General features: G+C 37.6%; 3 protein-coding genes across 4 annotated transcripts; 2 read left to right on the forward strand and 1 right to left on the reverse strand.

The window, feature by feature from the left end:
- The first annotated feature begins 1,567 nt into the window (after positions 1-1,567).
- Positions 1,568-97,901, forward strand: mcu (mitochondrial calcium uniporter). Its single transcript, XM_051917703.1, has 9 exons — positions 1,568-1,776; positions 38,387-38,500; positions 76,690-76,753; positions 82,315-82,485; positions 83,197-83,301; positions 83,394-83,554; positions 88,921-89,124; positions 89,260-89,376; positions 92,056-97,901. Exons 1-9 carry the CDS (start codon positions 1,657-1,659, stop codon positions 92,134-92,136), a joined length of 1,137 nt encoding a protein of 378 aa, XP_051773663.1. The 5' UTR covers positions 1,568-1,656; the 3' UTR covers positions 92,137-97,901.
- A 13,294-nt stretch (positions 97,902-111,195) lies between these two features.
- Positions 111,196-120,125, forward strand: oit3 (oncoprotein induced transcript 3). Its single transcript, XM_051917692.1, is given in 10 exon segments — positions 111,196-111,452; positions 114,546-114,920; positions 115,004-115,117; positions 116,662-116,784; positions 116,868-116,990; positions 117,075-117,235; positions 118,517-118,574; positions 118,577-118,928; positions 119,295-119,394; positions 119,534-120,125. Coding segments are annotated over 10 exon segments (1,683 nt in total). The 5' UTR covers positions 111,196-111,340; the 3' UTR covers positions 119,699-120,125.
- pla2g12b (phospholipase A2, group XIIB) lies at positions 119,980-127,045 on the reverse strand. 2 transcript variants are annotated; one of them, XM_051917706.1, is made up of 4 exons: positions 126,571-127,045; positions 124,454-124,530; positions 122,826-122,991; positions 119,980-121,178 (listed from the first exon to the last, which is right to left on the reverse strand). In XM_051917706.1, exons 1-4 carry the CDS (start codon positions 126,944-126,946, stop codon positions 121,060-121,062), a joined length of 738 nt encoding a protein of 245 aa, XP_051773666.1. In that variant the 5' UTR covers positions 126,947-127,045; the 3' UTR covers positions 119,980-121,059. The 2 variants fall into 2 exon arrangements, with proteins under 2 accessions (XP_051773666.1, XP_051773665.1); XM_051917705.1 differs by having other exon boundaries at positions 124,442-124,530.
- Positions 127,046-133,402: the final 6,357 nt, after the last annotated feature.

Below are 133,402 nucleotides of genomic sequence, written 5' to 3' on the forward strand. Positions count from 1 at the left end.
CACATGAACTGATTTAAATATGTTTTTAGTACATTAATGGATCTTGAGAGAGGAAATGTCATTGCTGGCTATGCAGGCCTCACTGAGCCATCGGATTTCAACAAAAATATCTTAATTTGTGTTCCAAAGATTAACGAAGGTCTTACGGGTGTGGAACGGCATGAGGGTGAGTAATAAATGACATTATTTTCATTTTTGGGTGAACTAACCCTTTAAGTGAACTTAAACACTACTTTAACCACTTTTAAACACTAGCTACTTTATTCATTTTCTGTACCTGAAAACTGGATGAAAAACCTGAAAAGCTTTATTTATTTGTATCTTTGCTTTACTGTATTTATTTGTGCTGTTTGATTATTTGTTCTTATTTTCTTTATTTTTATTTGACAGTAGTATTTTTTTACCTGAACATAGCACACACCGAACCGTACCGAAACCGTGAGCCTAAAACCGTGATACAAACCGAACCGTGAGTAATCTGAACCATTGCACCCCTAGACGCTGCTATCACGTCTTATAAATGACACAAACTAAGGTGACACTACCATAGAGAAATGTCATACTCCAATCGTGATTCCCAATCAGTTTCTGGTTGATCGACTACTTCAGACCTTTCAATTTCGGACTCAGGCTCGAATTGATGGTAAAATCGATGCTATCTTTTCTGTCCATACATTGTATACAATGTCTTGCGAATTGATAGCTGTCATTCAGTTATGGCAATGGGCACGCGGTGCGCGCAGTAGACCAATCACAAAGGATTGGGCCATCTGACCAATCAGAGCAGTGTAAGTTCACGGAAAGGAGGGGTTTAAAGAGACTGATTCTTTGAACTGCTTCTAACGAACCGTTTACCAATCATTGAGAACTGAGGTGAAATTAAATGTATATTATGAGAAAACGAAAGTATATTTTGACCTTGCATGCATTTAAACCTGTTGTAGGAGACTCCCAAAACAATATTAGGAACATTTAAAAAGGGCACTTTAACATGGCTGACAAAACAGGTAATGCACCAAGTAGCCTGCGTTTGGCACAACTACTACTTTCTTTGCAGTGATGTCTCTCAAAATACATAATTTTGGAAAGAAAACATTAAGGATTTGAATTAGTGGTTTAATATTTATAATAATATTTAATAGATATAAACTTAATATTTTTTTTCTTTCACAGAGAGAGAACATAAGAGCGCGAGCGTCCCGAGTTCTCTGATTGGTTGGGCTGACGTTCTCTTCAAGTTGTCAAAACTACAGAGCTGCGCCTCTTCTCATTGGACGAAAAGAGTTCCGAGCGGTGCCAGCAGGTAACCGCTCAGCCAATCAAAACTCTCCTTTCATGTTGTCCTAGAGACCGTGGTGTTTCAGTGTACCACTTCCTTATATTGACATTTCAGAATGCCTTATGAGATATAATATTCTAACTGTTCCAGAGTTTCCCCCATTAGAAATACTTTGCTTCGACCGCGGAACTACAGCGACCTTCTTTTAAAACATTTTGTTGTGTAGGCTATACGTGTGTGTGTGTAGTGCTGCGTGTGTGTGTATGAAATATTAGCCCAGCCCAGCAGCCCTTCCTATTTCCCCTCCCTTTCCTCCAACAGTCTCAGTCGGTTCGCCCGCAGCACTTGCGTTCTCTCGGCCGGGTTTCACTCCAGAGATGGCTGCGAAAGTGTGTAGATCGGTCCTCCTCCTGTCCCGGAGCAGCGGCGCCGTAGCCTCTTCTGCTTTCCCCGCATTCGGTGTCTCCTCACAGCGACATCATCAGAGCACAAGAACGGTGAGTTCCTGGAATGGAAACCGAACATGGGGCTGCTACCGCTGCTGCTGGACAAGGGGAGGGTTGTGAGGGGAGAGATAAGGGGGCTGGGTTCCTCTGGAGAGGATTAGATGAAAACAACCGACCAAGGAAGTGGTTTGGGACGGTTCTGTCCGCATTGAGTGTTGTCGTGCATCGCACAGTGATGATCGGCAGTGCTGCATCATTAACCAGTACACTTTCAGTCTAGCTGTACAAGACGTCCCGTTTACACATGTGCAGTCAGTGTCATGGCTTGACTCATGTATGAACATTACATTTCAAGTTTGCATGCATGCTAGAGAATTTACACGCGAGCGATCGGATGCGCTTTTGGCGCATGGGTTCCGTGCGATCCGTTCCAGGATAACCTTGAAAGCAACAGTGGTCTCAACTTTAACGCGGACTGCACGCACAACTCCGTGACACATCATACGCTCTCCGTGATTGATTACGTGGCATTGGATCGCTTCAATGATTTCAAGCATGCAACGTGTTCTTTCAAGCTTTGCCGAACTGGACGGACCGTGTGAGAGTGTTTGATCCACTGCAGTGTCCGATTGTGTGTGTGTGTGTGTACTGTGTATATGCGATCAGAGAGAGAGAGAGTGACAGTGCGGCATGACTCCTGCGTTCACACAGGACGTTGCGTTTGAACGTTCTCGAGACGCGTTTTTAAAAGTTGAACAATTCTTAACTTGACGCGCCGTCTTAAAAACGCAACGCAACGCAACGTCCGTCTGACGCATGCGTACTCAGAATAAAATAAAATAAAAAACAGTGCAGACGAAACGCAAGAATGCGTACAGTCAGTGAGAACGCCCCCTGCTCGTCTGAAGTACTGTCATTGTTGGGGGAAAACGAGTAGACTCTCTTTCTCTCTCAGGCAAGCATGTTCAGTTCAGTTCCTCGTTTAACTATGTCACTCCTCCTTTTTACCCCCACACTCCTCCCTTTCTTCCTGCGGGTGTTTCCCGTTTCCAGCGGCAAGCCTGTGGGTTTTACTTTGAGCAAAGTCCAGTGCGCATTGCTCAATGGCGCTCTAGCATGTTTTGGAAGCTCATCAGCTGGAGAAAAAACATGCGGGTTCTTGATATTCAGTTCTTGAGACCCCATCATTGTAGCTTTTGCTTTGTTCCACCTCACTGGCTTTCTAGTAAACGAGAAGAATGTGAGGAGGAGGGCCAGGGGTTCCCTTTCATCTCAGAACTGTGGTATTACCATGACAATATAGCCTGATTTTGAACACTAGCATAATGGATATACAGCTTTATTCTTTAGGTTAGCGGACAGTACCATAGATAGAAAGATAACTTAACTATCCACATTTAGTAAAAGTACATATAAAGTGCTGGGGTTATTCCATATTTTCTGGGCAATATCTTTGTGGTACTACCATGGTATGTTTTGAAGAACTTTACAATACATAGCCTGGATAAAATACTTTATACTTACGTATACATACTTCATTTCCCACATTATCAAAGCATATTGTTATTCTATGGTTTTTTTGACAATGGATAGCATAGAAAAAAACATGTTTTGGTACACTGTCATGTTGCTAATATACAGCAATATTTTATAGCTTACAGTACCATATTTTACTTACAAACTTACTTTGTACTTGTACTTGTTTTTGGACAAGTTGGCAGTTTTGACCATGGTAAACAATGACTTTTCAACCCAGGCTTACTAGAAAAACGTGCCTGTGTCGACATTTGCAAAACGATATGATGTTGTTTCCTAAATGTGATTCTGGCAACGTTTTTGTTGCTTCATGTACATTGCGGTTCAGAAATGAAATGCCCTTTTAGTGGTGCTAAAAGGTTAGTGCTCTATCGTGTTAGCCTACCTCATACACTAAACGCTACCCTAAATCTAACTGACTGTGTTAACAAAAGGAAACATGATAAGATAAAAATGCGTTTGTTATAAATGTTTTATCGTGACTCATGTTTAAAGGGATAGTTCACCCAAAAATGAAAATTATCCCATGATTTACTCACCCTCAAGCCATCCATGGTGTATATGACTATCTTCTTTCAGACGAACACAGTCAGAGATATATTTAAAAATATTATGGCTCTACCAAGCTTTATAATGGTAGTGAAGGGAAAGTGTGTTTTGAAGCCCCAAAAAATGCATCCATCCATCATACATATAATCCATGAAGGCCTTCTGAAGCAAAGAGATGTGTTTTTGTAAGAAAAATATCCATATTTAAAACTTTATAAATAAAATAACTAGCTTCTGCCTGATGACCGTACGCATACTGTGCAAGTCGACTTGCGGCAAATGAGTAACCCCTGATGCGATGAATGACGCAGGATGTAGGAGTATCATAAGCTTAGACGCCTCTCGCAGTTCAAACAAATAGGGTTGTGCAACAAACTCCTCTTTTCTTATCGAAATCCTCTGACATTTCTCTTTAAAAATTATCGTTTAAGACTTCAAATTTGTGACCGGTGTTTTGTTTTGCTCTATCCTCCGAGCTTCCGCATTCGTCATTGGTCATGCATCGTGTCAGAGGTTACTTTTGCGCCGCAAATCGATGTATACGGTTTTAAATATGTTTTATGTTTAGTTTTAAATATGGTTATTTTTCTTACAAAAACCCATCGCTTCGCTTCAGAAGGCCTTCACTAACCCACTGGAGCTCTATGGATTATATTTATGATGGATGGCTTTAATACAGGCCCCCTGTTCACTCCCATTATAAAGCTTGGTAGAGTCAGGGTATTTTTAAATATATTTCTGATTGTGTTCGTCATTTTTGGGTGAACTATCCCTTTAAGAGGACTCGTACCTGAGTGCACCACATTGCACATGCAATGCTGAACCAGTTCAGCTAACGAGCAAATTTACTACATCAGAAAAGCCATACATATGGAGCTTATTATGTGATGCAAACGTAGTTTACAGATCATGCAAGTCGTGACAGCATTGTGCAAAAACAAGTCTTTGTTAATCAACAATCTGCCCATTTAATCATGATTTGTGTGAAAAGGAATAAAAGTTGTTGGTGTTTTACTGCCACTATAGTGTTCATTTGAATTGTGAAAGTTTCGAAAAATGTAGAGGCACGTTTTTCCAATAAATCTAGGTTGTGATTTTTAAAAAACAAACAAAAAAAAAAACTGCTACTGTGGCAATGCAGTGGTATTCTTTGAAGTTCCTTACTGTATACTTTAAATTCCATGATATATGCATTTGGTAATCAGACGGTACTATGGTAAATACTATCTGAAGCTATCACTGATGGTGCCACTTCAGGGATTTTCTTTATATGGGTTTTCTTGCCAAAAATATAAGTAACTTGAAATTTAATGTGTGAACTTAAACATGTATTCTTTGATGAGATTGTGGTGTGCAATTAAATAATCTTTTAGTTGTTTACAGAACTATACCTTCTCAGTTTGGCAAAGAACGACACCAGCAGACTCGTAAGCCCTTGGATTAAGCAATCCCAGTTTGATCATGAATCTTGTGTCATTTATTTATTTCCCTCTGGGCAGGAATATTTGTGGCTCTGTTGGCATTTATAGTGTTTTCGGTGCGAGGCACAAACTGTCAGGTTTAAACACAGCAGTGACAGGTCTCTGACAGCAAGACCATGCTGCCTGAGCACCAAGTCTCAAAGCACCGTTTTATCATAAAATCCAAAGCACAGCTGTGAGGTGTTTAACGAATTGCTATAGCACAACGTTTCCCTAAGGACTATGCAGTTCAGGAGAAATAACAAGGCTTTGAGTGTCTAAAAACACAGCTGGACACAAGCAGTGGAGAGTGCCATGAAAAACAACTTCCTCTTGGATCACAAGCTGAAATGCCAGTCGTGGTGTCAGATATTAATCCTGACTCTGATGTCAGACCCCTGAGATATGCACTTAACTCTCGTTGGCTCCTTATTGACTCAACTGTTCAATAAAAGCCTCCTTTTTTGAATGTGGACAAGCACAGAGACTGCTGAAAAACAAAGTATATTCATCTGAAGAAGTAGTAGATCACCCTGTGATCTCTCTGTCCACTCCAGTGGCTTTCTGTCATATCTTTTTAAGGGTCATCAATCTGGGCAGCGAATTGTTGAGTTTACTCTGTTGCTTCAAGCATATGCAGAGAGCTTATGCAGAGGGTGAGCCAGCTGCAGGGCAATGCTATGAATTCTGGGAGGTGCGTCCCGTTGCATACCTTAGAGATGTTAAAAGAAACATGCAGCATTAATTTCCAGTCATACATTCCGAGATCTTTTTTGGTCATACTAGCCATTGTACAAAGTTTATGCTCCGTTCAAAACACATTAGATGAATTGCTTGTGAAAGTGAAATATGGTAATTTGTCCTCTGCATTTAACTCATCTAAGTTAGTGCACACACGTTAGGAGTAGTGAGTAGTGAACAAACACTGCAAACCATGGACACACACCCGGAGCAGTGGGCAGCCATTTTTGCTGTGGCGCTAGGGGAGTGATTGGCGGTTAGGTGCCTTGCTCAAGGGCACCTCAGTCATTTCTTGTCGGTATTGAGACTCAAACCCACAACCTTCGGGTTACCGGTCTGACTCTATAACCATTAGGCTACGACTGCCCCCAATTATTGGTATTTACACAGACGATTAAATACCAGTGATCACATCATATTGAAGCAACTCAAGCAAGCATATATGAGTATTTTTTCATGGCATGGCAGCAAACGTGTTGAACCTGGCCTGTCAACATGAAAAAATTTTGGACGTTGTGACAATCCATTTTTAAAATTTTAAAATGGAACGTTATTACCTACTGGATAAAAAGTTTTCTTGTCACTCTCTCCTTGTGATATGAACATCATGAAATCATTCGGTTCCAGTATTTTTATTTATTTTTTATGTTTTTAAGTGAACCGGTTCTGAATTACAACCCTGCCTAGCGTGTTAATCCAATTTGGATTTAAGTGGCCCGATTAACTGCCGTCGTGATTGACTGAATGGCTTCAGTGATCTAGAGTAGCAGGAACAGAAGGAGATTGGTCTAGACAGAGATTGCAACTCTCAGGCACTGTTAACACCTGACATTAAGATGTGTTTTGGTCGATTGGATCACAAGTGGACGACGCTAAATACAGGTGTAAATGGGGTCTAAAACGTTCTGAGCTTGTACTGACTTAATGCGTAAACATTATGGGAAGCGCTCTAGCCAGATGGGATTTAAACTTTGTCGGCTGAAGACCTAAGTTTGGTTTGGAGAGGAAAAACGTACCAAGCACAATGTACTCTCACCATTCCTGATTTCTAACATGCACTCAACATGTTCTGCCGGTCTTGTGGCTCTCAGAGCAGAAACAAGCGCTGCTGCTCTTTGTTTTTTTTTCCTGTTGTCTCCAGTCGCGTTAATATGTAAATTGCATGAGCTCATTTCATCGATTAGAAAGATCTGAAAAAACCCATACATTGACCCTCCCTTCGAAGAAATCAGGACAGAAGTGATTGAAAGTGGACGAAAGAGACAGATTAAAACACCAGGTGTAAATGGGTACGTGTCTCCCTTGGCCAACTTGTGATCCGATTGACCAAAACGCATTTTAATACCAGGTGTAAACATTGTCCCAGCTGAAATTCGTCTGCCTCTGAACCGAATACCAGTTTGTGATCATCCTTAATTATGGATCTAAAAGGACAATGCTTGATGAGCAACGCAACATGACTGATGTGTTCCTGTGGCTTTGTATTTGTCTAATTTATGTGCTTTTATAATACTGGTCTGCCTATCTCTCTCAGTGGACAGCTCCATAAAGCATTCTTCTATCTGTTATAAGGAGCTCTATGTTATGTTTTCAGATTTCTGTAGGCACACAACCATCCTTTATGTTGATAAAAAAGAGCACTGCTGTGACTAGAACGCTGACAAGTTAAAATGTGCTTAGATGCATGATCATATTAATAGTGAGATTTTTACATTTTATCCCTGCTAAAGCACTGTCGCCAAAGCCATACACAATGAATGGGACAACAATTTAGAGCATCCTGCCACAAGCACTTTAAAAAAGTGGACAAACCAGTCTAATCATACTAGAATAGTTCACCTAGAAAGATAATTGTGTCATAATTTACTCATCATCATGTAGTTTTGAACCTTTATGAGACAAAATAAGATTTTTTTTTTTTTTTTTTCAATCAATAAAGATTAATAAGGTCCAGTGTTGTTTTGGACCCTATGGTATTAACAAAAACACTTTTCTTTTAGTGTTGATTTATGGAGCTTTGCACATCTCTCCCATTTATGGCTGCATGGATAGTCATAGTAATGCTTGCCTTTGCAAACACACCTAGTAATCAATATATGGATGCTGATTAGACAGATTAGGATTTTAAGAAGGAGTAGTCTTTTAAACGGAGGTCTCTGTGTTTTAACACTGGAGCATGTCATTTATTCAGCCTTGAGGAATGTCAGTAAGGGCAAACTCTGGGCTGAATAATAAGCTCAAAATTATGCAATACTGTTCCTTTATGTCTAATGAAAAGATGATCCATTGGTTCAGTGTTCATGGTTGTACACCTGGTTATGGCTTGGTACAGTTGTGCCTTTAACCATACTAAATCCTTAGATGCAGTTATACAGTAGACTATTACTATTGCATACATTTGTGCAGATGTAAACTCTGTGTAAGCTCAACATTGGGTCCCTGTGTATCCTTTCCCCACAGAAATATAAACACAAAATGCTTAAATAGAGGAATTCCAATTATTCATGTGGTTGACAACATCATAAACAGAAGGCTTTCTTCCAGCTGTATCTCATACCGTATGTCCAAATATGCTTACTTCCTAGTGTTTAGGAGGGGAAGAGCAGTGGATTGAGTTAAATGTCCGAACTCATAGAATTCATAAAACAGTTGAAAAGTAGCCAGATCACCTACTACTTCTGCAAGATTCTAAAGTATGCATCCAGTGGATCCCATGTGGCCACGGATGAGAACGACAACATATTTTTTAACAAATATAAAATTTGTTCCTCAAGTAGTAGCTATTAGACAGTATGCAATTTAGGATCCATCTATAGACAACATGTTTTTAGGTTGACGCCAGTGACTGTTCCAATAGTGAGCTGACTTGTGGTCTGCTGCCTTTCTTGGGCAACATTCTGTGTACAATGTAATTTGTAACTCCCTAAATGGCCAGCAACCCTGTATCTCTTACAAATACCAATCTTTGTGCATGGAAGACTTTATATAATTTCAAATGATACAATGGATCACAATTGATATTAATGCAGTTTGGCAATTACATATTGCTAAGCTAACAGCGCAGTACTTTAATAAGCATAATTGCTAACACTTTGGTATGGGGAACACAAATTACTATGACTTTTGTGTCAAAAAAACTCTTAATTTACTGCTGATGATGACAGAATTTTCATTTTTGGGTGAACTATCCCTTTAAGCCCTGGGTATTCTTCATTTTTTACGTGTACGCTAGTGTACGTGCACAGTCGAACACACAGCCTTGGAAAGTATACTTAACTTGACTCGGACGCATATACAGGCGTTTGACGCATGCGCAGTTTTGAGCAATCTCTCGCCACGAGTTACAAACCATGTAAACGTCTTTGTATTCTTTCATGCTAGAGTTGTACAAATGAGGTTTCTTTCTAACCTCTTTGCACAATCTGTCGTCTATATAGGCCTCCATTGTCGCTGTAGCTTGCATGCGTTCCGGTCTGTTCTGTTTATGCAGTTTTTCTTTGACTACCTTGTGAATCGATGCCCCCAGGGCACGGTTACCACCTTGTGGATAAACTAATTGCTGCAAAAAAAAATAAAAAATCAAATGTGCATGAGCGACCGGCGGTGTACAGTACGCGCATACTCTTCTGATGACGAAATGTACGCGGACCCTCATGTATGCGTAAAAAGTGAACTATACTTTGGGCTTAATTAATAGTTAGTAAGGTAGTTGTAGTGTTTAAGTTTAGGTATGGGGTAAGAGTATGGGATGTAGAATATGGTCATGCAGAATAAGGCATTAATATGTGCTTTATAAGGACCAATAAACAGCCAGTATGCAAGCTAATATGCAACTAGTTAAAAGTAAGAATTGTTCCCCATACTAAAGTGTTACCGCATAATTTAGCCAAACGTCCTTTTTAATTTAATTATATATATTTTATTTTTGGGTATTGAATAAATAAGTGTTATAACAAGCATTTCTCTTGCTTTCAGCTTTTTGGATGATTTTTTTCACAGTGCATGATATTTCAAGGATACATAAAATTTTGCCTTAGAGAATTTGGTTAAATTACGTTGACTTCTTGGAACAGCCTCTGTGCCTGTAGCATGCCTATGATGTCTTAACTAGGTTTTGGAACAGAGCCTTTTAAATTTCTGTCAAACCACATAATTTTTGCCAGACATAAAGTTCAGCTTTAAATGAAGACCTTTTCAATTATCTTTTTTGCATTATTGTGTCTTATAGCCATCTTCTATCTGTACTTAATCAGTTTAAGTAGGCTAAAATTAAGTGGTTCATGAGTATGGAGAGGACAGGGTAGTATTTAACATTTTAGGTGACAATATTGAAGGTTATTAGAGCTGCTTTTAGTATAATTGCCCTTACATGAAGGCTCAACCTCCTCAGTGGTACTGGGCAGCTCGCTGTGTTTTCTTATTGCCCGTAGGTGCAAGTCATGCTTAATGCGGGCAGTAATGGAGGCCGGTGAGAGTAATATGATGATGGATGAGGAGGCAGTTGGTTACCCCGTGCTCTGATGTTTCCCCTAGATTTTGACACTGTTACGAAGCCTGGCCCCTCTCATTGGTTAGTGAATATTGGACGCACCACAATGTCATTACTTTTGACAGGAAAACAAATCTCTCTCCATTGAGGATCTGCATCAGCTTGGTAAATTAGGCTTTTAGACGAAGGTCACCTGAGCTGAGATTCCAGTCGGACGGATGCAGCATGTTGACTAGGGTTGGTGTAGTGCTGATCGAATGCGTGATTGGGTTTGTAATTGTTTGAAATGCTTCATGATGTGCTCCAAAATGTCTGTTTAATGGTTTGCAGGTATGTGTATTTTCAGTCATTAAAGGTCATATTTCAACAGTACGCCCACTCTGCTTTTATCACCTTTTGCATTCTTCTTTTTCTCTCTGGACATCATTATTAACCTTCCTCCAGGCATTTTCATTATTCAGCTTTTATTTAATTGCACAACAATAAATTAAATCTTCCTTATTTGATTTGAAGTAGTTCATCATTTTGAGCACCTCGCTGGAAATTCATAAATGACTCCCAAACCGTAATATGAGCGTCTGAAGTGATTGCCTGCTTGGCAGACTCGTGACCCTGTCATTTGGAGTCAGGGTGGGAAATATTAAGCCCTAAGAAGTTGCTAGTGATGTAATTGTGGAATATATTAATGGAATATGAATTATATGAATTTAAGCAGGAAACGGGCAATGAAGAAATAGGTTAAACTTATTATGAAAGCAAAGTTCTGTCATGAAACTCTAGATGGCGCAGGCTGATAGGTCCTTAACTCAGTCTGTTTGCAATCACATCATTCTCCATAGGGCACAGCTGATTGGTTCCTGCTGTATCAGTAGCCATTGAGCTCGCTGCTCAACATTCAAATACTTGGTTGGCATTTGCTGTAGCAGTTGCAGCGCGCTTTCAGAAACCCTCCACCTTCCCCAGCTCCAACTGTATAGATCTGTATGCTATTTTGTATTGCAGCAGCATGTCTTATTTGCTCATTTACAGCGTGTCATGTATTGATTTGGCAGTAGTGAGTTGGGTACTTGCTCTGCAGCAGCAGCAGTGTAGCAGATCTATATTGCCAAAACCAAACACATCAACATTGTCATATGCATTACCACGCCAAACACTCCGAGAGTTGTCATAAGTTATAAGATGTTATAGCTAAGGTTGTCATGCTTCCCAGTATTTCCATAGTTGTTGCAAATGAAAAAAAAAAAAAATTGATACCATTGCAAAAACTAATATCCACTCTTTAGTTTTAAAAGTAAAATATTAATATGAGCATTATATAGCATGTAGCCTTCAATTATTTCTCAATTACACCATAAGTTTTCCAAGTAATTATTTTAATCAAGTATAAATGAGTAATAAAATAAAAGAACAAAGAAACTAATTATAGAGCAATAGAACACATACACATGATATATATATTTTTTTCTTTTAATTTTTTGACACATACTGTTTTTGTCCCACTTGTTTACATTAATTTAAAGTTTGCATTAATACTTTGTCAGGATGGGCATTTTAGACCAAGAAGCAAATTTGACACATGCAGCCACATTATCACATGGGACGAACACCCTTTTTTCTTTTCTTTTCTTTTTTTTTTTCTTCTTGTAATCAAACTACCAGTACTTTTGAAAACCCTACCTTTGTATTTAAATATATTTAAATCAACACTGAACTGACTTCAGCTGAATAATGACATCATTTTCTTTTTTCCTTTTATCACTCTTAAGCTGCTTTGTCTGTATTGTATAAAGCGCTGTATAAATAAAGTTGACTTGACTTGGCTTGAAGTCAGTGTTTGGCATTTAGACTGCATAGAGCATCATGAAATGAACAGATATTGCATTAATTGCATCAGGAATGTTTGCATATTACTGAGGTTTTGAGTAAGAGATTACTTTATTTGCATTTCCAGCCCTTGTCATTCTTATCAGCAGATTTTAATGGCTGCCTTTTTATCTCGCACTGCCTAGTTAGCATACTGCTTCACAACCGGAGTGTAGCCACTGTCTGTCTTTTCAAAGACCTATGCCAACCTCTACCTTTTACTTGTCCCTCCCTTTTTGGTTTATAGTGAGCCATGTGGAACTAAATAGTGTGGATTCATTTTTAAGCATTTTGGTTCTGCATGTTCAAAAAAAAGAGTTTTGGTTTGAGCTCTAAACTTGTGAGATATTCCCTGTGCATGGTTGATCGAAATGCTGGGTTATCAGTGCAGGGCATTGACATTTTCAGGCTTGTTATGTTTGTTTTGTACCTCAAAGTTTAAGGAAAACATACAGTATACAGCATTCTGCACAAAAAGACTTCACTTTGATGAGGAAAGTTAATAAAACCCCTTTCGCTTATTGCCAGGGTCAGTGGGGTTGGATTTGAAATTTGAAAAGTACATGAATGAATGAATGAGGCATTTATATAGCGCTTTTACTTTGTACTATGTACTGAGCACCCCCTGCTGGCCTCACTAAAAGCCCGTTCACACCAAGAACGATAATTATAAAGATAACTATAAAGATGTAGTTCTAAAAGTCTTTCTAAATACAAAAGAAGAATCCACACCACAGCTATAATGATATAAATATAGAGAAACAATCTCGTTGGGATCATTTTCAGAATGTTTTTTTTATTCCAGCTGCTGAATGATAAAACACTGACAGCCAATCAGAATCCATTCGAATTTAAGTGCTCATGCATTTAAAATGGCAGACGACATTGTGGGGAAGTTAATCGCAGAGGTCCAGAAAACCCCACCACTGTTTGACGAGTCAAACCCCCTTTTCAAGGACACTTTAAACAAAATGGATATATGGAAATTTATCGGTCATACCCTTGGAATAAAGAGAAGTATTAATGGAGATGAGATCATTATGCCAGGCTAGCAAACAATGTAACATAAAATTACTTCAGGTATCCAGCGCTAGTTTCGACATCATTGTCTTGCTTCCTTCAAAGTTGCAATGAAAAAGACTAGGTGGTGTGTTTATTCCACTATATTGACTACATCAGCTAAATTCACCCTTAGATTAGATCGATTACACTAGCTATTCACTCGAAACATAGCATGCTGAGGAAATCTGATGGTTAAAGCCCTGTAAGTGAAACAAGACCAGCAAAAAACATGTTTAATGACGTTGTACACACTTTGAAACCACAGCGCAAGAGCTTAGAATAAACAGACGGTTACAGTTTGTTGTCGTGGATGCAAATATAGTTATCAATTCTTCCATCTACATACCAACCAGGCTCAACCCTGCTTGGCTTCAGTGGGCAACTAGTCTTGGGCTACAGGGCGATATGGCTGTGGCTATGAAACTGTAAAAAGCTGTGAAACTGTTGTGAGAGGTAATTAAGGGGAAATGAGTGGAGAAGTGATAAGTAGTGACCTTTATGGAGGGTTTTGTGGTGGATCTGTTGCAATGTCAACAGTTCATGTTGTATGAAATACTTCTGCTTTGTATTTCAAATCCTTAGGCCACATGTAACTCAAACACAAAGGGCAGACAGAAAAACATAACAGAATTCATATTAATGTGTCAAATTTACTTAGAAACTATAAAAGTTTTATGCATGTACTTAATATAACTTGTGTACTAAATTTCTCTAACAAAACCTTTGTGTGAGAAAAAAATATACCATAATATAAATGATTAATTTGGAAGCTTTGCTTATTCTTTAGTTTGGATATAGCAAATTCACACTTTGATTGGTCACATCACATTGATGCAACAACATCTTTGATGTCAAACATAAAGAGGTGTGTCTAAAGGCACCATACTTGGATATGGACTGCAGAAGGCAAGATTTTCACTGAATAATGACTTAAATTTCAATCTATTCATCGTACAACACTCTCATAGTGGGGGGCCCAACAATGCATGTCACCATTTTTATTATATGGACAAGAGTAGCCATTACATTCTTCAAAATGTATCCATTTGTGTTCCAAAGAAGAAAAAGTCCTACAGGTTTGGAATGACATAAGGTGAATAAAATGATGACAGGGTTTTCATGTTTGGGTGAACTGTCCCTATAAAGTTTTACTCTTCAGCATGCAAACTTCCACAGTAAGTCACCTTCATGAACCTGTTTTAGTAAATTAAGAATTCAATGACAAAGGTTGCACGCTTAAAGATGAATAATCATTAATGGAGGGGTTAGGGGAAATCTTTACTTGCATATTATTATACTGGCTAATTAGCGCAATTAAATTGGCACAAACAAGCCCGGGTGTCCACATGATGACCTGAAATCTGTGTTTACACTGTAATGAGTTACCACAACAACAGCGCTCTGCCAGATTTACCGTAGAGCACTCAGAGAACTCCATAAACAAACAATCTAGCTCCGACTGGCTCAGCAGCTGCCATATTATGTTTCTAGTCGATTACCCCGACTGCACATTTCTTGAGCAAACAATAGACAAGCGCAAAACCCTTCACACCGGCTATCTGATCAGTTTTTGTTTTTGGTGTAAAAATGTGTGCGAGTGTATTTGACCCAGATATTCCAAGGACACAGTTGCTCTGCAAGCTCCCATCTGACTTCCTCGTCCTGCCAGGCCTGTCGCTGAGTTCTCGGTGGGCTGTCTGCACCACAACCTCCTCCCCCTTTGAATGAAAAGGGTATGGGAGGGGAGGCGGACTCTGTGGAGCTTGATTTCGTCCACTTAAGCTCTGTATCACAACAGGAAATCGATATAATTACACAAAAGCTAAGCATGTTGGGGAGTAGGAGGTTGACAGGAAAAAGGTGACAGAAGGAAAGAAAAGAAAAGGAAGAAATTAAAAGAATGAGGAAAATTTTCCTTAGTGGAAAAACAAGAAAAGCAACCCATCCTTCAAACTGATCTGTTAACCTTTGGGGCTTGATTTTATTAAATGTAACAAAGCAGCCTCTCACACTGGCATCCTCTGGGATGAGAGATTGGAAAAATAAACCTTAGACAACGACGTGCCGATTCGGTTTACTCAGAGATGTGCTTTCACATGTCTGCCTGCATTGACTTAGCAAATTAGATTGTAGGGTAAAATTGGTAGTGGACTAGAGTTTTGATCCACATCTTCCAAGTTATTGCTGAGAATCATAACTGACTATTTTGGCTTCCCATGATTTTTTTAGTCACAATGATCCAAAACTTTCCTTCTAATTCAGTCTATTACAGTTGTTTATGTTCATGTGGTGCTCCTGTTCTTATTTCGATGAGCTTAAAGTGACTAGGAATAGGAGGGCAATGTCAAGGCAGTCACAAACAGTCAGTAAGTGTACCAAAATCTCGTTGTTTTGAGTCACGTAGTGGGATCTTGGCTTAAGCAAATTGGTACAATTCTGAGCATCACAGACTAGTACCTCATCATGATATGATACACATTGTGAATCAATAGCCACAATTCATCACAGTGCATCTTGGTATAATAATTTAAGTGTAGTTGGAACTGTGCCAAACTTGTAAGATACAAAAATTAATCTACCATATCTATTTCAACATCTGTTGGATGGTTTTCTGTACAATATGCTGCCTCAAATGGGCTTTTTACACTGCTTAATGCCAGTTTATCATCTTTAGGGATGCACCATTGCACTCGTGTTCTCGTACTTAAAAAAATCGGTTAAAATTCTCCGATACTAACAACCGATACCATGCAGTGTGTACAGTACAGTGCTTGTGTCCAGACAAAGAAACACTGACAACAGAGCAAACATGGATATATCAGAGAAGGATGTCTATGAAGTAAATGTATCTAATTAAAAGAATATTAAACAAATTAAATATTCACATTATAGCTGCTGTGCGTGAGCTGATAAGCAAAACACACGTAATGGATTGAGCGCACAGTGGCAGAGACGCCCTAGCTTGTCAATTGCATCTCTTTTTCACAGACATCATTGGAAAGTTTGTAGTTCGGTCGGATATGGCAAGAGCAATGACAGTAAAACGAGTAGCATATTACTAACATTAACTGACGGTAAAGAGAGAGAGCGAGAACTTCTGTTGCATGCTCTTGATTGCTGATCGCTCACATGCTTCATTTGGATTAAAACTAAATCGTATGTAAAAACATGAACTGTTACATGATTTATGTATAACGAGTGGTTCCCTACAGTATTACAGGAAGGCGGTACAGTAATCACATGATGTTTTCAAGAAGTTTTCTGTGCGCAAACATCTGAAGCATGCGTCCAGAAAGCTGCCTCTCAGTCAGCGCGAATAGCCTATTAAATCAAGTTCTTTCTTCTTGCGCTTGAACAGACAAATTCACACAAAATTATGTCAAAATGCCTGTATAGGCATTAACATAGTTGGTTATGTCTTAAGTGAATGTAAACTGTTGGATACGTGCAGCTCTTAAAGTGACAGCAGCCTAATAAACCTACTGCTGTCTTTGTCCTCAGTGTTAATCTAACAACAAAATACAAAGAGAAAATTACTCACTGCTCTTGACTGAATGACTTTTGAAACTTTTTAATAATTATTAATCTATATTAATTTTGTACAGTGAAGACTAAGCAGTGTTATTTTATTTTTTCATAATAGCGTTATTTGATTACATTTTTCAATTTCTGTACCTGAAAATTGTGATATTTCACTGGTGTCTAAAAAATTATACTCTACTAGGCGTCTTCATTTCGACACCTGCTTTGAGTCGGATGATGTCTCGCCCCTTATGAGCACTATCACTCGGGAATAAGGTCTCTAGTGCTCCACTAAAGGTATTTTCACACTTGAAAAAGTTAACCCTGGGTCATTCTAAATGCCAGGTAAACAGAGTCCTGGGTTATCTTGCTTCACGTTTCACACTGCTCATAATTTACCCAGGATAACAATTAATCTGGGGTATTCATAAGCTGACGTTTCACATTGTATATTCCTAAATCCTGGGTTAACGTTCTTATTTGCGGTATCCCTGTCATTGATTGGATAAACACAGCACACAACCTGTTTCTGTCAGAATTTGACATTTTTCCTCTCAAACACTGAATTTACTGTTTATTTACAATGCGTAGTGTTTCCATGACTGTCCAAAGCAGGCAAATATGAGTACGCTATTGGTTGTCTGTTGCTAAGCGTCTAGCTCTAACATTCTAACACTGCATCATTTCACACTGTACAAGTTTGGCACTGCAGTGCGGGGTTAGCACTGCAAAAGTGGTTGCTAACCCTGTTCTGGAGCAGGGTTTCATAACCCTGGGTAAAAAACGGTGCTAACCCCGTTTTCTAAATTACAAGTGTGAAACATTCCTTTACCCAGGGTTAAAAGCGGCGTTTAGAACGACGATAACCCAGGATTAAGTGCAGTGTCATTACATAATTTCTCTCTAATATGATTGGTTCTTCATATGTTTAATTCTCTGTTACTAGGTAAAATCAAATTTGGATTCCTTAGGTTAAATATATATTTAGACAGCTATCTAGTTTTGTTTCCTCTTTTGTTATATTCAGACACAAACTTTGGCCCAAGTGTTGGGGACATTTAGTTTTCAAAAGCATATAAATGTTCATCCTTTAAGAAAAAGGAATGTTAGATATGATTAATTAAAAAAAAATTTCACACCGGAAACTAGCAAGCCACAATATTTAAAAATGAAAGTACATCATGAAGCAAGTAGTCCATTGAGGTGAATGAGAATGATAATGGAGACCTTGCACCCTAGTCTCCACTTTAATCCCTTACATCCAGCATGGAAGCAAAGAATCCAAAACATCCAATGCGGAGGCCACTTTGTCATGTACAGAAATGTTACAGAGCTTTTAATTCGCCTGCTGTCAGTAAGACGAACATGGTGGTTTTGTCAATCTACATAACAGGGCTTTAGGTAATTGTGTTTTTTTTTAAAGTGTTTAGAAACATGGAGATCTTCCACATTTCCTAATCGTCAGACATATGTGGGTTAGCTGTTCAACTGTCATTTGAGCCTTTCCAGAGGATTGATTGTCCATGTAGCCGAACATTAATTGTTCTGTAGGAAGGCAGTGTGAGTACTGTCCATCTGGCTCTGCCGGACTCCACATGGCTTTCACTACTATCCCTCTAAGCTCTCTATTATAGTGTATGTTAAATAAGCAGTCATGAGAGGGAATGCTGCAACCAGCTCTCATGGTTGAACCAAAGTGTATGAGATAATGAGGGCAGTTGTGCGGCACTCTCATCCTTAATTCAGCATGTGCCGCTGTGTCTGTGCTGAGTAATGGTGGTCCTGAAGATGACTCAGCTTCCCGCTGTTTCATTACTCTGTAGCCGCACGATGCCCCTAAGTGGATACAGTCAATGTTCCCATGTTCCGCAGGTGCCTGTGGGTCAGTGTTCCACTGCAGAATCCTTTTGGAAATGCTGCTACACATTGGGCCTCATTCAAGAAATGTTCAGAACAACTTCTGTAAAGCATTAATGAAACCATTCTTAAGTAAACAATGCGACTTTTTAAGAAAGAATGGTTTTACAAACAATTTACACCTTCCCTCTGCTTGTGTTTCATGAAGGAAGAATCAGTCACATTTACTCTTTCCAAACTTTTGCAGGTGAAGAAGACAGGACTAGATTTAAAGCAAGTGCCTTGTCCATTGTGAAAGTTCATTGTTGCTAAATGTACGAAGCACCACCCACAAAGAGCAATAGCAATTTGATATTGGTCACTGTAAACACAGTTTATTGAATTTGATTCAAGCTGACTGGCAAACGAATAACTCCAAAAAGAGCGAATCATTCTGTGACACACAAATTGTCTGTTTATTGTCTTTTATTTATTTTTCTGTCTCTGGCATTTGCTCAATAAAAGTTAAGTTTGTGTTTAGCATTTAACATCATTGCAGGAAACACAAATGGAAAATAAAGGAGGGCGGTAAGACGGCACAACCTGGGTGTGCCGCACACGTCCTGAAAAAAGAAGCCAAAGCATTTCAATCGCCCACAGGTGGCTGGATACTGTATAGGTCATAAACCCCACCCTCTCCATGTAATCAAATGGGACGTGAGCCAAACTAAACAATCAAATTACTCTTTAAATAAATTTTTTCCAAAGATGGTTTCTGTCATTTAAGGCAGTTTTTATCAAGCTGATATTAGTTCAAGTGTTCATTTTTTTTTTTTTTATTAGTTTGATTTTAGTTAGTTATTTGATACTATAAAACGGGGGTGTGACATCATGATTGACAGCTGTGATTGAGTGAAGTAGTCACAGAGGCAACAACTGGCTTTTTTCAGGATATGACTATGTGGTTAGTAGTTGTACGTATTTACCTTATTTTAAAAAGCCTTCAGTTGTACTTCAGTCAACAGACATCAGAATTGGAGCAGTCAGGTAAAAGGTTAAAGTTCAGGGGCGTGTGCTTGCAATATATTCTGCGGGAGTGGGCGGGACCTTGATAACTCGGACACGCTTCCACCATCTAAAACCTGGCACACACCAAGCGTCTGGGTCCAAAGTTGCCCTGACACACCAAACTGACGCTCGACACCCGACGGCCAAGTAGCATGTCCGTTCTGCGCCTGCGTAAGAAGAAATGCCTTTCTGTACCCGCAGGTGGCAGTAGCTAAAAAGTATACTCTGTCCTGCCTTAGTGGATAGGAGGTCATTCAGAGGAGATGATCATGTCATTCTGTTTCAGTTATTGGCATTACCATTTTCACCTGCACATAAAAGAATTGATTTGTCTGATGATGCGTTAAGTTGTTGAAACTCCACATGACCGTACAGTGAACCCTAACTGGAAATGAAAGCAGGCATTGTAATTCCATAAACGAATGTGAGGTTAACTTGTTTGTTGCCTTGGCTAGTAGGGGGTTAAGGCACAATTGTGTGTGTTGTTTGTCAACCGAGTCTTGTGGGAAAACAGCCTGTTTGATGGGAGAGTTTGCGCTGTGGATCAGTCTGTCAGCCTTGGCTCTTGAGCAGGAGATTTGCAGCCCTGCTTCAGCTATAGGTTGTCAAAGTGACGCGGGTTTTCCCGCTACCAATGATGGATGAACAAACACACACTTTTCCTTCTGCAAGCTTACGCCGTTTCATCTACCTGACCGTTTTACCGTGAGTAATTTTGGCATGGCATATAGTATTTATCATTTAAAGTATCTAATCGCCTGTAAACAATTTTTAAAGCACATCCCTAATTTGAATGTCTTCAACATGATGCAAGGTTAATTTCACTGTCAAAGTAAGTCCTTAAGCTCCTGTAAATAGAAATATTAACACTCACACATGCACACACACTAGGATTACTCTACTAGTTCTACCATTGGTCGATGTTTTGGGTATGAATTTTATGACTTGAGTTTTATGTGCTTTTTATAGCATTCATTGGCCGACCAGTTGACTAATGTTGTGGACAACTAATTGACTTTTTAAAAAAAAAAAGTAGTTATGCCAGATCTAGCACAGACAAACAGAATTTGCAGTGCATGATTTTTTATGTGCCACAAGGGAAATAAGACAATAGAAAAAACAAAGGAAAACCTTGACGCACTCATTAACTCTCGGAGGGGTTTAGTAGGCAGAGCGGAGTGTGTGAGGGTCACCCTGGTGTAAAGCATTACATCAGGTCTCCTTGGCAACTGATAAACCACCAGACTGTTGCAATATAATGCGAACTGCATTCTAAAACTGAGGAAATAACTGTAGAACATTTTATTAAAAAATGAGTTTAACAACAAATGTCTTTTTACATGTACAACAAATGCTAATAATTAAGAATGCACAATATATCTGCATCATATTGGTCACTGACGTATATTAGAGTTGTTTTTTTTTTTTTTTTTTCCCGATATTGAATTTAATTGTGCATGTTTATTTATTTATTTTTTTTACACTTATTTACCTTTGTCTGATTCTCTAACACTCACTTCAACCATACATAATGTTATGATGCCTAAAATAATTTGTAATACTATCAGATTTTTTTCATTTGAATATTTTATTTGTAATTTATTTAGGCAAAATAGTACTGATTTTAATATCAGACACTTATCGGTTATCATTATGCTATATTATATATTCATTTTGGACAAAACACATGCTGGGTTAAAGTAACAGTGCATATTGACTAAAAACTGTGCTAATTTTACCTCATAAAATTTCAATTTTTTTTCTTGCAGCAAAGGTTATTCATATATATATATTTATTTAATATATATGTAAATTATATAGTTATTTATATTAATGAACCATTGTCTATTTAGAAAATAAATGAATATTAAACAAACAAAATAAGAATAGTCTAAATCAAATAATTTTAATTGATGGCTGTGTCGCATCTTTCACAATGCAAGCAAACTTAGGAAATTTGACAATGTTAGCGAAGCAAACAATGGTAACTTTACTAAACAAGGGTGAAACTACAGATGTTTTTGTCTGTTCAGTAGTGTTGTCAAAAGTACCGACTTCGATGCTTTGAGTGCTGTTGAGCGGATTCGTAAACACCTCTGATTGGCCATTGTGTTCACGCGCTCAACATATATGTCTGTGATTGGCTACAATGATCAATTGAAAGCACATGGAAGTGTTTGAATTTGAAAGCGTTTTGAAAGCAGGAGCATTTGAAAGCAGGTGTCTATGAGTGGATATTCCGCTGATAGACGCCTGCTTTCAAACGCTCCTGTGTGTATCTGTGTAAGCGTTTGGTGAAGAGCCTCATTGATGTATATTTATAACATGTTTTTGAAGTGTTGATCATTGTAGCCAATCACAGACATATCTGATGTGCGTGTGAACACAATGGCCAATCAGAGTTGTTTATGAATCAACAGTGTTTAAAGCGTCACATTTTTTTAAATTTCAGTACTGACTTGGTACCGAAGTCTGTACTTTTGACAATACTACCGTACAGTAATTATTTGATATACAAGTGAACCTCAAAATGATTCACAACAATCACCTGAGAAAGCTCTCTCCCAGAACAGGAGACTAAATGACCGTTGACAAATGATCCATGATACAGTTTTAAACTGCAAACCAGCAGTGGGCTACTGTAACCCAGCAGGCTGGGTAGTTTGTGAGGCAGTAGTTTGTGTAACCCACTGCTGGTTAGACTGTAACCCAGCAGTGGGTTACACAAAACTACACAACTATGTGAAAATGACCCAACAGGCTGAACCAAGTGGCGGTCTGGGATTTATAAAAAAAAAAACAAGTTTTAGATTGTAGTCAAATGATATGGACCTATCTGTAGTCCTTGAGGGTTGCAATAGTCCACCGGTGCTTCATATCCTCAAAGTGTATCATGTTTCAAGTTCTGAGCTGAGAAATGGATTATTCTCGATAGCTCTGCCATCTTGATTGGTAATTTTTTTTCCTTCTAGAAGAGGAACAAAAGGAAAAATGGAGGTAGGAGTAAAAAGAGAAGAACAACAGAGTTAATCTATAGCCAGCAGTGTTTCTGATAGGATCCCTTAGTGCCCAAATCTCCAGTTCACCAGGGTATCCTTGAGGATTCCCTCTTATTAGCCAGAGCAATATTAGGGAGAGAAACTTAAAAGATAAGAGGCTGTGGTTTAAAAGGATTCCCATTTTTCTTGCACAGAAAACAGACATGCACACAAAAGATTTGTTTCACTGGCAAATTGCTGCAGCGGGTGAGCCTGCGGCGACTCCACAAAGGCATGTAAATCTAGACTGAAGTGTTCCACGCGCAGCTCAAGAGGAAGCATGAACATTCAGGGCAAGCTTCTTTCAGACAGGCAGGGAGTGAGGAGATGGCATCCACAGCACATATGACCTCACACTTTTCCCAGTCACCATGGAGTTGCTGTGGAAACGCTGCATTTTTTCAGGAAGTTCCAATTCAGCCTGCTGAAATGCGCCCACTCCGACACACTCCATTCATTTATGTGTGCTATGTGTAATATTACATCCAGCTGGTCGACACTAACACCTTACGTTAAGAGCACTGGCAGTTAGCCTCTCGGGTTTAAACTGAGTTGTTGTCAATGTGTTCTCTAACATGCAGCTGTAGTGTTAGTCCCAGACTAATGCGGTCTTGTATTGACTCACTAAGCCCATATCAAATTTCTTTTCAGAGTTATTTGATTGTGTGGCCTTGCATCAATACAGCACTGTGGTTCACTGAATCTTTTTCTGTAGAAATACCCATAGTGTCGATCAAGTGTTCTTCAAAAGACGTGGACTTCGACAAATTTGTCATTCTATGTAAAATATTCTTCCACACAGTTACCTTTTACATTTAGTAAGCTTGCTCGAAATTAATGAATCCTCTCATGGGGAAAGAAAATAGCATATGTAACCAAGAATTAATTAAGCCTATGAAAGAGTCTGGAGGTAGTTAAAACAGATGTTTTGCATTTACCTAGAATAAATGTTTGTTGAAGACTTTCCATGAGAGTTTTTAGTTTGTCCTGTCATTACAAGCCTTTCAATTTCTTGTTGAAAAAAAAGTACATAACAATATTCCTCAGCCAGTGGTGAAACGCTTATCTGAACTTCAGTGTGGGTAAGTCTCAAGGAAGAGTATGGGTTGGCTTCTCTATGAGGGCTCAGAGTGGTAAGTACTATCCAGTGACCAGTAATATAATCAAAGCTCTCTGCAGTGCATGACTAATGACAGACTCTAATGAAGGGGGTGGGTGTCATAAAAACACCCCTTCTCCACTGGAAACCTCAAGCAGTTGACCATCACTATCCTTATGGGGCTTGTCAGGGTCAGATATCAGTGAGGATAGGCCGTTTTCACAAGCTGAGATTATTTGATCACAGATACACAAACATGTACATTTCGACTGAGGAAAATTCAGAATCTTAAGATTTTGGTTCCCACATTTCATTATTTGGAATGCGAATTAAGTTGGCCATGCCCTACATTCCAAACATACATTTTCAAGAAAAAAAAGGGTTGACTTTGGCTTTTTAAGGCCATGTTCACACAGCAGCAACTCACACCCTTAAATTTTCTCACAACTGCATTCTCAGGAAACCCACGCTGTGTGAACGGAACAGGACTGGACAACTGCACTGCGAGAGAGCCTCTCTGTGCAGCACTAACGCGTGTCTGCCGTGTGTTATGGCTTTTCATGTGTGGTTTCGGTAACTTGCAGTGACGGATATATGAGCTGTATGTCATCTGAAGGTTTTAGGTCTAAGAATTTAGTAGTAGGAAATTGCTAGTTATCCAATTTTTTATATCAGCTATGCATTTCGTTAATTTTGTGAATTGGTAAGTTTCATTAGGGCTTGAATAAATATAGAGCGGAGTATCATCAGCGTAACAGTGAAAATTAATGGCATGCTTCATAATGATATCTCCCAAGGGTAGCATGTACAGAGTGAAAAGCAACGGTCCTAGTACTGAGCCTTGCAGTACTCCATATTGAATTTGTGATCGGTACGACATGTCTTCGTTTACTGCTACAAACTGATAATGGTCAGATAAGTATGATTTGAACCATGCTAATGCAATTCCACTAATGCCAACATAATTTTTGAGTCTATTCAAAAGAATGTTGTGGTTGATGGTTTTAGATCTAGACACTGTTCTCCACTGCTTCTGTCATTTTTTTTGTTCTATGAGTGACTCAAATGCTCCTCTTTCCACACAGATATAAAAAGCTGCTCTCAGTTAATGAAGATTTGACTGATGAACGCTCAGATTGATTAGACTCTTGTCATGCCATAGGTGATAAGACTTATCCTTTTTTTTTTTTTTTGGACGTTGCCATATTTGATATTATTTTGGTCACAGTCGCTATGGTTACTAATAAGAGAATATGGACTTGACTCACGTTGATATAGACAGTATTCGAGATGCTACTTTAAGTCGCTGTTTGAATGGGCCATTTCGAGACTCACACCTGTAAGTAAATGGGGTTGTCAATCCCCAAAATTGACGGTGTGAATGTTTTTTCTATCATGGTCTTTAAATCAGTTATATATATAATTTTATAATGTATAATAACTAGCTGCTTTCTCTAATCATCCTTGAAGCAGCTAACAGCAGGATATGTTCTTGTGAAGGAACAACTTGAGCCTTAAGAAAGATCTGCTAATAGATGTGCATGAGAGAGGGGGGATGAAAATGAGATGGTAAAGAGACTCTCAGGGGGCAACTGTCTAATTCCCCGTTTAGCATACAGCAGAGCCGCTCTTTGCTGTCAGATGGTTTACCAGCACTCTCATTTCTCCACCATCTGCATTCGTCCGCTCTTTCCTAATACGTCTGTATATCTATCTCAGCCCCACACACCTACGCCATCAGCAGTACTCGGTGATTTCCTTTCCATGTGTCCTGTTTTGTGAAGGTGCGAAAATTGGTGAGGGGCAAAACTTCCTGGCAATGATCTTTTACTTAGAAAATGTCAGGAGAAAACGTAGGAAAACGTAGATCAAGAGAAAGGCCAGGGGAGAGAGTATGAAAGTGAAAAGTAATTTGCTACAATAAGCAGAGGCGTAGTTTTCAAGCGCTATAAAGTCCCCTGTAATCGCTTGACATTGTAAGGACCTCTCAGGTTTAAAGGGCTCTTGCTGGATATGTTTATCTCTTAGTAAAAGTAGCACCACAGCAAGTGCCCATTTTCCCCCTTTGAGAGAATTTTAGTGTGAACACCAGCTGTAAATATGAATAACAATCTGTTTTTGATATCATTCCACAACATTTATTAGAGTGTGTTGACTAGAATCTCTGTGCCTCTTTTTGTAGGGCTGCCATGTTGCAGGTCTTTCATTATGAATGAGGAAAATCAAAGTAATTCATCTCTCTTTCTGCATAGGTAGCCAGATAGAGATACACCTACCACATTGTCATTAAGTCTGCTAGTGCACTTGGCTTTACTGAGTGGGTCTGTTGGGTTTCTCTGTTGGCTGGTGGTACTGAATTTTGGATCTCTATATCTCTATCACTCTTTCAGAATATATTTTTTTCCCCCACATACCCTAGTATATAGACCACCTTAGATTTCCTATTTGACTGGCTGGCATCTTTACAATTTATGGCAATTGGGTAGGGGTGGGAGGTTCAGATTTCTCACGGTTCGGTTTGTGCTATGTTCAGAAAAAAATAGGACAATTGTCAAATAAAGATAAAGAAAATAAAAACAAATGATCTAACTACAAGAAAAAGCACAAATAAATACATGAGAGCTAAGATACAAATAAAATAAACAATGCTTTACAGGTATCTAACAGTAGTTTTCAGGTACAGAAATTGAATAAAGTAATCAAATATAAAATAACACTTTGTCGTTCGATTAACATTAAAACACATAGAGCAGGAATATTAGACTGCTGTCCCTTTAAGACATAATTCAAAGATTCAGTACACTGATACTGATACACATGTGTTGTCTATATTGTTTTTCTCCTAAGACCTACTGTGTTTGTTAGGATACTCGCTAAGATGGGCATGTTGAAATAATTTTTGAGTGAATTTGTCCATTTAGGTGCAAGACTTGAAAGAGAATTTGCGCAAGAGTATTTGAGCGCGCGTGAGTTCTCTTTCGCGTCTTACGGATGAATGTTTAAATTGGCAAGGTTTAAATGAGTTTAGTTTAAACACAGATAGCAACGTGAGATGGTCATAGAGCTTTTGGCACGTCATTGAACATTTGTTTACAATGAGTGACTGTTTTGTCCATGTTCTTTTGATCATCGCTGTTGTAACGTATTAGGAATCCAGAATGCATATCCATCGACTGAAACATACATTAGCCGAATCCGTCTGTCTGTTTTGCACGTTGTTTTCAACAAACTATATTATAGATGCATCGTCAGATTTGGGATGAATCGCGGTGCAAGCAAGTGCCGAACCGTGGGTGGAGAACCGAACGGTTTGATTTTTTTTTTTTTTTTACAGCGAACCGTCCCACCCCTACTATTGGGGTGGATCAATCCACCTGAAATAAAGTTAATATAACTGCTGTGCAATTATTACATTTTTTCATTTGACTTCCAGGCTGGTCTTTTAGTGTGGAAAAACGTATTTCTGTCCAACCTCTTTTAAACTGTACATAAAAACAAAACTGGCTTAAAAGTAGATGGTTCTTGCACCTTATTACACCATATTACACCTATACTGCCTGTTTGGGATAAAGGCACAGCCTTTTTAAATTGTTGTACTGTCTTGAGCAGGGGTGCCCAAATCTGCTCTTGGAGGACCACCTTCCTGCAGAGTTTGGTTTCAGTGTGCTCCAAAACACCTGCATTAACTGGTTCAGGTGTGATTGGTTATAGTGGACTTCATGGTTGGTATTCCAAGAGCAAGATTGGACAACCTTGGTCTTGAGGTCCTATTTCGGGGGTGTCCAGCTACAACGTTTTCAAGTTGTTTGTCCATGGAAAATGTAATAAATATATATAATAATATAATAATATATAATTATAGACATATAATAAACCTACATTTTGCATAAACAATAACTATTCAGGTACACAACCATGTGACAATTACACAAAATTAAAGCCTACAAGGCTGTGGGGCTGAAATGTTTAAAAAAAAAAAAGGCATCTATTCTGACACTATTGGTTGCCTCAGTTTCCCGGTTTTGTCCTTGGCAGAGGTTACGCACCTGATGTTGGTCCAGAATAGACAAGATGGACACGTGTGTGTGTGTGTGTGTGTGTGTGTGTGTGTGTGTGTGTGTGTGTGTGAGTGACTGAGTGCGTCAGCTGCTGCATATTCTCACACAGTCAGCGTCTGACATATCAGTTTACTTCACTCGTGTGTTCCTCCAAGCACACTAATATGGCTCATTAGAAGGGATTCCTTTCATTTCCAAATCAGCACAAGAACTCACATCTTCCCCTCACGATTTGTAAAAGATCCTGATTCTAGCAAGAACGCACCTCATGACCGTCTATTCAGTCTAACCTGTTCTCTATACATCCCCTGCCTTCCTTAACCTCTGCTTTCATGTCCCTTTGGGTCATGTGAGTAATAAGACCATGTTGAATGCACAGGTGCGCTTTGTGTGTGTGGTTTTAAGAGATGATGTTTTGTGTGTCTTAAGATGGGATAAAGAATCTACAGCCCAGTTCCAAAAGGAACCCATGATATGCAGTTGCAGTCTTGTGAACTTGTGATAGGCACTGTGTGTGTTTCTGTAAAGTCCACAAATCTGTAGAGTGTTCCTTTTGTCAATTTAGATTTCAGAAGGACAGTCATAAGCTCCTGATAGGCACATTTTGCCTAACCTATACTAACAGACTTCTTCTTGACCAGCGTGGTCTCGAATCCAGTTTTTGTGCATATCTGATTGATATCTGATCAGATTTAGCAAGTGTGAATGGCAAAAAAATCACATAAAATGACATTTTTACAAATCTGTTTCGAGCTACATTCATATGTGGTTAGAAATCCTATTCAAATTGCATTTCTGGAAATCTGTTTCAGTTTGACTGCTCTGATCGGATTTCGTGTGGTTTATGTGACTTTCTCACTCCACAAAAAATGTAAACGTCAGACGTTGTTGTAGGAAACATGCTGAAAGTAGTTGCAGAAACAAGGTTGTGTTGTTGCAAAGTGCCCGGCGAGCAGAAAATGACAATATAAGACATGTTTTGAAATTGGCGGAGACGACAGCACGGAATAAAGCCACGCATACCAGCCTTCTACATTTCTGCTGCTGCCTCATAGGCGCAGTAGTCATCCTGGCGGCTACACATTGTCATGTTTAAATAAGACAATATGTATTGCAAACCCCTCCGTGTTGCGGTTGTTGTTGTTTTTAGCATATACCTACCAACGCAACGTCATTGCCATAGAAACCGATACAGATATTCCGGAAAACGAAAGAGCGGCATGGACACACAAATCGGATCTGAACAGTTGTGATTCACAATGTGGACAGTCAATAGGTTTAGATCAGATTTCAATCAGATAAACAAATAATGGTCCAAGTCTCAAGATATTTTGTTCCTAGATATGGTTTAGGTCCATCCTTCAGACCTGTCACCCATTTTATCGCCCACCACTTATGGCAGTTTTTCCCCAACCTTGTTCCTGGAGGCACACCAGCTGTACATATTTTCTTCCTAATAAAACAAACCTGATTCAACTCATCTGCTCATTAGTAGAGATTTCAAAAGCTGGGCAACTCTGGCCCTTGAGATCCACTTTCCTGCCGAGTTTAGCAGATCAAATTTTTGTCTGATCAAACTCACCTGCCTGTAGCTTTCTAGCAATCCTGAAGACCTTGATTAGTTTGTTTAGGTGTGTTTGATTAGGGTTGGACCTACACTCTGCAGGAGGTTGGATCTTGAGGGCCAGAATTCCTGCTCTAAAACCTGAAATGGATGAATCAGTTAAGAGAGACAAAAAGTGTACTGTTGGTATGTCTCTGGGAACAGGGTTGGGAAACACTCGACCGTGATTAGAGGTCATTCCAGCAACATGAGCAACAGCAATCTTTTCCAATGCATCAAACTTGACTTGCTAACCTCTAGTTATTTAATTGCTATTATTGTGAACTTCCCTTTAGAAAGAAGCCATGAACTACCAGATTTGGGGTGTCCTTAGCACAAACACTTCAGAACATGCTGCGCACTAAAGTTTAAAACTTAGAATTTAGAGGTTTGTTCCCTTATGCAGTATGTCCAATAGTAATAGTGATGCTTGTAATAGAAACAACGGCTAATAAAAGGAAAGGGTCAGAAAAGAGCGTAATGTCTAGGAGGGCCTTTCATCATTCCAACAAAGCGTACCTTCTTTCCACTGATCCCATATCATTATTACATTTATACTCAAGCTGTGAATGCTGCTTTTATCCTCATTCACGCAGAAGGCATTGATTTTTGCACTCTCTGTTCCAGCAACTGTCTACAGTGAGATTGCTTTGGATGTGAGAGAAGTCTTTCCTACACACACACACACACACACACACACACACGGCACAGTCTCAAGCCATATGATCAGCCTTTTTGGACGTGATATTTGCAGGTTTGATTGGGAAATTAAACTAAGGCCTGATTCACACTGCATGCAAATGTTTTCCAACACACATATTTCAGTGCCCATATTAAAGGTTACAGTTTTCACACTGCCCACTTAGTGCAGTGCTGCGTAGCAGAAGTGTATACAGATTCTTTTTTGGTGCTGAGCTTTTGTTAGTACATACTTAAGCATGATGAGCAATGAAAGTGTACTGTAAAATATTCATCAATAACTTTGCAATATAGGTGAAATAAACAAAATAATGGAATGAACTATTCACACAGTGTTGGAATGTATGTTTGTTGGACATGATGCAAGTTTCACATGCTGTGAAATATTTTCCATTCAGTGACTAAAACCAGGTGACGTGAACAGTTTATAACAGTTTGGGGTCTCTAGGTTTTGTAATCTTCTGTGTAGATTAAAGGGTTAGTTCACCCAAAAATGAAAATTCTGTCATTAATTACTCACCCTCATGTCGTTCCACAGCTGTAAGACCTTAAGATATTTTTGATAAAATCCGATGGCTCAGTAAGGCCTGCATCGCCAGCAATAACACTCCCTTTTTCAATGCCCAGAAAGCTACTAAAACATATTTAAAACAGTTCATGTGACTACAGTGGTTCAACCTTAATATTATAAAGCGACTAGAATACTTTTTGTGTGCCAAAAATAACAAAAAAACAACTTTATTTAACAATATCTAGTGATGGGCGATTTCAAAACACTGCTTCATGAAGCTTCGAAGCTTTACGAATCATTTGTTACAAATCAGTGGTTTGGATTGCATATCAAACTGCCAGAGTCACATGAACTATTGAAGTTTCAAAACACTTAAGATGTAACGAAGCCTCGTTTACTGAAATAATGGGATTTTGGCACTCTGAACCACTGATTCGAAACAAATGATTCGTAAAGCTTCGAAGCTTCATGAAGCAGTGTTTTGAAATCGCCCATCACTAGATATTGTGGAGTAAAGTCGCTATTTTGTTATTTTTGGGGCACAAAAAGTATTCTCGTCACTTTATAATATTAAGGCTGAACCACTGTAGTCACATGAACTGTTTTAAATATGTTTTTGGTAGTTTTATTGGCATTGAAAAAGGGAGTGTTATTGCTGGCGATGCAGGCCTTGTTGAGCCATCGGATTTTATCAAAAATATCTTAATTTGTGTTCCGAAGATGAACGAAGGTCTTACGGGTGTAGAACGACATGAGGGTTATTAATTAATGACAGAATTTTAATTTTTTTTACTTTTTAAAATATGTGGTGTTCTTCATGTCTTTCAAATTACTTTTCAGAAGTTTGTAATGTATAATTCTCATTGACTAACTCTTGATAGCCATTTATAATTCTTTTTACAAGAAGTACTCTATGTAGTGACCCAGAATTCACTTTTTTTTTTTTTTTTTTTTTTGTATAGAGCTGATTTCAAAGCTTTCAAAGAATCAGCTATGTTAGGATCATAATTTTAACTGACTTGCACATCTGACTAAATTGAACCAAATCTGTAGGACAGTAGAAATAAAACTGAAATAATTATTTCTTAATGACTTCTGAAATGATAATGACGTAAGCATAAGGCACTTTTGTGCAAAAAGTTTGTTGAATTGTTTGTGCAGTATGAATTTAACCTCCGAAATGTTAAATATGTGAAACATCACAAACTCAGTGCCTTCTGTGTCTGCTATAAATAATATATTTATATGCTGTAAGATATTTATACATATTGTTTGCCTGGAAAATGCTTCTTGATAGCATAAGATGGGAGTAAGGAGTCTTTTTTCCCTTATTTTGGAACCATTAAATATGAAAAGGTTGTTTTAGTATTGTTGCACACCTCATATGTGGTGGATAAACGATGCAGTTAGCTTCATAAATCTATCATAGCACTTCATAATAGTGGGATACAGGCCTAAATTAAGAATTTAATGTTTTGCTCCTTTTAGGGCTGGGTAAAAAATATCGATTTCTCGATTTTAATCGATTCTCATTTTTACTAACCGATATCAATTCTTAATTCACCAAGAATCGATTATTCTAGTCTGTTTTCAGTTGATGAATGAGCAAAATATGTAGCTCCTCACATCCAATAATCGCAATAATCTTTGTGCTTTGTTACTTTTGATATGAAGCAAAGTCTCAGATTTCAAATGACGTCCATCTTATTATGAGATTAAAAAAATAAATACCGTTTTGGCGCTGTTTAATGTGGCGTGACAGATCGCTTTAGCGCCTCAGTTAAAGAGAAGCGGCAGCACGAGCGCATGTGAACATCCACTTTAATACCAGTTACAGCGTGAAATAAACATGACTAAACATCTGAAGGTATGTTAAAATATACAGTACAACTTACCGAAATCCATATCATGTCTCGTGTAATAGCTCAACCAGTGTTTCAACCTCGGAAAGACGTCAATAAAACAGCTTGTAAACAATGTCACGTAACGCCAAATTTACCTCAGAAAAACATATTCAGTGACCATGAACTCATTAGTCAGCTAGAAAAGTGTACTCTAGAAAGCAACATTCTGATCAATATAGCTGTGCACTGTTACATATTCATTATAATTTTTAATGTTCTTCAATATTTAATGCATGTTTGAATAAATTTAAATGTTTATATTTCAAAAAAACGAATTGGAGTAGAAGTATGATTATGTAATTCTAGACTTTATTTATAATAAAAACATTGAGTGTAATTTAAGTGTTTGTATTATAAATATGTTAATTTAGGTCTAACCTTCAATATTATTATAGTAGTACCAACTGACTTACATGTGTAGTTTACAGCATTAGTTGAGAGATTTTTTTTCCTCTAGAAAATTTGCCATGTACTGTAACTGAAATACTACATCCAAAATAATTGATATCGAATCGTAATTGTAATCGAATCGAATCGAAAGCATGTGAATAGGAATCGAATCATCGTGAAAATTGTGTCAATACCCAGCCCTAGCTCCTTTGATAAAATCGTGGATTTTTTTTATGCTATGGTTGACATTTCTGTGGAATTGCCATATGGAGGACAAAGTTAATTAGATTTTTTGCTGAGAAAATCTCCCAAAAATCTCCCAGATACTGAGGCCTGTTCACACCTTGTTATACTAAGTACAAAAAATGCATAGTACAGCTCTTTCAGACCATAATGTCTCCTGTGTCATGTTCTGTAGGCCTGTAAGCCTCTCTGGGTGTTTAGTTTGCGTGCATGACTTTATTTACCTCTTACTCCTGTTTCTCTCAGTTATGTGTCTGTATTTAGAACTGCTGCACTCTGGTCTTGTGTATCACGGGGGCCTCATTACCACTTGCTCGCGTTTGTATGTCAAGTCATATATTAACTCTAGGTCTGTTACTCATCTCTAAACCAAAGCAGAAATTGACCTCATAGGGAATCTCATTATGAGAATGAGTTTTCTAAAACTGTGAGGGGGAGAGTTTTACGACTATGTCCTATATAAATTCATTTATTTGTTTGTTTGTTTTTATCGACAGGAAGCTCTTCCACTGCCCAAATCTCTGAAACATGACAAAATGAGTTTTATTTTCAGTTAAGATGTTGAATGGCAAACATTTATAATCTCAAAACCATTAGGGTGTTTTTTTCCCATCATTATTCAGTTTGGTGTATTGAGGACCTAAGGGGTTCTTGCAAATGTCTCACTACTGGGTCCATGTCAATTCATGATGTGCTCATCCCTAATAAATTAGCCTGGAAATCAATATTAAACCAGTTGCTGAGGCAATATTTGTGACTTCATATTTTGTAACATTAAACTGTGACTTTCCTGTGGTCTAAGCTTCCCACAGTGATGAAAAAGCTCTATTCTGAACTGAAAGACATTACATAACTGTCAGCATCAGACAATTTTCCCCCTGCCTTTGATAGCCAACGTTTTAGTTACTGGTTATAAAAATATATTTTAGTTGTTTCAAAACCCCCTAAGACACAATTACTTTTCTGTAGGCCTATGTTTAGTCTGCAGATTTTGAATCTGTCATCCTGTGCTCATGGTCACTGTGTCTACAGGCCTCAAGAGATAAAATGTCCAGAAAATGGCATTGTGCTTTTGTCATTGTGCTGACAAAAGAAAGCCAGACAGTTGGATGGTTGTTCTTTTGATCTTTGGGGAGAAACTTGTCGTGCTGCCGTTAACTGTGACTGGCTTATCAACAGAAATACACGTGGTTGCTTTATGACAGTTCTGCTGTTTGGCATGAGAGGCAAGATGACAGCACTCTACAGGGCAAAATTCGAAAGCCAGTGACCATGACACATGATATTGAGGTTGATAATGATATTTCAGCCCTTCACAGAGAGATAACTTCATAACTTTGCGTTTCTTGGATATCCCCACCTAGTATCTAAAGACATGAGCTGTTTCAGCAGTTTCATGCGGTGATAAGCAGAACTGCTGTGTGAAGATATCTGGTCGTAAACACACAAGAGAAAAAGCAGCTCTCTGTTTTTGCTAGATCAACGTGACTGGAGAGGTGGCAGATCAGATTATTTTTCTATTTTGTGTACAATTTAAATGTATTTATTATCCCAAGTCGAACCTCTTAACCGTACTGCTGTTCTTTTTAATGTTCTTGCATATTAATACACGGGGTACAATTAACAAATCACACCAAGCATGCACTTTTAACCTCAGGTCATCATAAACAATTACTGCCAGTGTACTGGGTTAATTGAAGTCTCACAGCTGAGCACAACACTGGCTTTCCAGCAGACCTCTTACTTCATCTGAATGGCTGGCACAATAGATTCACTACATAAACATGCTCCATTACCTTTCATGCAACATAAAACCTTTGAGTTGTCAAAAGGACTTCAACTTTCTTTGTCCCAGCATATTTATCTTCTAATGACTGTTTAATATCTGCATTCATACAAGCAGAAGTACTGCATATATTTTAATTTAGCCCTGCTCCTTTTCAGCACTGTGCTCATTGTGTTCTGTGTTTCGGTTTGTATTTCCGCAGCATAAAGGTTATGAACTGCTCTTTTTAAAACTTTCCCAGTGTACTGACATTTGTTATGACATGCGCTTCAAACATTACAATGCTCATGATAACTTTAGTTAACGTAGTTAATAAGTAAATCCACTCACCAGCTAATTACTCTGACACATCGTAAACCCGAATAAGTTGGCTAAACTCAAAAAATTTGAGGCAACACACGTTAAAAATAGTATGGTATAGCACTTGCTGAATGAGTACAGCAATATAAAGCATTTAACATTGCTCTCAAACCAAACCACATGCACCACTTATCACCATGCTAACTCTCCAAAAACCCACATTTACAGAAACTCTTCTAAATTAGCATAACAAAACATTAATCTCTACTAAATCTCCCTTACTATTAATCTTGCGCAAAAAACATTATATAACACTTTTAGAATTTACTCTCCCTTTTGAATGCTAATGGGCAAGGCATGCTGGGAAATAGAAATCTCAGCTCAGTTTCAGTTAAACTTAAGTTAGTCTAAATTAAAAGAATGGAGTTCATACAACTCAAAACAATGGAACAGTTCAGTTTACTTGAAATATGTCAGTGCTGTGAACTCAAAAGAAAAATAAAGTTATAAATACTCATAAAAGTTCATTTGACTGAACTAATTTGTTCAATTTAATTTTGTCCTACTCAAACTAATTAAGTATTTTGAGCATTAGGGTTTACAGTGATCTCCCACTTAACATTAATCTTGCACAAAAAACATTGTATAACACTTAATTTTAACATTTACTCTCCCTTTTGAGTGCCATGGGCAAAGCATGCTGGGAAATAGAAATCAGTTTCAGTTAAACTTAAGTTTGTCTAAATTAAAAGAAATAATTTAATAAAACTCAAAACAATGAAACAGTTCAGTTTACTTAAAATATATCAGTTCTGTGAACTTGAAAGAAAAAGAAAGTGCTAAATACTTAATACTTAAAAAAGTTAATTTGACTGAACTAATTTTAATTTAAGTTTGTCCTACTCAAACCAATTAATTATTTTGAGTGTTAGGGTTTACAGTGCAGCAATGCCATAGAAATGTACAAAGCTACTGCAAAAACGGATGTTCGAACACAAAATTCTAAAATTCTAATTTCTCTACCGCATAAGGCCTATATAACAACAGTGCTTTGGGTGACACAAGTTTGAATCTTATTACTTTTCACCTCTGCTGTAACTGTCCTTTTTATATAAAAAAAAACACTAAACTATGCCAGTGTGTGGAGGGTACTCATAACAGAGATCATTTATAATTTTTTTATGCATAATCCACGTGTATATTTTGTAAGTATTGTGAAGAATTTAAATGGTTGAAATTATTTTTTTTTTTTTACTGATTATTTATTTTGTCACTCGCTCCCAGGTGTCTGAAATGACTAATTTAACGTTAGCATTAAACGGATTGTGCGATAGTCTTTTCTTCCCTATCTGAGTGAAACAGCTTCTTGAAAAAGAAAAAATGTGAGGCAGGACTTGATTTTTTTTATTGGGAATTGACTGGATTGTTGTCGTTTTCTATTGCTGTAATCTCATGTGAGTGACAGGTTGATGCCTATAACCAAGCGAATTTGGGCAAATCCAATGATTACTTCTACTCCTGAAACATGGCCTGGTATTGTAAAAACCTGGAAGTTATGCAAAGCCAACCAATCAGATTACTGCTTGGCAGATTGAGAGCGTGCTTGCCATTTTTGAGTGCAATATGTATCAGATGGTCAGTGAAAAAGACTGTAAGACTGTGATGCCTAATGGTTGAGACTACAAGAAACTCCTGACTGTTGTATTATAAGTGGATGTTGCAAAAGTAATGGCGTTTTTGATGAGACGATTTGAAGAAGGGATATCCTCATAGCTTTCAAAGGGCAGGGATAATTGCCGCTGTCATGGATGAGTGGACGAGAGGTTCACTCATGCCTGAGACTGTGTCAGTTCAACAAAATGATTTAGTTGCTCGCATTGACTGCCCTGTCACTACTTCCCGCTTAAACACTGGTGACACAACGTGTTTGAAATCCCATCACTGGCTGTGCATATGCAGGCCTATTATTTTCTCTCTATTACTTTCTTCTCGTTCCTGAGGTGATGGACATGACACCTTTTATCTCTCACTTTGGGAACTGTACAAATACACTGCAGAAGTCGAGAGTGAGATCTATAGGCTTGGCGCCTGCATTAGCTTTGCAGACATTTGAGTCCTTGACCCTGCTCAACCTGTGCTAAACCTCGCCTACATATTCCCTCACACCCACGCTGTCCCCTGCTGCTTTCTGCCTCTTTGATGCGACATACCACCTGCATCTGTCTGTAATACTGAGCTTTTGCATTATTAATTTGTAATGTGTGTAACTGGCCGTAATTGGATAGGGAACAGCTGCTATATGATGAGTAAAATGAAAGGAGGTGTTTTTGCTATGGTTGTATCGGTTCATATTCCAGTTTGTATCAGTGAATACTTGGTACATTGCAACAATTTGCCGAATTGGTATTGCAGATATTTGTTTTCCCAAGAGCCCATTTTACTACACTGAAAAATACATGGCAATATACAATTACAGACAAAAAAAAATTAGCTTTCTCTGAAATATTTCTGTTCTCTCTCTCTCTCTATAGAGTGCTGCAATGATGGCATATTTTTGTAGGCCAACTTGGAAGTAGCACTTTGGTCCCTCAACAACAAACCCAATAGGATTTATGTCTATAAACAAATTGCATGACTTCAGCGTCACCAGCATTAAGCTCTTGACAACTCTCTATCAATCTTTATTTAAAAAACATTTTCCCTTAAAGTTTGATTTAGAGTAGGTTACAACTCAGAAAATCATGTATCATATAGAATTTCAAGTTTCCCACCTGTGAATACAGCTTCGCTTTGTCATTCATGTGTTTATTTCCACTTGAAGGGCACATTATTTTATTATCATTTCTTGTTCTTGAATGTCACATTTTCAGAGAATGATATTCTATATTTCCTCCTTTCCTGCAGGAGGCGCTGTCCATTTCCCTTGCAAGTCACCAGACTATCAGGAGAGCACACGGTCTGAGAACAGGTGCCAGGTCTGCTCTCTTCTGCCACCCCAGTGCCACTCTGACAGCCCAGGTGAGTGTTTCACACATGATTTATTCACAGTCTGAGCTACTGTGCAATGCAACGCTTGAGAAATATTTATAAGCCCTGTCCCAAATGCTGATCATAAGCCCTCTCAGTCTCTACATTTGTAATGTAACATCCCATATACTGTTGAGGGCTTGTCTGCACCAGTGTGAGGTCAGCAAAAGAGAACTTGAAGGGCGCAAAGCTTCTTGACTTCACTATCAGGCTGCAAATCCATATAATGTGCACTATTTGTGAATGTTTCCCAAGAGAGTGACATCTCCTGTTTCTTGCTCCAGCAAAAAAGAAGCATTTAAAATCATAATTTTATATTTTTGTTGAAGCTATTAAAGTCTTTACTAATATAGACTTAAAATGAAGGTTAACTAATTTGCTGTTTTGAGGTAAAACTTTCCTTTTCCTTGTGTAGGATTAGTCGGTTATGCGTAATTCTATGGGTGGAGTTTACAGAGCTTAGCTCCATGTAAAGACTAGTTGCATCACGTTGCATCATAGTTGCATCACATCCTTTCCATTCATTTCCCTTTCTGATCTTCTCATGCAGTCGTTGTATATTTGAAACATTTATTTAAATGTATAATAAAATACATTTAAATAAATGTTTCAAATATACATTTATTATTAATTATTTCCAGGTCATTTTTACGAACAACATTATGAAGGACAGAGAAGAATGACTACAATTTTTACCTGTGGTAATAAACAGCATGTCATAGATGCAGTCCACAGACCTGAAAGCATAATTTACTTTCTTTCTGTACTTTCCTGGACTTATTATGCTCAATCCATCAGGGCACATTATTCTAAAAAAAAGGTCTTTCATCTATATCTATTTGTTTTTGTTTTTTTTACACAGCCAGACACATAACCTTTTAAAGGATTCTTCATTTGATAGCGTGTGCGAACACAGGTGCTTGCCAGTTGTTCACTCACAAACAATGGCCCTAGCTTGTGTTGACACTGTAACGGAGGCCAGCTAGTGAAAGCTGTGCAGGTAAGCCTCACTCCTCTGATCTCAAGAGGCGCACTAGCAACTGACACTAGAGACTGCGGTCTTTAGTGTCCTTGTTAGTACGCCCGCTTCCCATGCCGGAGACGCCAGTTCGAGTCCTGGACTGAGCGTGGCGAGTAGGACCGAATGGGTTACATTTGGTGCTGTGACCCGGATGGGAGTGAGGTTTACGGGGGTGAGTGTAACGAAAGCAAGCTAGTAAGAGCTGTCCATGTAAACCTCACTCCCCTGATCTCAAGTGGCGCACTAGCAACTTGACGCTAGAGACTGCGGTCTTTAGTGTCCTTGTTAGTACGCCCGCTTCCCATGCCAGAGACACCGGTTCGAGTCCCGCACGGAGCGTGGTGAGTAGGACCGGATGGGTTACATTGGTGCCGTGACCTGGATTGGAATGAGGTTTAGGGGGGTGAGTGTAAAGGAAGCAAGCTAGTAAGAGCTGTCCATGTAAACCTCACTCCCCTGATCTCAAGAGGCGCGCTAGAGGATGCGGTCTTTAGCGTTCTTTTTTGCCCACCCTCCTCCCATTACGGAGACGCTGGTTTGAGTAGGACCAGTTACATTTGGTGCTGTGACCCTGATGGGAGTGAGGTTTAGGGGGGTGAGTATAATGGAGGCCAGCTAGTGAGAGATGTGCAGGTAAACCTCACTTTCCTGATCTCAAGAGGTGCACTAGCAACTAAAGCTAGAGACTGCGGTCTTTAACATCCTTGTTATTGTTCCCGCCTCCCATGCTAGAGATGCAGGAGTGGTGCAAGTAGGACCGGAGGGGTTACACCACCTTGTGCATAAAATTCAAGGCTCATATGTGATTTGAGTGTGGTTAGAAAAAGCCCAAAGTATACTTTGGTTTTTAAGCGTACATAAGGAAATGCATACAGTGTGCATGACACAAATTTCATTGTGCATGTGTTGAAAGTCTTTGAAAGGCTGTGTGTTCACATGCACGCATATGCTTTTGTGAAACTGTGGTTGATGGACCTCATTCTCTAATGAATGATGATTCTGACTTAATGATTCCCAGAGGCTTTTTATTTTGCCATACTCGTGAAGAGCAATCCCCGCATAATCGAATTGATGTCTCCTGTAGTAGCATTCTTTAGCATGATCATTTCATCCTGGTTTTTACTCATTGTAATTCCCTTTGACAGGAGATCAATTCAGCTAAATCTGCCCAGAGAAACATTAGGATTGGCTTTTTCTTAAACACTAGTTTGGTTTGCAAAACCAGTGAGGCGTACACATGATATTAAAACATCCCTGCAAGGGAAAGTGTTCACATATTTCAAATAGGGATGCGTATCTTCTTCCTGCCAGTGTCTGTGACATGAAAAATGTATGATCAGAGGAGGATATTTGTTGTGTGAGTGCTCGCCATGCTTCTTGCTCATGCATTAGGATGATTCTCTGTGTGTGTGTGTGTGTGTGTGTGTGTGTGTGTTTTGATTTTTGAAATGGAAAAAAGTGTGACCTTTAGAAAAGTCCCATTTTCAAAGTGTTGAGTGTGAAATGGAGGTCTTCTCTTTCCTACCCGAGGAATTTGATGAAGGAATAGATTATAGCGCATTATCAACCTCTTTAGGATAGTAGAGAGAGAGTGCCAAGACTTTTTCTCTCTCTCCTTTCACCTTTTTCTCTCAAGCTGTGTCTTTACTGCTGCAGAGTGTGTTTTTACAGAAAGAAAAGAGCATGTATGAAAAAGTATTAGGTCCAGTGGCATGTCAGCTGTAAACCTCTTTGAAGTCAGTTAAACCCATTTTAGTTCTGTAATCTGATGTATTTCCAAGTGAAACAGGATATCAGAGACTGTATAAAGGCCCTGATGTACTCACTGCGAATTTCTTTTTCGTTCTTTGCTTTGGGATAAAAAGAAGTCTGAAATACCTGAGCAGCAGACCTGTTGGCGAACATTCTGACGCTGCTGAGAGTGATGTTTAGATGAGTATGTAAATATGTGCTGCGTGCTTTCCTATTAATAACATAATGAACACACAACAAAAATGACAGCGGTGAGAACAGCAGTTAAGAAAGCATCTGATCATAGCGATGTTGATGTTTGCATGAGCTCTGCAATTCGGCACTCCAGTAAAGTCACGTAACGTTTATTTATATACCCTTGTAAAGAATAGATTGTTTTAAAAGCAAGCAGCTTTACAGTATTAAACATGAAAAACAGTGTCTGTTTCTTTCAATTAGAATTGCAACTTAATTTTCTACTATAAAGTGGCTCTCCAGTGTATTCATGTTTTCACTCGTGGACATCCAACCTCGAGGGACTGAACACAAGATATTAACTGGAGAAGATTTCCACATCAAAGAAGGCGGAGCTGCAGAGCCACACCTACCTATTATGTAATCGCCATGACCAATGATAGTTCGAAGGTATTTTCCAGCCAGAGCGAACTTTTCTGGAAAGTTTGCTCTGGCAAGCTGTTTCGAACTCCCAAAACGAACACAAAATTAACTTCATTTTGGCCTGATTTTGACATCACAACAGTTCTTTCTTTAATTTCGCTTGAAGTATATCGGGGCCGAAAAACAGAGATGGTCCACCCGTGCTATGATAGAAATTGTAAATTTCTGCTTTACAGTTAAGACAATTATCTGTTTGACGTTACTCATGAACGTGTACACGCATTGATTGGTGCAGCCTGAAAAAGACATTTTGTGTGATTTGTGCTTGATTTTTGTGTGATTGTTGTCAGATTCTATTTCTTTATTCCCCCCATATTTGAATATATTCAGATATCTAACTTGTCCTAACTGTACGCAGTGCAATAATATTCCTGCGACAGGCAGTTTTGTCTATCCACACCAGGTGTGACACAGCTACAAAATCAATCACAAATTGCATTTGAATTGCAAAACAGCAGTGCATTTTACATACATACAAAGAAATGGATATATAAGTTATAAGTACATAATTAAACTGCTAAAAATAATACCGTTTTAACATTATTCAAAATATATACTCTGTGACTGACTTGTTTGGTTACACATTTCACAGTTTGAATGTTCTTTTAAGTTATTTTTAAGATCTTAAAAGATCTCCATTGTTGCTTTCATATTAAAGTCATGCACAGTGATATACAAACTCAAATGAAACCATTTTAATATCATACAAAACACAACTGGTATCTGAGCTGTCCACTGTGATGCTGCAGAAATAGAAACCATCCCAAAAATAGAATCCCCTGTCGCTCATTGTGTATTTCTGTTGCTTTTGGTTAGGACAAAAACTCTGATTAACATAGAAAAGATACATTTTATTGTATGCTGTATCTGGCTACGACACAGTGTAACATATACTGGAGGAAATACTGTAAAGTTGGATTAGATTTTGGTGATTGAGATTTGATTGGATGGTGAGGAGGTAAAACATTTTAGGCTATGATATGGTTGGTTAGTATGTTTCCCCACCCACATGGCCTCAGTTACATCAGCAGAAAAGTTGAAGCTAATCGCATGGTTGCAGCTTAACCAATGGTATAAGATTGAGGTGGGAATCCAAAGGATTTTTTTTTTTTTTTTGGTAGCAATGCAAGTTTCCATGGATGTTAAAGGTTCTTAATGCAACCATTGATGCCAGCAAGGAACCTTTCTTTTTGAGAATATATCTGACCAATAGCAGATGGAGGAAACCTCTTTGCAAATTGTCATTATTTTTGCATATTGTTTTGCGTAAATTACACTTCACCTTTCCTTTTCTTGCTCCATCAGATTTTCTTTACATTGTTGTTCTGAGAGTTGTTGCCCGAGAGAACAGACGGTCGAAGTACAACCCCTTGCTGCAATACTGAGAATGCAACACGTTTGTGCTCGGATGTTTCAGAACAACGATGCGTGAAATAGAGTTTGCATGGCTAGAGGGTCTGCGTTTATATACTTGAGTAGATGATAGGCTCAGAGGTTTGTTCAAATGAAAGCTGTCGTGGAGTTATTTTTCCAGTCTGTAATATCATGCAAAAATAGTTTAATGAGCTTGTACAAATGTATGAACTTGGTTGTTCCACAGTGTATTTCCCTTTTAAACAATATCAAAAGATTAGGCAATGTTTTGAAAAAATTTGTGTCCTGGTACATTGTATAACCTAATTAATAAATCTCTTCAAGGCTGCATGTCTCGCTCGGTGTCTCCGTCTGTCTCTCTCGCTGTCTCTCTCTCTCTGTCTCTCCCTGCACTGCTGTATTGAGGGTCAGACGCTGCATCGATTGGCCTGAGCTGCAGCTCCCTTCCTCCACTGACAGGTTATCTCTCAGAGAGTGAGAGAGAGCTGTACTCAGCATTATTCTCATACGGACATGATTTATCTCTCTCTCACATGCACACGCACAAACAGATCGGGAATTACCCCAACAAACAACATGTCACTTTGAGAGAGATCCCAGATTGGTTAACCGAGACAGCCAGAAAAGATGAAGAAAACTGACCTTTCGCTAAGCCCCACCTTAGTATCTGTTGCTGGCAACAGTAATAATCAAAAGATTATGAACACCTAGAAATGGAAAAAATGTAGGCAAACATAAAAACAACCTACCCTGTAAAAAAAAAATCCCCGTAAAATTTATGGTAAAAAAACGGCAGCTGTGGTTGCCAGAACTTTTCAAAACACTGCTTCATGAAGCTACAAAGCTTAACAAATCTTTTGTTTCGAATCAGTGGTTCGGAGCGCCAAAGTCACGTGATTTCAGTTAACGAGGCTTTGTTACGTCATAAGTGTTTTGAAATTTCAGTGGTTCACCACTAGGGGGCGGGACTTTTGGCAGTTTGATGCGCGCTCCGATCCACTGATTCGAAACCAAAGATTTGTTAAGCTTTGAAGCTTCATGAAGCAGTGTTTTGAAATCGCCCATCACTAGATATTGTTGAATAAGGTCGTTATTTGTTTTTTTGGCGCACAAAAATTATTCTCGTCGCTTCATAACATTAAGGTTGAACCACTGTGGTCACATGAACTGTTTGAAAGTGTTAGTTGTCTTGCTGGCAGTACAGGCCTCGTTGAGCCATCGGATTTTATCAAAAATATTTTAATTTGTGTTCCGAAGATCAACGAAGGTCTTACAGGTGTGGAACGACATGAGGGTGAGTAATTAATGACAGAATTTTCATTTTTGAGTGAACTAACCCTTTAATTTTACAACATTAGATGTAACATAAAACCCTAATGTACATAACTGATTAGAAAACACTAAGAAAAACTAAGAGTTATTTCAACAAAAATATATCAAATGTGAAGTGTCACGCAGGGAATTGTGGGAATCTTCAAAATGTTTTTTGACACAAACATAAATAATCTGTATAAATCCTCATATATATATATAATAATTGGTCATAAAAACAATATCCATCAATCTTGTGAGTGTGAAATCTCTTGATTGTTCTAGGATGCAGTCTTTCCTGAGAGATTTTGAAATCTATACAACAGTTTTAGTTCCATATTGAAAATCAGTGGACATGCATGTTGACTGTAGTCAAAGCGCCGTCCATTCATTTCGCTCTTATTCAAGGCATTCACACATTCCAGTCTGCTTTTTGTGCTTTGTGCTTTTTGTGTCTGTGGGGAAGCAATATCAGAAATGTGCAGCTGCACACACTTGCGGCTTAGAGGGACCACTGCTCTCTTCAGCCATATCTGCAGTGGTCTTCCACAATTTTCTCCATGGCAGAAGCCAGTTTTTCAACACTCGATTGTTATCGTTCTTATACGTGCATGCAGACACTCTGTCTAATAAGAGAATATCAACTCTTGCTTGGAATGAATTATCTTGTCATTCTTCAGAAGTGTATGCCATGAGCAGACGTGCTGCAGTACTGCAGTCCAGAGAGTCGTCTTATCAGAAACACCATTTGATAAGATCCCTTTATGTGCCATGCCAACTCTGATAGACTTACTCACAGTGTCACTACTGCCTGTGTCAGAGTCATTTGCTTGTGTTCTCCAGATTCAGACAGTACTAGTTTATTGTCAGATCAATTCATATGATCAAATGAAACTGGAACAATTCCTTCCATTTTTTGGAAAACAACGTGCAGCACAACAGAGGTTTACAGTTTAAATGAAATGAATTAAAACGTGGATGAAAAATTGTGCAATATTGTTTGAAGTGACTCTCAGAGCAGCATTGGACATGAAGTTCCCAGGGAAAGCATGACAAGATAAAATGCATACCTTAAATGCAACGAAAGTCACTTTGGATAAAAGTGTCTGCCAAGTGCATAAATGTAAATGTAAATATTTTTCATTGACGTGTCTTGATTTTAATCCCGCACATGTCTGTGTTGTCCTCCCACAACTTTCAGGATCAAATTATCGAATGTAATTTTGGTGTCCTCTGAGGAATCTAATCTCATTCAGATAGGAATTGTGGTATATTGCTTTTTCACAATGCTTCTCATTTATTCTGACCTTCATCAAACTGCACACCAACTAAAGCTGAATTTCCTATGCTCCTTTTGTTATGGATTTAGACCCTTTGCCAACTTTCTGGGCAAAATAAGAGTTGTTTGTGTGGCATCACTTTTTTACTTATTTCATTCATAACCCTGACAATTTAGTGAGATTTGTGCTTAAAACGAGAGAAAAAAAAATCCAATCAGTTATGTATGGAACTCCTAAAGGGACCTTTGCAAAAATAAAAATATACAAGTCTGTATATATAAGTAATAAATATATAATATAATATAATAATATAATATATAATAATAAATATATAAGTCTTTGTATGCGCTCAAGAAACTTGTTGCGTACTCCTGAGAAACTATTGCGTGCTCACTAGTTTCTTGTCCCATGCGCACGTGGAAAGTTTCTCTATTTTTATTTTTTTTTTTTTCTTTTTTCCTGGTGCTCGCTCGTTACAGTTTCTGGTTTATGTATACTATAACCTACTGTATTTCCTTTGTGCATCATAGCCATCTTACAATGAAGAAAACAACAGCATGGCGGCTGAGAAACCTTGCCGCGAAATGTGCTGATGGAGCAATACGGCTGTGTGCATTGTCCTATTCAATAAAAATTCAATGTCCAAATTCCATAAAAAAAGATTGGTACAGTAAAAAGTGCTAAAAATTTGGATTTCGTTAGGACACTATGTCATATTTCAAGCCCTTATGTCTGCTTTAATAAATGTAACTCTGTGGTGGCTGAGAAACTGTACCTCAAAATGGGCTGATGGTGCAATAGGCAGGTCAGTATGCATCTACATATGCTAAGTTCAGTGGTTCATAAAAAAGATTGGTACAGTAAAAAGTGCTCAAAATTTGGATTTTGTTAGAGCAGATCGTCTAGTACAAGGCTGAATCCAGCTACTTATTCGTTTGTCACTTTTATATAATGTGACGCTTCCTAAAGTCCTCTATGTCTGTGTTCATAGTAAGTGCTGTTAGAATTGAATAAAGAAATTATGCATTTCTCCACCACCTGTAATGATGCGTTAAATCCAACAAAGTGGTATAATAAAAAGTTTATTGATCTTGTGAAATATGAATTTTTGGCACATTTTACTGTCAATATTTTAAATTGGCTTTTACCATTTTATTTGGGACAATATAAATATACTGCCCTAACGAATTCCAAATTTTGAGCACTTTTTACTGTACCAGTCTTTTTTATGAACCCTTGAGCTTGGAAAATAGGACACAGCCATATTGCGCCATCAGCCCATTTCATGGCGCGGTTTCTCGGCCACCACAAAGCACGTGTTAAAGTGGACATAAGACCTTGATATTAACGAAAGTGTCAACTTTTGTAGTGTCAACTTCGAGTTTTTAGCAGTTAGCAGGACCCAGAAGTTGAAAAGCTACAGTTAAGGTTAAAGCCCCATTTTAGAAACACTGCTGTTCCGGTGGTCCTCCTGATAGCAGAGTCAGAGACGTGGTGTTTTTTTGGCCTCACAGGCCTCTAAACCCTACCGTCTAACCTTTCCTGTCTTAAAGAACAGCATTGTGTAGAACTGAGAAAATCAAGTTACCACAGCAGAGCGAAATGAGAACACAGACAATCCAATTCCTTGTGGTATTTTCTGCATCTGCTTCAATTAGATTAGTCTGAGACATGTCACATGGAGAAAGTGTTGTTTAAAGATGCCCTGAATTCCTCAGAGACGTAATGCTTAAATAATGTGTGATACACTAGAGGAGGACGTTTGGAGTGTGGGAGTGTGTAATGAGATGCATCACATTCTGTCTGTGACTGTATCATACTGTACAGTAGAACTGGGCATCAAGGATTTTAATCTCTTTTAAAATATTGGAAGCGAGTGATTTTCATGACATTTGCTTCTGTTAATGTTTTTTTGTTGTTTTTTGTATAAAATACTTTAGCTGTGTTTACTGCTGGCAATGTTAAATTTAGGAGCGAATGACTGTTGATTTGATTTTTATTTTTTTTATTTTTTTTTTATTCAGTGAATGAAGCCCAAGTAGTCTAGTACGATTCCAAAACAAATGATTCTTTTGAACCTGTACTTTTTAATGAATCTGTCAATGACTCGATCTCAAACTCTTGTTTGATGGCTTACTCACTGATTGAATCAGTTGGAAAGGTTAGTGATTTACCATCTGACTCAACCATTGAACCACAGGTCATTAGTTTTGACCATATCCAATTCAAAATGAACCAAGAACTGCTACTGTGTTGAAGTCAGCATGAAATGAAAATTCTCCCTCTCTATTTTCTAAATGCATTTTATCTATCTTATTGTGAATGCATATCAGAATGTCATATGTTTATATTCCAGTAAAATAACAGACTTCTCTCCGGTGACATGTGCCAGATCTTTCCAATCATTTAGTCCACCTAAAACCCACCCCTTTCTTACAGTCGACTGCGTTAAGGTCTCCCTTCATCCAATCAACAATTGGTGTATTGATCAGGTCCCCTCCCTACATTTTTATTTCTTTTTAGATATTTTGTTTCACTCAGATGTATGGGAGAAAAGATTTGTTACTTCTGTTTCATCCCAGCTTCAAACCAGTATAATTACTGGCTATTTTATATATATATATATATATATATATATATATATATATCTCTTTGTATATATAATGTACTATATAATTGACAGTGTCTAACCACAGTTGCTGAAATGATTTTAGTACAAGTCCTCAGGAACCAGCCTATGATGCAACGTAACGGCAACAAACTAAGCAGCAGTGTTTATAATGTTATGGCAACAGAGTGTGTGTTGAGTGTGTATCCCAGCTACCAGACCTCCCTGAGCCTAGAGCAATTGTCCCCTTTTTCAAGGGGCAGGAGGTCTGGCGCACATATCTGGCTCATTTCTGGTTGCCTGCAGTCTTTCTTTGCCTGGGATGATGGTGTCCAATTTACAAACAAATCATTCTGTTGACCCATCTTGTTAAATGATTTGGTACAGATTTGCGAGTCATTCCACTGTAACAAGACATCCTAACCAGGAATGACACTACAAAACTACAAGAGTTCATCATCCTAACCAACCATGATAAGCAACAAGACAAGTTGTTTTCTTTCTTCAGGTTCATGTTTATTCCTAGGTTTAGTTTTTTTGAATTAGTTTGGTGTGATTTTGAAATGATTTCACAATAGGCTGTTGAGGGTAGTGGATACAATAGCAGTACAATAGTGTTGAACGTTCTTTTCCTCTCTTTATAATGGATTATGGAATCAGAATGAGAATCACTGATGTGTTTTTTGATGTTAAAATACTTGATCCCAGTTTAATGTGAGAGAGAACTATAATTTCATTCAGCAATCTCACCCTGGAGTCAGAAAGTTCGATTACTTTATTCTTAGAGATGGAAAAACACTCTCTAAAGGGTAAATAGATGCTTTCTCAGAGAGTTAAGGTGTTTTTGTGGTGGCAAACTGTGTATTTTAGCCTCTGTTTGTGATACTAAACTGCCTGGAGATTTTCTTTCTCCCTGTGGAAAACTGGAAGATAATGTTCTTTGGCCCCATGTGATCTGAAAACCCATCAGAGCCCACAGGTAGACGGCACACACACAAACATTAGATGTAATGGGCTTGCCAGTGTTTATATCATGTTGTGCTGTACATCAGATGAGTGAAGTTTGATGAAATCCAGCATCTTGACCAACAGTCTCTATAGGAAAGAAGCTAATGAAGTGGAACCATCTGACTTTTAAGCCCAATTTGGATGAGGTACAGTGCATCCAGAAAGTATTCACAGCGCTTCACTTTTTCCACATTTTGTTATGTTACAGCCTTATTCCAAAAGGGATTAAATTCATTATTTTCCCCAAAATTCTACAAACAATACCCACTAATGACAGTGTGAAAGAAGTTTGTTTGAAATCTGTGCAAACTTATTAAAAATAAAAAAAGAATCATGTACATAAGTATTCACAGCCTTTGCCATGACACTCAAAATTGAGCTCAGGTGCATCCTGTTTCCACTGATGATCCTTGAGATGTTTCTACAACTTGATTGGAGTCCATCTGTGGTAAATTCAGTTGATTGGACATGATTTGGAAAGGCACACACCTGTCTATATAAGGTCCCGCAGTTAACAGTGCATGTCAGAGCACAAACTAAGCCAAGAAATTGTCTGTAGACCCCAGAGACAGGATTGTATCGAGGCACAGATCTGGTGAAGGGCACAGAAAATTTCTACAGCATTAAAGGTCCCAATGAGCACAGTGGCCTCCATCATCCGTTAATGAAAGAAGTTTGGAACCAACAGGACTCTTCCTAGAGTGTGCCGCCCGGCCAAACTGAGTGATCAGGGGAGAAGGGCCTTAGACAGGGAGGTGACCAAGAAACCGATGGTCACTCTGACAGAGCTCCAGCGTTTCTCTGTGGAGAGAGGAGAACCTTCCAGAAGAACAACCATCTCTGCAGCGCACCACCAATCAGGCCTGTATGGTAGAGTGGCCACACAGAAGCCACTCCTCAGTAAAAGGCACATGACAGCCCGCCTGGAGTTTGCCAAACGGCACCTGAAGGACTATCGGACCATGAGAAACAAAATTCTTTGGTCTGATGAAACAAAGATTGAACTCTTTGGCCTGAATAGCAAGCGTCATGTCTGGAGGAAACCAGGCACCGCTCATCACCTGGCCAATACTATCCCTACAGTGAAGCATGCTGGTGGCAGCATCATGCTGTGGGGATTTTTTTCAGCCGCAGGAACTGGGAGACTAGTCAGGGTCGAGAGAAAGATGAATGCAGCAATGTACAGAGACATCCTTGATAAAAAACCTGCTCCAGAGAGCTCTGGACCTCAGACTGGGGTGAAGGTTCATCTTCCAACAGCACAACGACCCTAAGCACACAGCCAAGATAAGAAAGGAGTGGCTACGGGACAACTCTGTGAATGTCCTTGAGTGGCCCAGCCAGAGCCCAGACTTGAACCCGACTGAACATCTCTGGAGAGATCTGAAAATGGCTGTGCACTGACGCTCCCCGTCCAACCTGATGGAGCTTGAGAGGTCCTGCAAAGAAGAATGGGAGAAACTGCCCAAAAATAGGTGTGCCAAGCTTGTAGCATCTTACTCAAAAAGACTTGAGGCTGTAATTGGTGCCAAAGGTGCTTCAACAAATTATTGAGCAAAGGCTGTGAATACTTATGTACATGTGATTTTTTTTTTTTTTTTTTTCTCATTTTTTATTGTTACTAAATTTGCAAAGATTTCAAACAAACTTCTTTCACTTTGTCATTATGGGGTATTGTTTGTAGAATTTTGAGGAAAATAATGAATTTAATCCCTTTTGGAATAAGGCTGTAACATAACAAAATGTGGAAAAAGTGAAGCGCTGTGAATACTTTCTGGATACACTGTAAATTTGTTTTTTGCAAGCATACTAATGATTTGAATCCTGTACGAACACCCATCTTTGTTTTTCTCTCACTCGTAACAATTATGGATTAAATGACCTATTGATTTTCAACTTTTAATTCCTCTGAGAAATATAAGATCAAATAGATAGAATAGAATAGAATAGAAAAACCGCAGTCTACTAGATAGTGCGCACAAACTCTTTCCGCGCTTAAGGCCAAAGGAGTATAGGCTACTTTGAAAGGCTCGCGCGCTCAACTGTGCACGAGATGGAGCGGGACGTGGAAAATGAAGTAAGGACTATACCCGCACCTTAAGACACCTTTTATTTTCTCTCACACACAGCACAGAGAAACAACTTTCTAATAAAGCGACCAAACCGCCTGTCAAGTGATATACGAAACTGACAATGATTTTTATCTTTTTTAAACAAATGAAAGGCAATGTGGATAAACATTTAGAGCCACGATGTACAGAACACCACTCAAAGATATAGAAGAAAATGAATAAAAACATTTTGGATCAATAAACCTTAAAATATATATGTATCTATCTATCTATCTATCTATCATATATATATATTATAAATAACTGCAGGAAGGCCACACTGCAGATAGATATGCATTTCACATGTCGGCAAATCAAATTAAATCAGCTAAATTGCCTGTGCGAGCAAGCTTTAACTCTACAGCGCAACATCGATGCACCAAAAAACAATCAAAAATTAATTAACAGAATTGAATTAGAACAGAATATACCGTTCTAATAAATAAAAATAATTAAAAAAATGAAATAGTCATAATCAAGTCACAAGTGCAAAATGCCTGAAGTGCAGGGGAACATATATTCAAAACACAAGCCACAAATAGTTAAATTAGATAACCCAGAGAAATGTTTTGAAATCACTTGTAACCTACCTGACTGAGAGAAAAAAATCCAGTCTTTCACGCAATCTGCCCGTGTCCGTTTGAGTCTTTTCAAATAACGCTCTAGTCAGCTAACATTAGTCAGCTCGTTAGCATTGGCCAGCAGAAGCGCGCCGCAGTGTTTGTCGTTGTTGAGTGGTAGGACATGAGCTGTTGGCACAACTAGCATCTTGCGTTTTTTGGATCATCTTTTACCATTTCAAAGTGCATCCAATTCTACACTTTAGATTTTCTTATCCCAGACATTGTTAAAGATTTAATCCCTTCCGCCAAGATGCTCCTCTGTCGGTCACGGATCATGGAAGTGAAACTTAAATCTGACACAGGGGTGTTTGGATTTATTCACGCACATTAAAAATATTTATTAAAAGCTTCTTTCTTTTCACATTTTTATTTACAGCATTATCATAATAGGTTGTATATTAACCTGTACGTCTATGTAAAATCAGATATTGAGCACCCCCATATCTCGTTTCATAACACTTCTGTGAAGATTCGACTGTGAGATTGGTAGTCGAATCAGGCTCCTCCTATCGAAGCATCGAATCGTCGACTATCCAGGGTCACCCCTATTATGTATTCTTAATTTCATGACCAAAGTGTACTTAATGTCTGAATAATTTTAAAGAGGATGTTTGTTTGAACACTTGAATTGGATCTTTCTCTTTGGTTAAGGCTTGAATCTTTATCTGATCTCCTGGGAGGCGTGTGTGTCAGAGAAGAACGGCATCATTAACAGAAATGGGCCGCAACTGTGAATTGAAGAGATAAGATTTGATTTTAATGGCACCACATTTTAGTGATGTTACAGTGAAAAGCCTTTTTTTTTTTTTCTTCTGTTTTTTAGCTAGATAACCATGAACTCGATACAGAGTAAATCCATTTGCACCCGTTCGACCGTGCAAAATCTTTGCAGTGAACGAGTGAAGCTGAAGGGCTGGACGAATATTGATTCAGCCTCTTGTCTCTTTGCGAAATTAAAGGGTCATGACATTTTCATCTTTGATCCTGGTTTCATTGAGCTTGCAAAAAAACAAAAACAATATTTATCGTGAAAACCTATCCCTGATTGCTTTTGGCCAATTGTTTCTGTAAACCCGTGTGACTTGATTCGCTTCAGTGAATCATTTGTTTTTAATTGTTTCTCATCTCTCCAAGGAGCTTATGTTTAGTTTGTGCGTGTGGTTGTTAATTGAAAACCCTACAGATTGTATTATCTATAAGTAATACATTTGCAATTATTGTGATAAGGGTGAATTATCACCCTAAAGGCTTTTAGGATTCAATATTCAAATAATTAATGGCAGCTTTCACAAACATAAACACGAAACCTGTGTCCGAAATCACACACTGTATAGTAGGTATTACATTTGATGAACATACTTATTTAAGTATGTTCTATAATAGATAGTATGAATGTGTGTAGTATGAATGAATTTCAGATGTTTTACACCTGCTATGATGTCATTGTCATGTGACCTACAATGTTAGTTGCGTCACTTCACCGCCATTCACAAATCCTCTCCCGTGGCCTCATGGGATAGTAAAGTGTCCATTGAAAGCACACTTCAGAATCTCGGCAGAAGTAGTAGTTCATCTGGGTACTTACTGTTTTTCGAATACTATGTATTTGATCATACTACTCTGTTGGCGTAAATGTTTTCACACACTATATATAGTCAAACCAAAAATTATTCAGATATTTTTGATATACTTTTACTAGTGGGTGCAGGACACTATAGTTCATTTATGTAAGTGAGGATAGCAAAATAAAGTAAACTGTGACATATTATACCCAAACATTCTTCATACAGTGGACTACCAGTAAAATTGATAAAAATTTGGAACCAAAAATTATTCAGACACTTTGACCTGACCATGTTTTGCTTAAGTGTTACATAATTAAGATTTTTTTTTTTCTGGCACAGTAACTCTGAGATCATGTCATATTTTATTACCTTTTTTTTTTTTTTAAACTATAGTGAATAAACTGTATTAATGAATGAAATGTTCAAGGTGTCTAAATAAATTTTGGTTTGACTGTAGTAGCGAAGTATTCGAGTTTGGACTCAGCAAATATTTTCCATAGGTTGATAAAAAATGAATCCTATTTCACAAGTTGGTGCTACAATACATCACTTGAATTCATTTTGTTAGACTTACTGTTCAAAGTGCAAGTTATATGTTGCCAGATTAATTGTCATAGTAATGAGGCAAACTTGCATTAGTTCACTATGCATGAGACTTTATCAACAGTACAGTGCCTGCACATTTTTAATGTGGCACAAATGTGGCATTAGTACAGGAATCACAATTGTGGGAAACATGCTTGAATGCTACTGTACATTTTTGACAGTGTTGCCCGATGACTGCAAAGTTCAAAGTGCTGTTTCTGATTCTAGCCACTTTAAATCAGCTATAATGTGCAGTTTAAATCTTTTTTTATTTTATTTATTTATTTATTTATTTATTTTGCCTTTGAGAGTGTGTGTATGTAAATTAAAGTGCATCTGTGATGTTTTGTGTATTGTAAGCCATCCTCAGACATTACTGCAGTGACATGAACTTTAAATGACTGCAGACTCTTGCTTTGGGAATGAATTATGGGACTTCTGGAAAACTCCACAAATGCTAATTGTAAGTCATGTCCAAGTCTTTGTCTCATTTTTATTAATAGCTTTTTACTAAGTCGTTTGGCTGGGTGATGTATTACATATTCATGATGTATTCGCACTGATTTTGCTCATGATGCAAAATTTTGCAAAATTATGAATATCTAACTGATTTTAATGAGCTATTTATTGGCCATTAGTTTCCCTAAAGAGTGTCATTAAAATAGTTTCACAATCCTCTATCTCATCAGTATAAGATATGAGAATGAGTGTTAAGGCGGAGATGTTTTATTAGAATCTCTAATTAACATTTCAATAAGAAAAATGGTGTTAGAGCTGGTGAGTTGAATTTAATTTTATGAATCAGAGTTTAAATTATTCACTGAAACTGACAGTTTAAATTGATTCTTAGAAGTCCCTGTCTGACATGTATTTAATTTTTTTTTTTTTAGTAAATTAAACATTATATTTTTATATCGAAATATTGCTTTAACAATTAAATATTATTTTTACTTTTCTTTATATTAACAATTACTTTGCTATAATAGTGTTTTAGGTCTAAATAATTTTTCTGATTTTTTTTTTTTAAACATCATTTAAAGTTGTTTCAGAGCTGATAAATAAATACCAAAATACTTATCTAATGTAAAAAGGCTTAAAGATGTTTTATAGAGATTTTTTTGCTGCATCAACCAGCCATATATCCACACTGAGGACATGAGTCACAAAGAGAAGGCAGACAAGCAGTGGAAATTTTGACCGAAGGAAAGCAAGAAAGGGCTAATTCCCTTCCTCCCAGCCCAGTTGCGCCCCCTATCCTAGCAGACCCTGCCTTGGCACTAGGGACACCAGCATTCAGATACATAAGCCTTCAGCATTTCCACCAGCAAATATCATTCCTGCAGAGGAACAATCAGCTGCAGGTCTACAGAATAGGAGGCCAATGTTGTAGGAGCCAACCTTATCTCACTGGAAAACATAAAACATAATGTTTTACGAGGTGGTAATTTCGTATGATGTGAATCATACAAAAACTTACAATTATTAGAAAAAAGTAAGCATGAAGGCCCACCTTTAACCCCACCCCTAAACATACCCATCACTGGGGCGTAAGCACATTGAACGAAAATGTATAAATAAGATTGTACGAATTCATATGAATTAGCCACCAATTCACCAAAACATAAACCGGTTATGAATTGCCATGAGGTTGTGTTGTAGGAGCCCAAGATTCTCCATTGAGTCAGTTGCTGGGGTTTGGGTGCACATATGCGAAACTGTCACTGAGAAGTCTCCAGTGAGTCATGTGTGAGGTTGGTGTGGTTGTGTGTTGTTTGGTTACTCGCTCTACTCTGGAGCCTATGGCCATCTGTCTACATATGACTCATTGGGTTGGCTGTGCACTCATTTCAACATGGAGAACAAAATGTATTCTACACAAAACATGAATGCAAACACTTCTAGCTTTGTATTTTGTTGCATTCTGTGTCAGTTCCCAGTTCTTAAAGTAATGAATTTTAATGCACAATACATCAAGATACCATACACTGTTAAAAAGAATTGTTGGTTTAACTTAAAAAAAAGTAAGTTACCTGGTTGCCTTAAAATTTTGAGTTCATTGAAATTAAAAATTTGAGTTAATACAATGAAGATGATTGGTTTAATCAACAGAAACTCAAAATATTATGTTATCTGAACCACATTAATTATCTAAGTTGATTTGACAAAAGAAAAAATGTTGTGATAAAACAATTATTTTGTTAGCGGTCAGTTAGGGATTTTTTATTTTTATTAATTATTCCCTATATTTTTCTTTGGCATCGATTGAAATTGGATGTTTTAATTGTGCATGCTTATTTCTCCTATTTTAACATTTGGATTATCTTTATTATAACCTAATGCTCAATTAAAGTAAATATTAAAAAAAAACAAAAAAACATTTAAATCATTAACACTATTAAATGTAATCTTTAAAAAATAAAATAAGTTTTTCGTACATTATAATGTTGTGATGTAGTGTTGTCACGGTACCAAAATTCCAGTAGTCGGTACCAATACCATAAAAATTTTACAGTTCTTAGTACCAATTTCGGTACCACAGCAAAATCTGTTGGAACTATTTTACTATTTTATATAGCCTATTTTAAAAACATATTAAATATGGTAATCATACATATAAATATTTGGAGCGTGTGTATATGTTTGTGTGTGTGTGTATATATACCTCAATGAAATAAATTTTGAAATATAAAAAAATAAATAAATGCTCAAACATCCATTTTGTAACAGACGTGCGTGTTTATTTTAGCTATTCCTTCAATGAAACGACACACTACAGCCTGTAAAACTATGAAATAAATATCGGTAAATAATGGTAACCTAAATAATAAGAAAGTTAAATATTATTTTTAAAAAAAACAAAAAAAAAAACATTCGTTTTTTATTTCTACACAAAGATGCGTCATATAGTCTACCGCTCTGCTCTTTGAGAGGGATGTGGGACACGAGCAGGAAAGAGACCATTTCTCTTTAATAATATCTTCATGTCATCTCCTGATGTTACAAGCAACTGACACTTGTTGTAAAAGGTCTGAAGAGCGAGTTTTATCTTCACACATTCAGGTTATATTTGATTTAGCGCTGCCGGGGAAAGCGAAAGTAAAAATTACCAGCGTGTGTGAAAAGCACTATACAAATAAACTTGACGCGCCTTATGAAGTCTAATAACAAGCACAAACTGTGTTAAATAGAAACTGATGTGCAAGCAAAAAGGTTTCTGTCCTACAGTGTTTTTTCTACTTTACCACAGTAAAGAATGCGAATAGCCTGTAATAGGCCTAAAAGCGAACGAAAGGAAGAAACGTTATAATCCCCTGCGTGAGTGAAGATTTGGGAAAAGAAACAGAGATTCCATGTTCAGTGGAATAACTACTGGAATATTGTTAAATTCTCTGCTAATCGGATGACCAGATCGTGATTCGCAAAACAGAATACAAAGCTTAAATTTATGGACTCACCTACCTTTCTCATTCGGCATGAACCAAAATGTTTCCATGGCTGCGATGTCACATTTAATTGCTAACCTATTATTTCTTTTGTAAACAAAGCTTAGTGCTTCACTCGTGTCATATTTAAGTAAATACTGGCACAGCCATACCCGGATTCTCGGTACTACTGGTACTACAGAAATGCTGGTATCGTCACATTTTCAAAATTTCAGTACCGACTTGGTACCGAAGTACCGGTACTTTTGACAACACTATTGTGATGTATGGAAACTTGTTTCCGCCACTAAATAAAAAAAATAAAGGTAATTGCAACTTTTTTTCTCACAATTCTGACTTTTTTTTCTCAGAATTGCAAGATTTTAAACTTGCAATTGCAAGTTATAAAGTCAGAATTGCGTGTTATAAAGTCAGAATTGCAAGATATAAAGCAATTCTGACTTTTTGTCTTGCAATTGCGAGTTTTTATCACATAATTTTGACTTAACTCGCAATTCCCTGTTCCCTTTATAACTTGCGATACCTGTTCACATGGATGTATTATACTGCCAGGCCAGTAGTTGGCGATGTCACTTTGTAAAGAAAAACTGCGTGCCTATAGACTTAACACGTAGTACGCATGCGCATGACGTCACCGTTTTCACATATTCGCGTTATTGTAGATTACACAGAGACTATAATGGTATCATTTTCAAAAACTTGCACTTTGAAACCTGTTTTCAGGCCCTTAAAATGGCGTTGTTGTGTAAATGAATGGCCAAAACGCATAAAACATTGTTCGTTTTAAGTTGAAAATGGTGTGGTGTAAACTATGCTAACTTTGAATTGACCAATCGTGTATGAGGTACAGTATGTTTCTGGCTTAAACATTTATAAGTGAAAAGCACACTTTGAGACACATTGTCAAAAGAAAGCTGCCCAGAATCTGGAAAAAGAACACAATCTGAGCTAGTCTATTTTTTTTTTTTTTTTTATTGGTTGAATGACGTTCTGTGTTAAAAGTTAAGCTTTTGCTTGTGAGTCACAAAAGGCCATGCATTTTAGGTAACAAGCACATTTAAATGCAGGAGTAAACCCACTAAATTATAGGGCTGGGAAAATACATCGAATCTCAATTTGTGATACAAAGAATCTGGAGTGATTCTGATATTTTCCAGTGTATCATGATTGTCTCTCTAATCGATTCTGAGCTTAGTTTTTAACAGCAGATGGCACTATGTGCTTTAGAAACACCCATACTCTGCTTGCTTCCAGTTCCTTTACACACACCACTTAAACCTAAAATAATCAAACATAAAGTTCGAAAAGGTTGAAGCAAATTGCAAATCTTGTCATAAAAGCATTCTGAGCTGAGGTGCAAGTATATTTAACCACTTGCATGCACGATCGCTCTCCAGCAGTCTTCTTCATGAGCATTTGAGTGTGCGGTTAAAAACTAGCATAGAGTGCCATCTGCTGTTAAAACTAAAATCAGAAAATATCAGAATCGATCCAGATTCATTGTATCGATCGAGAATCGATGTATTGTCCCAGCCCTACTAAATTATTGTCAGTGTGTGTACAGAATACAGAAGTCCTGAAATTGTGATAGTTATTTATGTACAATCTACGTAGATTTAATGTAAATTTGGTTGTCACTGTCTGATCAGACATTACAGTCAGAAACTGTAGAATGTGGTTGTCAGTCCTGTAAATGACCAAACCCTGAATACACATTCAACCTTGCTTTGCTTTGTTCTATACACAAAGGAAAGACAACCGGTTTGGTTGTGGGTGTGTGCCAATGTTGGGAAGTAACTAACAGAAGTAACAAGGCTACAACTTGGCACCTTTCAGTAGCGTGACAGCTGTTTTAAAATATGCAGCTTTTTCCAAGCTGTTCATTTCTAACAAGTGACAATCTACAAGATGCTACACTGCTGCTTTCATTTCACGTTGTATTGCACCCAGTCCAGTTATAGTTAACTAAAACTGAAACTATTATAAATTGTTTTAAGGAATTTAAATGAAGCTGAAATAAAATTTAAATTCACTTAAACTTAAAAGAAACAACATATAATTAGATATCAATTAGATACAAGTCAGTAATACTGTAACGAAGCGAGACTCAGGCTGAGATCCACTTGCAAGCTTTATTAAATAAGAGCGTGGTCGTACAGGCAGGGTCAGACAGGAGCAAACAGGAACAGCAAGGGACAGGCAGAATCGTGGTCAGGATACAGGCAGTAGATCAGGGCAGGCAGAAAATGTTCACAGTCCAGATAACAATAAACAGTCCAAAGGCAGGCAGCAGGGAATCATAAACAGGTAACCAGACAGGATCGATAACAGACAGACAATAAACATAGGAAACCGCTCAGAATTGAACACAGGGTGAATCAAGACTTCGCAATGAGGTAGTGTGTGAGTGAGTCTTAAATAGTCCAGATAATGTATGTGGCAACAGGTGATTGGTGTGGCGTGTGCATGTGATTGGCAGGGAGGATTATGGGAAATGGAGTCCAGGAACTGACAGGAACAGACGGTGATCGTGACAAATACATTTTACTGATATGTGAATCCTCACTGAGGCTAGTGATGCCTCAAAACACTCTATGCTAGTTGAATAGCCATAGTGATATTTTATGCACAAAATAATTTTACATGCACTCTGGCAATGACCTTTACCTTAGTTTAATGCAGAAGTAATAAGCCTAGTCATCACAGGTTCACATGGTAAAGAACTGAAGTGTTTTTTTTTTTAGGTGTTTTTACTACATTCAGTGTAAAAATCTATTCGGTTCAGTTAAGTGCAGTGTGGGTGGGTGGATACTATTTGTGAAACTGTAGTACTGATGATTTGTGAATAGAGTAGAGCTCTTCAGAAACATGATTCTGGCTAATGGTGGCCCGGGCGGCATGAGTGTCTCACATTTCCTTAACCTCACTGTAATTCGCAAACATTTATGACATCATACTGAGTTTATAAATATCTGTCTGTTTTAGTGTATCTCTCCGCACTGAGAAGCAGCTGTAAAACATTGACCTGATTGAATCAGGATGATTCAGCTGCACTGACTTTATACTTTCAGATGCAGAAAGGTTTATTTGGCTAAGAGTTGTAAATGTGGTGTTATACAGGTCAGGCATCTGGCTGTTATGCTCTGTGTTTAGTTTTTGACAAACTTGTGATAGCAGACTACATCAAACTTCCCTAGTTTAGTGTCTAGTTCCCACGAGGTTGCTCTCAGTACTAGAGATGGGTAAACAAAAGGGAAGCTTTGACAAATGTATCAAGTTTCTCTAAAATACTACAATTACATAATTACTATGTTCCTAAAACAATTATAAAAGCTTACACTTTTTTTTTGCAGGAGATCACATATTTATTTATATTGCAGTTTTGCATTAGTAGAAATAAATGCTGTAACATATTTTGGAAGAAATACATGCCATGTACATTTTTTTTAATGTATTTTAGCACTGTGTAAGACAACAACAGTTAAAAACTGAGAGGTTTAAATGTGGGAGGGAAATATGATTATGTGGTTAATTATGGAAGACTGTTTCAACCTCAAAGTAAAAAAAAATGAAAAGTGATTTCTTGCCATTTTAATTTGATGTATTATCAAATAATTTTCTTTATTTCTTGGAATTGCAGACTATTTTTCTCATAATTCCAAATTCATTTCTTGGAATTAACTATATATCTCACTGTTGTGAGTATTTCTCATTACTGCAGCTATTTTTCATGAACGTGACTGTTTCTTACAATTCATAATTGCGACTTCATTTTTCATAATTACATCTTTATATTGCAAAATTTTATTTTAAAGTGCCCCTATTATGCTATTTTAAAGGTTCCTAGTTTTGTTTTGTAGGGCTTCTAGAATAGGTTTACATGGTCAAAAAACACTTGAAATTTCTCATAATATACATTGCAGCATCACCTAATTTCTCGCAGTGCCTGAAATGGTTTGATCAAGGATTTGGTCCCTTTGAACCCCGCCTTTCCGAGAGCCTACTCTGCTCTGATTGGTCAGATGGCCCAGTCTGTTGTGATAGGTCTACCCCTTAAACCCAAAATATACTACGGCTGTCCGCGTTCGTGCACCATCTGCATGACATAATTTTCATCATCTTGAGGGCTTGCGGACGTCCGCACACCCCTTCCGCGTGCAGCCCAAATTCCAAGACCACACGGACGGTGCGCGTGCAACAGCGCATGCGCAAGCAGGACAGAATAGTCCACTAGGTGGCAATACGCACAGTACTGAGCACAGTGCAATGGTGGATGAACTATTTTTCTTCTCTGATCCTGCCCAGCGAATGTCCTGTTGATGACATGACTCAGTGCTGCCCTCCGATGTCTGGTAGAGTGTAGAAAAAAAATTGTACTGCGCGTGTGTCGAACTTGGTCATCCGCGGTTGAGTATACTTTGAATGATGCGCGGACATGACTGCGTGCAATTTTAAAAATGTGATGGTGTCTTTAAGGGGTAGGGTGTGACTGTAAGTAACAATGGGTGTAGAATTTATTAGCTTAATTTAAGCACAACAGATAAGCGCACACAAATAATTGTGCATGTGTGTTACCATCTCATGCTGTTAATGGATGTGTTCATAACGATCACTGTTCAGTGAAATACGTGTGGCTGTTGTGTGCTGTGTGAGAGACTCAGATGGCCGTGTGTGTCTGCAGTAATAATACAAAGTGCTGCAGCACACAGTGATTAATGTTACAGGCATGAAAGTGTGTAGACGTGTTAAAGTGTTTTATTAACACCGCTTGTGCTCGTGTTATGTGCCAGCCACATCCTGTCTCGAAATCCTCACGTGCACATACATGCGCATGCGGTGTGAAATGCATTCTGCTGAGCTGTTTCAGCGCAGTGCGGGGGTAGCGGGGGCGTTGTTGCATGTCAAACAGGGAAACACTAGGATTCAGAGCGAGCGAGGGAGGGCGGGGGATGCCGGCGAGAGGAGAGGAGAGGCGAGGGGTAACCCTCCTTTCCAGGCAAGGGATTCCACCACTGCAGTAATCAGCGTTTCCTGCAGTCTCTCTCTGTGCCGCTGCAGATTTCCCATACGTGCACGCTCTTACAAACGTGTTCCCCCAGAAATCCTTTCATCTGACTCCAGTCATCACGACACACTCTCCTGCTCTCTCCTTCTGCCTGTACTGAACCGTTCGGGTTGTGTTCTTACACTGTCACAAGTGATGCAGCGGAATAGGACAGAATGCAGGATTCTTGAAACACGTTTTTCATACTTGAACTATTTTTACTTTCAATGTGAAATAGATTTTCCATAATAGTTTTTATACACCCGTAAATGATTAAGTATTTAATTTCAAAATCATGTGCTTTAATGGGAATTGATACTCTCTGACCAGGGTTATTATCGTTAACTAAAACTAAAATCATAAAAAATACATTTTCATTGCTTGAAATAAAATTTACATTAACTGAAATAAAATAAAATTACACTTTTGTTTTAGCAAGTTTGCAAGGTAATAGGAGTGGGCAATATACCTGTAGACATGGTTAACTTGAAGAAGAAATTGGTCAACCGGTAGAGATTTTGGACTATCGTCTCTATCACGCCAACGTAACTTTGCTGTGCTGCGCGGTCATGAAAGCTTATTGTTTGCATGTTTTAAAGCGTTGCGGTTTTAAAATACGTGATTTGAAACCGTTGAAATGCAATAAGCAGCAAAAGCGAACTCATTTCTCTATATGCACGTGCTGAGAGATGGTTTCTGAGTGCACCTGTCTGAGAGACGTGCGCACATGAAGCCGCTGCTCATAGAGCATGTGAGTACTAAATTGAGTTCTTTTTGCCACCTAATTGGGGTTGAACTGTTAAATGCACATACTTATGTTTTAATGTCTTTGCAAGTATTCTAGTAAACAGTCATTTATGTGTTAAATGAACATAAACATTTGGGAAAGAAAACATGTGTAACAGTAAATTAGATCAGTGCATTTGGTCTTAAAGTGACAGCAGCCTAATAAACCTGCTGCTGTCTGTGCCATTAATGTTAATCAAACAACAAAAAAGAGAAAAACTGACTGTTCTTGACTGAATAGATTTGAATACTTTATACAATTTATGTAGTACTTATTTCTAGTGCTTGAAATTTTTCAGGTAGGTCTATTTCTTTGCTATATTGTAGTTTGTTGTCCTATTGCTTTTAATTAGTTTCATTGTTCTTATTTTATCATTGACTGTTTACTTGTCTTCAGTGAGCTTGAGAGTACAGTAATTATGAAATTTCAATGGTATCACAAATTTTGATATAAAAACCTTATTTAAAGCAAAAATAACTATATATATAATTTAGTTTAAATTGAAGTACTAAAATAGCTAAAACTAAACAAGCAAAAACTAAAAATATGTTGCTATCCAAGTTGCGAATTTAAGTGGTGCGAAAAATCAGAATATTGCAAAAACAATTTTAAATAAATCAGGAGCATTAAAGAGTGAATTTTAATTTTGAATAGCAGCATTAACTTCTGATGTGTTCAATAGAATGAAATCATCACAAAGAAATGTATGCAAAATAGAAATGGATGGAAGTTGTAGTCACTGGGAAAGCCACTGTGACTTTTTTTATTGAAGGGATAGTTCACCCAAAAATGAAAGTTCTGTCGTCATTTCCTCACCCTCCTCATGTCATTCCAAACCTGTATGACTTTCTTTCTTCTTCTTCATTTTTGAAATGTCTCATTGTTTATTTTTGTCCATACAATGGAAGTAAATGGGCGCCAATGTTCAAAATATCTTGTTTCCGCATAAGAAAGTCATACAGGTTTGGAACAAAATGAGGGTGAGTAAATGATGACAGAACTTTCATTTTTGGGTGATCTTTCCCTTTAACTGTGATATCACTTGTGGTTTAGATTAAACTTTGCGTTCTGAGAGGTAACAGATAATTAGACAATTTCTTCTCTGATTTAATTATTCAGTCACATTACTTTTTTGATGCGCATCTAAGAATTTATTCAGTAAATGTTTCCATCGTAGTTTATGTGCACATTTTTCATGCAATATGCCAAATTTTGCATGGAAACCCAGCAAGTGTGGTCAGGGATATTAAACAGGATATGTAACGGTATGTAAGTTACATACAAGGATAGTGTGATTAGAGAAAATAGAGTGGTTGTATGAAAGATGATGAAGATAAAGATATTTTTCCATTAGGAATAGCACGCACAAATCATTCACAGTAAGACCAGGAGCTTTAAAGAGTGAATTTTAATTTCCTATTGATTTCAACTTCAAAACCAAGCACTCATGACATGAGGTGCTAATAAACAGAGAGATATGACGCAATGGCTAGAAAAACATTCATTTGACACAGTTGTACATAGCCCAACAACTGAAAAATAGCACAGAGGGAATGCACAAATGTATCCTGTATTATTGGCCCCATCGCTTCTGCTTCTTTTTTTTCTGCCTTTGGCTCTCTCATGTTCTCTCTCCTTCTCTGTCTGCTTGAATGACATTGATTCTACGGGTGCTGTGCTATTGACTAGCCCTCTGTTGAATATTTCAGCCGCTGTGTGAGCGTGCAGGGAGGACGGGAGGGGTTTTCTGGTTCCCTGTCTTCATTACAGCCCTGCTGCACACTGAGTACTGTGTTCAACACACACACACACACCACTGTGAATGCAGTGCCATTCATTTAATCCTACACAAGCTGTTCTCTTCTAATAACCAGCTGACACAGCGTACAGTGATTCCTTACAGTGCATGCTGTTTTTATTTTGCGGCATGAATCTTCTGTTTCATCATATATTTAATTCATACTGCAAGCTGACGACTAAGACAATACATTATTTCTTTTGCTGCGACCCTGATTCAGTGGCACAGGAAAAACTTTCAGTGTTTTAATTCTCTATCTGCAAAAGACATTTAAGAACAGCAGTGGTACCAGTTGTGAATAAGAACCAGTTCTCGATTCCCAACCCTCGTTCTTTGTGGTCTTGCTGCAGAGCAGTGCTTTGTGTTATTCCCTGAGCTAAAAGGAGGACCTGATTAAAATCAGTGGTGGCGGTCTTTAGTGCTGCTGACAAATCGTAAAGAAGTGTAAGTGTGTAGGTGTAACTGTTATGATTGTATTACCTCTTACTGCAGCATCTGATCATGGCACTAATCTAATCACTGTTTGGGCTTCACTTCATGCTGACTAACTATTACAGGTGAATTATGAGAATACACACACTGCTGTGTGCGTGTGTGTGTGTATGTGTGGTTCAGGTATTCCCTATATTGTGAGAACAAAATCCCCACAAATACAGTAATACATGACTTTTTTTATCTTGTGGGGACATTTTTAGTCCCCATGAAGAAAACATCTTATAAATCATACAGAATTATGTTTTTTGAAAATGTAAAAATGCAGAAAGTTTTCTGTGATGGGTAGGTTTAGGGTTAGGGAATAGAATATACAGTTTGTACAGTATAAAAATCATTATGTCCCCGTTAAACATGAAAACCCAACATGTGTGTCTCTCTCTCTCTGTGAGAACAAATTTTTTGTGTTAGTGGACAGGGCTGCAGTGTTGTCTGTATGGTTCCTCAGTTAAAGCCAATACAGGCTTGACTGACTGGTAAGGGTTGGAATGAAGTCAACACTGCTGACAGCCGACTGGCACAGGAAAGAAGGAAAGAGCAGCACAGAGAAGAGTGAAGGTGATCAGAGATGCACTTTATTCTGTAAGCGTATCGTGGGATGTACTGCAGTGCTCAATAGTAAGGATGGACTGGGTCAGTGTAAGAGAGTTTCAGGCCAGTCACATGCCCTATTGTGTCAGCGATTTATTTTTATAATGTGTATATATATTTTTATTCCTTGCAAACTTAAACATTTAATTTTTTGCAAACTTAAACGTTTGCTTTGTTTTCAGAAAGCATGATGATAGTCTTAGTAGCGTCAGTAAGAATGAGTTAAAAATTACAAACCAATCAGTGCTGTTTTGCCATATATGCCATCATTTAGAAAGTGTTTATGAATTTACTGCTGCCTTGGTTAGCTGCTGCCATGTGTCCTTATAATAACTAATAACAACTATTGTTGCAAATTTTCTTTATAAAGACAATGTAATATTTGAAATGCAAAATAATATTCTTAAATTTTAAAATATTAAATGTAAAAATATGCATTTGAAGTGTAAAATTCAAAATGATAAATTTAAATTCATATTTCGGGGCTAGTGGAAATGTGGACAAGGCTATTACAGATTGGAACTTCTGCTGCGACCAGGAAAGCAGAAAAAAAATCCTTACTGTTGAGTCTTGTATTGTAGACACATGATATGACATGGCAGGGGAAATAAGAGAATACGATAGATACAGTACAAGCCAAAAGAGAGAGAACTTAAAGGGATAGTTCACCAAAAAAATTAAAACTCTTTCACCATTTACTCTCCCTCAAGTTGTTCAAAACCCGTATGACTCAGGAAGAAGTTACAACTTTTAGAATGAAACTGGACGTTTCTGAATGGTTAGTGGATAAATTTATGTTGTTGCTTTGGAGTTGATTCAACTCATCGACTAGCATGTGCTGTCATGTTAATCTTTTGTGCAAATCCAGCATTGAATTGACCCTCGTTTGTGAAGCAGTCCTGTGTGAAATGACAGCATGGTAACATCACTCTACTACAACATCTCTTCCTCTTCTCTAAAGCAGCCCAATATGGCCTCACCCCCTTTGTTGCGTGTTCTTGGGGGCAGGGTTTATGTAAATTTTGGGGTTTGTGATGTCACTAAACCGGGAAGAAGCTTGTTGTAGTCCCCACCAGCCATTTGTTTTAGTCCTTAAAAAGCGATAAGTGTATAAGAAAATATCTCCCTTTGCATTGAACTTTGAACATCATAACTTTTGCAAATGTTGTTTATGCTCAAACAGCAACATTACACACTAACTAAAGTTAAAAAAGTGAAATCATAATCAAGACCCTTTTAATGCTGTGTTTGGTGCCTTGTTGGTGTCTTGCTCAGTGGTTTTATCTAGATAGATCTTTACACAAGGGCTGACGCTTCTGTGTCAGTGCTAATCGTTTGTTAAATAGTAAGTCAATGATTGCTTCACAGCCGAGCCACCTCTTGAATTAACAAATTAAAACCAAACTGTGAGAACTGAAACTCTAGCAGGATCTCCTACACTAACAACCCATTAACAGTTCTTACATTCGCAACCGACACTGAGCTCTTCACTAGCAACAGCTACTAAACTTGTGCTACAGAAATAAAGCAAGCAACACCACAATCTATTGTAGACTCCAGGTGACAAATTGCTTCCCCTCAATCTCTTGCTATCTCTTCAGTAAATAATTGAAGGTCATCAACTTGCTTTGAGCAGGCAGATCTTGCAATCGTCTTCACTCCTGTTGGTAGTTGCCACATTGCACCGCTTCCCATTTTTGGAATGTTGCTGAACTTTGTCAGACTTTGTCAGACTTTGTGGCCAGTGTCATGCCACCTTAATTCGTTACCTCTCATTGAAAAGTTATGGTATGGTATGGTCTCTGCTAATCACTGTGAACTCCACTTTAGACAGAAAGGGACTGTCTGAGCAACCACAGTGCATTTTTGAGTGTGTTGATCAGAAAATGGAGAAGAGTAATATATGTATAGAGGGTATGCACTGACGTCACTTTCCTGCCAAGACTGAGTGGCAAAACATCCTTAAACATGACTGGATTTAGTAGGGGAAACTGAAAATGTGAGTAAAACAAACAATTATGTGCTTAAATTAAAGGCAGTTGGACTTGACAATGATTCTTACAACTTGTGGTCTATGGACATTGACGTGTGGCCAGGAATCAGGTTTCCTGACATTTAGATATACCTGATTTTCACACCAGGAAAATGCATAAAGCAAAGCTTAAAGGATTAGTTCACTTTCAAATTAAAATTTCCTGATAATTTACTCACCCCCATGTCATCCAAGATGTCCATGTCCTTCTTTCTTCAGTCGAAAAGAAATTAAGGTTTTTGATGAAAACATTCCAGGATTATTCTCCTTATAGTGGACTTCAATAGACCCCAAATGGTTGAAGATCAAAATTACAGTTTCAGTGCAGCTTCAAAGGGCTTTAAATGATACCAGATGAGGAATAAGAGTCTTATCAAGCGAAACGATCGGTCATTTTCTAAAAATAAAAATGTATATGCTTTATAAACAAATGATTTGAAGTAAGTAATGAAGCAAGTGCTTCCGCCAGACCACCTTCCATATTCTTCAAAAAGCTTACGCTGTATGTCCTACGCCTTCCCTATTCAACTTTATCGTTTAAAGGCCTTTGAAGCTGCACTGAAACTGTAATTTTGACCTTCAACCGTTTGGGGTTTATTGAAGTCCACTGTAAGGAGAATAATCCCAGAATGTTTGCATCAAAAACCTTAATTTCTTTCGACTGAAGAAAGAAGGACATGGACATCTTGGATGACATGGGGGTGAGTAAATTATCAGGAATTTTAATTTGAAAGTGAACTAATCCTTTAAGAACATTTGATCTGCTATCAATCTGCATCGGCTTTCGTTTCTGCTCTGAGAGCCGCAAGACTCCCTCTGGAAGTGGTCGAAAGTGGACAAGCTCAAAACGTTTTAGACCCCGTTTACGCCTGTATTTAGTGTTGTAAAATGTCACAGTGTCCAATAAAAACTATTAAAAAAACAAATGCATTGAGTACAAAATGTGTACTCTCACATGTACAATGTGTAAGGAAAATGTTATAACTTTTTACTTTATGCTAATAGATAACTTGACAAAGGGCAAAGCTATATCTGCTTCTCCAGAAGCTCTCATTGTAGCAGCTTGGAAACATTGCTTCCAGACAGGCTGTTAAAAGCTTGTTCACCTCAACGCTCAGAAATTGCGTAGATGCCAGTTCAATCAGATTGGATCAGATGATTTATGCTGGCTCTTGCCATTTTTATGCGCAGAATGCATCAGACGGTTCATTAGCTGTCTGTTTTGTGTGAATCTGACACTTCTCTTTGTTTGTTTTGGTAAAGCTAAAGACTGTTGTTTTTGTGTAATGCCCCTGACACCTTTTCACATTTTTTTTAGTCGTAATAATAAAAGCACACATCACCCTCTGTAGAGGGACTGGCTTGTTATCTCTTTATTACTAATTAATGACAGTCCTCGTCTGAAATTTGCACTTAAACAGCTGTCACAGAACTGCAGTGACCTCCAGTCTCTCTTTACCCCCTCAGGCTCGACCCTTTCACTCATTAAACTCCTTCACACCTCTGTGCTGTCTCTCAGCAGTGTCATTGACACGTCAGATCTTCTCACATCATTGTATGTCTGATTGGCACTGGCATTGTATTTGGACATCTTGTGGTGTTTTATCGACACGTGACAATCAAACACTGTGTTTGCGATGACAGTTCAGGCTTTAGATTAGGTGGACCATTGACTTCTAGATCCCACTGCAGCAGTAAACATTCCAAATGGACCTTCATCAGTTGCATGGTATCTCAGTGCCACTTTAGCATCAGTGCATGTGAATCTTTAATTAAATCAATACAAATCAGTATTTTTCCCATATTTCAAACAAACCAGTTTGAATTCTAAAAAATTAGCCTTCATTTGGTGGTACATTGGTAGTGCCTCATTAAGAATGAATACAACGTGATTCCCACCAAACTCTGCTCCTGCTAAAAGACACATCCATTCCAAACAGCTTCAAACTGTGGGGATTTTGTTGTTGTTCTTTTCCATTTTAAATCTTTTAGTTACGCAGTTTAGAGAGAGTTTTTAATAAATTGACCTGTAAAAAAAAAAAAAAAAAAAAAAAAACAGATTAAAAACTTTGGCTTTGAAACTTGTCTTAGTCATGTTTCCTGGTTCCTTGTCATCTGTTTCCCTTGCCCTCATGTCACATGCTTGCCTTGGTTCATGTGTTATATTTTCATTGGTTTGTCTTGTCATGTGAGAGGCTTCTCTGTTTGCCATTGGCTCATTGTTTGATTGCTTCCAGGTGTTCCTTGTTATGTGATTTGTCCTTGTGTATTTAAGCCGTCATGTTTGCCTTGTTACTTTGGCCCCGTTTCCACCTGGTATTATAATGCTTTTTGGATGAACGGATCACTTTCGACCACTTCCAGAGGTAGTCAAAAACGCATTTGACCAGATTGCTTTTTATAGTGTAGACACTCATGTGGTGAATGTGTTCAAACAGTGCAAAAGACTGCCTACTCTCCACCTACTGACCTAATGCGTAAACATTAGGGGAAGCGCGCTAGCCAGACGGGATTTAAACTTTGTCAGCTGAAGAACCAAGTTTGGTTTGAAGATGGAAAAAGTGGGCAACCAGTCTTGGGCTACAGGGTGATATGGCTGCTGTTTTTTTACTGAAAAGAATGGCCAGGGTATTTTTCATAAATTCATCTTTTGTGTTCCACAGAAGAAAAATAAATTCATGCAGGTTCGGAAAAAATGTGAGGATGAGTAAGTAATGCCAAGATCATCATTGTGAACTGTTTCTTTTGAAGCTGTGGTTTACAACATGATTTACTAAAGAGTTGTTCACCATATCATCTGTTAGTCCAGCTGATCTTCCTCCTAAACCAGCTTGGACTTTCATACTTGCCCTTGAAATTTCAGGGATGTTGAATATTGTTTGTGTCATGCGCATGATTTATAAATCGAGTGAACGAAATAGTAAATCGTGTGCACGTATTAGTAAATCGAGGGAACGAATTAGTAAATCATGCGCACAATTTAGCCTACTATTTTTTTTTTTTTTTTTCCCTGCATGTCATGTCCAGGGCTCCGTAGTTTTTGTTCTGTTTAAGCAGCGAAAATAGTTCCAAACAAAGATCACAGCAGAACCATTGCGCATTTCATGACAACACAAACTGAATAAAACGGTTGAGTCAAAGAATAAATGACCTATTCATAAACAACTGCCTCATTCTTGACCGAATGAGGCAGTGCTACCAAGTGCCACCAGTGCTACCAAGTAAAAAAGTTAATTTCGAGCCCTGCACCAACTGACAGCTGGGATACAGTGCAGTCATTAGTTCACCTGAATGCTGGGTAGGGTTGCACCAGCTGTTCATAAGTTCTTACATAAATTGAAACATAAAGTTCACACTATAGGCTTAGTAACTGCTTGCTAGTTTGTAACAAACTCTGTTATTTATTCGGTTGCACCATTTGTTCTTAAGGCAGAACATAACTAGTAGCTCATAAGCTCTCCATAAAGTAATATGCATAATATGACATTTACCTTGGGTTATCCAGTAGCTGCCTTCAAATACGTGAGCAGAAGTTGGGTTGAAATGCTGTGAATTTCAGTTTAGCCTTGATTCTAACTTCTTTTGCCTCATGTAACTAATGCTACAAATGTTTCCATTCAAATACAATAATACTTGTATGAATAACACAATAGGTATTTTTATATGTAAATAACATTCAGAAACTGTATTCAAAATGAATAAGGCTCAATAAATAAATAATGATGCAAAAAAAAAAAAAGACATTTCTTCAAAACATAAGATATTGCACACAATGTTCTCAGTCTTAAAATGTAAATGAGTGTAAATGTCAGCATTATCATGTCTAAAGAATTGCTTGTCAGGTAAAACAAGAGCTTATTGATGCATTTCAGTCAATCTGCTATTTTATTCCAACTGTTACTCCTGGTCGGAGGCTTCTGTATGTATTTAGTTTATGTAGAGTTACATTTCAACTAAGTTTAATGGTGCAAAAATATTTAGTATTGCGTCAGTTGTAACTTAGTGCCCCTTTACATCAAAACCAGGCTAAGATGTAACTTACAAACAGCAGATGCAACTGGCACCTGGTCCCTTGTGTTTTGCATCTAAGCATGTAGGTCATGTGTTACAGTAGAGTGAGTCATTTGCTTACAGTAGGAGTTAGGGGTGAAACGGTTCTCGTTAAAAAAAAAAATCGAACCGTACCGTTCTGCACACTCGGTTCGACATGCATTTGCACCGCGGTTCATCTCATATCTGCTGACGCATACACATCTATAATATGGTTTGTAGAAAATAAATAAAACAGACAGACTGAGTTAGGCTAGTGTATGTTTCTGTCGATGGATACGCATTCTGGTTTCCTCTAAACTTTGTTCAGTGCGAGTGCCGTATGCTCTATACGGTCATTTACGCTGTCATCACCCGGGTGTTGATAGCTCGCAAGCGCAGGTGAGACCTGAACAGCACACGTTGCTATCTGCGTTTAAACTAAACTCATTTAAGCCTTGCCAATTTAAACTTTCGAGTGCAAGGCACGAAAGAGAACTTGCGCGTGCGCTGTGAGAAGATTTGTGCACTCATCCGAAGCGCGCGCGGAAGCGAGTGTACAGCGCGCAAATACAGTCTCTTTCAAGTCTTGTGCTTGAACAGACAAATTCACACAAAATTATGTCAGCATGCCCATCTTGGCGAGTATCCTAGCAAGCATAGTCTGTTATGTCTTAAGTGAACTTATACACGAGAAAGAACGCATGTGTTCAGTACAGTATCAGTGTACTGATCTGTGTATTATGTCTTAAAGAGACAGCAGCATTCCTGCTGTCTGAATGTGTTTTTAAAGTTAATCAAACAACAAAAGACAAGGAATCACTCATTGCTCATGACTACATAGTAACTTAATAATCAATAATGATTGTTTTTTATTTAATTTATTCAGTGAAGATTACATGCAATGACGTTTTACATTTTATTAGATACTTTATTCAGTTTCTGTGCCTGAAAACTGGATACATGAAAAACCTGAAAAGCTTTGTTTTTTTGTATATTTGCCATACTGTATTTATTTGTGCTGTTTGATTATTTGTTCTTATTTTCTTTATTTTTATTTGACAGTAATCATTTTTTACCTGAACATAGCACATACCGAACCGTACCGAAACCGTGAGCCAAAAACCGTGATACAAACCTGAACCGTGAGTAATCTGAACCGTTGCACCCCTAGTAGGAGTAGGAGATGTTTGGAGCAAGTAAACAGTCGATTTTAACCAAAGCAAATCCACTACAGGGACAATCTACCTGGAGCAACCAAGTGTTTAAGGGCACAGAGCTGATACTTCATGACTTGTTCCGCACTTGTTCCTTGTTTGAACCAGCAACCATCCCATTACAAGCCCTGGGATTTGACTGCTGCACCACAAGTGACTCACTGTGAGTAAATCTGCTGCTGTGAAGTATTTTAGAGTGCTGTCAGGTTAGTGGGGCAGTGTGTGTGGGAGGAGAGTCCGTGTGTAGATGCGTGATGCGTGGGCGGAAATGTTGAGAGCTCTATTTCAGGAAGACATGGAGCGGTTCGCGAAACACGCTGACAGAAAGGTCTGGATTAGACCTGTTCACCTCAACACTAGTCGAACACCAGGTGCATACTAAAATGACCACACTACACATCTCCAGACATTCTACACCCAAATATACTGCTGCCGCTGTTAACTCAGCAAACTGTGTGTGTGCTCGTAATGCTGTGTATGGCAAAGGTCCCTTGAATTCCCATGATCTCATTATAGAATCCCCATTCAATTTAGCCACAACCCTCTCTCTCCGCTCTTTTTCTCTCTATATTTGTCTCGCTGTTTGTGGTGATTGCCCTCTCCAGAGGCACAGTGGAAAATGTGATGTATTTTGCCTTGATTCAAAACATGTGGTACCCTTCTGGTTGCCTTTCTCTTCAGAAACACCCAACTGCCGGTTTGAGACAGACAGAGGGTGTTCCGTCAGATGTTACTGTCCACGTGTTTTTCTGCCCAATCTTCATTTGCATACTTTTTTCTGTGGTTCTGGTATTTATATTGTTGTTGCATCAAATGCAAGAACCTTTTTTAAAGTTCCTATGCAAAGTTAAAGGGTTAGTTCACCCAAAAATGAAAATTCTGTCATTAATTACTCACCCTCATGTCTTTCCAAACCCATAAGACATTCGTTTATCTTCAGAACACAAATGAAGGTCTTTTTAATGAAATCTGAGAGCTTTCTGTCCCTCCATTGACAGCCTACGCAACTACCACTTTCAAGCCCCAGAAAGGTAAAGACATCATTAAAGTAATCCATGTGACTCCGGTGGTTTAACCTCAGTTTTATGAAGCGACACAAGTGCTTTGTTTGCGCAAAATAACATAATTTAACAATTTATTTACAAAATATTGTTGTTGGAGATTAATATTTTGTAAATAAAGTGGTATATTATGTTATACCCCCGCCCACTCCCGCAGAATCAATCGCTAGCACACGCCCCTGAACTTTTTTTTAAGTAGCCCGACTGCTTCAATTTTGATGTCTGCTGATTGTATTACAACTGAAGACTTGTTAAAATAAGGTAAATACAACTACTTTCGTTAAAAAGATCTTCATTTGTGTTCCGGAAGATGAACAAATGTGTTAGCTTGGAACGACATGAGGGTGAGTAATTAATGAGAGAATTTTTGGGTGAACTAACCCTTTAATGTGCAGTCACATTAATTAAATTTTTGTTTTGTTTCATGGGAAAAAAAAGGTCTATTGTCAAAAGTGTAGGGATTCATGAAGCACTGCTCATGCAAGTCACTTTTGAACCAAGCAACTTTCTGTTTGCAGAATTCACGTGACCAACTTGAAGACAAGTGCAATCTGCATAGGGAACTTTTTTTGCCCTCATGCGAAACTCCCAGTCGCATGGATTCCTATTGAAATTACTCGATTTCGCTCTCGAAATTTCGCTGAGCAATGGTAAATGTGACCGCACTATAAAAAAAAAAAAGATAAATAATGGAAATTCTGCCATAATTTATCTACCTTCATTCTTTAACGGAACATAAATGGAAAAAGAAAATAATTTTTGAAGAATATCCTGGCCATTCTTTTCAATAAAATTAAAGTAACTAGGGAATGGGAATTGTTCAGACCAGTCCATTCATTGAAAAGGTCTGACTCAGACACTTTTTTCACTATTCTGACATCTCCAATGAATTCTCCTCAACTTGGCAATAAGAGTAAAGGCAGATGTCAAAATTAGCTGTGAATAATGACTGACTTAAGTCAGTTCCTCACACAATGCTATCGTAAGATGTCAGAAGACTTGGATATATAGTGCATAATGTTATATGGGCCACTTTTATGATACTTTTATGCTTTTTTGTCATTTTGAAGAATTACAACCCCAGTTCCCTTCTACTCCCATTATACTGGAAAGAGTGACCTGGATATTCTTTAAAAATTAACCTTTTTGTGTTCTACGGGGGGGGGGAAGCCATACAGGTTTGGAATGACATGAAGGAGAGTAAATAATAACCAAATTTCCATTTTGGGTGAACTGTTCCCTCAAGTTTTGACTACTGCTGCTGTTTCATTTATCCAGCAGTATGGACCTCAGTCATTTTTGTTCTTCATCGCACCTGTTCTTAGTCAGTGTTAAAAATAAGAACACAAAATAGTTTCCATGATTCAGTGGTTCCTGCCACCTCGGTGTTTGTGTATCCTTTGTGTACATGTTCAATACCAGTGTGTTGCTCAGTGCCAACCCCCATCACATTTTCAAGACAAAACATTTCCATTTATCCCCTAAAGGATTGTTTTAGATCAGATACACATAGTAACACATACAGCAACTACTCAAAATGAAAAAAAGCCCATCTGTGATCTCAGTACCGTCATATCTCACACTCTGCAGTCAGACAGGCCTAGACAAATGGGGAATGTCTACGATCATTTAAGCAGACTTGATTGTGCAAGCAGTTTAGTAAGAATATGTTTGTGTAGCTGTACTGCTTAATAAGATTAAACAACAAATGACCACCTCCTCTCTCTCTCTCTCTCTCTCTCTCTCTCTCTCTCTCTCTCTCTCTCTCTCTCTCTCTCTCTCTTGTTGTAGGGCTGGAAGGGCTCCCCCTCATGGCAGGGTCAAAGACTACTGTGTTCACCTGCTGCTACAGAAGGTGAGTGTTCATTTTCATGTTGTTTATTTGAAAACATGCAAATACATGTGAGTTTTTGCATCACTGGGATGGTTTACAAACTCTAGTGCTCTGCTGTGACCGCCTACTTATGGCTCTCAGAAGTGTGTTTTCCAGTCTGTGTTTTCTCTGAAGTCATTTCAAAAAATTCTTTAATAAAGAGTTCAAAGCCTTGAACCAAACCTCTGAGCTCTGAGAACATACTGTATACACAACAAATAATAATTGATTTGAAGTGAATATTTGAAAGTCTGGGAGAAAAGACAAAGAGTAACTTGAGTAACATACTTAATTGTATCAATTGTAAGTGTAATCAAATGAAACTGAGTCTAGGTTTTTTATCTTTTATGCTGTAAATATCCCAATATCCCTTATTAACTAACATTAGCCAACGCTACCTAAAAAGCTTTGGAGACCTAAGCAATTCCCATTTCCACAGTGGATCTAGTTTTAGGGCTGTAGGCCTGTATAGTTGAATAAAGGATGCTATGCAATACTAGCATTGTTCTGTGAATGATTTTCAACAGAGAGGATCATTTACTGTGTTTTACACACAAACGTTTGCCAAACAGGTTTTATCACTATGGAATTATGACTCATTAGCTATGTTTACATGCACCCAAATCATCCAAATTTCCACTGTTGGGCCAAAAAGCGGCTATTGATTAAACCCATAATCAGACTTATGGCTCAATCAGACTGAAAGCCTTAATGTAAACACCTCAATCAATCCATTTGAGGTCAATCCGAATGAAATTTCGATCGGATTGAAATGGTTGGTGTAGACCTGAAGTAATAATCAACAGGAAAAAAATCAAGCATGTAAATGCTTGAATCTGACTATTTTCTCAATCGGATTCAAAAATACCATGCGCACATGCGCAGTACTGTGATGTCTGTTTTTATACTTACTTACGAACATGCATGTGTTTATTTAAGTCTTAGGTCTTACAAAGTGGCCAGTGGAGGAGACTGAATATTTACTAATGTTTGAAAAAAGCTCTTCTGACATAAGTGTGAGCATTCTTTTTAGATATGTCATCAAGGCTAAAACTGCATTTATGCTTACGGAAGCTCTGGTAACATTATCACGGTGGCTTTATCTGGTTCTGTGCCCCAGGGTTGCCAGATCTGCACAATAAAACCTGCCAAATTGCTAATCAAAACTAGCGCAATTACATTATGGGGGGTAAAATTGTGTTACGGGGTTGTCACTTAACCCGTGGACTACAAAAACTACCTCCGGCAAGGGACAGCAGTGTAAAAGTAGTCCAATTTCTCTGGAAAACACGGACTTGGCAACACTGCTGTATGCCATGACTGGATTACATGTAATGCACAAGTAAATGAATATGTGAATTAGATTGCAAAAGTTTAGGGATCATATAAACAAAACTTTCAGAATCTGAACTCGTATTAGATTCTTTTATATTGATTAAAATTACTGCATGTAAACAGCATTTTATTTTCTTAAAAGTGAATGTTTATCATTCTGGATGACAAATACCCACATCTCAGCAGTAGGTTGTAGATTTTCACAAGCTTCTAATTTAGAAATGAGACTTTGGCATTCTGTTGCATTTTCCAAGAAGGAAGGCTGACTTTTGGAGTTGGAATGGAATGCATCCCAGGCATGAAGGTTTGGCTAGTTCAGTTAACCCCATGCTGGTAGATACCATAATTTAGCCATTATTAGGATAAAAATGCTGTTCACCATTTATAAGCATTCAAAAATAAATATGTATTATGATAACTGCCATTTAAAGGGTTAGATCACCCAAATAGGAAAATTCTGTCATTAATTACTCACCCTCATGTCGTTCCACACCCGTAAGACCTTCGTTCATCTTCGGAGCAGATATTAAGATATTTTTGAGGTCCAGAAAGGTAGTAAAGACATCGTAGTAAAAACGTAGACACAGTGCAGCGTTTCTGGGTTCTGAAGCAGGAGCCGGCCAATAATGAGTCGGCGTTCTGACATTGAACCCGGAAGCATTGCACTGTCTACAATGTAAACAGCGTAGGAGAATGACAGGGAAGAGAAGAAATTGTTTAATAAAGTTATTTTTGTTTTGTTTTTGTGCACAAAAAGTATTCTCGTCGCTTCATAACATTAAGGTTGAACCACTGTACTCACGTAGACTATTTTAATGATGTTTATACTACTTCTCTGGACCTTGAATGTGGTGCTTGCGTTGCTTTCCATGGGGGATCAGAAACCTCTCGAATTTCATCAAAAATGAAATGACATGAGGGTGAGTAATTAATGACAGAAATTTCATTTTTGGGTGAACTAACCCTTTAAGATGAATGAGAAAGCTAATAAAAAGCACTCTCTCTCTACCTCCTTGAACTCAGCACAGCTCCAAGGCAGTGTTCGTAGTGCTTTGTGGGTATATGTAGTTCTGGTGCCACAACTACAATGCTGTAGAGTAGATTTGGCTGGATGGGTGAGGGGGTCAGTCTGCATGAAGAGAGCAATGAATCTCTGTGGCACTGGGACAATTTATACCCAGAAGGTCAGGAGAGGTGAAGACATACAGAGGGGTATGATTGCGGAGTGTTAACTCAGTGCACTGTAGAGAAAGTGATTTACCTTGCATTGGATTTTAATAACAGCTCCTCTATAACAGTTGGATCATGACACGCTGCATCAGAGCAGCTGATTCAAACCCTTAATGCTGTCTGTGATGTTCTGTACTCAGCTGGCTCACTAAAGACTCAATGCACATACGTCCTGACTAGTGTTGAAAAAGATAGCTGTAACCTGCTAGGCTACAAGATACTCGCAATGTCAGGCTGTGATTTTTGTTTCCTACTCTGCAATTTACAAACAAAATTACCTAATTTAAGCTGTATAAGGGGGCAATGTCTTTTTAATTAAATAACGTCTAAAATCAGAGAAGCACGATCTCAATTAGGGTAATTGCATCTTACTAGAACACTGTCAATACAGCTAATAAAACAGAAAAGATCCTGAGTGATCATTGAAACAAACCATTTGAATGAACCAATTTGCTAAAATGAATCTTCCAATATTAAAGTTAGTTTAAAGCTTTTCAATGAAACTCATCCTGAATAAAATAAAATAATCTGTGTATCGTTCGTTCAGTCGTTTGGATTTAATATTGAAAGTAGAAAAATGAGAAAATGGCTCCCTTTTCGTTTTTTCAAAAAATGAAAAAACATGAATTCAAATCGATTATTAGTTTTTCGTTCAGGGATGGAAAATGAAAAAACAGCTTGAATTTTTGATCTCTACACGTGGGCTGGAATGAAACACCCCTTTCCTCTTATTGGTCAGCCGAAGATCAAATCGTGCCATCATCAGTTCTTCCATGCAGCAGAATAATAGTCTTCTTAGTCAAATTTTTAAGGGTTCAGTAAAATTTTCATAAATAGTTTAATCATTTTTTATTATTATTATTTTAACAAAAGGCCATCTGAAATGCATTTTATTTTTTCAGAAATTCTTTGAGGTCTGTTTTAATTTTTCTAGATTCTGTGTTTTATGATTTAATACAAATTTACAATTTAATTAATATTTTAAGATGTATTTCATTAAAACAAATGAATGTTGATCAATTTCTTTACTCTTTTTATTTAGTGCTGCACAACAGATGTTTACACTACAGGTTAAATGAAAAAATGGATGAAAAATTGATCAATATTGTGTGATGCTCCTTAAAAATGTTAAAAATGTTTTAATAAACTATTATAATTATTAGTGTTATTATTATTACTTTAAGAAGTACATTCTACTGTACTATAGTAATATATTTCTGTCATAATTTCTTCAAGTTAAACCAAACTTTTATTTTGGCAGAGTGTAGTGAAGACCTTCTGAGATTCTGTGTGTATCTGACAATAGTTTTATCAAATGAAATGGTGAAATGCTGGTGAAGCAGCTCTGGAAATTAAGTTCATGTGTTCATGTCCTCGTACAGTGAGACAGCAGATGCTAAAAACACCACGAGCACCAAGCGTTCTTGAGTATGTATAGTAGACTGAATTGTACAGCTTATTCACACAGAAACACGCAGAACATGCAGACTTCATATTTAAATAGCAGTCTTTTTGCAGTTTGTTATTCACAGAGTCAGACACTAGTCTATATCTCAATTTGATTACACGTACAGACCTAATTTCGATGTATTTATTCCATTTTTATGACTGGATTCCGCATTTCTGTTCGCATTTGCTGTATAGTGGAAATCACAGGGTCCTAATGAAACTTCAGCCCTGCATATGCCCCTGACAAACACTCTTTGAGTCATTGTGTCAAAGCCACTGACCGATCTTTCATCCTGCTCATTTCTATGTGAAAAGGCAGTTCTGAGACCAAAAAAAAAAAAATGGCTCTGCGCTAGCCCCATTAACCTGCTGGTCTCAAACCACGAACTCATTCTGGTGAAGCTGATGCAAAACAAAGCTAGACTGCATAAAACTAGTATGCTCACGTTATAATCACTGAAGCTGTCTGCACTGGAAACGCCTGATGTGGCAATGCGATGTGTTCAGTTGACAGACATCCAAAATTAAATGATTTTATTTACTTTAAAGAAAGTGGATCAAATTACTTTTGATGTTAAAATAGGTTCTTAAAACTCATAAAACTGTAGTCAAGCCATTTACAGTATGTCACCATTCAGCTCTGAAGTCAATGGAAACATGGGCCTAAAGAAAGTGAATCAAATTACTTTGGATGTTAAAATAGATTCTTAAAAAAGATTCTTAAAACTCGCAAGACCATAGTTACATCAGTTATGTCCTCATTCAGCTCTGAAGTCAATGGAAACGTAGGCATAAAGAAAGTGAATCAGATTACTTTGGATGTTAAAACAGGTTCTTAAAACTTGTTAGACTGTAGTTATGGCATCGTTTAACTCTGAAGTCAATGGAGATTCTGGAAGGGGTCCAGGGGTGTCTTTATCGTCCATACATTAGATCTCACTGCAGAGCATCACGGACCCCCTCATACTCATTAAACATAATGACTGCAGTAATGAGGAAGTATATAAATGGGACGCTGCAAGCCCCTTTGCGAATGCGGCTTACGCAGGGCTCTGGATCAGAACTGGACAGTCTACAGGACAGCTCGAAGGGACAGGAGATGCACTGACAGTAAACTGATGTACAGTGACGTCCAGCTTGCTGTTCGCTCTGGAGAGCATTCATAACTTGACCAGAAGGACAGGTCTAATGCTGCAGCAGTGTGGTGAATACTCCCATCATTCAACAAGGCCCTGTGGTTCCCCCTTAATATCATTACATTACTGCCCCCTGCTGGCCGTCTACTCCCCTACGGTCCACAAAAGTCCCCCCATACACACTCTCGGCACTCACAATCTTTTGTTTGCCATTTAAAAGTCCTTGAGGAGTTTAAGAAAATTTCTTGGCATTTTTTTATTTATTTTTTTCAATTCAAAATCATCCAAAGGGCAGAAAATTGCCAGTGGGGTCTAAGCAAAGCATGCATAAAAGGCCTGTGTGATTTGGCTACTACACATTTAATGGCCATTTCTTTGGCTGTGTGTCCGCAGACGTTACAGTGGTGTATCAGAACGGCTTGCCGGTGATCTCCGTACGTCTGCCGTCCCGACGAGAACTCTGTCAGTTCACCCTCAAACCCTTGAGCGACACAGTGGGTGTTTTCCTTCAGCAGCTGCAGGCAGAGGACAGGGGCATCGATAGAGTCGCCATCTACTCTGAAGGTAAATTACATTTTTGACATTACTATGGTTGTTTTCTTTGCATTATAAGCTGATTTGTCAGTGGATACACAGTATAAGTACAACAATAAGTACAACAATAACTGCCTAAAATCAGCTTGTAATATTTTAAAGCACCCCTGCTCAATAAAAGTATACCCCAAACAGAAGTGTGCAGACAAAACAGAGTTTTCACTTTTGGGTGAAATATCCCTTTAAGAATAGTTAATGTAGTATTGTGCATTTAAACACTTTCATTGCCCGCAGTTCTAGGGGCAAAATTAAATTAAAATTTAAGTTATAAATAGTTTCTTTTTCGTAGTCGAATCCACAAATCGCAGATGAACTTGTGGCTTTATCTGAAGTGTTTAATTGAAAGTACATCTTATAATCTAATTGAGGAACAAGAATCATTTGTTCTCTGTGCAAACTGCATGTCTGCTCTGTTTCAAGCTCAATTATTCCCGTGCGAGAGGTGCTCGAGCTTCCTCTCGCCTGTGAGAGATGAGTGAGAGAGGTTATCCGCTGTCTTTACCTCACTCTGTTTCACCTCAGATTGGGAAATGCTTCTTTTCCTGATGAGCATACTAACGCAGAGCAGGACACCTTTGTGATCAGCATTTAGATTGGCTTCTGTATTTCACAACCATTTCAGAGAGAGGATTGCAGTTTAAGAGACACACCTCTAATTTCCCTCTCCTTCTCTCTCTGTAGATGGAGCAAGGATAGCGTCCTCTACAGGCATTGACATTTTACTAATGGACAGCTTTAAGCTAGTCATTAATGACACAACACACCTGGTGCAGCCGCCCAGGAGAGGTGAGTGTGCCCTGCTGCATTGTGGGTCATTATGTGCAAGACTTTGCAGAGGCCCAGATGAGTTTTTGATATTCTGTTGACATCCATTGCAGATATGCTACCGCACGAGGAAGTAGAACGACTGAACGATGTCAAGCTCTTGGTGCAGCAGCTCTACAGCACCCTGCGCATAGAGGAGCATCAGCTCACCAAAGAGAGAGAGCTGGTTGGGCGACTGGAGGACCTCAACTCGCAGCTCCAGCCCTTGGAGAAGGTGTGTTGTTTGGGTTAATGTTGCGTTATATGTCAAAATATGTCATGTTAAAGGGTTAGTTCACCCAAAAATGAAAATTCTGTCATTAATTACTCACCCTCATGTCATTCCCGTAAGACCTTCGTTCATCTTCAGAACACAAATTAAGATATTTTTGATGAAATCTGAGAGCTGTCTGACTCCTCCATAGACATTCTCTTATGCTGTTTACGTTCAGCACTTACTGGTTCTATGTCAGAACGGCAACTCATTATTGGCAGAGGCTGATCACATGAGCAGCACGACGCATGCGTGTGATGCTGACTCAGGAGTCGGCCAATAATGAGTCGCCGTTCTGACGTAGAACCTGGAAGCACTGGACGTAAACACTGTAAGAGAATGACACAGAAGAGAAGATATTGTTGAACAAAGTCGTTATTTTTGTTTTGTTTTTGCGCACAAAAAGTATTCTCATCACTTCATGAAATAAAGGTTAAACCACTGCAGTCACATCGACCGTTTTAACGATGTCTTTAGTAGCTGTCTGGACCTTGAAAGTGTTGATTATATTGCTGTCTATGGAGGAGTCAGAGAGCTCTCTGATTTCATCAAAAATATCTTAATTTGTGTTCCGAAGATGAACGAAGGTCTTACAGCTGTGGAACGACATGAGGGTGAGTAATTAATGACAGAAAATTCGTTTTTGGGTGAACTAACCATTTAACATAAAAAAAATCACTAATTTATTGCCCTCATACTGACAGTAGTTTGTTTTTTTACAGTCTTAGTCTATTTTGCACCAAAACATCCTGTGTCCTGTGGAAATCGTTTCCACCTCAGAGTAAACAAATGAATGAGGTAACAGTAAGAAAGTTTAAAATGAGAAAATCGCAATTTTAAGAAATGAAGTTGCATTACGAAAAAAGCCACATTGCGAGAGATAAAGTAGAGTCCTGCGTGGGACTATTTTTTTTTAATCTTGCTCCTGCTTAATTGCTGACTATTACTGCCCTCTCCCGCAACGCGTGTGTTCCACTCCCATCCGCACCTGCAATATTTATATCCACTCCTGCCCACACCTGCAAACATTCTGTTACAGCTTGTAGAAATTGCGAAAAAAATTACACAAACATTAGGGCTATGCTAAACGTTCAGAATAACAGAGATAAAACATTGCATTTAATTAAACTGACCATAAGATAATGCTAGCACCACAAATGACAAACACATTCAGCCAGTTTTTTTTATTAGCCTTATAAAACTCAAACAACTCAAAACAAAGCATCACAACAAGTGGAGCCTAAAAACATAAACGTATGCGTAACAACACACACACACACACACACACACACACACACACACACACACCCCTAACATAACAGTTAAACTCTGGTAACCTAACAAGGCACATTATTTACATTATTTAATTGAATTACTTATAAAATAAATACATATTTAACTAATTAAATATAAAACAAATAAAATAAAATAAATAGAAAATAAAAATCACACAGATATCACAGGTGTTAGCCTAATTAACATATAGCAAAAAGAAAGTAAATAATACTAAAAAATATTAAACTTGCTTCATGAATGAATTAAATAATGAATCACTTGGCCTAGCCTGCTATGGAGGAAACTGTTACTGATCGACTGCGGTGAACTTCATTTGTTGACTCCTTTCTTGTTATGCGCTAAATCTGCGGGACCCACACTGTATTTTTGGACCGCCCACTCCCACCCGCAGCGAAGGTAAAACCACTCGTTCCCACGAGATTTGCAATCCCAATGCAACAATTACAAGAAACAAAAACATCCTATTTGGATGGTAATGGTTTCTCATTGGGACATTAGGTATTTGCAACATTTACAGGGGTTAGTCTGTGATTTTATTGCCGTCCGATTAAAAAAAATGTCGGTGTTTTCTCCCACCACCCACAAAAAAATCCCTGGCCGAATTATGTATTGTTTTTTGACACACACCAAGGTCGTGTGGTCATTTAATTGCACATCTCTGAGTTTACAAGAAAGGATCAATTCAAAAATCACTGTTTAAATCCTTTTTGACCACTGCTGAGCACTGTACGGTAACTGTTGCGCTTCATGGTAGTTTGCATTTTAAAGATGTATACTTTTATTAGGCTACGGAAATGCTGGAAAGTATTTACAAGAACAATATTTCATCACTGCTCCACCTCAGCAAAAGGGAGCTATTAAAAACAAAAAGAAGAAAGAGAAGAAAAGCATGTAAACATTTGAAATGGGTCATTATTTTGGCAGCAACAGGTATGCAATACAATTTTAAAATATGTATTATGCACAATTAAATACATTAAAAATTTAAACCAAGCAGCTTTATGTTTACCTTGTTTAAATAAGAGGTTGCATTAACTTATTTCTGCTAATTTCAACATTTTTAAAATGAGAGAAAAAATGCAAGACAGAAAACCATTTCAACTATAGCATGACTATTTTTCTATTTTTAAACTGGCGATTTAAATAATCAAGTAAGAAATGGGATATTATTTTCCTATTATTAAATTAAATATAAATTTATCCTTATTATTCCAAGCATATGACATTTTATTTACAGCTGACAACTATTTGGGGATTCGTAGGATCACAGAAATTGCTCCTCCACTGCCATCTGAATGCATGAGTTTTATCACTGAGGTGCCATGCAGATTTTTACAGATGTCCACGTGACAATTACCATCCAAACAGGGCTACAGTCACAATGTCAAAAGTCACATTTTGTGATATGAAGTCACAGGGAGATAGAAAGTCGCAATAATGAGAAAAGTCATTGTAAAAATAGTCACTATTACAAGAAACAATCACAGCTGCAAGATATATGCGTCACGGTAATGGTTGTTAATAGCAATGTGTGATATGAAGTCACAGATGGGAGATGTAGTCAATTACAGTTTTATTTTTTTGTACTCTGTGACAGCAACAGGCTTCCATTTGTGTCCAAAAATGCTAAAAAGTTAATAAAAGTTTAACTTTCATGCAAATGAGCAAAAATGTGATGCGACAGCTGAAGTGAAGACAGTGGAGCTCTCATGATTCATCTTCTGTCAAAGAAAATGGAGAAGTTAATGTTACTGTAAGCAGTTTCCCTGTTCTAAATGATTCGTCTCAGCCCACATGCAGAGCTATAATAAAAAGTGATGCATGGAAAAAAAGAAATTTTCTGCATTTTAAGTGAGTTTGATTCAAGCATTGATAATCATTCATCTTGTTCAAGATAATAGTGCATTATGAACTGCTGGAGTTTGTGTACGTAGTCTTTGGCCTGCATTATGTACATTTTCAGTATGTTAGCAAGATCAACCAACATCTTTAATTATGGTCAGATTTTCAAAAGCTATGGCAATTTACATTCATACTAGCATCTAGCTGTAGTAACATCCAGTATGATCTACAACACGGTTGCATTCATCTGAGAGGCACCCACAGAACCAGTGTACATGCATTGCTGTTTGTTTCAGTGGATGGAACACTGGTTCTATGATTGTGTCTTTTATATGAATGCAACTTTTTGAAGGACTGAATAACTTCTAATCAATTTTTTGGTTACTGAATTGTCTAAAAATGTGTGTAAAAATGTAAAATGTACCTTTTAGACTTTTCAGTAAATTGAATCCAAAAACTGGAACAAATGTGACATTTATGAATTTATGTATTCCGTTTCTTATTAGTTCCACCAACCGCTGAACCACACACACACAGGATTGTGGGATATCACAGGCAGCAAACATCTAAAGTGATACTAACACACATTATCTGATCATAATGACAGCTGATAATTAAGCTGCGAGTCTAATTGCACAGTAGATTAAGTGTGGAATAGAGGGTTTTTACACACTGAGAGCTACATGAATACTGCTAATTTTGTAATTGCAAAGTTTTGTTAAAGCCAACTGAGTGTGTGTGTGTGTGTGTGTGTGTGTGTGTGTGTGTGCTTCCAGCAGAAGTGTGCAAAACTAACCTAATAAAGCAAACAATTTCATTGAAAGCATTGACAGCTTCACTGACTCTTCAACGGACTGGCCTACAGTTTCTTTTGCATTGTATGTTTGTTCTGCAAGGATAGCAAATTAAAAATACTTATTTAGCCTTAAAATGGAGGGTGCAAAATAGACTAAAATAACAAAATAATTATAATAATGAATAAATAAATAAAAAATAAATTAAAAAATAAACATGCTTCCAGTATGAGGAAAGTAAGTGTTTTTGGTATTAACATGACAATATGTTTGTTTCTGGTTTTATTGTGACATACTTTGGATATACATTTACCTGTATTTTAATGAAGCTTGCCTAATATATTATGTATACTGGTGGTCAAAAGTTAGGAAGATTTTTTTTATATATATTTTTGAAAGAAGTCTCTTCTGCTCACAAAGGCTGCATTTACTTGATCAAAAATGCAGTAAAAGCAGTAATATTGTGAAATATTATTGCAATTTAAAAGTGTTTTCTATGTTAATATATGTAAAAATGTAATTTATTCCTGTGATGACAAAGCTGAATTTACAGCATCATTACTCCAGTCTTCAGTGTCACATGATCCTTCAGAAATCATTCTAATATGCTGATTTGCTGCTCAAGAAACATTTCTTATTATTATCAATGCAACAAACTGTTGTGCTGCTTCATAGAGTGAAAACAATTATACACTATTATTTAAAAGCTTGGGGTAAGTAAGATTAAAAAAAATAAATAAATAAAAAAACATAAAAATTAATACTTTTATTAAACAAGGATGCATTAAAATGTTTCAAGTGACAGTAAAGAAATGTATAATGTAACAAAATATTTCTATTTCAAATAAACGCTGTTCTTTTGAACATTCTATTTATCAAAGAATCCTGAAAAAAATGCATCAGTCTCCAAAAAAACATTAAGCATGCAGCAAAAACTATGCAGCAAAAACTTTAAAATGAATAATAATAAGAAACATTATTATTAAACGAGCACTAATTATAATTAATAATAATTAAACACTAAATCAGCATATTAGAATTATTTCTGAAAGATCATGTGATGCTGAAGACTGGAGTAATGATGCTGAAAATTCAGCCTTGCCATTACGGAAATATATTTTATATATTAATATATATAATCTATTTTATATATATATATATATATATATATATATATACATAATCCTATGTTGTTAATAAGGCACAAAAAAGCACTTGAATTAATGTGTAAACAGTTTTAAACATGTTAAAGAAAGAATTAAACATTACATTATTTTGAAAATGCAGCCATAAGAAATTTTGGTTAATGATTTGTCATTTTACTTTTCAACAAAACATAGCAAAAATCTGTGCTGAGAACCACTGTACTGTAATGTCAAAATCTCCTTTTCTCAGGTTAAAGAAGAACTGAGTAGGAAAGCAGAGCGCAGGACTACTTGGGTGCTGTGGGGTGGGATGGCTTACATGGCCACACAATTTGGCATCCTGGCACGGCTGACCTGGTGGGAGTACTCATGGGATATCATGGAGCCCGTCACGTATTTTATCACCTACGGCACAGCCATGGCTATGTATGCTTACTTCGTGCTGACACGTCAGGTGAGCAGCTTGAGCTCTTTCTCTGTAGAACTTGCCTTAGAAGATCAGTGGGATTTCATAAGGTCCCTGTGAATACATAGTTGCCGCAGCAGGAGGAGATCCGCCTGACCTCTCTGCCATTGTTCTCTCACACAGGAATATATTTACCCAGACGCCAGGGACAGACAGTACCTGCTGTTCTTTCATAAGGGAGCGAAGAGAACACGCTTTGACATTGAGAAGTACAACAAACTGAAGGATGCGATTGCTGAGGTAAGCTAGCAAACAAACAAACGTCATCACAAACTTTCATTCTCTTAAAGGAACAGTTCACCCAGAAATGAAAACTGTCATTATGTACTCACTAGACATGGTAATTTTGGTAATATGATTTATCACTGTAATTAATATGTACAATTTGGTACCGTGGACAATTAAAAATACTGTAAACAAATCTAGATAAAATATAATTTTTTCTTTTTTCTTTTTTTTTTTACACTTCTGTGAACTCATAGTAGCTTAGGGTGTTTTCACACTTGAGTCCTCTTTAAAAGAACCAAACTCAGACCCCTTTAAGGGTGTTTTCACACTTGATCCTTTCAGGGGTCTGAATGTTTGTGATTTTTGGCCCATATGTGAACACTCCAAACAATCTCACCATCGAGATCGAGACCATCTCGGGAGGTGGTCTGAGTTTGGTTATCAGATGTCTCCGTACAAATCAGCTGTTCATCATGGCTGCTGCTTTCAGATCTCTACAAATTATTTGGTCACATCATACACTTGTTTATTATGATTTTAACTGCTTCCAAACTGTGTAAGAGAGACGCCTGCATGCCTTGCCAGTTTAATTTTTTTTATATATGGTTTTACGTGCACACACACCTAGCGCATGCACAGAAAACCAGCTGTCACAGCACATGTACTAAACTGAATTATCTGTAGAGTCTTATTGCGTTTAAAGTGTCAAAACACTCTAGTTTGACATAAACCAGCTTTATTTTAAGTGAATGTATCTGGGAAAGAAATCATGCGTGTTTATCAGTATATTGGATCCATACATTACTGTAGTTCTTGAAGTGACACCCTAATAAAACAATCAGTAGAATCAGTATACGTTTTATTTATACAGTGAAGAATATGCAGTTTTATTTTTTCACTTGATTATTCAATTTCTTACTTAAATGCTGTTTTTAGGTATACCTACTGTACATGGAAAATTGAAAGAAGTTTATTTCATTTGCATCTTTCTTTTATTGTATTTGTCCTTGGTTTTTCTATGCTGATGTTATCATTGTCTTCTGCAATAAAAAAACACAATTCAAAATAAATGTTATTTACAAAGATGGATGTGTGATATAGTGCAAGAATATAAATGTAATATTGCAACAATTTATATTTTTTGTGCAAAAGATAAACAACTTAAGCTCATTCAAGAGCATTTGTAGCAATGTCGTTTTACAAAATAATAATTAATAATAATAATAATCTTTACAAACTAATTTCTTGGTTATTGAGGCACATACAATGTAAGTGAATGGGATCAAATTTTGAAGGCCATAAGGTCAGACATCAAACACTGAACTGGACTAGATCCAAAAAATCAACAGTATGATGAGGTTTGAGACCACATTTCTATTTAAGTGGACCAAAAAAAAGGATCTGAGTCCTCTTTCAGGGACAAGGACAGCATGAACGTAAAGAGAACTGGGCCCTTTTTCACTTGGTTCACCTCTTGGTCCACTTAAAGGGGTCTGAGTTTGGTTCATTTAAAGAGGACTCAAGAGTGAAAGCACCCTAAGTGGACCAAGAGGTGAACCAGTGCTTCAGTTCCCACACATAGACTTTACTTGGGTGGGCCGCACAGGTATATTAACGGCCGCCCACGTATATTTGGAGACATTTTTGCTTTTATTATTTTATCGTCTTAAACTTTTTTTATCTGCCTGAGATAATGAAACCATCCGCGATCGAATAACTAGTGGAAAATCTCCCCTCGCCCTATGTGTTTCGTACCTGCTCGTTCTGTGTGCGAGAACTGTTTACTCTCGCTGACGTTCTACAGGCTCGCGCAACAGAGTTTCAGACTGCTTCAAAGTTATTCCCAGTCAATGAATAGCGCACATTTATGCCAAGCGATTGCTAATGAACTCGAATTGATGAATTATGACAATGTATGGCCTTTATGTTTTAGAGACAGTTGTAAGAATGCATATTTTATCCCTCTCATCTGAAGGATCAGCCCGCAATAGTATGGACATTTCAAAATAAGAGTCCCTGTGTATTTTGGGCTTGTTTATAATTAAAAGTGGTATTTTGGTTACACAATAAATTGAATTTAATTTGATTTCCATTTAATTCATAGTAAACTATTGTAGTCTCTGGCTGGGATGCTGCCTCACAGGAAGAAAAGACTAAGAACATTTGACACATATTATTCAATATAGATTTTACTAGTATGATTAAAATATGTGTCCCATTCACTGAGAGAGACACGATATGACAAAGCAAGGAGAACTCTACCATTTAAATGCTGTAATTTTGCATAATTCACAATGCATAATAATGCATAATATTAGTATGTAATATTAAAATGAATTTCAATAAATAAAAATATTATTGAAAATAACACATTATTTGTTGTCACATGTAGTAGACCATCTTTGTGCCATGGGTAATAGGAGGATTTTTCACCTGGCTACCACCACAAGTATATTTCAAACCTGTGGGAAACACTGATATATATATATAGCCATGTGTCATGAAAAAACTTAATTACTTGATTGTTATGGTACTTTTTTGTCATTTTTGTGACAAAGTAGCCCCTGACTACTGTCCGTTTTTGTTGTATGGAAAAGAGCAGTGTGAACATTTTCTCCAACATCTCCATTTTTGGGGTGATCTGCTCCTTTAACTAAATTCGTTCATCCTAATTTTCCTTCTCTTCCTCAGGCGGAGTTGGATCTAAAGCGTCTACGAGACCCGCTGCAGTTGCACCTCCCTGTCCAGCAAATCAATGCCAGCAAGGACTGATGAGAACGTGAAGCCCTTTCTGCCTCTCTCTCTTATTTCATTCTCTTCTGCCTCTTTGCGTTTAGTTTTCTGTCTGTCTCTTTGTGTTTTGTTTTATCTCTACAACCTCAATGAAAAACCATATCCACAGCAAGCTTCAGAGTTTTATTATTATCCTTTATATTGTTTTCTTTAATTTGGCAAGTCTATGCAGAGGAGAAGAGATACAATTAAATGAAACGACAAACTACATCCCTGAACGGATGACAGATGCTTGCGGATCAAGCGCTCTCATTACGCTACAGGAGTACACAGAGAAATGCAGCTACTTCATACAGGAAGTTGGGACATTGGGATTCAAACAGTACATCACTATGAGACAATGACCCCAGGTCTTGCATGGGACACAGACACTGAGGTCTAAAACCATCTGCCCTTGGGTTGAACCGTGTTTTTCCACATTGGAGTACTGCTGATATACCTAACTCTGACACTTTGCAGAAGAGATTTTGGGATGTGGTGCTCTTTTCCATCTCGGAAAAGGTCTGTTTACCATCGAACCAGTCCTGTTGTGGATGAAACGCTGCACTGACACCTGTACCCAACAGCCTAAGCTAAACCTTCTTGATTCCTTTCCCGCTTCCTGTACGGACCTGTTAAGAGCTGGAGACAGATCTAACAGCTAAAATATCACTGTGTGTTCTATTATTCCAAAAAGAAAAAGAATCAAAGAAATGTTGGCACTTTTTTTTTTTAAAAGCCATATTATGTTTATTATAATGATAAAAAAAAGAAATGAGTAGAAACTTTTTTTTTTACTCAATATTAGATGATTTTTTATTTTAACCATGCCACCAGACAGTACACATCTGCAGATGCTCTGATATTTTATTTTCCCAGATTCCCATCACCAAACAACGCTCAAATAGTCCATCCCTAACGCTCTGAGCCTCTGATACCGAGTTTCTTTCTTTAGAAATATGATGTACCCACTCCATCGGTTTACATTGTGATGGGAAACGCACATACACATGCTCGCTTGGCAGATGGATTCTCTTCAAAGGTCGCCTCTTTTCTCATAAATCTTTCGAACATCATCAAATGGCATTTTCCCACAGTGCCTCACAGCATCTGCTGCAGCGTGCTTGTTAATAAACACCTGTTTATCAGACGCAATCCAAGAAAATGACCCATCGAACGGTCTTAAGGCAGGTCACTGTGTAAAATGTGATTTCTTTTTCTTGAAAAAAGGTTCTGGACGCTATCAATTTCCCATCAGTCATGTGGCGTTTTTAGCTGCATAAATCTGCCTCGATATGCCAAGTCTTCTCGAACCTGCAGAGAATGTGTAATATTTTAGATCTAGAATTAGCGTGTGTTTTGCACACTTCGTGGCATGCTATAGAGAGAGATCGTCGCATCCTTTGTCTATATGTCCTATCTTTAGCCGACAGGCCTTAGCAATGATTCTGGCTGGTTTGAGCTGATCATCGACGACATTTTCATTGGTTTTGCCATGCATCTTCAGTCTAGTTAGTTTGATTTTTTTTTTTTTACATGAGATTATATATTAATACAAATATGAAAACGAAATTCTCATAATCATTTCCCTTTGTTTCGACAGAGATTGTCACCCAGACTGTTTGAATCTGAGGGATGTGAAATCAACTTGACCCTTGTTGTTCTCAAACAAAATTTTTTTTTTGTTTTGTTTTTTTGTTTTGTTTTTTCACAATCTTGTTGTCTCGTATAGGTATTCCCTACACACTCAATAGCTCTGTGATTCTATAGCAGAAGTCTGTCCATTATGTCACACTATCCATATTTGTGCCTATGGTCGTCATTAAGCATTTTTTAAAGCCATATTTGTGTTGTGTTCGTATCTCTAGAGGCGGGTAATGTGCAAAATAGTTTCAAATCCCCTTAGCAGCAGCATGTGTCCATTCTTACTAGGTGAAACTCCAGCCTACAGCTCTGAAAGAAAGAACATTAAAGAGATAGTTCATCCAAAAAATTTCTGTGAAACTCTGAAATACTATATCAAGCACTATATACAGCGCTGCAGTGATGACGTATTTGTGTAGGATAACCCGGAAGTTGGCATCACCTCCGTTGTCTCAACAAAAACCCAATAGGATTTTTCCATTGGCTTTTGGATTATTGCAGAAAAGACCAACAAAAGTTTATTCTTTCACGTTTTGTTCATCATCATAATCTTCACAAATGAACACAACTTTCATGAATTTTGAAGTTTAAATACAATTAGTAGAAGTAAAAAAGCTAAACATAGGCTATAAACGAATGACTTCAGTTAGTTTTAGTCATTTTCCCCATTCTCCTTCTAATTTGAGTTAGAATAGTTAGCAAGAGCGTGATTATAAACAACAAAGCTGTAAAAGCGGACTAGTGAGTAGATGAGTATTTCTTTTCAACATGATGACGTGTAATGTCCCTGACAGCCTCAACATTGTTAGCAACTGCAACTTAAGTAAAAGCTTAACAGATTAGTTCACTCAAAACTCTCCTCATTTACTTACCCTCATGTTGTTCCAAACCCGTAAGACTTTCATTCATCTTAGGAACATAAATTAAGATTTTTTTTAATGAAATCTGAGAGCTTTTTGTCCCTCTGTTGACAGCTATGCAACTGACACTTTGACGCTTCAAAAAGTTCATAAAGAGATCATAAAACGAATCCATATGAACTAAGCGGTTTAGTCCAAATTTTGTGTAATGTAATTTTTATGATGAACAGATTTAATTTATGCTTTTATTCACATATAAACATTGATCAGCAAACATAAACAAAAGCTCAAGTGAACCTGCTTGAGGTGCGAGAACAAACCTCTTCCATAAGCTCAAACGTGCTATGCACAAGAATGAACCTCATTGGTTCTCGCACGTCAAGCAAACATGTTTGAGCTTCTGTTTACCACACTGATGTGTGAGTTGATCAATGTTTATATGTGAATAAAGGCCTAAATTAAATCTGTCCATCATATAAACTGTTCGTGTCTCTTCAGAAAATTTGGACTAAACCTCCCGATTCATATGGATTAGTTTTCGAAGAAGAACTAAAGTCTTGTGGGTTTGGAACGACAGAATTTTCATTTCTGGGTGAACTAAACCTTTAAAATATATCAGTAATACTATCAGTAATAATAATAAAGTCATAAAATGAAAAATATCTTGAGCTTGTTCAACACAGACTTTATTTTTTAGGCATTTAACCAAAACCCCGTTCAAAAAACACACTGACTTCAGGACAGTGGAACTGGAAGTGCTAAAATGTTAACTCGTTTCTGGGTTTTGGCCCACAAAAATACGTAATCCCTGCAGCACTCTATTCCAAGTCGTCTGAAGCCATACAGTACACACAATTTTGAAGAGCAGAATGAAATCTTTTCCCTTCCCCCAAAGCTGAAATGTCAGTCATGTTCTGATTCAAACACTGATGTTATGTTATGAAAATTATTACTCATTTACTCACTCTCATGTCATTGCAAACCCATTAATCTTCAAAACATGATTGTTGAATTCTCTTTGTCCATCCATTGATAGTTCATGCAACCACAACTTTGATGGATCAAATAGTACAAAAATACATTGTAAATCCATATAAATTGAGTGGTTTAATCCCTCTGAAGAACCGATTTGATTTTGGCTTTTATTAATATATAAACATTGTTCAGCGCACATACATGGGACTTGGATTAAACCACTTGATTCATATTGATTACCATCTTTTTTGTACTTTTTGATGCAGCAAAGTTTTTGTTGTGTGGATTTTTAATGGATGGACAAAAATAATGAGAGAATGTTAAAAATAATGTTTCAAAGATGAACGAAAGGGTTCGGAACGACATGATTGTGAGTAAATGATGACAGAATTTTCAGTTTTGGGTGAACTAACTTTTTCAATTTAAGTCTGTTCCTCACACAAAGCTATTGTATGACTTCAGGAGATCTGGAAAAGCGTTAGAGTCATATGAACTACTTTCTTAATGTTCTTTTTGGAGCTTAACAGACATGGTCACTATGAACTGTGGTTTAATGGAAAAGAGCTACATGAACTATGACAATTCTTCAGAATTTCTCTATTTTGTATAAAAAAAAAAATAAAAAAAACAGCCTATGGCTTTAGAGTGACATTGTCAAATAATGACAGACTTGCATTTTACTGTTTAAACAGACCTTTTTGGAAGGGAAAGCACAATCTAGTTATGATAAACCAAACTGTGGTTTGTGGATTCTGCACGTCTGCCTAAAATTGCAAGTGTTGTGATGGACAGAGATTGTTTGTTGTTGGTGAGGAGTTCAGGTCAATAGGAATTACCCATCATGCTTGACTGAATTACACTGTAATTTAACACAGCATGACCTGAACTGTCGGTGAATATTTTAAGGACGACACAGCCTTATAACTGCATTATATGCAACCCAGCTGGTTTTAATGGAGCTGCTTCTCTCTTTTAACTGAGTTTGTGTTTGAACAGGGTTTATCAGAACGCACATCCTATAATAAAATGAAGTTTAAACTCCGTTTCCGTCATTCTAGTTGTAGCTAATGGGTACAGGATACCATTGGTCCTGGAACAACATTGTGACAGGGCTGACCCTAAGCATTAATCGCCCTAAAGGAACTGATTATAAATATAAATCCTAAACATTAAAATCTGACTGGTTGAATGGGATGTCCTTCCAGGAACAATGAGGATGTTGAAGTCAGAATCAAGGTCACTGTGGACATTTCTGATAATATGATGTTAAAAGAATGAGAGTTGTGCATTTAGTGCGAGCATCTTGTCTCATGATGATGTTCATGAATCTTCATCCATAGCAGTCCAAATCATTGAATCCATCATAAGCAAAAATACATCCATTCTGCCTCACTTATGTGATCAACAGTCATAAATTCAACCCAATACACACTCCAAAAAGTTACTCAAAGATGCCCAGTACACTGACATCCCTTGACCTCCATCTAAGAGGTCTTGGACCTGGTCATTATCTGATAAGTTTTTGTTATTTTATTTTATTTGTAGGGTTTCTGTTTGTTTCAGGGTTTTTTAAAAAATATATCAAATATATGAAATCTACTCTAAAGCGGGTGTTGCATGAATGTATGTTTACATGGGGAAATTATATATAAATGAATCAAAAAAGCAAAGATTATTATGAATGCTGATTGCCGATTAACAGACTCCTGGTTCATCAAGACTTTAATTTTTCCACCTAGTCCCTCGCCCTCCATGACCCTGCAGCAAGGACGCTCTCGTCTGCTGCACAGGCTCTGACTGGTCAAGGTTCTCTCCTACGTTGTCTTGTTTTAGCCTGTCTTTGCTGTCTCAGTCTCGATGCTGCTGCTCGATCGCTGCAGTGCTGCCTTTATTCTAAACACTGACCTGAGAACAGAGAGTATGGAAGACCTGAGCGCACTGTATAGTATCCTTCTCTAACACCCCTTGCTCCGCCCATTTGCCCCTCTTTCTTTAGCTCCTCATTATACTCTCACACTGATTATGTTTTAAATATGTGTATTATTTTAAAGTTTTCTTCATGTGCACTTATATTGGAAATTATATTTCGGGGAAAAAAGGAAATGGGTGACGTTGAATGAAAAACATTTTTTCATATTCTTTTTTTTGTTGGTTTTGTCATTGGCATCGGATGCTGTAATGTTAGAAGACTTTAAAAATGACAATGTAAAATCCTGTATCATTTATGAAAAGTGTATAAAAGAGAAATGTAATTCAATTATCAATAAATACTTATCCAGTTTTGGATCCGGTATTGTTTGATTGATTTAAATACGAAGCTATTTATAGGACAACATATATTATGAAGCCTGTTATTTTTATATACTGTACATGTAGGGTAAGATAGATGCCCTTAACCTTCATTTTTAACCTTAACCATAGACGGCACAAAATACCATCTCAACACTTTTGATGAATTGCTACGCTCTGCTGAATATTCATCTTCTTACCCCAGTTAGGAGGTCATCTTGCTTTAGTAGTGGGGTAAGATGGCCTCTTTGAATCATTTTGTAAGTTAAAAATAAATGCACATTGTTCTTAAGGGTGCCATCTTCCCCTATTTTCCCCTATATTTTATAATTCAAAATGCTGGATTTTCTCTTATTCATTCATGTCTGCAGTGTTGCATGCTATAAAACTACATACATTAAGAGGCTACATGTATTATTTTTACTTTTAACTCATTTTTGACACTGCAGGACCATTCAAGTGTACTGCAAAAACATTTCTCTGTAAATATAATGAATCAAATGTCCAAAAACACACAAATGTGTTTTATCTACCACACTAGGATGTAGTGAAGTATATAACCAAGGTAGGCTATAAGGTTTAACTGTGTCCTATATTATTTTATTTTGTCAGGTCAGGGGAAGTGTCACATGTTATATGTTGTAATTTTATACAGTCTATTACAGCCACAATATGTAAATTCTCGCCGCTAGAGGTCGCTTATTCAAAACGAAGACGTCGCTTGATGACGCCTTGATTTCGCAAAATCATGGGATGTGTTGTCTTCACGTCTACAGTAAGTTGACCAGATTTCTGAAATGGAAACTGGGAACATTTCCTATTTGAGTGGTCAAAATATCACCAAAATATAATTTGTTATTATCTATTTATTAAAAAAACAGGGACAATACATTTTTTTATTTTGTTTTTAATTGTTGTGGGTTCCTTATAGGCTATTATTACATTAATAATTATGATTTAGTTTTATTATTAGGATTTTTGCTCTGGTTTTAATACAATTCACCAAAAAAACTTTTACACGATTAATAGTAACCATTGTAAAAGCAGTTCAAAACAATATGCCTATTATAACATCAGTATGACTTTACAAAAGCACATTACATTACAAAAATAAAACATAAATATAAGAAGATAAATATAAAACGGCATTTAACAAATATTTTTTAACATTACTGAATATTTTAATTTTCACAAGCTGCTTTTAGCTACTGTATACAGAAATTACAACTGTTTTAACTTTTAACTATCTCGCACCCTGTTGGCCCTGTTATAAAACATACAGACAGAATTACTTTAATTTAACATGAATAGTTAGTATGTTACTACCTTGAAACCGATAACGATGTTTAGTTTGATATTTGACGATAATGGCGCTTTGCTCTGGTCCAGATCCAGATTACGTTCTTCATGAAGTAGCGGCGCGCGCGCGCGCGACCAAGTGTAGTTGCATACCCCCCTCTGTTGGAGAACATGATCACTACACAATTTCTCCAGCAGGCTACTGCATGCTCGTCGGTCTTTTTGCAATGTACAGGTGCTGGTCATATAATTAGAATATCATCAAAAAGTTGATTTATTTCAATAATTCCATTCAAAAAGTGAAACTTGTATATTATATTCATTCATTACACACAGACTGATATATTTCAAATGTTTATTTCTTTTAATTTTGATGATTATAACTGACAACTAAGGAAAATCCCAAATTCAGTATCTCAGAAAATTAGAATATTGTGGAAAGGTTCAATATTGAAGACACCTGGTGCCACACTCTAATCAGCTAATTAACTCAAAACACCTGCAAAGGCCTTTAAATGGTCTCTCAGTCTAGTTCTGTAGGCTACACAATCATGGGGAAGACTGCTGACTTGACAGTTGTCCAAAAGACGACCATTGACACCTTGCACAAGGAGGGCAAGACACAAAAGGTCATTGCAAAAGAGGCTGGCTGTTCACAGAGCTCTGTGTCCAAGCACATTAATAGAGAGGCGAAGGGAAGGAAAAGATGCGGTAGAAAAAAGTGTACAAACAATAGGGATAACCGCACCCTGGAGAGGATTGTGAAACAAAACCCATTCAAAAATGTGGGGGAGATTCACAAAGAGTGGACTGCAACTGGAGTCAGTGCTTCAAGAACCACTACGCACAGACGTATGCAAGACATAGGTTTCAGCTGTCGCATTCCTTGTGTCAAGCCACTCTTGAACAACAGACAGCGTCAGAAGCGTCTCGCCTGGGCTAAAGACAAAAAGGACTGGACTGCTGCTGAGTGGTCCAAAATTATGTTCTCTGATGAAAGTAAATTTTGCATTTCCTTTGAAAATCAGGGTCCCAGAGTCTGGAGGAAGAGAGGAGAGGCACACAATCCACGTTGCTTGAGGTCCAGTGTAAAGTTTCCACAGTCAGTGATGGTTTGGGGTGCCATGTCATCTCCTGGTGTTGGTCCACTGTGTTTTCTGAGGTCCAAGGTCAACGCAGCCGCATACCAGGAAGTTTTAGAGCACTTCATGCTTCCTGCTGCTGACCAACTTTATGGAGATGCAGATTTCATTTTCCAACAGGACTTGGCACCTGCACACAGTGCCAAAGCTACCAGTACCTGGTTTAAGGACCATGGTATCCCTGTTCTTAATTGGCCAGCAAACTCACCTGACCTTAACCCCATAGAAAATCTATGGGGTATTGTGAAGAGGAAGATGCGATATGCCAGACCCAAAAATGCAGAAGAGCTGAAGGCCACTATCAGAGCAACCTGGGCTCTTATAACACCTGAGCAGTGCCACAGACTGATCGACTCCATGCCACGCCACATTGCTGCAGTAATTCAGGCAAAAGGAGCCCCAACTAAGTATTGAGTGCTGTACATGCTCATACTTTTCATGTTCATACTTTTCAGTTGGCCAAGATTTCTAAAAATCCTTTCTTTGTATTGGTCTTAAGTAATATTCTAATTTTCTGAGATACTGAATTTGGGATTTTCCTTAGTTGTCAGTAATAATCATCAAAATTAAAAGAAAAAAAACATTTGAAATATATCAGTCTGTGTGTAATGAATGAATATAATATACAAGTTTCACTTTTTGAATGGAATTAGTGAAATAAATCAACTTTTTGATGATATTCTAATTATATGACCAGCACCTGTATATGCGGGTTGTTTTGAACGAGCTCCAGTCGGGGACAGAATATCAAAAACCGGGACGTCTGGTCACCCTGTGGAAAAGAATCGGGACGGGACTCAGGCAGAAATCATGTTCATGGATGAGATTATTAACGTTACTGTAGTATGAAGCAGAACAGGGCCGAGTGCTGTGGGAGCTGAACGACGCCGCTGGAGCGATTGCTAATAAGAGACAAGTGCGACACACGGCTCGAGAGCAGCGGAACTTTTAATATGCCGCAGTCGCTGCTTCCGTTTCTTACTGTGCGTTCACACTGTGCGTTTCTACTTATTAATTAAAAAAAAAAAAACATTTTTTGTCCCGTATTTAATCTTTCCTAAAATTTCGTTACAACTGGGTGATCATAGAACGAGTAGTAGTAGTGTTCTGTCACGCAAGAACAGCCCAATCAATTCGTCGTAGAACAAAATTACCATCCAATCACAATTCGTTATCGATTAGAGAAGGCGGGATAGGCGGAATCGCGCTGAATGACACAAACTAGAAGCACTGTCTCTCGCGCGCGCGCTCTCTCTTTCCTTGCGAGCGATCCAGTTCTCTCAGACAGCGCGCGATTAGTTCTCCTCGCGCCTGAATGGTCAAATGCACATATAGTTGTCAAAATGTTATGGCCTAAGTGCACATAAACAGGTGGGTAAAAAAAAAAGCTGCCTCTAAAAACACCAACGAAGAAGAACAACAACAACATAGTGAGGAAACGCGATCTGTAGAGCAGTTTGTCTTTTTAGAGCTACTGTAGAAACATGCCGGCGCAAAATGGCAACTTAACATGTAAGGGAGAGATGGTGAGTAATTAATGACAGAAATTTCATTTTTGGGTGAACTAACCTTTTAAGTGAAGCTATCAAATATTTTCCAGTGGCAGTCGGTTTTGTATTTTTGCTAAACAAAGAAAATGGTTCCAAACAATGACAAAATAATCAACTGTTGCAACATACATTCTACGCCAAAAAAAAAAAAAAATATGATGCTCAGCCAATCAAATTTGATGACTGGAACTAACAGTTTCCATGTGGACATATCATTGTAACAGTGAATGATCTGTTTCTAAATGAGCTGCAGCGCTTGTTTTAGAGTCACATTTACCTCAACACCGATGACTGCCTTGACCTGCTTGACTCTGCATCCTCAGATCTGGTTCTTCCCACATTTAGCTCGACTTCCTACCAGATAGGAGGCTTCTGTTTGTACACAGTGCACCAGCAGCATACTCTAAACTGCATTAGTATCCAATCAAATACACTTAAAGATGTTTCTACCTTAGTGAAGAAAACCAGATAGTTTTTCTCCCATTAATCAATTCTTGCAGAGTCTGCATTTACTCTAATATTCTGTGACTGATCTTAAGCAACAAGGAAATAGGATTACTGGACAGCACAGTAACTCTAAAAGACACTTGACACATTTCAGCCCATTTCCCTTCTTTACTTAAATGGGAGAGAGAAAAAAAATCTCCCTCTGACCAAATTGACACATCCATGCCTGTTAAGCTCTAAGACTTGAAGACCAGCAGCACCTGTCCAATTTGTCAATCTCCTCTAGACTTTTCTGTCTCTGTGATAACCTTCAGACACTTTCCTCTACTGTGCTAATGATACCAATGATTAGCACATTGTCCTGTCTTTCCTGGGCTGCTGTGAAGGACAAAGGAAAGACGACAAACTGCACAAAGTACAAAGCAAAGTCTGACTGATTACTGACTAATAAATGGCTTGGAGTAGTTCTCCAAATTGAAAAGGAAAAGCAATGTAAAAGTATAAAAGTATGATAATCTTTAAAACAGATTATTTAATTTGTGATTTAAAAAACACGTAAAAGTAAAAACAGTAAAATATATAGTAAAAATGTAACAGTAAAATAATGCATTTATATATACAGGTGCTGGTCATATAATTAGAATATCGTGAAAAAGTTCATTTTTTTATTGTAAATTATTTTAAAAAATGAAACTTTCATATATTCTAGATTCCCTACATATAAAGTAAAACATTTCAAAAGTTTTTTTTTGTAAATTTGTTGATTAGAGCGTACAGCTAATGAAAGTCCAAAATCCAGTATCTCAAAATATTAGAATATTTACATTTGAGTTTCATTAAATGACCATCCCTACAGTATAAAATCCGGGTATCTTTTGTTTTTTGAAACCACACTAATGGGGAAGACTGCTGACTTGGCAATGGTCCAGGAGACAATCATTGACACCCTCCACAAAGAGAGTAAGTCACAGAAGGTCATTACTGAATGGGGTGGCTGTTTACAGAGTGAAATATCAAAGCATATTAAATGCAAAGTTGACTGGAAGGAAGAAATTGGGTAGGCAAAGGTGCACAAGCAACAGGGATGACCGCAAGCTTGACAATACTGTCAAGTAAAGCCGATTCAAACACTTGGGAGAGCTTCACAATGAGTAGAATGAAGCCGGAGTCAGCACATCAAGAGTCACCACACTCAGACATCTTCAGGAAAAGGACTACCAAGCCACTTCTGAACCAGAGACAATGTCAGAAGCATCTTACCTGGGCTAAGGAGAAAAAGAACTGGACAGTGAACAGTGGTCGAAAGTCCTCTTTTCAGATAAAAGTCAATTTTGCATTTCATGTTGAAATCATGGTCCCAGAGTCTGAAGGAAGACTGGAGAGGCACAGAATCCAAACTGCTTGAAGTCTAGTGTGAAGTTTCTGAAGTCAATAATGATTTGGGGGGGGGCGTGACGTCTGCTGGTGTTGGTCCATTGTGTTTTATCAAGTGCAAAGTCAATGCAGCCATCTTCCAGGAGATTTTGAAGCACTTTATGCTTCCATCTGCTGACAAGCTTTATGGAGATGCTGATTTCCTTTTCCAGCAGGACTTTAGCACCTGCCCACAGTGCAAAAACCACTTCCAAGTGGTTTGCTGACCATGATATTACTGTGCTTTATTGGCCAGCCAATATGCCTGACCTGAATCTATGGGATATTTTCAAGAGAAAGATGAGAAACAGTCGATCCAACAATATACAGATGATCTGAAGGCTCAATAGTGCCTCAGCAGTGCCACAGGCTGATCACTTCCATGCCACACTTCACTGATGCAGTAATTTGGGCTAGGAGCAAGTCATTTGCTGTAATATGTCCTGCCGATCAAGTATTGAGTGCACAAAAGAACATACTTTAAAGAACTTTAACTTTTCTGTTTTGCAAATCCATTTTTTGATTGATTTTAGGAAATATTCTAATATTTTGAAATACTGGATTTTGGACTTTCATGAGCTGTACGCTCTAATCATCAAAATTTAAAAAAAAAACTTTTGAAATGTTTTACTTTACATGTAGGGAATCTAGAATATATGAAAGTTTCATTTTTAAAAATAATTTATAATAAAAAAATGAACTTTTTGATGATATTCTAATTATATGACCAGCACCTGTATATAGAGAGAGAGAGAGTTAAATTTTAAACTTAAATCTAGGTCTGTTTCACAAAGCTATTGTATGACTTCATAAATCGTAGATGTATGACTGACTTTTATATATAATTTCCCTTGTTCCATTTAAGTTTTATACAAAATGTTTTATTAAGATCTAGTTGTTGTTTTTTTTGTTTTTTTACTAATTTAAAATTCTTATTTCATAATATGAATAATATGTAAGGATCATTCAATTCAATTTAATGGAATTTTACTATACAATTAAAAATCATATTTTTTTTAGTTTGAAATCTGTTTCAATCTCATGATATGTTTGCTAATCCAAGTTAATCATTTTAAAAGGCTAGTTGATCATTAGAAACCCCTTTTGCAATTGTGTTAGCACAGCTGAAAACTGTTGCACTGATTAAGGAAGCAATAAAAGTGGCTTTTTTAGATTATTTGAGTCTGGTGCATCAGCAGTTTGTGGGTTTCATTACAGGCACAAAATGGCCAGAAACAAAGAACTTTATTTTGGAAATGTGTCAGTCTATTGTTGTGGTGAGAAATGAAGGCTATTCAATGTGAGAAACTGCAAAAAAAAAAAAAAAAAAAACTTTCGCTTAATAGAACAGATCTGGATTCAATTTTGATATGTTTGTCATATAAAGGCTTAAATTTGTGGTGATCTTTCAAGATCACAACAACATCAACAGTGAAGAGGCAACTCCAGGATGCTGGGCTTCTAGGCAGAGTAGCAAAAAAAAGTCATATCTCAGGTCGGCTAATAAAGATTAAGATGGGGAAAGGAGCACAAACCAGGAAATTTCTAAGTGATCCCAAACGTTTGAACAGCATATACAGTATCTCACAGAAGTGAGTACACCCCTCACATTTTTGTAAATATTTTATTATATCTTTTCATGTGACAACACTGAAGAAATGACACTTTGCTACAATGTAAAGTAGTGAGTGTACAGCTTGTATAACAGTGTAAATTTGCTGTCCCCTCAAAATAACTCAACACACAGCCATTAATGTCTAAACCGCTGGACACAAAAGTGAGTACAAATGTAAGTGAAAATGTCCAAATTGGGCCCAGTTAGCCATTTTCTCTCCCCGGTGTCATGTGACTCGTTTGTGTTACAAGGTCTCAGGTGTGAATGGGGAGCAGGTGTGTTAAATTTGGTGTTATCACTCTCACTCTCTCATACTGGTCACTGGAAGTTCAACATGGCACCTCATGGCAAAGAACTCTCTGAGGATCTGAAAAAAAGAATTGTTGCTCTACATAAAGATGGGGTAGGCTATAAGAAGATTGCCAAGGCCCTGAAACTGAGCTGCAGCACGGTGGCCAAGACCATACAGTGGTTTAACAGGACAGGTTCCACTCAGAACAGGCCTCGCCATGGTCGACCAAAGAAGTTGAGTGCACGTGCTCAGCATCATATAAAGAGGTTGTGTTTGGAAAATAGACGTATGAGTGCTGCCAGCATTGCTGCAGAGGTTGTAGGGGTGGGGGGGTCAGCCTGTCAGAGCTCAGACCAAACACCGCACACTGCCCCAGGTGAAAAAAAAGTACATTTCTATAATGTACTTAAAGTGCTCTATTTTCGTGCACTAATTTTGTACTTAATATACTAAAAATTATTCTTTAGTACTTCTTAAGATAATCTTAAGAACATCTAAGTGTACTCAACTGTACTATTTTGAGACACCATGAAATATGAAATAAAATGTGCTTTTAATATACTATCTCTGTATTTAAAAAATGTATTTAGATACTACTTATAGTACATTTGAACCCATAGTGTACTACAAGTGGTACCTAAATATATTTTTTTAAATACAGAGATAGTATATTAAAAGCACATTTTAGTTCATATTTCATGGTTTCTCAAAATAGCACAGTTGAGTACACTTAGATGTTCTTAAGATTATCTAAAGAAGTACTAAAGAAGAATTTTTAGTATATTAAGTACAAAATTAGTGCACGAAAATAGAGCACTTTAAGTACATTATTGAAATGTACTTTTTTTTTCACCTGGGGCATCAAATTTGTCTGCATGGCTGTCGTCCCAGAAGGAAGCCTCTTCTAGAGATGATGCACAAGAAAGCCCGCAAACAGTTTGCTGAAGTCTGATGAGACCAAGATAAACTTATTTGGTTCAGATGGTGTCAAGCGTATGTGGTGGCAACCAGGTGAGGAGTACAAAGACAAGTGTGTCTTGCCTACAGTCAAGCATGGTGGTGGGAGTGTCATGGTCTGGGGCTGCACGAGTGCTGCCGGCACCGGGGAGCTACAGTTCATTGAGGGAACCATGAATGAGCAGAGCATGATCCCCTCCCTTCGGAGACTGGGCCGCAGGGCAGTATTCCAACATGATAACGACCCCAAACACACCTCCAAGACGACCACTGCCTTGCTAAAGAAGCTGAGGGTACCTAAACCCTATTTAGCATCTGTGGGGCATCCTCAAATGGAAGGTGGAGGAGCGCAAGGTCTCTAACATCCACCAGCTCCGTGATGTCATCATGGAGGAGTGGAAGAGGACTCCAGTGGCAACCTGTGAAGCTCTGGTGAACTCCATGTCCAAGAGGGTTAAGGCAGTGCTGGAAAATAATGGTGGCCACACAAAATATTGACACTTTGAGCCCAGTTTGAACATTTTCACTTAGGGGTGTACTCACTTTTGTGGCCAGCGGTTTAGACATTAATGGCTGTGTGTTGAGTTATTTTGAGGGGACAGCAAATTTACACTGTTATACAAGCTGTACACTCACTACTTTACATTGTAGCAAAGTGTCATTTCTTCAGTGTTGTCACATGGAAAGATATAATAAAATATTTACAAAAATGTGAGGGGTGTTTTCACTTCTGTGAGATACTGTATATAAAATCATATAATCACCATAATAAATAATTGAATGTACTGTACATACAAACCCGATTCCAAAAAAGTTGGGACACTGTACAAATTGTGAATAAAAAAGGAATGCAATGATGTGGAAGTTTCAAATTTCAATATTTTATTCAGAATACAACATAGATGACATATCAAATGTTTAAACTGAGAAAATGTATCATTTTAAGGGAAAAATAAGTTGATTTTAAATTTCATGGTATCAACACATCTCAAAAAAGTTGGGACAAGGCCATGTTTACCACTGTGTGGCATCCCCTCTTCTTTTTATAAGTCTGCAAACGTCTGGGGACTGAGGAGACAAGTCGCTCAAGTTTAGGAATAGGAATGTTGTCCCATTCTTGCCTAATACAGGCTTCTAGTTACTCAACTGTCTTAGGTCTTCTTTGTCACATCTTCCTCTTTATGATGTGCCAAATGTTTTCTATGGGTGAAAGATCTGGACTGCAGTCTGGCCATTTCAGTACCCGGATCCTTCTTCTACGCAGCCATGATGCTGTAATTGATGCAGTATGTGGTCTGGCATTGTCATGTTGGAAAATGCAAGGTCTTCCCTGAAAGAGACGACATCTGGATGGAAGCATATGTTGTTCTAGAACTCGGATATACCTTTCAGCATTGATGGTGCCTTTCCAGATGTGTAAGCTGCCCATGCCACACGCACTCATGCAACCCCATACCATCAGAGATGCAGGCTTCTGAACGAAGCGCTGATAACAACTTGGGTTGTCCTTGTCCTCTTTAGTCCGGATAACATGGCGTCCCAGTTTTCCAAAAAGAACTTCAAATTTTGATTCGTCTGACCACAAAACGGTTTTCCACTTTGCCACAGTCCATTTTAAATGAGCCTTGGCCCAGAGAAAACGCCTGCGCTTCTGGATCATGTTTAGATATGGCTTCTTTTTTGACCTATAGAGTTTTAGCCGGCAACGGCGAATGGCACGGTGGATTGTGTTCACCGACAATGTTTTCTGGAAGTATTCCTGAGCCCATGTTGTGATTTCCATTACAGTAGCATTCCTGTATGTGATGCAGTGCCGTCTAAGGGCCCGAAGATCTCGGGCATCCAGTATGGTTTTCCGGCCTTGACCCTTACGCACAGAGATTGTTCCAGATTCTCTGAATCTTTGGATGATGTTATGCACTGTAGATGATGATAACTTCAAACTCTTTGCAATTTTTCTCTGAGAAACTCCTTTCTGATATTGCTCCACTATTTTTCGCTGCAGCATTGGGGGAATTGGTGATCTTCTGCCCATCTTGACTTCTGAGAGACACTGCCACTCTGAGAGGCTCTTTTTATACCCAATCATGTTGCCAATTGACCTAATAAGTTGCAAATTGGTCCTCCAGCTGTTCCTTATATGTACATTTAACTTTTCCGGCCTCTTATTGCTACCTGTCCCAACTTTTTTGGAATGTGTAGCTCTCATGAAATCCAAAATGAGCCAATATTTGGCATGACATTTCAAAATGTCTCACTTTCAACATTTGATATGTTATCTATATTCTATTGTGAATAAAATATAAGTTTATGAGATTTGTAAATTATTGCATTCCTTTTTTATTCACAATTTGTACAGTGTCCCAACTTTTTTGGAATCGGGTTTGTATGATATTTATTTAGATTTTTATTTTTGAATTAATAGATTGATAATTGATTCTTTCATTTTGTTTTTAAGTGGCAATGGTATGGTCTTTTGCAGCCAAAATCTCAGCCTGGTCTCATTGTTAATACGTAGGTATAAATACGTACAGTAACTTTCAAAGACACAAAATGTACATTTTTGTACGTTTAGAACGGTGCTGAAACATACAATATTAACATATTTATAGCACTAAAACGTAAAAATAGGGGTTTTTTTTCAGCAAAAAAACGTAAAATATTTACGAATCTTTCATGTCATAAAGATGTATGTATAATTTCCCTTTTATCGTTTTGTAGATAAATGTAAGATCCCTTAACCCATCCCGAACCTAAACATATCCATTTTATACAGAATGTTAAAAGAATAAAACATAATGGACAGAAGCATTATCACAATAATTTATTTACTGCGAAAATGTCAAAAGTAGTTTAAACGATGATGAGTTGCAGTTGCAGTCCTCTCTGGCGGTAATAGTTTTTTATGGGGTACAGTGCAGAGTTTAACTTATTAATCCATGAAAATATGAATCCGGCTTCTCTCCGTGAAGGTGCGCACTCATTTCAAATGTAAATCCACTGAAACATGGCATGTCGCAATCTGTGACGAAGCAGGTGAGAACCAATGAGCGTTCGATATCAGTGCCGTAAACCATGTAGTAAAGGTTCTCGGGGGCTCAACTTTCAAATTTGAATCATAACGAGCAAGGGCTTTGACCGTGGCGGTTGTGCTGAGAACGAAGATGAAGATTGATTGATTGATAAAGGGCTGAATTTGGATCTGTTCCTTACAAACATATGGATTCTAAAGACTTGGAGTACAGCAAACAAATAAAATTGATGTGATTTGTGAGTTTATGTTGTGCTTTGGTGTATATTATGGTTGTATTGTCAGTCGCTGCATAGGAGAAAATGCCTTCTGTGTCACACAGCAAACAAACTAAATATTACAAAATGGTTAAACAATTACAGAAATTTTATTCATTTAAGGTTTCAAAGTGTAGTCTTGTTTAACCTTATGTAATTCTCCGAAACGAGTTTGCAGCAGAAGTCACAAACAGAAATGTTATTTCATATAAGATATGTTATTTCAGATAAGATATACTGCCTTCAATAAATTCAACTAAAAACATATTGATATGACAATTAAATACAACAGATTTAAAACATTAATGCCACGATTTTAATATTAATACATGGGAATTCATACACATTCACACTTGGATATGTAAATGATTTACGTTTTATTGCTGTTACTTAATATGTAAGTATTTTTACGTTTAAGTGCTATAAATACATCAATATTGTACGTTTTTGTGTGTATGAAAACTTAAGTAAATGTAGGCTACCTGTGGTAGAACCACACTTTACGTAAAAATACACACATATTCTCATGAGATCACGTTGAAAATCTTACATAATACTAATGAAAATCTTCTAATGTGCTGATTTGGTACTTGAGAACCTTATTTTTAGCACATTTGAAAATAGTTGGGCTGTTTAATGAAGTGTGGAAACTGCAATTCAGTTTCTTCAGTACTGAGTATACACTTTCAGTAGCCTACTTTGCCACACTTTCGAATCAAAACTAATTTTGGTTAAAGATGGCTAAAAACAAACATATTCCTTTAGGATCTAATAAGTCTATTAAGTCTATTTCTTTTGAGAGATAAAGGCAATTCTATGCACTGCTGTCTTGGTAGAAGAAATCAAACTGGACCTAACAGAACAGAGAGAGACTGATAAGTGGACGGTGTGATGCACAGTAAAAAATGGACAAATACATCAGGGTCTCTAGTTCGGAAAACAGACACCTCACTGGTGCTCAGCTGGCAGCTTTGACTGAAACGGAAGAGAAGACAAACTGCTACTGGCCTTTTGGCAGAGTTACAAAGAAAACCCCACATCCGACATTGCAAATAAGAAGAAAATGGTAGAAAAAAAGAACACGGAAGATTGATCTTAAGTTTTGGAGTCCAAGTGCAGCTGTAGGCGGTTGACTGGTGTTGGGTGGGATGATAAAGGATTCTGGGAGATGTATCAGGGTGGGATGGATAAGCCAGACTCCAGTAACAATGAGAGGATGGTCCTGTCTCTATCCGGACGGGTGGGTTTTCATAGACGGGACAAGGGGACAGGAGAAGGGGTCAAGGTGAGATAGATGTCCTGTCCATGGGAAGACAACAAACAAAATATTTACAGTCATTGTGTTAGTAGTCCCATCCCTCAAAATGACAGAGATAAAGGACTCCACTATTAAACCACAAAGCTCTTCCACAAACTGAAGTGTCAAGACGGGAATGACTGGGTGTACATCTGTGACTTTCTTACTAAATAAGTTCCTCTCTATACTGGACATGTTTTTCATTTTGGTTGTTCTTTTACAAGCTGTGAGTGCTACACAGGCCATAGGTAAGCACTTAATGTTTTACATGTACACTGCTTATTGTTATTATTATTAATATAAAGTGCTTATTATCTGAGCTTCATTCTAAAGGAAACCATGTTGTTATTGTGTATTTTTTTTTTAAGGACAATGAAACAAATGTTTTCTTACTGGCCCTTCCCCAAGTGTTTATGATATTCTGGTCTCTAGATATGGTTTAGGTAACTCCTTCAATGAAAATAATAAATCAAAGATCTGAAGTGTCATACTTTAGTTGAGTTGTGTTGAATATGAGCAATAGTAATAGATGTTTGCCTTGGTAAACACATTTAATAACAATGTGAAAGATATGGCTGACTTTTAGAAACACTGAATGGGTTAATTTCCTCACACATGACAATTCCTGTCAGATGTTATATAGACATTTATGAAATGTCTTTTAAGATGTTTATGATTCAGAATGTAAATCTGCTTTTTTAAAAAGATGTTTATCAGATGTTTGTACACAACAGATGTTTTCCAGATGAAGTGCTCTTTAAAAGACACCTTGGAGACGTACAGTACGTGTGCTGTCTGGGATAGGGTTAAGGTCAGGGTTACGGTTTTGTTTAGGGTTAGTTGCTTGTAATTATGCCTAGTTTACTGCTTAAGTACATGTAACTATTCTGTTTAACAAAAATTTTTATCTTTAAGAAATATCCTTAATTTCAGCATTGTTTAACATACCAAAAGATGCCCAAAAAAATCAGTAATGTTTGAAGTGATAAAGAGTTCTGTGTGTAAGTGGATATGCAGCAGATGTGAAAGAGGACATGATTTATTATAGCGGTGTCCAGGAATACTGTGTTTACAACAAACATTCTTGATCTGAACATCCGTTTATCCTTGACCTCCAGCTGTTCTTGTATCAACTGAACATCCCTAATAGATAGCCCTATCTACAGTCTGCCTGTGCTGATAGTACTACACTATTATTTACATTGAGAAATGTCTCTGGGTGTGACATTAGTATTTAGATGAGCCATATCTAGAAACCAGAATATCATAGACTGGGTGGGTTCTTTTGCTTTGGGCTACTAACCAATCACCTTACAACCCTTCTGGACACTCAGAAAACTCTCAGAATACTTTAGTAAACAAAAGGAAACATCCTGGCATCATGGTGGTTAGTTCCTTCAGAAAATGTAAAAATCACATTTAAATGCATACATCTTGTGTGGAAGCCAAATGTCCATCCACTTGAAGGTTTGTGTGTTTGCACAGAAAGCCCTGACCAATTTTAAAATCTCTATTGTGATGATTTGAAGATATCGCCAGTAAGAGTTGATTCTAGACATGTACAAATTCCCCATGAGTCAAGGCACAGTGTGTTGTTGCCAGGTTTGATTTTTTTATGATTGATAATTTACTGTGGAAAGGATTCTCCCTCTATGCCTCATCAAGCTGCTGATGCTTCCTGAATAATGGTCATTCACGCCTTATGCTGCTTCATTTTTCATTTCCACATGGTCCAGCAGAGCAGCCCAACTTCATATAAAGACCTAATTCATTTGTGGAGAGTGTTAGGGAAAAAGCAGTGGTGCAGTGTAGAGTATTGATTAGCCTTCCTTTGAAATTTGCCAACCAACTGAAGAAAGAGTTTTGCACTGACAGATTTTAACAAGCAGTTTTTATTCTCACTATAAGGGTGCAAGACTTCCTCTGTACTGCTTTAGTCATCTTGCTCTGATTAAAAACACATTCTGAAACAGACGGCATTCAGAATATTAGACTTTGCTCTAACCACTTCTGAAAATATCTGCTTTAACCAGCATAAATTTCCATGATGGTCCTGACTGGTTAATTAAAGTTCTTACTGGTTGTTAGAGTTGATTTGGTGGTGGACCATCTTGTTTATGAACAAAACTTAAAAACTGGTAAAGATTGTTGATCAAATCATCTTTCAAGTAATCATATAGGTTAAGTGTGTGATTTCTTGCCTCTAGCATCACCAAGTATTAAAAATATAGATTTTCCTATTAATTTCAATCTTTATTTGAATGATCCCAATATCAATTCTTAAAATCAGTTACTAGTGAAGTACGCAAATGCTTCCTAAACAAGACCCCATCTACCTTTGGTCAACAGATAGTTACCTACATATGGATTATTTATAGTTGTCTCTGCATATTAATTTGAAGAGAGGAAATTACTGGTGACACCAGTATGTAATACATAATATGCCAGATTTACTAAATAGGGCAAATTAGCGTGAGAGTGCAAAAAAAAAAAAAAAAAAAGCACTGATGGGAGTGGCAACTTCTGTGCGTGATCTACTGATGACTCAGCTTACAGTAAAACTATGTTAGACAGTTGAATTGTGAATAAAAATATCTAATTTATTTATGAAAGATGCTGCAAAAAAAAAAAAAAAATCCCCCTTGAGAAGAGATGTTTAGAAATGAGGTTAATAGAGCAAATTCTGGAGCACTTCAAAAGGTGTCTTCCGTGTGAGGGTGACAGTAGGAAAGAAAGTTTTGAAGGGACATTCAAATGTCATTTGACTAAAAAACAGCACATCATTGGCTACCTTAGGGCCTGCCCTTTTAATTCCCGTAGTGCAGTATATAGTGTTTTTTTTTTTTTTCTTCTGAATAACAAGGAAATGATCAGATATTAATTGTTGCCATATGGCAACGCCGTACCATAGACGGTTAAAGAACACAGATGCAGCCTGGATCTTTTCCATAATGACCAATGAAATCTACCAAGAGCAGCGCAAATTAGCATCTGGTTTAAGACATGACTTTTTTTGGGCAGTAAATAACGGCGCAAATACCAGTAAATTGACTAGCGCAAACCTTAGTAAATCACCTTGCATGATTAATTTAAATGTTCTCCTCTCGTAAATTTTGTGTCTGAAAGGGAAACTCCTACAAATGTATATGCAATAAGGTAATCCGCAATAATAACCCTGTCCACGCCTTTTCAGCGCTTCACTGCGTGTCTTTAGTAAATCCTGACAGTAGTTTTTTTTAATGCCTAACGAGAGTTTGTGCTGGCGCAAGCTGTTAGTAAATCTGGCCCAATATGCGCTGACCAGTTCTGATCAATTGTTACCTGTCTTTGTCATTGGTCAGCCCTAGATCCCTGCTCAGCGTATATCAGTCTGAATGAACCATGGCGGAATACTGACTACCATGTCAACAACTCTGCGGGAGTCCCTCTGTGCGACCGGCATGTGGCGGGGGAATGGTATCGCTTTACAGGGATGGCTGGGGATGCTATGCCAACCTTCTGCATCGATGAGAACCACTGTGGTACCCATGCCCCCATCTGGCTGAATGGCAGTCACCCTCGGCCTAGTGATGGCGTTGTCACCCTACCTGCTTGTGCTAGCTTCAATAATAACTGCTGTCACTGGACAGCTAGTGTGGACGTAAAGGCCTGTGCTAAGGGTTACTACGTCTACCGCCTACCCCGACCCTCTGTCTGCTTCCACGTCTACTGTGGCCGTAAGTCTTCCTACTGCCTCATTAGGTCTTTCTGACATGTCGGTTAAGAATTGTCCTCCAATTCTGTGACTGTGTCACCATAGATTTCTATGACATATGCGATGAGGTTGAGTGTAATGGAGCAGACTGCCCTGTTGAGCCAGAATGCCGCTGTTCAGAGGGAACGGTTCTAGGACCTGATGCACAGACATGTCTGGGTGAGTAACAGTGCGGTCCAGGCCTGGGCAAGATAAATGCTTATAGAGCAGAAGAGCTATATTGCGATTAGAATGAGAGAGGGCTTTTGCAGTGATGAGAGAGACCACAATCCATTAATGTACAAAGGCAGCCAGTGAAATCAATGCCTTTAAAGGTAAGTGCAAATTATGCAGCAATTTTCAGAGTGTCTACATTTTTAAAGGAATTTCTGTAGGTAATATTCAGGACGCAATCTGTTAAAGTTTGTCTTGCAGAACTCAAATTGTTTTTTTGCTCCAGATTGGTACTGTTGCCATGGTTACATCTCAGAATGAACATAACGTATGTTCACAGGTCTATCTTTAAGGGGTGTGCAGTTGTTACAAGAACAGCCAGAGGTTAAGGATAAATGAATGTTCAGTTCAAGACTGTAGGGCATGTGTGTCCAATCTTTGTTTTTGGAGGGTCAGTGTCTTGCACAGTTTAGCTCTTTCCCTAATTAAACACATCTAAACCAGCTGATCAAAATCTTCAGAATTAGTAGAAAATTTCAGGCTGGTGGGTTGGAGCAGGTTAGAGCTAAACTCTGCAGGACATTGACCCTCTAGGAGCAGGATTGGACACCCCTGGTATAGGGCCAAGTAGCCTGACACACTCTGGCCCATTTGAAACATTGTTAAAATGTATATTTAAAAAGAATTTGTACTTTAAAGATCCTCCAACCAGGGGTGGAGCTAGGGGGTGGGGCCATGGCTACCATTGACCAAAGCTTGGCCACCCTGCTCACAATTGCCGTTTCTGTATTTTTTATCTTGACCACAATTTAGTTTATTTTGATGAAGAACTGTCTCTTTTTGACAACAACACATGGGAGAATTTTCATGTGCGTATGCAAACTTTCCCTTTGGAATCCACGTGTACCAAATGTGGGCCGGATCTGGGCCGACACTATGTTTCTGTCTGGGAGAACAGAACTAATTTTGCATTAGTTGGCAGAGTACAAATGGAAATGGATCGCATTTAATTGTGTATAAAATTACAGAATTTACATTCTGGCATTTGTTTTATGTCAGAAGAGAACATATTTTTTCCTTTGTAACGAGTTTAATTTAAGTATGATAGAATTGTTGCAGTTTATTTATTTTGCTAACTTAACTAAATGTTCAACCCGATCTCACAGCAATTCTTACATATTTTACAAGGTGGCTAATTGGTACGAATTCGTACGACCTCACTCATACGAATTCGTATGTTTTTTGCTAAATCTTACATATTTTACAAGTTGACAAATTCATATGATTCGTACTAACCCCACCCCTATTATGAAGTCATACGAATTAGCCACCTCGTAAAATACGTACGAATTGGTCGTGAGATAGTGTTGGAATTTTAGTTACAATGTAACATTCAGTGTTTAATTTAACTTGCAAGTTTGTAGACTGTGTATGTAGACAGTGGGGCAACTCACTAGGTTTTAGAACAGAGTCACAGCTCCATCTGTTCCTACCCCACCTTCACTTATCTGCTTCTGTTTTTAACTGTGATCTGGCTTGTTATGTGCAAGATGTAAACGAATGTGAGAAAGGGAATGGAGGATGTGCAGAAGTATGCATCAACACCAAGGGCTCTCGTCGATGTGAGTGTGGACGAGGTAAAGTACTGGACGTAGACGGGAAGAGCTGTAAAGGTAAGAACACAGTAAGACAGAACATGAATATGGGCAGACTTTCATTTAACTCATGCATTGTGGTTTTTTGTGGTCCTGTGTAGAGACTGAAGGATGTGACAATGTGAATGGAGGCTGTAGCCATGGATGCTCCTCAGAGGACGACTCATATAACTGTCACTGTCCCCGGGGTCTGACGTTGGGAGATGACAAACGGACCTGTCAGGGTGAGCTAAACCTCTCTCTCCTGCCTTTTGCTCTTTTTCTGTCAAGGTTTGTAGACTTCAATTTGACATTTGTTTTGTGTGCAGTCCCTGTGCAGTGTGATCCTAGTTCCATAGAGGTTTCAGTTCCCAAAGACCTGGTGGGAGGACTTGAACTCTTCCTGTCTAATACTTCCTGCCGTGGCATTTCCAACGGCACTCACATTAACCTCCACTTTAGTCTGAAGACCTGTGGCACTGTGGTCCAGGTAAAAGTTATTATGAATCTAGCAAGCTCTGATTTGAAAGTCAATGCGAAATCTAGACTGACCCTGTTTACTTCATAATAAATATTCTTGATGTTATTGTACATAGTCAATAAGTTCTTATTAGTCCAAATAAAAAAGTTTGTCTTTGTAATCTATGAATAAAGTTGCTCCATCTGTAAAATGACTTTCCTTTTTAACTGACATTACCTGTGCAAGTCATGTGACAATCTCCACTTATCCATCACACTAGCCACTTTTCCACTGTTGGGCCAGTGCGAGCCAGGGCTAACAGCGTTCGAGCAGGGGCCAATAGCCACGGACCTCAATCACCGAGGCCAAAATCTGTGTTTCCACTGTCGGGTCAGTAGCCCCGCAGTGCTACCCTAAAACCCGCCCTTAACACTCCCCCATAGAATGTGTCCCCCATGTCACAGTGGCTATTTATGACTTTGAGTGGGGCAAAGTAATGGTGGTGACAGAAAAAGAAAAAAAACAAAACAAAAAACAAACAAAGATGGCAAGACAAATGTTGGCCATTGAATTTCATCCATACCAGGTCCCAGAAAACTTTTTACAGATCTCATTTTAACATTTACAGACATTTTATAGGCCTATTTAATACACAGTCGCTCTTTGTATGCCGGCACTATATACAGAGATGGATTGTGGATCAGTGTTTTTTCTTGGTGTCTCTGTTCATGTGTTTTTGTATTTACTGACATTACTTTGCCCCGCTGTTGGTAATAAATATGGTAGATGAGCAGAATGGTCACATGACTAAAACAGGTTAGTTTGTATTAACTAACACAGAAATAGTTTTTTGGCTAACAGTAATTTAATGCTGGCATTGTTAATGTAATTAGCATTATTATTGGTATTATTGCCATAAAGTTTGAGTCAAAAAATAACTCTTATTATTGGGATATACTGTGATGTTCCAGAGGGTGAACTTGACCTTCAGCCTCCACATCCTGGTCAAAAAGCTTTACAAAAAGTCATACTGTTATGTCAATAACGCCTTAGTGATTTAACATAGAACAAGCTTTAGGGCTAGACCTTAAAAAAGTCTCTTCAAACATACAGTAGGCCTACTTGCCACTGATGTTCCTTCAAAATCATAATGGATAAAATGGATAAAATGGACCTAATGAATAAAATCCCAGCCTACATTTTTTTAAGTAGTAAAACAGCTGGCAAACAGCATTACATGATGACTTATAAAATACTCAGTAGTTCTCTGTGAATGTAATGCAAAATCCTTTTCCTTTCTCTCTGCTTCAGGTCATTGATGACAAAATCGTTGGCACCAACTTGGTGACAGGTTTGCCACGGTCTAGTCCAGCAGCAATGGTGATTTGATCGTGCGCACCAGTAAACTACTGCTGCCAATTACGTGCGAGTTTCCACGGCAGTATGAAGTGTCAGATGGCTACCTGCCGAGTCTGCGCAACACAGCGCTGGAGTTAGCGGGCCACAGCGAAGGAATATTCCCCTTCAGTTTGGAGCTGTTTAAGAGCGCAGAATTTTCTGAACCGTACAACCAACCTCCTCAACTGCGGTTGCGTGATTCATTGTACTTCGGCGTTGAGCCTCGAGAGCGGGTGGATGGCCTTGCTGCTTTTGTAGAAAGCTGTTTTGCTACACCTGGCCCCAAGGCTGACCAGGCCTTAAAATATTACCTCATCAAAGATGGGTAGGTATTCAAAAGAATTCAAATATGGTTCTGTGTGCTCACAATACCATAATGTATACTCCATGACTGGTGCTATAAGTGATTTTAGCCATTTTGCTAACTTCAGCTAGCCACTGAATTAGACCGTCCTATCGCTTCTACCACAAAACCCAAATACTTTAGCAAATCTGATACATTTTTAGCTGTTTTCAGAGCCTATGGCTCTCACAGAGCAAGGACACCTGAGTGTGATGCCATATCTGTGAGATAGATTGTACAGGTATAATTTATGTGTGATATTTTGAGTAAAGATTGCTTACAGCACCTTTAAACAAAGGCAGAGTCTATATTTAGAGACTTGTGCTTTAATGGCCTTATGTTTCCCAGCTGCATTTCAGACGAAACAGTGCGTCAGCTTTCGGCTAAAGACCAGCTCTCCAAACACTACCAGGTCCCCGTCTTCAAGTTCATTGGCAAGGACAACCGAGTGAGTAGGGAACACGCTAGGAAATTCAGCTGCCTTGTGTGTCCTATGCATGTGCTTTTGTGTGCTAATGAGGTAGCTATAATGAGTGTGTGTGAGAATGAGTGTGTCATTAAATTAGTTACTTTACTGTGTGTGTTAGGAGGTGTTCCTGCATTGCCGTGTGCTGGTGTGTGGGCAGGCACAAGGGGAATCTCGCTGTACGCAAGGCTGCAGAAAGCGCTTGAGGCGACATCTCTGGACCGACCAGCACCAAGAGAAAGACGTTCTGTCTAGTGGACCCATTCGTATACTGCCAGACCCATGAGACCACACACATCTCTTACCTACATAAAGAAAACAACGCCATCTACAGGCTGCTTTACTTTATTTAAACACATCCAAACTGTATATCTACAGTAATCTTACATTTATGAGTAATATAAGGAGCATTTGTTAAAGTCTGTCTCATCTCACTTGCTTCCTTCCACTGCTTCTGACACAATATTAATATAAACCTCATCTACATGACCAAAAATATGCATCTACTGTAAGTGATGTTAACAGTATAAGCCTGAGCATTTTTTTAATATAGCTTAGAACATGAAACTGAGTAGCATTTTTTAATAAAGCTTAGAACATGAAACTGAGTAGCATTTTACAATCCTGAATGGATAATTTGCATTTACATTCAACACTGTTTTACTGATGGGGAAAATAAAGTGATTTTACAGCCAATAAAGTTATTTTTCACAGTTTGTAGTCACATTGTCTCTCAAATGGCAATATACATTCCTGCGTGTTACTGTTCAACACTGATTCTATGTTTAATTACATTTAAAATAAAAAGACAAATAAAACAAAATTTTAAAAAAAATTAACATTTAGTTTTCAGCATATGATATTCAGACAATTAAACTTTGTTTAAATAAATATCACTACTCTACTGAGGTTCAACAAAATCATATTTTGATTATGCCAAAACAAAATAACAACTTAGTTTGGAACAATGTTTCTTAATAATAAATTAAATATTAGTTAACATAGTGTCAGCTATTGTGGGAAGTTTGTGTTGCAATTTTGATTTTTTTTTTTTTTTTTTTTTAATTGTACATGAAATTGAGACAATATTTATTTTTATGGATATTGTCTTCCTATATAACAAACCCATACACAAGCGCGCACACTACAAATTTGTGGAACTGCCACTTTTACACATGCAATATAAACTCTTCTGTATTTATTTAACTAAACTGGATCCACTAGCACCAGGGTTACTGGGTGAATCTCATGAACACGTCAAGAACATGTGATGGTCATATTTCACCCCAAAAATATAAAATGTGCCTATTTTTAGGACCAAAAAGTAAAAAAAAAAAAAAAAAAATCTCTTACTGCAATGCAAAGAAAAAAGATACATAATTATTTATACGACACAAAATTATGATACTACACTAATGACTAATTAGACTAATCAGAATCCATTAACTGTCACCACTGTGATACATTGTCGTAATTCGAATTTTGGATCAAAATGTGCCTAATTGTTTCTTTGAATTTTTGTGGTGAAATGTGACCTTGATGTGTTTTAATGATATTCATCGTAATACTGACCCATTGTGTAGTAGTTTTAACCTTTAATGTGTTTATGTGTGTTGATTGTGGTGTGTTTTTGTGGTTTGTAGGTCTTCACAGCTCATCCTTCTCTTCTCCTTCACAATAGCAGGATGCCCTCTGGCCGTTCATGAAGGGCCTGCAGCCCAAAGTCCACACGGTGTTATACATAGTGTCCGCAAAGGTCTCACATGCTGAGGGAGAGAAAGGATATAAGGGGTTAAGGGCTTTTGTCCTGTTTGTTATTACAAATGACAATCCATATTGTCTTATCTCTGCACTGTTTTTATTTGGTTTTCCCTGTTTTTTTTATTCTTTTTCAGGTAGGTTAGCCATAATGGATCTGTTCCAATATCTAGTCAGCAAGGCAGCATCATGCTGTCAATCGATTAAAAACAATTAACTAACTAATCGCACATTTTTCTGTAATTAATCGTGATTAATTGCACCTAACATTAAATTTTTTAAAGGCACAATATGTAAGATTTTTGGATTAAAATATCCAAAAACCACTAGAACTGTGTTATATATTTTGTTGACTTGACTTGTGAGAAATAAACTATTTTAACTAGGACACGGAAAATGTCCGTGCGTCGCCTATCAATGACATCATACACGGGTTACCCTCGATTTCTTTATTTTGTACAAACCATGGAAACACCAAAGACACGTTAATTCAGTCACGTGACTGTCGCTGAGCCCTAGGGTAAAACAGCCATGTAACTGCAGCACAAGCGTGTCAATTTTCTATCTTAAAAACAAAAATATGTGAATAAGATGCAAGTTTTGGGCACTTGTAATCCATATACAGCACCTGCAGTGATTTCAATCACTAAAAACAGTGGGATGATTTTTTAAAAAGCTAACATGAAAAACACTAAGGGTGGGTTGCACCAGTAAGGATTAAATTAAGCAAAGTTTAACACTAATCAAGGATTTGTTGATGTGGGTTTTATTTTAAATTGAGTTGTGTTGCATCACTTAGTTTTAAACACAGATTAACTACGCAGAAAGACTTTTAGAATTAAAGGGCTGATCAAGCAGCATAGGCGGAGGGTGAACCGACACCAGGCTAAAAAATCCTTGGTGCAACCCACCCTTAAAGTGCCTTAATGTACTAAAACAGTGATATTAAAAGATCAAATGCAGTTTAACCCTTTTTGATGATGCATCAAAGGACTAAAAAATAATCTGTAATACCATACTGTAGCCACTAGATGTCTGACTAGCCCTTTACATATATATATATATATTCAGGGCTGTGTGTTCCCAAGTTGTGGAAATGAGACATGATTGCTTAGTTTTAATAGGTTTTAAAAGTAACCAAAATGCTAAACATTAAAATTAAAGCAGAACAAACATAAACAGAAATGTTTGATCCGAGCTTGTTCAGTTTGTTTATGATCTGATGTGACTTTAAGCTCTAAACAACAACAACAACGATAATATTGCAATAGATAATTTATCAGATTTGTAAAATATTTTTATTGTTGAGACCCATTCAAAAGTATGGAACGTGTAACATTTAAAAACTTGCAGAAATTGAGAAGAAATAATTCAAATTAAATTTAAAAATGCAAGTGTTGTGACCTTGAAGTAATCCAAAAGTAATCAGATTACATTACTTTCATATTGTGGTGCTTGGATTACATTACTGAATACTTTTTTTATGAAGTAATTTGTAACTGTAACGGAATACATTTTTAAAGTAACCCTCCCAAGCCTGGTGACTGGCTTCTGCTTTAGAACTATTAAGGTACCTTTTGGAACAGCTTTTGTGTCTCAGCACACTAGGTTTTGTAAGAGGGCTGATGTGTGAGTTGCATGTGAGTATTTCGCACCTTCAACCTTTGACATGAGTCCCAGGCTCTTCTTCAGGTCACCACAGATGCTATGGAGGCACCAGCGGAATTTGGTGTCACAGCGGTACTTGTTAGAGCCACAGGTGTCATAGCAAATGTCTAGCTGATTACAACATTTGGTCATGGCTGGAACACCCATATCAAACTGTGGAGTAACAGCACATTACACAACATGAGCATTAGCACTTTCACACTGTGGTCAAAATAAACCAGTAAACTAAAAACAACCATTGGTATTACTGTTGTACTAAAACCAGAGTAATACACTACAGTGCTAAGAGTGGAATATAGGTAAAGATTTTTGTTGTTCTGTTAACAAACAAACACAAACACACAAGTGCAGACACACAAAGAACTTGTTAGCCACAAAAATGGAACTACCTGTATAACCTTTCAAGGCCCAACTCAAACTAAAATGTAATGTATTGTGAGTCTGTACATCAGTAATGATTATATATAATAATTATATATAATTATGCAATTTCAATTGCTTTGCAATGCAAGCAAAGACTGCAAATATTATAGTGCTAAGCATGTTATTATATTCCAGGCTTAAAATGCATCACAAAATTTTAATATCTGGCAAGAAGTTCCTGCTACATCTTTGTTTGTGAAAAGTTTGAAAACTCTTGATTTAAGAGATGCAATAATGGTGGTTAGAGTCTCGTAATTCATGATGTTGACACATAAGACAATTACAGTTGTCGCCCAAACTAGAGGAGGATACAGATATACTGCCTTTATAATTGCTTTCTAAATAGACACCTTAAACTTCAAAATTAGAATTTATTCGAGAGCCAGAAATTACACAGAGAGCTGTAATTGGCACATTTGCCTTTCTCTTTTCTGACAGCAGTCCCATTAGCGCTTTGGCTGGATGTCAAACTTGACTGTCCAAAACCTGTTGGATGTTCACTCTCTCTCTTCAGAGTCCTTGCTAGTCTCTCAGGTTTAGGATACTAATCTTGCACAGCCAGGCCTTTAACTTACTGCTATAAGGTCTAGTCCACATTGCAACTTACTATGGCCAAGAACCACCCAATTAGAAAGGAAGAGACAGTCTGATTGAGTGTGATGTAAAGTAACCAAACTCAGGTTTTTGCAGTTAGGGGTTTACTTGAAATATATTACCATAATAACAGTTGAGAAAACACAGAAAAATAAATGTGTAAGAAAAGAAAAGTTTCAGATTGTGAATCTAGTTTACTTGCTACTAAGTGCCTCAAATTAACTTTTTTTTTCAGATTTGATGCCATTAACCTGGAAGTGAGATATCTACCAGCTTCTCTAAAGGCCAGCGTTTTATATATGTCACTGTACTTTGAATCCCAAAGTCATTTGTGGGCCGCCTTTGTGTTATCAAGTATCAGATACACAAGGCACAAAATGATCTAATTTTCTCTTCTATCTAACATGTAAACATAAACAGGTTGATTTTGATGGATCCTTTAGTTATAACTTTGATTGATTCATTGCCTAGTGCACACTTCATAGGCCGGATTCCCACAAGTCATTTATTGAGATGGTTCTTACCAAAGCTTCATGGTGGCAGTCTGGCCACTGGTTAATGTTAGTAGAGATAAAGGGACACATACACTATTCGGTACCTGGAAGCCAAGAAGTGAGGTGCTACAACCATCAGGTTCTGGCATCTGATAGCCAACACGAGGCTGAGGAGCTTTACCTGAAAAGCAAAAATTATACATTAGAGTATAGAATATGTCATATCTTTACTAAAAATGTAATATTTTTAATGACCTTCATTAGCATACATTTCATATAACAGTAGCTTTAAGAACTTTACATATAAATCTGGGGAACATCTAAAGCAGATAAAAAATCCGCATGAAAAAAAAGGTTGCAAAAGTTTTTTATTTTATTTTATTTTATTTTATTTTATTTTATTTTATTTTATTTTATTTTATATTTTATTTTATTTTATTTTATTTTATTTTATTTTATTGCAGTAATGCCATTAAAGAACCAATTATGGGTTCCCCAAAGAATCTTTCAGTGAACAATTCCTAAAATAACCTCTTTTTTTAGTGTGAAGAATATTTTATATTTTCATAAACTTTTTCTATTATAAAAAATCTTTTGTGGATTTAAAAAGTTCCATGGATGTAAAAGGTTCTTCGTGGAACAATAAATGCCAATAAAGAACATTTATTTTTAACAGTGTATAATAAACGAAAAACATTGTTTGTTCTTTCATGAATATTTACCTGGACTAACTTGGCTTCACAATGTTTCTTAAGTTGTATGCAACTTTGTCAACCTGAACTACAGATTTAACATTTGAGACAAGAAATGCTTTTTTTTTTCCTGCAAATTCCTCTCAGAATTTCCAAATCCACTACCATTAATTCAATCTTATTCAGTATTATTACATTTTAAGACATCTATTGAGAAACATCTAACATGTTGTGATATTCAAGTCAAGTCACCTTTATTTATAATGCTTTTAACAATGCAGATTGTGTCAAAGCAGCTTTACAGTGATAACTGGTATATAATTTTGGCTGCACAGCATTCAAATGGAATAAAAGGGTACAGTTATGTATTGCTTGTATAAAAACACAATTCCTGAAGGCATTACCTTAAGGTAACAAATGGAATTACAACAGCAGAGGTCCTAAAACTGAGCCCTGGGGAACTCCAATGTCAATAAAATATTTGTGATTTTTTTTCCTCCCAAAGCAACAAACCACTTTCTAAAATAATAATAATAATAAACAAGTAACAATTTTAATTGACTGGTTAATAATAGAGAAATCTGATATATTCCATGGATAAATTAATGCATACATGTTATTATACGTAAGTGAGATTTTCTTCCAGTTGATTACATGGTGCAACAATATAAAACATTTCCATGTTTGGTATTCAGGCATGGTTTTTATTATTGCAAGAGAAGGAGACACTGTCCATGGAACAATCATATTAATAAATTAATAAATCATCTTAAAATATGGTTGCATTATAAGGTTAGACACTGCAACTACTCTATTATCTGACCTTTGGCTTTAATCAAGGCCCAATTACCAAATGTTCAGTAGGACTTTTGAACCCACATGAAGTTTATTATGCAATTATTTTGCTAAAACTGTACATACTGTAGGCTGATACTGACAAATTTGACTGTGTATGAATACTGAGTGAATAAAATACACTCACTGCCCTCCTAAGGCAACATTATACATTAAGAACATTGAAAATTTGCAATTAATCATATTTGCTAATTAATTTAATTTCTGGATTTGTTCTGGTTGCATTAAGTTCTATTAATTTGTATCCCATTTACACTCATTTTGAAAAGCAAAGAGCGTAAGTCTGTCATTCTGGAACCAGATCAGTAATATAAAGGAGTCAAGATATAAATAAACTACTTTTTCTCAGGCATAGGCATATGAAATGTTCTGATTCATCAGTGTTATCTGTAGAGTGGTGTGATCGACTTGCCCAATGCCTCACTGTGTCTGTCAACATGACGATTGAGGACAGATCAGCAGTGAGGGCATGTTTCAGATGTTTCAGCTGATCAACAAAATGAATTCTGTTTTTTATAAGTAGAGTGTTAGTATTTAACTTTCAGTTTTAATTACTAAACTTAAATGTAAAGCACAACGTTCATTTATGGTGACCACATCTGTCAAGCTCTGAAAGAACATAGAAATGTCATAAAACAAAAATTATACAACGACAACAATACTATTTCACTTACCATGTCTACAGCGGTACTGACATACACCATCCCGGCCTCCCATCAGCTCCAGAATAGAGTCAAAATAGCCATTCACTGCCTGGAAACTCCCTCTGATAGAACCGAAGCCCCAGTCCGACTCATCCTCAGATTCTTGAGTGGTACTCTGGGTCTCTGCAGGTTTTCCCTCAACAGGGGCATCTGCCATCAAGATATGTTCTGCCTGGTACTCCTCATTAAGCGGAACATCTTGGGTATCACCAGCCTGAGCTTCAGGTAAAACGGATCCGTCAGCAGGCGAATCCACTGCCTCCCCATCAACAGAGGCCTGGATAAGTGTGGCAGCCAAACCTGCAGAGATACATAGCAGGAGCAATGGCAATGCACGTGGAAACATAATGTAGCACCGGGTCCTATGAGGTCTGTAGGCTCCAAGGAGAAGGGGAGACAGATAAAGTCGAAGGGCTTAGAGGGAAAGAGTGAGCAGCACAAACAGACACTGTTGAAAGTGTTTCGTGGAAGGGACTTTGACCTGTGATTAGATCAAGCAGACAGCAAGGCATTGATTGGTGCTAAGGTTAAAGGTAAGGTCCAACCTCTTGCTGAGGCATGCTCTCTCAGTGAATCACAGTCACACTCCCCCTGTGTAATCGACTTTCATTATCTGCGGTTTACACTTCACCTGCAAGATGATCTCCTCTCACACACACACTGTGGTTTTATCTGACAGACTACAGAGCTGTCGTGTTTCAACCATTTTTGCCATTGCCACACTCTTGGTAATCTCAAGGGCTTATGTCATACTTGGCTATCTGGTCATGTGTAATTAGTATTAGCCATGGTGACTGCATGTACTGTATGAAATAAGATTTTTTCTTATTACAGTACAATGACTTGAATATACCTCTTTTATAATAAACATTTTTATTTTCTAGATTTAAATTCTTTTTTTTTTTTTTTTTTTTTCTCGGGGAAATGTCATTACGTATGATTGACTGAATGTGCAGTTGTTCACACAGTTTCTTATCATATGGACTGCAATGTCACTGATTTCAGACGTGCACTGTGTAGGAACATGTTCTGGTTGATAACCAACAAGTGGAGACGTCCTCTTGTACAGTTATGAGCTTTCACTTCTACCATTAGTGCAAACAGAATTTTTAAAAAGAATATTTATAGTGAACATGAACACACAACATAGTTAAAGGGTTAGTTCACCCAAAAATGAAATTTCTGTCATTAATTACTCACCCTCATGTCATTCCACACCCGTAAGACCTTCGTTCATCTTCGGAACACAAATTAAGATATTTTTCATAAAATCAGATGGCTCAGTGAGGCCTCCATTGCCAGCAAGACAATTAACACTTTCAATGCCCAGAAAGCTACTAAAGATGTAATAATTGGAATACTTTTCGTGCGCCAAAACCCCCCCAAAATAACGACTTTATTCAACAATATCTAGTGATGGGCGATTTCAAAACACTGCTTCATGAAGCTTTGAAGCTTTACAAATCTTTTGTTTCGAATCAGTGGTTCAGAGCGTGTATCAAACTGCCAAAGTCACGTCCCCCAGTGGTGAACCATTAAAATTTCGAAACACTTATGACGTAACAAAGCCTCGTTTACTGAAATCACTCCGAACCACTGATTCGAAACAAAGGATTTGAAGAGCTTTGAAGCTATAGCTATAATTCCACTTAAATACTTTGTGTAACTAGGTACCAGTGGCACACTTGCATGTATCTAAGTACTTAACAAAGACACTGTGCTGAAGCATGCACAACTGTTGCTTTTTTTTTTTTTTTTTTTTTTAAAAAGCAACATATAATATCAATGTTATTTGGCCATCCTCGACCTAACCACAGGCTCTACTCTTCACCAAAATGGTAACCCCCCAAAACTCAGACATACCAAAAACCAACATAGCAGAACATTAAACACTAACAGATCACCCCCTATATTAATCTTGAGCAAAAACACATAAAATAACACTTAATTTCAACACTTACTCTCCTTTAACAGTCGGAAGCCAAGCATGCTGGGAACTAAAAATCTGCTGTAACTCGTTCCATATAATCAGTTATTGAGTTCAGATATTTTTTTTTTCTATTAAGTACAATGAACTTTAAGTAATATTTGAGTAAAATTAACTTGTTTCATTTAGTAATTTGACTTAGGTTTTACAGTGTGCAAAACAGAGGAAAATAACAGACACTCTCAGAATCTTTTGATCATTCACAAAATTTGGTCTAAGAAGAAGAAGGAAAGGTTTATTGATAATCAGGGTCATCCAAGAGTCTACCTTTGACTTATCACTTTAAAATAAAACATTTTTTAACCCTACAAATCTAAATGACATACTCCAGAAACATAAATATCGGCATTACTAAAGAAAGAATTAAATTCTGTGTTTATTATGCCTATTTAACCCATAGGCATAAAAATAATATCCTGACGATGATTTCCATATGATTCTCATTTGTTGAAAAGTCTTGCCAGGATTTACATACAATGACATACATTGTGACAACAGAGTTCCAACCGATTCCAATGACATGCTACATTTTAATGTTTAATTACTTCAAGGATTGCTTGTGATCATTGTCATCCCTGCTGGACATCAGCAGCATTTCAATATGAATTGTGTAGCATAATTTTTAAATCATGTACACAGTAGTGGCCAAAAGTGATGTCTGACCATCCAGGTTGGAAAATTGGCTTTTCATGCTTTATTTAAACTTTTTTTTATTACATTTTTAAAAAATATTTTGTATGAATGTTGTGCCTGGAGTATAAAATGTACATAATGTGTAGCGTACGTAATGTACGCATTCCATGTTTCAATTGTATCATTTGACATGACGCAATGAAACACAGAATTGTGTGGATGTCATTTTTGGCCAAATGGTTATACCAATCTTGCATTCATTATTCCCAGCCTATAATTCAATAAATCACTATGTGGCAAGTATTATTAGCTGTTATTTTGTGGGTTTTAGTGAAAATGGCCAGATAGAAGAAGCTGTCCTCTGCAACCAAGGAGGATATTATTAAAATGGCTAAATCTGGTCAGTCGGTTTTGGATATTGCCCCTGTGCAGGATGTGAATGGTCACAATGTCCACAGAATTATTTCAAAACACCGTGAGACATCTACCATGCAGAATGTAAAGTGCTGTGGCTGGTCAAGGAAGACTACTGAGCATTTTGGCAGAATGATGAAAATCACCTGAATGTGGGACTACCTCAAAACAGCAACCTGGATGAGACCTCCAACCTCCAATTTCATCTTAAACTATAAGCCAATGGCTATAAGAGGCTGGATTGAGAGACTCATGCTTAGCGTTCCAATTAATAGCAAGGGCATCTGTTAAATATTAGGCTACTACATTTAAGTGCACGTTTTATGTAGATTTGCATATATAATGTAGTTTTGTTTAAACAAATTAAATGAATTTAAGCTGGACTTTTATTATGCTTTGGATTATTTGTTTTCCCATGACGTGCTGCATTTCTTTAGGCTAATAACAGTAAGGATTGCTTGTAAAAATTCCATTATGTGCTCTAAATTGCAGAAAACACATTCTGAGTTCGAAGAAAATAACTCTATCGACGTATAGGTAGCCTACACTGCTGGACTTGTTTGGTCGTTGAATGGCCGCTTTAAATATGAGTACAAGTCCAAGTATCGCATCCTTCATTTGGCTTATTTTTAAGGATGCATCAAGTGTATCCTTCGCGTTTTCCAGGCACCCACAATCCTTTGCACACATTCCAATTAAAAAAAAAAAAAAGAATTATCTGAAAATTAATCAGCACTGAGCTTGTCCAATTTCACTACATAATGCGAGACAAAAACAAAACAAACAAACAAATTAAAAAAAAAAAAAAAGTTTTTTAGTAGACAAATAAAATTTTAGTGGCATCTAGTGGTGAGGTTGCGAATTGCAATATAGAGAAGCTACTGTGGCCAACACAGGACAAAGATGTCGTCGTCTGAGACAGCAGAGAGCAGCTAGTCAAGCAAATGCGCTCTTTAGAGCAGTCTGTCCGTTCCTGGAGATCTACCTACCTGCAAAGTTTAGCTCCAACCCTGATAAAACACACCTGAATCAGCTAATTAAGATCTTCAGGAGCACTTGATAATTACAGACAGGTGTGTTGAGCAGGGCTGGAGCACTCTGCAGGAAGGTAGATCTCCAGGAACAGGGTTGGGCACCACTGGTTTAGGGCTACTGTAGAAACATGCTGGCGCAAAATGGCGACCTAACATGTAAAGGGACCCGTGGTGTATGTAGATAGAAATGGCCCATTCTAAAGTAATAAAAACATAACGGTCCATTAGGTAAGGTCTTTTTTACACCACTGAAAACATAGTTATGTATATTACATTTTTGTCAGTAGATCCTCCTAAAATTTACACATTGCACCTTTAATGCTGAGGAGGACTACAAGCCTCCGACTGGACTGAGCTAGGGGGGACGCAGCCTCACTAGGATGCATCCTTCCATTTGAGATGCACTCTTATAGTTGTTTGCCAAAAGATGGCACTAGACACAAAGGAATCAAAATAAACTTGTCAGCACTGCAGCAATGATTAGTAGGGCAGACCATGTACAGTTGGAACAGAGGGACAGTTGCAACACTTCAATTTGGAAATTTTAAAGGATGTATGGTTCTCTAATCTGAAGATATTGAACAAAGTGCATTATTAGGGGTAAGAGTTTCATTTGACCCTCTATCTTTAACATTGAATAGCTTCTCGTCCTTTTATGACAGTAAAACTGAACTTTTATGTTTGTGATCTTTAGCCTGTCTTCTAAAAATTGCCATATTTTATAATATTGTGCATTCAGTGTTATCATGCAATTAAGAGAAATGTGCAGGGTGGTCAGAAGAGTACAGACAAAACACACTGTATGTGTCAGATGCTGTCAAGGCCTAGATATTTGAGATAAATTGATGAAGCCACAACTGCATCTGACACCACAATTAGTAATGGAAGTTGATTATTGAATATGTGAATGAGTTACTAATTTACTGACTGAGTGAATGTTCTTTGTTTACAACTGTGCAATGAGCTTATTCAATTTTTTTTTTGTAATTTGTAATTAACTCTTGGATGTTCTGCTGTTGAATAGCAAATTATCAGTTGTATATTCATTCATCTTCGGAACACAAATTAAGATATTTTTGATGAAATACAATGGCTCAGTGAGGCCTTCATTGCCAACAAGTTAATTAACACTTTCAGATGCCCAGAAAGCTACAAAAGACGTATTTAAAACAGTTCATGTGACTACAGTGGTTCAACCTTAATGTTATGAAGCAACAAGAATAGATTTTGTGCGCCAAAAAAAAAAAAAAAAAGACTTTTCAACAATATCTAGTGATGACTGATTTCAAAACACTGCTTCGAAGCTTTACGAATCTTTTGTTTCGAATCAGTGGTTCGGAGCGCCAAAGTCACATGATTTCAGTAAACGAGGCTTGGTTACGTCATAAGTGTTTTGAAATTTCAATGTTTCCATTCCACTGATTCGAAACAAAAGCTTCGTAAAGCTTCGAAGCAGTGTTTTGAAATCAGCCATCACTAGATATTGTTGAAAAGTTGTTATTTTGGTGCACAAAAAGTATTCTCGTTGCTTCATAACATTAAGGTTGAACCACTGTAGTCACATGAACTGTTTTAAATATGTCTTTAGAACCTTTCTGGGCATCTGAAAGTGTTAATTGTCTTGCTCGCAATGCAGGCCTCACTGAGCCATTGGATTTTATCAAAAATATCTTAAATTGTGTTCTGAAGATGAACGAAGGTCTTACGGGTGTGGAACGACATGAGGGTGAGTACAGAATTTTCATTTTTGGGTGAACTAACCCTTTAAAGATGAGTGTTTCAACTGTACCTGACATGGGTACAACTGGAACAAAAGTACCTCTTGTGTTTATGAACAAACTGTGGAAAATTTGATTGATTTATATGATGATTTCTTTAGTAGACAAATGAAAGATATATCACATAAAAAAAAAAGTTTTTTGCGTGGAAATGTAAAAAGCAAAAATTGTTCCAACTGTACACGGTGTACCCTGGTTTATCTCCCTCACAGCATTATTCCAAACAGTTTCTCTGTGCTTCCTCTAATATATTCCCCTCCCCATGAAAATGAATGTAGAAAAAATCTGATTCACTGTTGTGTCCCATTTCAAAATAACTTTACCTGTATTCATCATAGATATGTACTGAATTAAGATGAGCTTTTTGGGTACTTTCCAGTTGTGGAACATGTTCAGTTAATCTGATGAACTTTATTTGTGGTTATGTGTGTGAAAAATCACTGCCACCAGTTGTTTAGGGGCCGTTTACGCGACATCGCTTTCAGCTAAAAACTGAAAACTTTTTTTATGCGTTTTGTAAACTTGCTCTTCTCTTCTCTGATGACGGGTTTACTGGCATGAGGGCGGGACAACCTTGCACTCACATGAGATCACAGCGATGGCAAACCACAAAGATCCAAAGATCCAATCAATTCCCAATGGACGAAATCAAGTCCCGCCCTAAATTTTTTCTTGTTCGAGAAGCCGTTTCACTTGGAAATATGTTACAGTAGGGAAGAAGTTTCATGCTTTAAAAGTCATTGCAAAAATTCTTAACAGCATACTAATGTTGGTGTACTCTCCCATAGTGTCCAGTGTTATTAGTTTTGTTAAAGGTAATATGTAAGAAGAACGTTTCTTACATGTAAGAAGAATGTTCATGTATTAATTGCTTTTTTTTCACTGCCAATGTGTGAACAACTTGTAATGTAACGTAAAAAACAAAAACGAGACCTTCCCCAACTTCCTAGATTGAC

This window comes from Ctenopharyngodon idella, chromosome 13, assembly GCF_019924925.1.
Source record: "Ctenopharyngodon idella isolate HZGC_01 chromosome 13, HZGC01, whole genome shotgun sequence".
Classification (NCBI taxonomy): Eukaryota; Metazoa; Chordata; class Actinopteri; order Cypriniformes; family Xenocyprididae; genus Ctenopharyngodon; species Ctenopharyngodon idella.

Coding starts and splice junctions, on each gene's coding strand:
- mcu (XM_051917703.1), top strand. CDS start 1,657: ATGGCTGCGAAAGTGTGTAGATCGGTCCTCCTCCTGTCCCGGAGCAGC. Junction 83,302..83,393: donor GGTGCAGCCGCCCAGGAGAG/GTGAGTGTGCCC, acceptor CATCCATTGCAG/ATATGCTACCGCACGAGGAA. Junction 89,377..92,055: donor TGAAGGATGCGATTGCTGAG/GTAAGCTAGCAA, acceptor TCTCTTCCTCAG/GCGGAGTTGGATCTAAAGCG.
- pla2g12b (XM_051917705.1), bottom strand. CDS start 126,946: ATGTTTCCACGTGCATTGCCATTGCTCCTGCTATGTATCTCTGCAGGT. Junction 124,531..126,570: donor TCAGTACCGCTGTAGACATG/GTAAGTGAAATA, acceptor TTTGCTTTTCAG/GTAAAGCTCCTCAGCCTCGT. Junction 122,992..124,441: donor GCTTCCAGGTACCGAATAGT/GTATGTGTCCCT, acceptor GTTACTCCACAG/TTTGATATGGGTGTTCCAGC.